The following is a 102258-nucleotide window of genomic DNA, read 5'->3' on the forward strand; positions in this document are numbered from 1 at the left end:
TGCTCATGGCACTTGGCAAATGGCCTGAAGAACCTCACTTGCTAGAACAAAAATATGAGTGCATACAGGGAGCATATGGATCAAGTATAAAAATCATCTGGAAGGCAGGTGCCCCAAAATGATTATGTTAAAGGAGAATGTGATCATCACCCAGATCAAACAGTAATCAAGGAATTTCGAGGACATTTTTGAAACAAAGCAGCAGCATGAAAATAAGTGAAAGAGAAGCATGAAAATTTGTGAGAGAGGAGAGAGACCTTGGACTGGAAACAGCAGAAGGTGTACCTGCTTTAGCATGTGAGTATGACTAGATGATCTCCAGATGTCCATTCCAACCCCAACCATTCTGTGATTCATTCTGTAAAGACAAAACTCAGTCTGGCACCAGCAGAAGTCGCCCTGCCAGCATCCTGACTCCTGCTTAGTCCAGACAGCACAGCCTCCCTGTTGGATGCTGTGAGGAACCTGTGCTCAGGTAGCAGAGTCCCAGCATGGTGCAGACATTAGGGACCCACACCTGGAACTGAGGTGTGGACCCATGGCGTGCTTTCCCACTGGCATGTTTGACCTGTGGGCTGTAGGGGGCAGCACGGGTAGCCATAAAGCTGGGGAAACATAGGTGCAAGTAGGGGAACCCATGCTTCCAGAAGGATTGTGGGGGGTTGCTTGTCCTGTGAGAGGAGAGTTTAGTGCATATACCTTTGTAATGCTCTGTGTGTGTGATTAGAATTTCTTGAAATTAGTAAGAGAAGGATCTTTAGAACTGTGTAGGTAGTCACTGAAATTTCATAAGGGCCTAGCATTGTGGTTTATCTGTTGTATCACCAGTATTGATCCCCAATATATAGCTCACTGATCACCAGTTAAATATGTGCCTCAATTAATTTATAAACCTGTTTGATCCTGATTTTTTAAAAAATTATTTGAACTGAGCCCTTCTTCCTTGAGGCAACCCTCGCAGCAAGGATTAGCCCAGTTGCTTTGACCTTCTAACAATGGTCTCCACCTTCTGTGATAGAAGGTGTCCCGAGCAGCAGTCAGGCCATGAATGTTAGTATGAGGTTAGCAAACATGGTGATGTACATTGCTGCTGGACCTCTGTGACTCTGTTTTTGGCTGGAAGAGGGAAGCGAACACCCCCCAAAAATAACACTAGAATCCAGATACAGTGAAACAGTGATGGCAGAGGCAGCAGAGTTGAGGAGAGAACTTCAAGCAATAGCTTGTTTCAGGGGAATACTAAACAAACTACTTTATCTGCCGAACTACACAGAACAGGGTCCTTCAGTGAGCTCTCCCAGGCTCCTTGTGTAGCCACCTGAGTGTCCAGCTGATGCACTAAGAAAGATGCTTTACCTTAGATAGTGTGAATATCTCCTGAAATGCCTGCTTGTTTGAAGTACTGGTGATTGATTGCCTGTGACTGACTCACCTATAACAAAGATTAGAATAGCACACAGCTAAAAAGAAAAGGACTCTTTCTCCTGTCGAACCTGTGGGCAGAACAGCAGTTGAAGTTCTAGGGTCTATATAGTCTATAGTCCATTGCCTGTGTAATTAGTACATCTCCTAGACATCATGAGTTCCTTCAGAAAAGCTACTCCAGTCCAAGTCCTCCTCATAGTGGGCAGCAATAGAGAATAGAGAAATTTTCATCATTAGTAATTGCAAAGTAATGCAGGTTTTATAGATGGCAATAAACAGGGAAAACACAAAACGAAACACTTTTTGAACTAGGAACACTTGTAGAGGACTGCTAGTCCAGAGAGACCTGAACAGATGAATAAGAAGACCAGCTGGTATGCAATGCACTAAAGAAAAATTCTCTTCCACCATGAAGCCAACAAAAACAGTGACTAGAAATAGTTCAAAGACTAGCCAGAGATTTCTGAACAGACTTCCCCATGAATCACAGGCTTAAATTAGCCCAGTCTTTGCTGACAAAGCACACTTTTAGCTACAGTGACTCTACGTGCTGCAGAGATTGAAGGACTGGTCCCCATGGCAAAGGGATAGGATTTGATAACTAACTCTGGGTAAGAGTAATCGCCCACATACTAGGTAAGGCTGGAGTGATTTAGTGCCAGACTTGGCTGGTCTGCAAAAGAAGCTTCTAATCTGGGACTTCCTGCTAGTACAAAGAGGGGGGTGGTTGAAAACTATGTCAAGATTGGTTTTGGTGGTTGCTGACTCCACTAACCTTTTCAAAAAGTGTTTGCTTTGCATGACAGTAGGCTTACTTCTGTGGAAATTTGAGATTTTTGAAAAAAAACAAAACAAAACAAAACACAAACCTTCTGCTATTAAAAAACAATACTGAAAACTAAAGGACAGGTATGACTGCCACAGCATCTGATCATCCTGGTACTTTGGGGCCATATGGTTAAATTTTCCTCTTTTAGTGGATTTGTCATGGGCTAGTGCAGCTCTACAAATATGCCTGAATAGGGGGCCACTGTTGCTTCGTATCATTGTTCATAATTTCCCTTCTTTTACAAATAAGGAAGAGCACAAACAAACCCCTCACGACAACAGCACAGACTCCTGGCACAGAACTGCTATGGACGAAGTTACTAGTCACAGCATCCTGATGTCATCCCTCTTTCTAGGCATTTAGCTGGTCACGGGAAAGAGTTTAGCTGAGTCCAAGGCCAACTCTTTTCACAGGCCAGAGCTATTGTCAAGAAAGCGGGATGTGAGGGCCTGCCCCTCCTTTCCCTTCAGAACAGCTTTTCAGCTGAATATGTATCATAGAATCATTTTGGTTGGAAGAGACCCTCAAGATCATGGAGTCCAACCATTAACCTAACTAAACCGTGTTCCTAAGAACCTCATCTATGCATCTTTTAAACACCTCCAGGCATGGTGACTCAACTACTTCCCTGGGCAGCCTGTTCCAAAGCCTGACAACCTTTTCCATGAAGAAATTTTTCCTAATATCCAATCTAAACCTCCCCTGGCACAACTTGAGGCCATTTCCTCTCATCCTATCACTTGCTACTTGCCACCAGCTCCTTGCTGGTGCTGGTCTGTGCTCAGACTCAGGCTTTTGTCAGTCTGGCCTTGACTCAGACCCAGGGGCTCTGCTTCCCATCTTGAACTCAGACCTGCCCCATCACCTGCCCTGAGCTAAGTCTGACTTTGTTGTCTCCAACCTTGACTGCTGTCTCCAGCCCTGATCCTGACACAGCCTTGTCACTCTGCAACAGGGCTCCCTGTTGGTGAGATCACTCAAGGAGGGCTCGCCTCACTACTGTGGCTTCCCTGCCACTGCTCCTGGCCACCTGCAATGCAGCCCAGCTGCTGGGGAGCAAGAGAAGCCATAGCCCTGTGGCTAGCCACCACTACACACCACTTGCCAGTGGCCGGGCACAGGCACAGCTGTGATGCAGCTGCAGCCCAGCGCAGGTGGGGTGAGGGCCGAGACACTCAGCTTAAACACTATTCCCAAGAGAAAGCGGGCGCAGCCCCTGTGGAAGCATCTGCCAACTTTGTCACAGAGAGCTCTGTTCAAGGCCAGGCAGCTGCTTATCAGCGTTGGCCAAGAGTCCAGGCAGCCCAGCTGCCAGGGCCCTGATGGTCACTTTTAATGCTGCAGTCAAGGCTGCAGGAAGAGCACTGAGCAATGGAGGAAATGGTTAGATCACCCAGTCTAGGAAACACGTTAAGCTACTCTTGCTTATGCCACTTATTAATGGTTACACAAACAGAAATCAGTATTGCTTGAGAGAAGTTCAGCTGAAGGATCTGCAGAGATCAACAGCTGACAAGTTGCTGTTGTTAAGTTGTACAGTTGGCCGCTGAGCTGAGAGCAAAGTAAGCATATAATGGTTGAAGGTAAGAAAGGTTATACAGTCCTTATTAATGGAGTAATAAGAGCAGTCAGCCTTGTGGGGTTTGTACAATAGGTTCTGGAGATGTTTAAACATCAAGTGTTCTTCAAAGCCAACAGCACAATAGGGTGCATTTTCAAAGGCTTCTAAAGGTTTGGTCTTTGATGACACCATGCCTCTACTGATATAACAACCAGAGTGCAGTGCTCCTTTGTAAAAGTATTCCCACAGAAAAAGATTTACAAGTCTACTGTGAAGGAACTAGCTGCTGGATTTGGTTTACAAATGCACATGCATGAAACATGCTTAAAGAGAGAATCTCCTTTCCTTAGGAGAAAACTCCAAAATAGATCCTATCATTTACATTCACCAAGTCTGATAGAGTGGTTAGAAGATCTGTTAAGGGTTTGGTTTTCAACAAAAGCTTATGGAGTGACTAGAAACTGTGTTAAGCTCATGCCTCATTATTTTATTCTGCAAGTATAAATATAATGGTACTTACAAAAATGAATGTTGTGTGTGTGTGGATATTAGTTACTAAAACAAACAACTAACTAGCCTATCTTTACCTTCATCTCGCAGTGGAGAATTCTCACCTTTTGTTGTGCTGAGACTACTAACTTTCACCAAAATATTCAGCACAAAACTTTTTGTTAAACTGATGGACCTCAGAGCCTGCTGCCTGCTGTGGGTAGTGAACAAGGGAACTAGAAACACATTCACGAGAATTGTAGAACAGGCTGTGGGCAAAAGCAAATCACCCCAAAGACACACAGGCAAATAAATATTTAAGACGTCAAACAAACTAACCTGAAGAGGGGAAATTCCTCTCCCTCCTCTTTCCTGACCACCTCCCAAACCTGACAGTCAATGACGTTTAATGCTTTAATTCTGTAATGCTTCTAGGAAAGAAGATACTCTATTAAAAAAAAAAAAAAAAAAATTAAAAATATATATATATACATATATATATATCTGTTCTTGTGAAGCCCAGGGCTGCAATTCTGCTGGTTTTATTGCTCATGCCTCTCAGGATCTTAGACTCCACAGTCTCTTGTTTGGTGCAGAAAAGGTGGTTCTTGACCATCTCATCTTCAACCAGTTCTTTCATGTTGGTGTACAGCAGGTTTATAGCCTCCATTCTTTGGCTTCCTACCCTGTCTTTTTCAAAAAGCTTCTATCCACTGGTTGAAGCACTCCAATCAGGAGAGATATTGTCTGTCTCTGTAATCCCAATGAGGTCAACTCCACAACAGCACATGGGCTTCTGACTCCTCTTGTTTGTTCTCCGGGCTGTGTGCACTTGTGCACAGGCATCAGAGCTGAGCCCCAAACCGTGCTGCCTCTACAGGGGAAGTGTGCTGTCCCCCAAACACACCCCCTCTGAGAAAGGTGCCCTTTCTTCTCTTTGGGTTGTGGCAACCTTGAGGTCTAGTTGCTGCCATACACCGATGCTTCTGAAGAAGACAGAAAATGCTTCCTAACAGAATACATGTAGCTAGCTGAGCAGCAGAAAAACAATACATCTCCCTGATACCTGCAGGTAACTGCATGAAGCTCAAGTCACACATTTATTTATAAGGAGTTGTTCACTATTTGTATTTATTTGCACATATCCTTATAGATATGTAACTGCAGGAAGATCAGCAATTCCCTACGAAGTCACAACCACCTTTACCACTTTAAGCATACTTGGAAGAGAGCTTCCATGTCAGCCAGGACAAGCAGGATTAGGGTTTGACTTCCATTTGATTTCCATCTACTGTCCTGGTTACCTCCTAGCCTGTCTTTGTAGCCATTGATCCCTTCACCATGGCTAAGGGAAGACAGCTGGGGAGCTACAGAACAGAGAGGGAAGTAGGGTTTAGATTTTGGGAAAGACCTCTTTTGCTAATGAAGAAGATGAGGAGCAGAGGCTTGCTATAGGAGCCCATGCTGTATGGGGTGAAACAGGACAGGATTGCCTGTCCCAGAACAGCCACAGGAGCTGTGTCCTGGGAACACCAGTTTCCATGGACAATGCAGGCCATCCTGCTGTTTCTTTTGGTGCTGTCACACACACCTATTTCCATTCATGCTGCACTCATGTCAATCTGTGTATTTCTGTTTAAAATCCCTATGCTGATACAGCTTTAACACAGAGTCACAGCTAGCCTAATGCAAAGAGCTTATTTTTCCTCTGTAGAGAAGCAACTTCTCAGGGAGAAATGAACAAACCAACAAAACAAACAAACCAACAAACAAAAACCACAAACAAAGAAACAAAAAACCCAAATCAAAACAAAACAAAACCAAAAAAACCCCACAAACCAGAACCAAAACTGCTAGTAATACATTCATTACATTCATGCTATGAGGTAAAACATCACAGTGCCATTCCAGTTTTAAGGAAAGTTATTTCCTGAGCACAGATTTAAAACCCAGAGAAACAAAAGCCTCTGCAGTAATCTCTGGAAGCTAAAATTGGTGGAATCGCTTCTGGTAGGGAAAGCCCCTCATGCTGGAGGCACCAGCCTGAGAGTGGCAAGGCTGCTGCAGCTCCCTGTCCCCGGGACCTGTGGAGGGGTTTTGATAGATAAAGATTTGTTGCTGAATTAGTCAGGCTCAAAGGAATCTCAAGGCTGCTTCAAGAAGCTGAGAACAGAATCTGCTGTGAGAAAGAGGGGCATATAGGGCCTCAACATGGTGTGAATCGTTGGACGTATTATCAGTGAGACTCCAGCGCATGGACAGCCCATGATACTCATTTAGCGAATCCATGCTTGGAGCGTGGACATGTGATTAGAATATAGTTGCATATATAAGGAGGCTTGTTTCTGTAATAAATGGCTTTGCGTGATTCACATTGAATCGGAATGCTGAGTCCTTTATCGTTCCAACAAGGTCCAACTAGTAGCAAGGCTGAAAACGTATTTCCAGCAGGCACATGCACACAGGAGACACACATACACCACATACATACACATATGCGTGGCTGGCCATGCAGATCACAGACTCAAAACACCCACATGAAAACAGTCACCACCAATGGACTCATCCTGCTTCCCTCTCTAGATGAGCAGGATGGATGTCCAGTAATGGGAATATATATATGTATATACACATATGTATGAGGTGGATCCATCCAGCAACTGTGCTCAGACACTCAATCTGTCCAGAGACAAGACCAGCAGTCTGAATTGATTGCAGTTATTGTGTGTGTGGGGGACAGGCATGCCAGAAGAGAGCTGCCACCTCCCACCAGATGAGCTTTTATCCCATATCCTAACAGTTTCCACAGAAAAAAAAAAAAAACCTCAAAATTATTTTGAAATCCTCAGGTAAATGTATAGCCAGCTGTTGCCTGGTTAAGCAGACACTACAGAAGTGGGGGAGGGTTGTGTAAGAAACAAGGGAGAAAGCAAAGGTCCCAGGATGATCTGAAAAATTCTATTTGAAACAGTTCGGGGAAAACAGAACAAGAACAATAGCTGGTTGTGTGGGAGAGAATAACTACAAGGTGAGCCAGAACTGAGACCTGAAAGAGGAGTCTCAAGAAGTAGAATGGAGCTGATGATGGGAGAAACCAAACGAGCCACATGCTGGAAAAGAGGAGAAGTCAGTTTGGCAACCTCATGCCCAGGGTGTTTCCACATCCTTTAGCCATCCCCAGAGGGACAGAACTGCTGGTGTGGTCAGAGCTACCAGGCAAGCTGGGCTACACAGGCTATTTAGAGCAGAAACAGGCTCTTCTTCACACACACCACAGCAGCTCCACAGGACCGAGTGTAACAACATACTGTGTGTTCAGCCTGCAGAAGCATCAGGCAAGGCATTTGTTTTTTTTCAAAATACAGCTGCACCCAGTTAAGTTGCAGAAACTGCGGTTCAGTATGCACTCATTTCAGTCAGTTTTCCCACCGTTGTTCATATTCATTTAATTTGCTCAACTTCATTCCCCCTGTCAAATCCCACACTCGCAAGTACTGAGGTTCATGTGCCCACCAGTTCTGGTCAGGACGCAATGCTATGCGCAAAGCAAGGGAAGATGCAGACCTACCATCACACACTTATGGCTTCTCTTCAGTTATTCTTCATGGGCAGCAGCAAACTGCCTTGAAGGGGTATTTTATGCCCAATAGCGGGTATGAAAGCGAATGGGACCCAGCAGTCACTATGGTGGCATCCTTGTGCTTCACAGTCTGGCTACTCCTGCCTGCACACACTTCAGGGAATGCGTTTGCCCATTTTCTGTTTTTCTTCATTTTGAGTTTCTGAGGCTATGGTCTGGTTCCAGCTGGAAAAGAAATGGCATTTGTGACATGCTGTATCTTCCTGCCATGTCCAGCTACCAGACAGTAGGGTCTTCTGCAGACAACTTGTCTGTGCTACAGAGTGCAGGTCTTCCTGGTTTGAGAGAAACGTTTGTTCTCAGTGTTACTGCCTTAAACTGTGTCTTTGTTTATCAGTACAGGCCATTCTTTTAACCTTTGGTCTGCTGTTTCTTTTGGTGCCTACACACACCCACTTTCATTCATGCCAATCAATACTTCAGTTTCGAGTCAGTGAAAGGTTTACTAAGGATGAATACCAGAGCCGGCGCAAACAAAGAGACATCACAGCTTGAATTTGACAGCAGAAGGATGTACAGGGATTACATTTTTAGCAGCAGCAAGAGGTTACATCAACCCAGCCACTTTTTCAGTGGTTTCTAACTTTAAGCAAATGGCTGAATATTTAAGGCTGGAATCACTCACTGCCATGTGAAAAGAATACCAGTTTGTGACTTCTCGATACAGTGATCTGACCTTCTGCCTCACCCATTTGTGGTTTTTTCACCTAAATGAGGTTTTTTTTAAGTTGGTAAGGACATCCAGTATTTGGGACATTTGTATTGCGAAATATTATACCAACAAACAGGCTAAATCCAGTAACGTTTCTCTGTTTGCTTTCACTCAGAACTGATCCAAAACCATTCTTAAGTGTATTTAAGCATAGAATAGAACATGTTTGCCAGGGTCGTATTTGCAGATTCTTTCTGCTTGCAGTGCTTCACTTCGCTCTCCTGCTCCATGCTGTTCCAATAAAGTATCCAGTAAAGCTCCTCTGCTCACATAGTTTGGATTTCTGACTGAATTAACTCACAAATGCATCTTTTCACTGGAGCTGGATGAAACACAGGAGACAGAAATATAAGCAAATGACCGAAAGGTTTGCTTGATTCATTATTATTATTAGCTACTCTTTGGACTTGGTAATACATTGCTGGCTTATTGTTTGAGTAATTTTCTACCTTATCAGTAGTCTTAAAACTACATCAAGCATGGGTCTGAGTTTTATTGTTCTTGACAAGCTGTTGACAATCTGAGAATGCACGTATGCATGCCTAGAACACAAACCAGCCCAGAACTATCGATGTACTTTTCTAAAGCTGGAACCGATTTGGCAGACTCCTCCCTCTACTTCTCCTTTTCTATTGCTTTTTCAAAATTACTTAATTGCTTCAAGTATCATAGCAAGAGGGCAAATATGGGCAAATATAGCCAATAAAAAGATCCTTCTATAACCTCCCCTTCCACAAAGAAAGAGCAAAACCACAGACTGTACCACCTTGGTCCCATTCCTTGAGGTGGGTCTCCTTCTATGACCTGAACAGTGATCGTGTCTGTGACTGTGCAGTTTCACATACCTTTCAAATAAAGCATCAGCACCAGGCAACACAGGCTGGCATTCACTTTATTTTCAAGGTTAACTTCCTGATACAGAGGCAGCAGTTGATACTTATTGTTTCTTAAGCTTACATTGCTGAAGAATTTGAGTATGAAAGCTCATCTCAAATAGATTTAACACTCAGCCCTCTCCCAATTTTTATAATTCAGTGTTTGCTGTGCTTCTTCCCAGTCCCATAGGCCCTCCGAAGCCCCACTTCAGCATTGACAGGAGCCCGTCACTTCTGCCCTCACATCCCCTGACAGGACACCGCTCTGCAACCAGCGCTGATCGGCAGCTGACTGCCAATCTGTAACAAAGAAAAGTAATGGCATTGCTACATAAATACTGGAACTATTTGGGTATGCTAAGTATTTATTCTACTTTATAGGCTTAATGCTCTGTACCACACTTGTGTTAGTGTTATATACAAGTGGAGAGAACAGAAGTTAGTAGACAGGTGAGGAAATCCTTCATTGGACACTGGTGCTCTGCTCTACATACATGCACTGGGAGCGGCTAGCTGGGATCCCTACCGGATATATAGGGATTGCTAACAATACTATATATGGAATTTCATCCAGGAATCTCATCACCAAATTCAAACATCACAAACAGCAAACATTTTTTTTTTAAAAAAAAAGACCCCACACTCCTTTCAGTCACTTCTCACATTATTATTATTTCATCTTTCCAGTACCTAAAGGGGATCTACAAGAAGGCTGGAGAGGGACTTTCTACCAGGGCATGTGGGACAAGGAGTTACAGCTTTAAACTAAAAGAGGGTAGATTTAGATTGGACATACGTAAGAAATTCTTCATCATGAGGGTGTGGCAGAAACAATTTTACAACCTATAAAGTCATAAAACTTTACAAGTCACAAGGTTATAAAGCAGATATGTTTATTTCGACGTCAGGCGCAAGGGGGATCGTTCCACCATTCATGTGCAACTTCTAACAACGTGAGGTGTGTTTAAGTACAGTAAGGTGTTATATATTCATAATGACCCCAGGAACGTCCTTACATATTCATAACCGTTCCCGCTTCTTATTAAAATGAGTTTCAGATAATAATTTCCATAGTCTCCTCCTTGACCCCTCCCTGTTACGCCTGCGCAGTGCCATCTGGTGGTCTTGAGGAGGGGTCTTTCGATGAAGGCTCCTTCAGCTTCGTCACAGTGAACTTTTTACCTTTGGCTCAATATGTTGAATTGACTGCAACCCAAGCTGCCAAGTCGATTGAAACCAGACTGGTTCCCCCCTTTTGCCGTAAGTCTTCATTATCTCATCTTCTCAAGTTTACAGCTAGGTGCCTCAAGTTTACACCTAGGTGCTGTAAAACTTCCTATCTTGGCATTCAACGAGGTTCTGTTTTTTCTTAACATAATTGGTTACATAAAGCTCTAAACTAGGCACCCTTAAAGTGTTAATTAGTTAGTTCCCTCTGTCAGATGGAGAGACACTGGAACAGGCTGCCCAGAGAATTTGTTGCCCCATCCCTGGAACGTTCAAGGCCAGGCTGGATGGGGCTTTGAGCAACCTGGTGTAGTGGAAGGTGTCTTTGCCCATGGCAGGGGGGTTGGAACTAGACGATCCTTAAGGTCCCTTCCAACTCAAACCATCCCATGATTCTGTGATTTGTCTCCTGGGTGGCTTCCAGCCGAGGAAGCCTCCGGGCTCCCCTCGCCGCTTTGGGCACCCGTGGCCGGGCTCGGCGGCGGTTTCGCGCCTCAGCGCTCAGGACTCCCGCAGCTCCGCCCGCCCCCCAGCCCGCTCCCCGCTTTCGGTTTCGATTCCTCGATTGCCGGGCCGGGCGGAGCCGCGGAGTCCCGTCCTCCGTCTCAATCTCGTCCCATCCAGTCCCGCCGCGACCAGCCGAGGCGAAGGGGGCGCGATGGCGGACCCAGCGGTGTGCTGCTTCATCACCAAGACCTTGTGCTCCCAGGGCGGGCGGCTGGGGCTGCCGGAGCTCCGGCAGCACGTCGGCCTCTCGGCGCAGCAGCTGGAGGAGACGCTGTCGACGGCGGGTCCCCAGCGGTTCCTGGTGGTGCAGGGCAATGGTGGCGGCCGGGAGGTCCTGGCCGTGTCGGCCCTGCAGGTGTGCGTCCGCAAGGAGTGCGGGGGCTGCGAGCGGCTGCATCTCTGCAAGCTCCAGCTCATGGGCAGGTGCAACATGGGGCCCAGGTGAGCGAGGGGCGGCGGGGGAGCGGAGGGGAAGGGAAGGGAGGAAAGGGAGAAGAAGCGAAGGGGGCGCCCCCGGGCTTGTCCCTCGGGGTTCCCCCCGGACCCAGCCGCCGTGGGGACCGGCCCGGGGCGGCTCGGCGGTAGCCTACGGCCGCTCCCGTCCCTCAAGGGCGGCGGCCGGGCTGCTCCGCCGCAGGTGCCGCTCCGGCCCCGGCCCCTTCTGCTGCGGCTCCGTGCGGGAGGAGCGCCCTGGATGCCTCCTCTGGTACAGTCTCGCACCGGGAGTTTCTTGCTCGCGAAGAACTCGCTATTCTCACTGGTTTGGTAAAAAAAGCCCGAAGTGACCGCGGTAGGTTGCAGTTTTCTGAAGCCTGGTTTTCTTTGTCAGTATTACTGGAGTCCTGCGTCCAGCTCTGTAGCCCTCAGTACAGGAAAATCATGGACCTGTTGGTCTCCAGCAGGGCCAGAGGAGGCCACCAAGATGATCAGAGGGCTGGAACAGCTCTGCTGTGAGGACAGGATGAGAGAGTTGGGGTTGTTCAGCCTGCAGAAGAGAAGGTTTCAGGGATACCTTGTTGCAGCCTTTCAGGACTTAAAAGGGGCCTGTAAGAAAGATGGGGACAAATTTTAGCAGGATCTGTTATGACAGGACAAGGGGCAATAGTTTTAAACTAAAGGGGGAAAGATTCGGGCTAAACATGAGGAAATTTTTTACAGGGGTAGTGGAACACTGGCCCAGGTTGCCCAGAGAGGTGGTAGATGCCCCATCCCTGGAGACATTCAAGGGTAGGCTGGATGGGGCTCTGAGCAACCTGATCTAGTTGAAGATGTCCCTGCTCATGTCAGAGGGTTGGACTAGATGACCTTTGAAGGGCCTTTCCAATCCAAAATATTCTATGATTACAATTTTTTTTTGTATAAGCCTCTTGCCTGCCACACCTGTCCCTCAGCCCTCTGGCATCTGGATGAAATATTTTACAAATATTTCTTAAGTAATGAAAAACCAAGTGCTAGCATGTTCTCTGGTTTTAATCTAGAAAGTTACGAACACTTAATTTCGCGGTAAGTCACTGCTCTGCTTACAGCTGTTTCTGTGAGAGGTGTTGTTTAATTGCCCCCATACATCAGTCCCGTTTTCTGAGCGTACTCTCAGGAAGGGTAGGCCCAGCAGACTCTAAGCACAGGTTGGCAAAAGGTGTTACCTAGTTTAAAAAATAGTGGTGAAGGAAACAAAAAACAAATGCAGAAGTGAAACTCAGAAGCTTTTCAGTGGCAACAGTGAGCTCTGATGGAAGAATTTGCTGTTTAAGCCCCAGGTTGCAGTGCTGTTGCAGTGTCAGTCATATGCGCGTGTGGCACCGGATTTTTCCTCTCCTGCCCCACTGAAACAGCTCATTGTGAGCTTGGATCTGAAGGGAATGGAGAGAAAAGGCCATAACTACCTCAGAATGGTACTAGCAAAGTATTAGGATGCTAAGATTTTCTTACTGTTTCTTGCTTCACTTGGCAGTACAATACACTTCCATGTGATTCGCTCTGAGAAATACTTTCAAGAGTGTGTGGGCATTTGGGCTGGATGACTCTGTGTGAACTAAAATGTGCAATGAGGTGATTCTCCTTTTAATGATAAACCATTCTATCTTCTCAATAGCACTAAGTGTTTAAAAGTCACCTTTGTGTGTTAATAAAACAAAGAATATACCTTTTGTGGGAGGGAAGTTGATTAAAATGAGAGGGCAGAAATACTGGATGACATGGCTCAAGACAGAGGATATTTTTTAACTGAGAAGATAAAATCTAGCCTTGTTTCCAGATCTTGTACCCTTTTTGTTTTAGAATCTCTGTCCAGGTTACTGGGCTCTTCCTACTTAGTGGAATCAGGATTTTAGTGCAGTTAAACCTGTTTTTAACTTGCGTCTGGGAAGGAACTTCACTGCTTTTTTTTCTGCTGTTATTAAACTTATCTCATTAGTTATTGCTGTATTTGTAGGTTGTTCCAGCCTTTCACTTAGAAATATGTATTCAAGTGATGTAGATCACCATGTGACTGTCGGTGGAACCTGAAGTCAACTGTGGAGGAACGCTGTTGATAGCTCCCACCTGTAGCTTTTCTACCTTCATAGCCATGAATCAAGTGTCTACAGAATCTAGTATCCTTAGAAGATAATTTCTCAGGACCAAAGATGACACACTTCTGCCCTTCAGACTTCATATTCTTGTTTATTTGCTTACAAAGCAATGTGTCCAGCAGGTAGCAGTGGTCAGGGACAAAATGTCTACACAAGGGTCTGTACAGAAGGGTTGGATCAGGCACAGCACGAGGTAAAAAAGCTTTCATGAGGAGAGTTTCAGGAGTTAACTATAGGCTAAAAGGGTGAAGAGGAGAGAGATTTGAGTCTGATAGATTAACAGGTATTTTATCGGTTGAGTATGTCTAGTTTTAGGGCTGTATCAAATCATGCTTTTGAAGAAGAAGACATAAGGAAGCTTTATTTTACTGCATTGAACTAATGCACAGATTAACCATGTTTTTCCTCTTATCGATTTGCAGTATCTTTTCAAATAGATGCAAAAAGGTTGCAGTCTCTCTCTCTAACTCATATTCACTTCAGAGATTTCTCTGGGGTTAGTAAATACCAACAGTGTCTTCATTTTTGTCATTTAATTGCATCTTTATCCAAAACTCAGAAGTTAATGAACTTTCTTGTTCTTTTTTTTTTTTAAATATTATTATGTTTTAAACTTTCCACCTAGCAGAGACAACAAATTGTGCTGTTTTCAGCTTCATTATCTCTTTGTTTTGCACTCTCAGACTCTCGCATCTTCTTTACATACCATCCCTGGGACAGCAACCTTTTACATTCACAAAAATATGTTGCAACTTCCACTGTTGTTGATATATTCTTCTAAAATTAGCTTTCATTCCAGCTATCCAGACCATGTGACTTGACTTGTCTCTTAGTGGAGGGGAAGACAGTGTGGGATAGACAGAGTTGGCTTCAAATCTGTGTGGCTGGCTTTCTTAAAAGTGGTCTGGCAACATCAATGTTTAAAATGGGGGTAATAACACTACTGTATTTCACAGAGTTATTTTGCTGTGTGGTCCATTCCCTAGCTAATTACAGAGACCATCTAAATGTTCACAGAGACTTTTGCCAAACTACCTTTCTCTCTGTGGCTTTTCCCAAGTTGCACAATATCTGAGGTTCTTCTTTAAATCAATTTAACTGAAGTAAACATTGATATTTCTGTCTGTTTTCTTGCAGATGTAAGTACTCGCATGACATTGTCAATGGTGAGAACAAAAAGGTTCTAAAGACCCATGGGTTGACTGGCCTCGATGAGAATGAGCTGCGAGTTCTGCTTCTCCAAAACGACCCTTTCCTCCTCCCTGATGTGAGTTGTACTGATTTCTTAAGATAAGCCTTTGTTAATTAAGAATGGGAGAGGACAAAGAATGTGGAGTTCTGATCTCGATTTCAAGCTGTTGAGATGTGTAACAGTAATATTAAGATTAGTCTCAAAGAAGTTTGAATGGGAATGGCTGTGTGTGGAAGCACCCGAAGAAATAACGTAGAGCCAGGGTTGTGAAAGTGCCATGTACTTATAATAAAAAAAAATAATAGCAATAAAACTGTTAAACACTGAATAAATACCAGAAGGCTTGCACCTAAATAAGGTCATGTCATCTATGACTCGTCAGCAGAAGACCTCCCATCTGACAGCAGGTCTGTGGACAACAAGGCCATAAAGGTAGTCAAACAAGCAAACAAACAATAGTCAGCGGCCTCACCAGAGATTTACAGACAGAGGTGAAAGATTGCAGTAACTGTACACACTTACAGGATAAAAGCCCTGAGCAAGAACTGGTTTGTTGGCTCTTCTCCAAGAGATGATGTAGACTAGAAAGTGAGGGCCCCTTTCCTTTTCTAGCCTGCGTAGGCCTGCACATCTTGGTGCTTGAGGGTATAGGGGATGGAAAAAAAGTATGAGAAAATGACCAAGCAACTACAATCACTTTTATGTAAAATCTGCCCCTTCCAACAGGCACTGAGTTTCTCTACACTAATTTTCTATGAAATAGCCTTTGTCTGGTTTGTATGCAAGTAATTGATATTGTTAAATTGGGCGGAACAATCCATTCTGATGCTGCATGTGTATATAAGGGCAATGCTATCCTCAAGGTATGGCAGTTTCAAAGCCAAAAATATCCTGTTCTCGCTACAGCTGTTCCAGGTTAAGAAATTGTCAGAGTACTGCCTGTTACCCTTGTCTTTTGGAGGTTATAGTCTCCGCAGATCTGTTGGCATAACAGTTCTATTGTTTCCTTATTCCCTGCTGTGACAGTGCTGGGCTTTGACAAAATAGATTTTTGTTGTTGTTGTTGGGTTTAGTGTTTCAAAGTATGTTGTGCTGGCAGATTCAAAGAGCATGGTGATGATGAGCAAGGAGGATTAGTAATATCTTTGTCCTGCTTAGTTGCATCTGAAACTTAAGTGTTTCTTGTTTAATTACTCCCAGTAATGAGTAGGTAGTAGCAACCATCATTGATTTATATCATTCTAAGTTCTTATCTATAGATCTGTTCAGCCCTCACTGCTGGCAGGCATCATTAATTACCCATAATCGAGCACCTTAACTCCTATTACGGAGTAAAATAGCAGAAACAACAGAAAATGGTGATCAATACAGGCCATTAATAAACCTGAGAGCTTGAGAGGGTGGTGTGACAGCCGACTTGGCTGTTCCTTGCTTAGCAATGCTGAGCGGCTCTGTGTGTGCTGGCAAATGGCACGTATTATATGAAGCCCTTAAGCAAGAGGGAACTGTAGTTTTCTGTCACCTGAACTGAGTTGCAAGGTAAGAAAAACACAACAGCACCCTAAAATCAGGGTTTTGTATACTTTCCCTCATCTTCTCTCTGGTTCTTGAGGTTTTGTTTAATGGCAAAGGCAAGGGCAGTGTGCTTTCTTGATGTAGCTAAATAGTGCATTCCCTATTTAGTTGAGGCAGCACTTCATTCTGATTAGGTAGCTTCTTGTGATGTTCCTGTGTAAAAATTTTGTCTTGCATACTAACATCATCTTTCAATGCATCTTCCTCTGGATGGTTTACAAAATCACTCTCAACCAGATTTGGTGTCTTTAAATCTCTGGGAGCTTCACTTTGTGACTTAAGTAGCTACTATCTCCACAACCCTAAAGCAATATTTTGTGTAACGGATGCTTAATACAAAAAGTTTGTCTTTTTAGTACTCTCTCAGCTTTTATCTGAGTCTGTATTTTAGTTATTTTCCCCCCACCCCCGCTACTCTCCTGAGCAGGAAGATGCAAGCACAAAAGCAATTCCTGTGCTCTGGCCCCCCAAACCAGTCTGATAGAAGTCTTGTACTTTTTTGGGTAGTTCTTAAACCAGCTTCAGGCTGCATGACAGACTGTGCTCCCTAATTCTGGTTTTGATTAGCAGCATTCCTGGGGGAGATTCTTTCTAGAAAGGAGCAGATATTGAAGTTAAGGCAGAAAGATTGGCTGGGTTGGGGAAAGACCTAACACCTATTAAGGAAGCAGTGATTTTAAGATTTTCTAGAGATATCCAGAGAACTATATTACTCCTTTAAACTAAGAGACTACTATGTAAGTGTATGTTACAGCCCTTAGTTTGTGTTTGGTTGTCTATCTCTGGTGAATGTTGGACTGTTTGTTTCCAGCTCAGTAACTTGAACAGTTATCTCCACTTGGAGCGGTGGGAAAACAAATTGCATGTTTAAAGCTTTAACTTATTTTTATTGTTGGGTAGGCACTCAGATGAGCCATATACATTTTAGATGAAAATCTGCAAGATATTGGGTAAACACTTTGAGTGTTATCAGGCCTTCAAAATACAGCTACATTCTTCAACTGAGGAAGACCATCCCTTGGCAGCAGCGTAAGATTTGAATTCTTTAGTGACTGAAGTTGCAAAGCATTTCTCACAAGACCATTTGTCATTACCTATTCCATATGTTCATGGTACATAGATCTTGGATTCCTCTGTAGATGATAAGCCTTTCTGCATTTCCCTCAGACAAAGTTGGGGAGATAAGGGAGAGAAAAATGAAGTGACTTACCCAGAATTCTGGAGTAGGTGAATAATTGCTTTGGATTGGCAGGTACTGGTGCTTTCGAACCTCACTAAGAAAGGCACATGAGGCTTAAGATAAATAGTTGGTTACTACTAAAGGCTGTAAGGAGAAGAAATCTTATGTTTCCCTTCTGAAGTCGTGGGACCCAAGGACAATGCAGCCTCAGACAGACCCCTCTGGTAGAGCTATGGCTTGTTCTGCAGAATTCCCATCCATGGGGGAGGTTCAGCGCCCTTGCTGTTTTTCACATCTTTCTAGCATTTTTCTGGGAAAACAAACACCCCCTCCCCCCCCAACAAAACAAAAACACCCCACACAGATACAAAATAACAACAAACAAACAAACACACACACAAAAAACAACAAACCGAAGCTATTGGTCTTCTATGCATGTAAACCTGAATGTTCTAGACAGTAAATGGAGGTTCACTGAGAGCATTATGCTCTTATGCATCTCTGTAGGAACAAGCTCTTACAAACTGAACATACAGGGTGTATTGTTAAAGGCATTCCATGCTAATGGCATGGTATGTGCTCTCATTATGTGGCTGTCACTAACAATAATGTATGAGCCTCTGCAACCAAGGCCAACAGGTAAACTCCCTAGATTTGCCATCTCCTCATTATAATGTCTGCCATGATGGCCTACTACACTAGCTGAAAACAGTTCCAAAATTTATTTTCCCAGTAGAAGAGAGTGATGGAGCTACTGGAAGAGAAGTTCAGTGAAGCGCCACTAAGGTGATGAAGGAACTGGAGCATCTCTCACATGAGGACAGGCTGAGAGAGCTGGTCTGTTTAGCTTGGAGAAGTGATCTCATCAATGTTTACAAACACCTGAAGAGGAGGGCCTAAAGAGGACAGAGACAGGTTATTTTCAGTGATGCTCAGAACCAGAGGTGATGAGCACAAACTGAAACACAGAAGGTTCCGTCTGGACATCAGAAAATGCCCTTCTACTGTGAGGGTGACTGGGCACTGGCACAGGCTGTCCGGAGAGGTTGTAGAGTCTCTGTCCTTGGAAATATTCAACAGGCATCTATCTGGACATGGTCCCGGGCCACCAGATGTACGTGGCCCTGCAGGAGAATCTCTGCTCAGGCACCTGAAGCACCTCCTCCCCTTCCTTCTCACCTTGATGTCTGCAGGGCTGTTTCTCACACTTTGCCCACTGCCCCCCTCACTACCATGCAGCATTTTGCCCTTTCCTAAGTATGGTTTCCACCAGCTTGGCTGATGGGATCAGCTGTGTCCTGCAGTGGGTCTGTTGGAGCCAGCTGTGTCCAGCATGGGGCTTCTTCTCTCAGAGGCCACCCCTTCTGCCAGCACCTTGGGTGGGCACCTAACAGATTGTGACACCACTCGTGGCATTTTGTGATACAGCTAAGCTTAAATATATAAACAATAGCCATAATTGCAAGGGAATAAATGGGAAGTTGTGATACAGCTGCTCCAGCAGTGTGCAGGAGAACATGTAGAAGTAAAATCTGCAAGATATTGGGTAAAACTAAAGTCCTGCAGAGCAGGCAAGAAGGGTGTGTGATGGAAGCAGAATCATCCAGTACAACAAGCAAAACAAGAACAAGTCCAAATTCCAAAAATAAGATATCAAAAGCAAATGAGAGCATTCTTTAGGATGTTAGGAGTAGAAAAGCATAAAGCATCCACAGTGACAGAGGGAAGATGGGGAAGAAAGAAGAAACCCTTTGGTTTCTGTTGCTCTCAGAGGCTGAAAACCGTCAAGGACAGTAGCCATCAGCACTCACTGAAATCACATCAGTTCCGTGGCTTTGTGTGCTGCCACCTAATTTAGAGTAAGCTTGTGAAGGCTGATTGTTCTGTACATGATACTGACTGATAGTGATGAGGAATGTGCCTTTGATGATGAGTATCCTTAAAGAGTATGAATACAGTGAAAAGTCATTTTGCACTTGAAACTGACCTGACTTTTCAGTCTTTTAAACACTGCCAAGCCAGCATCTCTAATTCCCTAGTTGATAATATATAAACATACATATATTCAGTTGTAATGCAGCATTGAAATGGTCTCTGTTGCTTGGTATGGGAGTTGGGAGGAGATCAGTGACAGTTCTGGTGTGATGCTGGGGCTGCCAGTCAGCTCTGTGTCTTCCTCAAAGCAGCTTTCTTGTGACCGACCTGTCTGGTGTGTGATTTGTTCTCTGGGTCCAATTCACTGCATATCTCTTATTTGGTGAGCAGAGAAATGAAGAAGTACATTGCTTTCTCCGCATGTACTCTAATCTCAAAGTTTTCTTCTTATAATTTTTAGATGCCCAAATCTTCAATGCAGAATAAGCTTTACAAAAAGTAAGTGCAAATGCTGTTCCAGGTCCATTAATTAATACTTCATTTGGCACAGTATACATCTTTTTAGGGAGACACTTGTTCTTTGTTTTGGCTTTTGTTTTGTTTTTAATAGAATAACTGTAAAACAGTCAGTTATTATGCAGCTGTCTTTCTTAGGAGTGCCTAAAATGAATGCTTGTTGGATTAGCTTTTCTTTTTATTGGGAAAAAAAAACTCCGCTCAACTTCAAAACTGAGTCAGATGAAAATGCCTGCTCTTCTCCATGAGAAATCTGTCCGGATTAAAGAAGTCACAATGAACACATGCCTTTTAGTCATCGTTTTTCTGCTGTTAAAGCTGCATGCCTATAGAGAAAGAAAAAAGTTACTGTTTCTAATGTGCTTTTCCATTTCATATTGTATCTATCCTCCCACTTCTAGGTCTGCCAGTTTTACAACAGAAAGAGTGATACCTGCAACCAGCAAAAAAACTGCAACAAGCTTCACGTTTGTCGACACTTTCTCCATGGGGAATGTAGATTTTTTCCATGTAAGAGGTCCCATAACCTCTCGGATACCCATGCATTGACAGTGTTGAAAGCTGGAGGCATTGGTGCGGACATAGCTTCAAACATCCAGACTATATGTGATCACAAGCACATGGAATTCAACAAGGAACTGGAGAAGGGGAGAAGTGAGTTTTAAGAAACACTGGGTTTGAGTAGGATTCTGAGTTTGACAGAGGTAGAAGCTGTTCTTGCCTTACCTCACAGCTAAACCACATCTTCCTTTCTGTGCTTTCAGTACACAACTACAAACCAAGGGAAAATGTACTGAAAAAACCCTGAAAAAAAGATATACTCAAAACTAAATACAAATGTTAAGTTACAGTTATCCAAATATATTCATTGCAAGACAGAGTTCAATCACAATACCAATGTGATTCCCATTACAGGTTTATGTAGTACAGTCACCATCACGACACTGGGTGTCCCCAGTTCCCAAAAGGGAATACATGGGTTGAAACCAGCTCAAGCCCATTGCTCTCTTTGGAGTTGTTTTGTTAGTTGTTTAGTTTTTATACTCCTGTGTTGGGCTGAGCCCTGTATTCACTCCCCCCATGCTGGTCTGGCAACTCGGGGTGAAACATTTATACCACCAGTTGATCCACTCAGCTCACAGCCAGTTATCTACAACAAAAGCCACCCTCTGGCCCCCTTTGTGTTGAGACAAAGTCACCTTCTTTGCAACAGCCATGGTCAGTCACACCCTGTGTTGTTCTCTGAGCTTCATAGGCACATCACCCTTGGCCATCTCCACCGAGACTTCTTCCACTGGAGAAGTTTGTTGGTCAGTCACAAAGCCTGCGACTCATGTGATGGGCTGTACGGGGTATAATCAGACCCTGAAAGTGCTTGACTTAGCTACTGCAGTCAAGTCCTTGTTATTTCTGGGATAAAATAACAAATGCAGTGTCTTTCTCTTAAGAGTTGTATTTTGGTAGGGGCAAATAAGGACCAATGCTTTCTTTCCTGTAGAGAAAAAAGAAAATCCCACTGCTAAAGCTCCGAAGGACAACAAAGAAGATAAGTGTGATGAGATATGTGTGTTCTATGTCTCAAGGTACTGCAAAAATAAAGGTAAGCTTTATAAACAGCAATGTCATCTTCGGAGAGTAGTGTCTGCGGGGTCACCCCGTGCTCAGTGGCTTGGACTAGTGGTGGCCTATGGAGTGGCAGCGGCAGTTGTGCCTCCTCACTCATCTACTTTGTTTCCAAGTCATTAATAAACAATGACAGAATTACAAACATAATCAGAGGAAAGTGCAGTGGGTACCCTTAAACTCTTTCTCCTCTAGATGATCCATCTAAGGCCTATTTTGGTCCTGTTGATTGGGGCAGGCTTTGGGTATGGTTTCTGTGGCAAAAACCCTTGAAGTGTTAAACATTACACTTTCTGTAACTATTAGATCAATCTAAGAACTGGCCTTATGCTGTCATCACTGACAACTGGTAACAGTATGTCGTCCTTTATTCCTGCTGCATCCTGTGTACATCAGATAATAGCCATATCTTCCCCTTTAAAAAGTGATGTGAGGTGTTAAAATGTCTTAAGAAAACATAGTAGTTGTACAAGCTAAGCTGAAGATAAATCTAGTCTATCATCTATCTAGCAGTGGCAAATAACAGAGGTCTGGGCGAGAAATATAAGCATAAGCAATTTTATTTGGTGCCTGTCGCTTAACCCCCAAGTTAGGCTCTTCCCTGGTTATGAGGAGGTACCATGAGATTTTCTTTTGATGAACTTTTCCTGTTACTTTCTAAAGGACTAACAACTTTTCTGAGCACTTGGTCTTGGTGAAAGATCCACTTTAATTAGATCAGACTGTGTTTGCCTTTGCTTAAGATATGGACAATAAGTTGCTTGGTAACTATTTGGTCTGAGATGTTTGTGTGGCTTTAGCGTTTCTCTAGTGGGTTTGTGTTCTGATGAAGATGCAGTTATCCCATCAGAAGCACCTGAAGCTAGCTTAGGGCTTGATAATACTTCTTTTTCACCATTACTTTGAAGACAGACAGTACTCTTTTATGGTTATTTTATGGACCATGGAAATGAAATCTGGCCAAGAGAGACCAAGTGTGGTTTTTGTAGACAGCTTTTCAAGTTAATTTAAGCACAGCACTTTCAAGGTAAGTGCATTCCAGCCGTGTTAACAAAAAGAAGAAAGAAAAGAGTGAATGACACTGTCTTCTTAACTGGAGTTAGTTTCCATGTGTTCTGTGGTCAGATACATCAAGGGTCAGGAATGGTGAAGCTCCTTTTGACTCTGTCTGTGCAGCAGCTACTCCAGCCTTGTCTCACATTTCTCATACTCTTTGCTTCTTTAGGACTAGGCTTGAGGCTTAAGTTTATGAACTTTTGGACCCACATAATGTGAATTGTCTATCTGTGTGCTAGCTGTGGAGATCAGGATCAAATGAGCTGTACTGCGACCACCAAATAGCTGAAATCAAATAATGGTTGGAGAGTTTGAGTGCTTTGCCAGGCCAAATTTGGCTTAAAAGTTGTCAATAAGAGGTGTGGCCCATACTCACATCTGGAGCGTACATCAGCTTCCCCCAGCGGGAGCCTGGGAGGTTCAGCCTCTGCCTGTGTCCACCAGCATGCACTCATGCAGGGGTGTTAAGCAGGTCTGAACTCAAACTTGCAGATATGCATGCATTGAAAACACAGATGATTTAAACAAACAAACAAACAAAAACACACCAAAAAAACCCAAACAAACAAAACCAAAGTGTTGCTCTTCCTGTATGAAGGGTATGTAGCATTGCTGCAGGTCTTGCGTGCGAGGCATTTAAAAGTTGCTGCTTCCCATTTTCCAAGAAGCGAAGCAGCAATTCCAGCAGTGCCTGGTGGCCTTGTTAGTAGGGCAGTGAGCTACCTGTTCAGAAGTGAGCACGAGGTCTCTGTTGGGGAGTATTCTGTGGAGTATTACAGTCCTTGATGCTGTTTCATTTCTTGGGCTCTGCCTGAAAAACATTCAGGCCTTGGTAATCACCCCATAAGCTCCAAGGGACTAAGGGAAAGAGAACCAAATATATCGAAGTGCTTATGCAATGTGTAGACTAAGCTTTTTACGGCTGAGAAACATGGTGGTGCAACATACACATCTTTCCTACTTGTAGCACTGTTGTCCCAGCTGCCAGTGTCCTGTCTCAGCAAAGGCAAGGTTGTGGTTTCTTTGAAATATATTTGGCAGGATGAGAGCTTATGTTGTTTTTCTAGATAAGACTGGAGAAACAGATACCCCTATTGTTCAAACATATTTCTGTTTTTAGCAGTCTGTCTTTATTGCTCATACCGACACCCAGGAGATAAATCCAGAGTGTAAAAAAATGCTTGTTCCTTTTTTTTTCTTTTTTTTTCCCTTGTCTTACTCTCTCTGTTATGATTGCAGAGCTCTTGACTATGTCTGATCTCGTTACAGATAGATGCAGACAGGTTCATTACCATCTGCCATATCGATGGCAGGTATATAATGGGATCAACTGGAATGACCTTTCCACGATGGAGGAAGTTGAAAAGGCCTATTGTGACCCAAAAAACAGCTGGTAAAGTGACGCTGGACTGCTTGTTTAGCATACTGTTGTCCCAACACTGGGTTATTTTACCCAGTGTGCAAGGAACCAAATAACAAACAGTCAAGATAACTGTTTATTCCATGTCTGTGCAGAGATGGGTGCTGGGTGGTAACTCCCCAAAGCTGGCAAACCTTAATTAACACGCGGTAAACTTTTCATGCAGTAACTATCAGTACTTTCTACAGTTATCGCTCTACTTAAAGCTATAGCTTTCTCTCTTTTTACTTCCTATTCAGTGGGGAAGGGGCTTTTGTTGGTAGGGAGCTTTCCCTACCCAAGGTCAGGTTTTTTACTGTGTTAATTAGGATAGTTCACCACAGTTCAAGTTGCTCTAACTTCGGGTTTATCAGCGGCCATGTTCCCTTCCTGCTTATCTTGGTGTTTTCTTGCCTAGCTAATTTATGGTGTCATCCTGTTCCTCCTTTCAGGTTCATGTCTTCTTAACTATTCTAAAAAGGTTGATTAATGCCCTCTGTCTTTATTTCTCTTATACTTCCAACACTTTGGTTGACCCCCTGAGGAAAAACTCTTGTCTTATTCCTAAACTTAACTATTCCTTAACTTCTGATTACTGAGCTTATCAGAATCTGGGAGCATATACAAATGAGAATTATTCTTTTTAAAAAGAAGAGTGATTGCATGGAAATATTACCCCATTTTTATCTTCTAAAAATAATGTAACGATATCTTGAGTTTAAAATTATATGTGGGGTAAAAAAATGGGTGGAAGTTAATGCTTAGAATATTAGTATTTCAGATAATTAGTCATAATTTATTTATAATAATTAAGTTAGGTCTTTTAACAGCATTTCAGAGCTGGTCCTTCTCAATGGCTATTATTTTCCTAATACATCTATTATCTGTAACGCTAATAGAATATCTATATTGTGCCTAGAGAAATTGTATTAGATACCCTTTGTGTAAACAGCCCATCTTTTTCCTTTTTTTTAAGAGAATTATTTTCCCTTTATCTTCTTTCTGAAAGCCCCACTACGAGCCACCTGGCTTCATAAGGGACCCAAAGTTTGGCCTCAATAAAATGTTACTGTCCTTTTGGCCCGTGCCTCTTTGGACAGTAGATGATTTTGATTGGCAGTTTGACTAGGCTGCTGGATGGTGCAGATCACAAGCAAGAATCCCAAGAGGAGGCTGCTTTCAAACTCTTTTTGCCTGAGACTTGATTTTTTAAGCCTCCCAGGAGCAAGAGCCCAGGCAGCTCCAGTCAGGAATGCCATTTCCAGAGCTCACAGCTGTGATTGCATCCTCTGTAGCCACAGGAAAAGAACAAAGTTGATAAGCTGCAGGTGTTTGCTGTCAAACTCCATCACGTACTTACCAACTTCCATTTTTGTACTGAGAAAAACTATAAACATGTTTGTTTGTTGCAGAAATACCTTTTGACGCATTGTGCACGTAGCCCCAGACTGTCTGTAAAGCTGGCAGTGCAACATCTGGCTAGTGGTAGAGATGGCATTGAGTGTCTCACAGGTCATTGTTCTCTTCTGAAGATTAGCAGCAGTTTTCAGAGGTGCCATGCATGCTGTGGGAGATACTCTATTTCAGACCTAATTATGCTCAGGCAGTCACATTATACTAAAGAAAATTGCCCCAGCTTAAACTGGGGGTTAGAGGATAAAATATATACTGCTAACTGTAATAAACCTGGATTTGTCTTTACAGCATACTAGATAAGAACATTGATTTCCAGACAATGACCTGCAGTTCTTCTAAGCTGCGACGCCTCTCTACCATGTCATCAGTCGTAAAACCCACATATGTATTGACCACACAGTGGATTTGGTACTGGAAGAATGACCTAGGCAGGTGGACTGAATACGGAGAAAAGGTGAGTCCACATCCTGTGCTTTGAATCACTTCTAGTGAAATGTGTGGAGCCTCTTCCTCTGACTCCCCTTTACCCAGCAAGGTTAATTAAGTAAATACTTGTGCTTGACTTTTACATGATAAAATGATGACAGGCTTGAGGGGGAGGGAACCTGCTTTGTCTCCTAGCAGTGAGTTCAGTATGAACAATTGCCTTTCTTTGTATCTGGATGATTTGTTATAACTACCTTCCTGACAAAGACCTTTGTTGGCAAATGCAGGATAGCAAAATTCCTTTTTTTCAGCTGGTGTTGATCAGACTGTTTTGATGATACATGCTTGCTTCTCTAGTCAGATTCCCTTTGGGAGCTTTATATGGCTTCTACAGATTTAACATGTATACACTCTCCTTGAGATATATTGCTTTTTGAATTATTCAGGAAGTAGTCTTGCCTTTCTCCTAAACATTGTCCTGCTTCCTTGGACATGCAAGGATTGCTATGCTCTCTTAGATCAAATGTTACCTTTTTCCTTGGGTGGCCAAATCCTCTTTGAGAGAGTGATCTATCTGAAAAATGCAGGAAAATAAATAAATAAGGAATCTCTCCTTGCCCCAAGACAGATGAACTTTCCCCATCTGGTTTACAGTATAGCTGCACAAACAGCAGAACACCAAGGTGACATGGAAAAGTATGCAGGGAAAGATGATGGATAGAGTGGCTTGGACAGTGGTGGGCCTTGATTTCAGACAGCTGAAATGCAAAGTGCCTCCATCAGCATATCCTCATATTTCACATTGTTTTGCACATTAGAGAATTATACTTGTTAACCCTGGTGTCACAGAGCAGATTTAGCATCTGCCGACTATGTCAGTTTGTCACAGGGGAGATTTTAGACCATTTAAAGAACCACCACCAAAGCAGTTTTATTGAAGCAGAGTGTTGCAAAAGTGAGACTTAACCAAGTCCAATTGTAAGGTTCACTCTACTACTTATTGCACAGAGTTTATCATAATAATTCAAAGCTACCAATACAAAATCTTAGTACACTATAGTATCGGTCACTTACCAGAGATCTAAGGGGTGTCTTGGCATTAAGGAGTAACCCTGAGAGGCGTCCTGGCTCAAGGGGAGATCATCACTGTGCAGCCCATTGCTTAGCAGGGAGAGCTCATAAAAGTTCAATCAGGCTGTCAGATTTATGGAGTGAAGTGGTTGTCTGGTAGTCAAATTACATCCAATGGAAAAGGTAAGCATGAGACTCCTTGTACCCACAACTTTCTTTGTTTCTTGACAAAGCAGTCTTGGAAGAACCACCGGCTATTCACGTGTTAATCGCATGATCAGTTTTCCGGTTTCGAATCTCATATGCGTTGGTGCTCACCATGTCACCCTGTTCCTGTGTGAGTTTTCAGAGAGCAGGTGGAAAGTAGAGAAGTTCATGGCCCGGTTATGGCCTAGATCTTTACTTCCTTTGGAGCCTGAACCAAACTACCACCTAGGTTGGTCAAGGAGTCAAGTGCATCCATCACACCCAGCTGGCAACTAAGCCTCTCACAGCTGCTCGCTTAGTCCCCCTAGTGGGTTGGGGAAGAGAATCGGAAGGGTAAAAGTGAGAAAACTTGTGCGTTGACATAAAGACAGTTTAATAGGTAAAGCAAAAGCTGCACACACAAGCAAGGCAGAACAAGGAATTCATTCACTACTTCCCATGGGCAAGCGAATGTTCAGCCACATCCAGGAAAGCCAAGCTCCATCATGTGTAACAGTTACTTAGGAAAACAAAGGCCATCACTCTGAATGTCTCCCCGCTTCTTTCTTCCCTCAGTTTTGTATGCTGAGCATGATGTCATATGGTATGGAACATCCCTTTGGTCAGCTGGGGTCAGCTGTCCCATCTCTGTCCCCTCCCAGCTTCTCATGCACCCCCAGCTCACCTGCTGATGGGGTGGAGTGAGGAGCAGGAAAGGCCTTGATGCTGTGTAAGCACAGCTCAGCAGTAACGAAAACATCCCTGTGCTACCAACACTATTCTCAGCACAAATCCAAATCACAGCCTCACACCACCTACTAAGAAGAAATTTAACTCTATCTCAGCTAAACCCACTACAACTTGTTGCAGAAATTTAAATAGGATGCATGTATCTGTTATTACTAATTATGTATTTGTTCATATGTCATGAATGTTTGTTAATCACACTTTGGGCCATGATAGTTCTGGGTAGCTTCCTCTTCATCTTATTCTTTGCCTCTTCTTTCCCTCTACCCAGACTAGTTATCCAGGGTTTAGTCCTGACTGTGTTTACTTATTACTCTTCTCTCTCTCTTTTTTTCTTTCCCTCCACAAAGGGAGAAGGGAGTAGCGTGAACTCACCATCTTCTGCTGTTATAGAGAATTTGTATCTAGCTGATCCGAATGCCACCATATCTTTCCAGGCTGGCTTGCATCATTATGAGCTCAATTTTAAAGGTACTCATTTTAAGGTTGTAACTTAAAACTGTGCAGTGCTTTTAACTTTCAAGCTATCTTAGGTTTTAGAAACTCTGATTTCTTTTACTCACATTACCTGATTTATTCATTGGAAGAAAAAGTGAGGTAGCAATGACCCAGAGAAAATTCCTTACAAAAGTAACCTTCCCCCTTGCTCCTTGACACTAACCAGATTCACAAAGGAGCAGAAATAAAAATATGTAGTCTTCACAGAAAGTCATGGTAAAACTTATGTGAGTTAACCCTGCAGATGGTAAAAATGAAAAATCAAGCATTTTGCTGTGCTGTTGAAGCAATGTTTAAAAAGTATGAATGCCTTAAAGGAGCAAGCAAGATAGGCACAGGTTAAATAACACTGTTATGGGAAGAACAAGCAGCTTACATAGGCTTTGTGCAACTGTTCCTCAGCAGATAGAATTGACAATGAATATGCCACTTTTCATTAATGATACACTTAGTAGACTTATCATGACTTTTTCCTTCTCTTTTCTCCTCAAGAAATGGTCCAGACAAACATCTCTTATAAAACTAAAAGGCGAGTCTGCAGGCGACCAAAGTTTGTGTCTTCTGAAGATGTGGAGAAGATAAAGAAAGGGTAAATGATGCTCTTTAAGTTGTTGCTTTTTCGTATTTCAGAAGTAATTGTAAGTCAAAATGGCTGCCAGTGCTGGCAGTTGTTGTGCAGGGAACGCAGCTGTTGCTGGAAGAAAACTTATCCATTCGACTGAACAGAAGCTGCATCACAAACTACCGGTTTGGTGCATCACCTGGTTTCTGAAACGGATGTCACTCCAGGTACCGCATCTACAGGACTGGTGATGGACAGTTGTTTCTTAAAGAATTAACTGAAAGAGGACTGTGACAATTGAATCATAGAATCATTTTAGTTGGAAGAGACCCTGAAGATCATCAAGTCCAACTATGAACCTCACACTGTCATCAAACCGTGTCCCTAAGTACCTAATCTTTGTGTCTTTTAAATACCTCCTGAGATGGTGACTCCTCCATTTCCCTGGGCAGACTTGTCCAATGCCTGACAACCCTTCCTGTAAAGAAATTTTTCCTAATATCCAATGTAAACTTCCCCTGGCGTGACTTGAGGCCATTCCCTCTCTTCCTATTGCTTGTTATTTAGGTGAAGAGACCAACCCCCACCTTGCTACAAATGTCAGCTTGCAAAGCCCAGCTCACAGTATGAGGCAGTTTCCCAGTTTCTTTGTGGTTTATTTTGTTTATTTCTAAATATAGGAATTGGCCAAAAGGGATGCTGCCAGTTTGAATGTTCAGAGCAGAACTAGAATTACTAACACCTTATTTTCTGTCTGTCTGCAAACAGCCCAAGGGAGACTTCTATTCAAAGTCAAGCCTATCCTAGCCACTGGGATACATCTGCACTGCCTGACGTGGGATACAAGGTATGTTTTTTCCTCTTGTAATTCTGATGGAAAGGCACAATTCAAAGGAAGATGCTGCTTAACTGAGGCAATTGTAACTGGGTTGTTGCTAAAAAGGGACAGGAGTGATTTCTTGCATGGGTGTGCTAAATATCTAGGTGATCTCCCAAGAGTTCCTGAAAGAGGTACCAAATCCCATGAACTTCATCTGCATTTTAGGCATCAATATACATGCAAAACCAAAACTCACCAAATTCAAGATAAAAAGATTCACTGTTAAAAATGTACTAATGGCTTACCTTGGTGACTTGGTGGACCAGTTAAGTGAGGGGCTTCTATGAAGTGTGTATTTCTTCACTAGAAGCTGGACTGAGACCAAACCTTTTCTGTGTAAGTCAGTAAAAAGTCATCCAATAATAATACAGGGTGTTTCAAAAAGATGGACCTAATTTCAAAGCACTATGTTTCACGATGGCAACATGTTACAGTTACACAAAAACTTACAAACAATTTAATGAGTTATCGAGTTTAAGTAGCCTTTTTAGAAATGCTCTATGCTCCCTCCTCATGCTGTATGGACAATATCGAGACAATAATTGAATTTGTCCCGAACGACTCTCAAAGTGTCTTCTTCCACTGAGGTCAGCACTGGTGTGATTCTGGTTTTGAGGTCATAGAGATTAGTCGCTAATGGTGGCACAAAAACATGGTCTTTGACACATCCCCGCAAGAAAATTTGCAGGGTGTAGTGTCTGGGGATCTTGGGGGCCAAGAGTGTAGCACCAAGTCTTGGGGTCCCATGAGATCTATCTAATATTGAGGCAGTGTTTCAAATTCGGTTCACCCTTTTGAAATACCCTGTACAGTATTTGTTGGTGGTGGATAAAGTCTGGATTGGAGACCTAGGAGAGGAAGCCTCTGTGTGCTCTTTCACGTCACCCAGTGCTGTCACATACATCACAGATCTGAGCACAGACCACAACCCGAAGGAATGGCAGAAATGAAGAGGTACAGCCAATAATATCTAGAAACATTTGCCGTGATCTCTTCAACAAAATAAAACTAAACAAAGCCCTGCCAGCCCAGACTCTGTGTTCCTATTATGTCTACCAAGACCAAAAATGTGCAGGTATTTTTAAAATTACTAGTTCTAACGGTATTAAGAAGTGGTCATTCTGGAAGAGCAACACAGGTAGTGGAAGCACTACAGTGCACTAGAAAAAAAGAAGGCTTTTCAGTGTTATACTTGTCCTTTTTTTTTGTAGCAGTTTTGACTCTGAGTATGGAATGGTATAAAACACGGAGTATAAGAGGTTTTCCTTGTTGACCGTGTCACAACATCTTTTATGATACTGATCATGTTGTATAGGCACAGATACTTCGATGGCCAGGGAGAGAACAGAAGGAATATTGCCAGAATTCTTTCTGTCTACTTCCATTTGACAGAGAGCTCCACTGCTGGCCTCAGTCTTTGTATTTTATTTTCCCTTGTGTTCTTACATTGGCAGTGGCATGAGAACCAGAAATATCATGTCTCTCAGCATCTGTGGGCTGGTTTCTGTTATTCTGCTTTGTGCTGAATGTTTCATGTTACCCTGACTACCCTCTTGCATTGTATTATGTGTTCCTCAATGTAATACACGTATCTGGCTATAGGTGCATATAGAAAATTAATCTAAATGCAGTTCTGATGAAAATCAATGGGTAAAATTTAAATCAACTGCTCTGTACATTAGTTCCTTTCAAACAGTAGTTTTTTACAATTAGCAATCATCCCCCCGCGCTGAATTTTCAAGATTATAGAAGTATCAGGTGTCCAGCACCTGCTGGATGAAGTAATAATAATTTTATGTGGGAATCTGGCAGCCAGACCTTTTGAAGATTTGAGCCTGTGATATTTTGAGCTTTTGTCAAAATAATAAAGGATATAGGTAATCAGCTCTTCCTTTGGCTTATCAGCAGCTTAACTTGAATTTTTCAAAAGAATGCCAGGAAGACATGTAGCTCAGTTCCTTTTAGGTCTCTGAGTTGTGTTTACTTAACTGCTTCCCTTACTTACTTTGCAAATGTCGGTCTGAATTTTAGCTGAGTCTATTTGTTGAGGTGTTTCTGGAGTCACTGAGGTGAGTGTGAGAGGCTTTGGAAGGGGTTGTGGAGATCTGTGGTATCACTTGTGGTACTTGTGGGGATGCGTGAAACAGAAGGATCATCTTGTTTCCCAGAGCTCAGTGCACTTGCTAAGTTGGCACCTCAGAAAACCATCTCCTAACTTGTAAACTGAGCACCTTTCATAGGGGAGGGAAATTTAATTCTGTACCCAAGAAGTGAAGAACCCACAGTACCTGTTTACACTAAAAATGAAAGCCTGGGTTAGAGTCAGTATTTCTGTGGAACCCTGAGCTTGGGTTTTTTTTTGCAGTAGGTAATATTGGGAATGGGCTGGATTCTGCATGCAGGGGTAACTATCGCAGGATCTGACAGTTGTGATGTGCTGAATTCCTTCTTCAAACAGTGACAAATAATCCTGGCAAAATTTGCTACACTGGAAGTGATCCATTTCAAAAAGGAACACTGGTATGAGATAGGAAGAAAGTCATCTTTGCTTAAAAAGAGCAGTTCTATTTTGGTAACATGATTGCCTTAATTTTTGAGTGTTGCGGCGCCTTAATCTGTAAGTCACTTAGAATCATAGTTCTATAGAAAGTGAAGAGTACTAAATGCATGTTGGAAAGTTGGTGTGAACTTCTTCTGTCTTTATTTAACAGATAAAGTGGAATTAGTAGTAGATAAAACTTTTAAAGGGAAAAAAAGAAAAAAAAAATCAATATTGTCTTGGAACTTCATGGTGCATTTTAAATGCAATCTTGAATTTATAACTGAGAAACATGTGCAGTGAATGTGTGGGTTTATGTCAGAGGATTAGTCTGTGTGTGGCTGTATGTTGCTGAACCCTGACATGCGTGTCAAAGATTGCTGTGCCGTAGCAGGAAGTGGGAGCTGATGCAATGAGAGGAATCTGTCCTGTGTACTTTATAGACATCAGTTCTAGTTGGGTCACTGTCGCTATTACAAACTCTGCTGCTTCCAAAACTTAAGTTGACCAGAGATCACAGTTTGATATCACAGAGTACTGTTCCTGTACATTCCATACACTAATGGAAATTATAGGCAGGGCAGTGATTCTTTCTCTGTCTCAGAAACTCCACTCCTTGATAGTGGGTTCACTTAAATTTTTTTTGTTATTTATTATTTAGCAAACGTTTATGCTTTCCAGGATTGTCCTTTTTAGGTCTGAAGATGAAAGTAGCTGAAGAAGTTGTGTTGTTACAAAGTACCAACCTGCAATAACAATGTGGTATTACCCTTTACTAGCAAGGGAGGTATCCTTGGGGGGAAATAAGGCGAATCCCACCAAGTTTTCATGCAGGAAAACTGGCTTTGTTGCTTGGAGGCCATCAAATGATAAAATAATTGAAGTACCTTTCTTACAGGATTAGGCCTTGGACCATGCGGCTGACCCTGTGTTTTACCCAGCAAGGTTACAGTTCCTCAGTAAAAGATGCAACCTATCTGCTAGGGGACAGACTGCCTCAGCTTATCGAATTATTGGGTATTCTGCTGCTTAGAGAACTTGATTAGAAATGGCTTATAAAGAATTAGATTAGCCTAAATAAGTTTACTTAGCTTAAATTCTGCAGCTGCGAACCTTCAAACTCTTTACTTCGTTAATTAAGAAAGGCCTCAGGGTCTTCAAGCTAGAAGGGGATTTGCATCTCTGGAGATAATGAAAGGGACAGAGGGGCCTCCAACAGAAGACAAAACAGAAGAATGTTTTGGTTCGCCAAGAAGTTATTTTTCTTCAGCTGTGGGTGCAAAATAACAGCTGAAGGTCAAGACTTTGACAGCCTACCTGATGAAAATGAAAAGGTCCAATGAAGAACGGGGAGACCCCAGGCTCTGATTTTACAACGGGGTGTTGGAGCTTGGATCGTGGGGGTGTCATTGTTAAGGCTTTTATTGCTGAGGTTCCTTCTTCAGGAGGCACCAGCTTGAGCTGCTCTGTGCTGTAACTTGTGAATAAATTACTTAAGAAGAATTCCTGGAATCCATGCCTGAGTCCCTGCTACGGGAAACATACAGAAAAGAAATTTCCTTAACAATCACCAAAGCATATTTGTAGTCTAAATAGAATAATTTATTTATAAGTAAAAGATGTAGTACTGAACTATAGCGACATAATTTTCATCTTGTAGGTAATAGTGAGCAACCTGAGATGTGGTGTTGCAGACCATGCAGATAATGAATACTTGCCCATCAAAATTGTTTTATGTGTTGTGTTGCAAAGCAACTTTGGAAAATACTCTTGGATTAAGACATGGGAAATTTCATTTAACTTTGTAAAAGCTTTTTAATAAATTCAAAAAATAATTCTTCCTCGTGCAGCTGGCTTTATTCTTAATCCTTAGAAGACTTTACTATGATAGACCTCTTTGTCACTAAGTATTTAATGCACAAGCTGGACATGGCGTCCAGAAAAACTCTATATATATGCAGCTGTGAAATATAAGTCCTATTTAAGCCTTCTAAAACATGGAGCTTTTGCCTGACAGGTTAAGATGTTGATTTCCTGTTACCTCCTAGGTTGACTGTGGCTTCCCTGCTTAAAACACAACTTAGATATGTGGGATGTTGTGCATTTCACTGTAGGTCATCTCGAGTCCCCACTGGGCTTAGGCAGCAGTAAAGTGGAAAGTGTTACCAAGTGACATCAGTCTGCCAGCATTATGCATTTTCAGTCAAATTTATGGAGGATAAGTGTTTATTTGAGAAGAGTAAAGACATGGATTACTTTGGAGAAAAAATGGAAAATTTATGCAGGACATAAGCAAGCAGAAGAGCTCAAATAATGTTTTGATTATTGTTTGCATTAGCTTTTCATTGGGAAAAATGTGCATTTCTTGACGGCTTTTTAAACATGAAAAGTGTGGATAAATAGACTTCATTTCCTTTAGCAAAGAAGATGTATTTGCTGAAGCAGGTATTTAATGTTAACATTCCTATTAGAATCTTAATTGTTCTCTTATGTTTAGAAAGGTAGCTTTTTTCCTTAAGTATATATTTAAATGCAGCTTTCCAAGTTTTAACTTTGAAAAGTTAAGGAGCTATGATGCTGGGAGGTTGTGTGTATTTTGTTTGTTTCATCTTTAATAGCTGAAGCTCCCTGAAATGTCTGGTTACAAATGGTACTGTTATCTAACATCTTTTGTTCTTAATCAGCTTTATATGTAAAACTGGAATAATCAATGAAGTTTTCTTTTGTTTTTTGTTTTTTAATTTCTTTTTCATTGAGATTTAAAGTGTCCGCTCTTACTTGGAGATGATAGATGTTTAATTGATCTTTTTGCTGTCAGCATCCTTCCTGAAGAGAGGTGAGATGTCCTTGTGAAGCAGGAGGGACACGCTGATTTACATATTGTTTGTCCTAATTATTGACATAGTCACGATCTAAAGCATTAAATTAACCTTCACAAGTATAGTTTGGGGAGCATTCTGAAAGTGTATCTGCTGTAATTGGGCTTCTGCATGTTACGAGCGAACTGAAGCCTCGTGTCTTCTTTTGCTTTGGTTTATGTTTTATAGGCAGTGGAGATCAGCAAGACAGCCTCTGAATACCACAAAATAAAGCAGATGTTTCAGCAGACCATGGGAAGATACAGTGTCATCAACATACAGAGGATTCAGAATCCATCCCTCTGGAAGGTGTTTCAGTGGTTAGTATCTCCAAGAGCTGCTGTTCTCTGTCTGTTTCCTGGGAAAGAAAAGATGTGAAATCTCTGCTTTCACCTGGCTGGTATTTCCTTCTTAGAGGCAGTTTCAGGAGTGAAATTGAGTGTCTAAGGCCTTACAGAGAAAGCCGTGCCCTCCAGGGGAGGTTCCCTTCTCGTGGCTTCTTGGAAGATGCAGGGAGGAGTAGGGACAGAAAGACATGAATGACACAAAATTGGGATGACGATACCCACAGTGATGTGGAATTGCGTGTTGTCTCAGGGATTGATCAGTACCCGCCTGCTGCACACATGTCCTGTCTGTTACAATGTTTATCTATTGAAGTATAGGAAATACTTGCTAAAAAATAAGAAGGTAAAGGGTGCTTGGGTCTGTCTTTTCCCCGTCAGATTTATTTAAGGCTTTCTCAAGAGTTTGATTACTATTGCTGACTGAAGTCAGTCTTCACTGAGAAAGAATCCTTCTGCTTTAACATAATGATCTCTTGAGTTCCGGAGCTCCTTTCTGATTTTCAACATCTGCATCGGCAATCCTGAACGCCAGCTCCTTATGCCAAGCTAGAAACCAACAGATCTGAGCTGGTGCTAGTGACAATAAATGACCACATTCGAGTTGTTACTCGAATTAAACTGTTACATAGAACAGTTGTCTAGTTTAAAACAAAAGCACAGATACTTAAAAGAAGCATTCAAGGACTGTATGAAATGGTAATAGAGAAATAAGTACTGCGAAGTGACTGAATCCAGGAAGTTACCAGCTAATAATTTCCTAAAACCTTTTCCTCAAGCAAAACTTAAGACACTTCAAAACATGTAATAGTGCAAACTTTTTATGCTCATCCAATGAGATAATTAAGCAAAGCAGGCAGTTTAACATTGCCAGGTTCTCAATGAAAACATTTCTGTCCATTGCTTTTAACTTTTCATTTATACAGTCTACAAGTGGCAAGAATTCTCCCCTCTCCCTGGCCCTGTTTACTTTGTAGCTGATCACCTCCTGAAGAATATTACTGTCCTCTTGGCTTCAACAGCTTCCGAAAACCTGTGGGATGTCCAGATGCTGTGAAATACGGATGGAAAATACTGGCTGAGCCTTCTTTTTGATACTGGTCATGGCTCAGTCTGACTCTGCCCTAAATCAGGAAGGTCTTCAGTGGTGAAAGAAGACTCAGTTTCTCTCCTCCTGGCTCCACATCCTCAGCTGCACTGATCTCGCTGTGGGGCAGGAGCTCAACCTGCACGGCAGCTGATATTTACATGTACATTATAGACTTTTTTTTGTTTTTTAAACCTCTTTCTCCCTTTTTTTCCCATGGCTCATACTCTCCTCCTCTGCGTTTTTCTGTTAGGCAAAAGGAGCAGATGAAAAGGGAGAATGGAGGGAAGGAAGTAGATGAAAAGCTCCTTTTCCACGGAACCAAGAGCTCCCACAAGGATGCCATCTGCTTTCACAACTTTGACTGGAGAATTTGTGGAACCAATGGAACTATGTACGGAAAGGGTACGTAGGAAGCGACTCTGTGTGTTTGATGTCTACGTAAGATTCCTCTGATACTAGTGCAGTCGAAGTTTTGAAGTCTTTAATTTTAGAGGGTGAAAAAAAGAGGTAGGAATTGTTATCATGATCTTCCCTCTGGAGAGGACAAGGACTTGCTTGGCATGGTGGTAAGACTTTTCACAAGGTTTTAAGAGAATTAAGGTAGGGAATTGAAAAAGCCTCTGTTGCTATAGGTGGGATCTTCTGAAGGCTCCGGGTCATAATCTGAACTTGCCAGGGAAATGGCCTCTAGTCTTCATGGCAGGGAGCTAGAAGGGTGTGCGTTCCCTCAGTATGATTGTGGAAGGTCCTCAAGTTTTCATGTCTGTCCCTGTCATCATAACACACATATCTGTAGTGTTCTTATAGGTTTTGTTTGGGTTTTGGATTTTTTAAACATTATTCCAAAAATAGCAAATTCTGAATGGAAGTTCTGTGGTGGAATCCTTGTGAAAATTTCGATGGTGTTATGTAAACTGAGAAAGAGGAGACCTGAAGATTGGGTCAAATACCTCCTCTAAAAAAAAACCGCAATCCTCAGTTTTTGCTGTCACTTTATATCTATTCCTTATAACCATGTTTTCATATCATTTTCTAGGAAGTTACTTTGCTAGAGATGCTTCCTACTCACATGCGTACTGTCTGCCTGGCTTGAAAACAAACATCATGTTCGTGGCTCGTGTGCTGGTTGGAGATTTTGTTAAAGGCCACGCAACCTACGTTCGCCCCCCGGCAAAGTCGAGCAACGGGCTTCGGTTTTACGACAGCTGTGTGGATGATGAGTTTAATCCCTCCATTTTCGTTGTCTTTGAAAAATACCAGATTTACCCAGAGTATTTAATAGAGTATAAGGAGGATCAAAAACAGTGTATTGTGTCTTAGAAGAAACAGAGCTGTTTGTATCACTCATCTTCTGTATTGTGAGTGTTCTCATACTTCATGACTTCCTTCTTTTTAAAACAATCCCTTGGAATGTTAATCCAAATAATTTCTGTATTGAGGAGGGCTGGAAACACAAATGTTACATTTGTTCATACTAATTGCCTTGTTTTCTCCTCTTCCTCTCTTAAATGAAGCATAGGCACTTGGATAACCATAGTAGAAAAATCAGAATCATGGGATGGGAAATTGAATGTTATGATTTCTGTGGGCAAATAGTTGTAAATGCATTTTCTTAGGAATAGAGTATAGACGTCTTATCTTTGCAAACAGTTAAGAGGAAAATTAGCAGTACTGTAGTTTTTAAGCAAACTCTCAGGTTTTTAGTAGTCAAATAATCTTTTCAGTGTAGAATATGGCTGTTCTTGATCCTCTTGTCTATCACAATTCGAAACTATTCAGTGTACCTAAGAATGATTTCGTTTTCAAAGTCCTGCTTGTTAATGCTGATACTGGTTTCAATTTTAAAATGGTAAAACCAAAATAAAAATGATAAGCTTATGATAAATCCATGTCATAAGTTCTCAAGTGGAGAAGTTTCAGCTGTAACACAGCAGCTGCTGTTGTGATCAGAAAATTGTTGGATCAGTTTCTTTTTGCAGATCTGCGGTAATGTGCTCTGTGACCTACGCAAAAATAGAGCTCAAGCGGAACTGTGGAAGTCACAGCTTATGAATAAGCAGGTAGTAAAATTTGGGGGTTTGCCTGCAACTAATGGCCATAAGTATATAAAGGCTGTGTCACAATGAGCCAGGCTTTCAAGTGAACGCGGCCACGTGTTTTCGCAATGTGAACATTTGCTTCGCAAATGCTGTAGGACAGGAGAAACATCTTCAGAAGCGCTGGTATTTTCTGTCCTATTTGTGTACGTCAGTTTTCGTATTTGCAGAAATATGACATGACTGGAAGAGACCAGTTTGTTCTTTCGAGGCCAGTAGTAGAACTGCTGTCCTAAAACGTTTCGTATATGTGTTTTGTTGCCCACATTTTGCTGGGCAACTCTCTGAGAACTCACTGAACAAGTGTAGTTCCTCTTTGTGTTTATAGGTCACTGTGGCTGATCCCGGATACCGCTGCCCTGGGTTTGCTTTTCGATACACTTGCTTTGTCTTTGTCAGTGATGGACAACTCTACTAATGGTGGTTAATCCCACTGTATTAAGTTACATGCTTTTTATTGTCCCAAAAAGAAAATATAGCAACTCCATGAGAGTTTTTAGTGAATTTTAATACCGAGTTTGTTAGTTAGTCGAGCTGAAGACCTTCTGTACAGAGACATCTTATTTAGGCAGTCTAGCTGTTAAGAGGGAAACTGTTGCTGAGGTCCAAGGAGCATTAATTTTTGCTTTCAGATAAGATTTATAGTAATACAAACAGCAGACCGGTTGTTCGCATCTTCGATACAAATCTGTCAACCACATGTATTACTCAAAGTTTGCAAGTTACCAAGAGGAGGGGGGAATACATAAAACAAGGAAAACTTTAAAATTACTGTCTTAGAACTAAACGAAAATGTACATCACTAATGCCTTAAAGGGGAAGATTTGACCACTTTTTCAGATCTCTTTCACTTTCGTTTGCCTGTAGAGTTCCTGAATCATTGAGTTTTGCTGTAGTTGCAAATAAACGGGGTTTTCACTCATTTTTGCTTGTTAGTGTGTCGTTTGTCTCCATACGTAAACTTATGGCACTAGTAAAAAGACTTGCTGAACAAGCCATTTCATCCATGTGCTCACTGTCTTCCTTTTCCCGGTGTTTCTAAACCAGGGAACTGCGCAGATGTAGTTTTGCATTTTAGTGTTGATGCTTAGCTAAGTGCAAAGGATAAACTACAGTCTGATCCATGGGGAATATTTCTGTAAATGAACGTCCTCAGAATCCCTTAAGTACTGTGGTAGTTTGGTTGGTTTCCATGTAAATAAACAGCTGCCGTGAGCAGTTGTTAAAGTCCTAAAGAAGTGGGAAAGAATAAGGTGAAGTAGTAGCAGAACTACTGTTTTTAATATGTAGAACTAGTATTCAGATATTGGCTTATTCTAAGTATGTATTTTTTAAAAAAATACCTAGATGAGCAACTTTTAAAGAATCTTTTTGAATGAGTTAAAACATACCCTGAATGCAGGAGGGTGGCGCATAAAGCAAAAATGGTTCTCCCTCCTCATAGAATCATAGAATGTCCTGAGGTGGAAGGGGACCCACTGTGGTTCCAGTGGCTGCTGCAACAAGCCAGCTTCAAGGTAACACCAAACCAAACTGTTTTCATAGCCGACAGAATTTTTCAAGCAATTTTTTTCATTCCTGGTGACTGAGTAGAAACATTATTGCTTTTTTTTCTTGCAGTCCTAGCAATGCCTATTGAGACTGTCACTTGTGAGCCATATTTTTGTCTGGAATACCATATATGTGATAACAGCACTTTGTCACTGCAGATTCTTTTCTTGGATTTCTGGATTGGTCAAATGGAGGCAATGGACCACCTTGGTGTATTTACCTCATTCACTGCCTTGTAATTTGATTAATGGCTTTCTTGGGAGTACAGTAGATGCTTATTCAGAAAAGGCCAAAAATACATTTGGCTAAGGGCATGTTCTGTGTTTAATCCAGTAACTTCAACCTCTTTTAGGCACAGCATTATATTCTCAAGCACAGATACTGCTGCTCATGCCTTCTGGAAGCCTTCCTTTCATTCATGTCTTTATACTGAGGGAATAACTACTTCTCATGTTTCAAGACATAGGAAGAGTTTAGAGAATAGCACCATAGAATGTGTTATGAGCAGCACCACTAATTTTTTATTAAAAAAAGGCAAGTTTGCATTTACCTCTGAATATAATTTTTCCCAGTCTACCCCTGTGAGCTGAGGTGCCAACCAGCAAGTTTGCTTACACTGAAGCACAGACCAGCTGCAATCCCAGCAGCTCTGTCAGTTGTGTCTCTTCCCTCCACCCTGCCCAAACTCCTTCAGGTGTTAAGATGGTGAGTGTTGTGAGGTATCTATGACATGGAATGATGTGAGCACAGAGTTTCCCAGCCCCTTGTTTTGCTTCAAGCCTCTGCAAAACTAGATGCTATGCTGGTGTGAGCTCTGAAGCAGCACAGGCTGTGACTGTACAGCCCTCTGGCACAGCTGCTCTTTGGGTTCTTAGATCTCAAGGCAGCTGCGAGTGGAAGTCCGGAGGACAAACACCATGTTGTTTTTCAGCAAAAAGCCTCAGATCAAGGCTGTTCACCAAGGCCAAGTGATGTCGTGGCCTGTGAGACTGTGTGGTGGCTGCACACAGGTAGGCACAATATCTTCTCAAAAGGTCTTGGTCAGTAGCAGTCCATACAAAGAAGCTATTGTTTGCAGGGGCTTCTGCAGCTGACTGATGCCTTTATTTTGTATCTGCAAAGATCTATATGTATGCCTTTGTCAGGAAAACATGGGTTGAAAACTTGTTTTAAAAAAAAGTACTTCATCCTGGGTTAATAAATCTCACCTTCATTTGCCTGCTAACTTGATCAGGTGTGGCAAAGGCAGAACAAAAGCAAGAAGAGGGCTGTGTTTGTATTTACAAAACCTGTGCACAACCAGTATCTATTTTGTAAGATATATAAAGTTTGTATCAACTGCTTTTCAACTGCTCTGCTTAGATATAAAAAAGTGAGCTTTTAGGAGTCAGTGTGGTCCTTGCTCAAGTTCTGCTTGTTCTTCCTTTCCTCTTGTTCTTCTGACTCAGACACCTGCTTGTCCATTATTTTCCATAATAATAATTGAAAACAATTCAGCATAGGGTGGTGAAGCAAGACAGAACGGTTACAGGATGCACACTCTTACAGGTTCCTGAAATTAAGCTGAATAACCCATTTAAAAGCTTCATCCATACATCCAAAAAAGTCATATACATGCTCTCAACTGAGCAAAGCTTTGAATTTATTGATGTAAAGCAGACAAAATTCTAAATCGCATTATATCAAAAGTACTACAAATGTCAACCTTAAATTTGCGTAGCAATGGGTAACATAAGCTACATAGCCATAAACAGCCAGTAGATTTCTCATGCTTTTGTTCCCTCATAAGACTTGTTATATTGCTTGAGGAAAAAGGTATCTGTCCAGCCACTGCCTGAAATGCACTGATTAAAAACAACAGCAAATATCTAGTATAACTTTAGCACAGAGTAAGCCAATCACAGCCACGTGGCTGGACAGATGAAGCAGTGATGAAAGTGAAGAACAGGCAACTCTAGCTGTCTGCAGGATTCAAAAGGCACCAAGCAATGACTGAAATACCCTTACCTGGTTTCACAAATTATCACTGATTCAAAAATGAACTATTTTTTCCTCAAGTGAGAGCTGGGGGAAAAAAAAGTGTCAGAAAGGAACCTCCACAGGAACTCCCAGGGCAGCACACAGCCAGCTATGAATGACTGAAGTCCAGGCACAGGTACTGTACTATAATCAGGCCCAGAGGGAACTTTCAGGAAAATACACCAGAAAAGGAGTCTCCCAGAATGCTTCAGAAAGCTGTGCAGTATCAGCAGGTGATCTTCTTCTTTCCTTGTGGCATCATTTAAGATATACAGCTGCTGCATTTCAAGAGGTTGTATTTTTTTTTAAGGAAATCATTGTCAGATCTCTGATTCATAGGGTACCCTTATCTACCATCAGTGGTGTCCAGCAATAGGATCAGAGGCAACGGGCACAGACTGAAGCACAGGAGGTTCCATCTGGATATGAGGAGAAACTTCTTTACTCTGAGGGTGCCAGAGCACTGTAATGGGCTGCCTAGGGAGGCTGTGGAGTCTCCTTCTCTGGAGACATTCAAAACCCACCTGGACACATTCCTGTGTGATCTGCTCTGGTGAACCTGCTTTAGCAGGTAGGTTGGACTAAATGATCTCCAGAGGTTCCTTCCAACTCAAATCAGTCTGCGATTCTGTGAATCTCTAGCATGGCTTACAGCACATGACCCTCTACTCCTTGGACCCAGATTTTGATTGGTGAGCTTATTGCTATTTCAGCTGAAGCACCAAAGGAAGACTTATGCCACTGAATGGACAGTTGTTGCCTTCCTAATGAGCCGCTCTGTCATTGGTGAATTTGGTCTCATCTCATCACGTTCTCTTAGGAGGCACCTGAGAAAGGAGGAGAGGAAGGAGAGAACAGGAGGAAGGTCATGAGTACAACACCAGTTTTCCCCTGAGATCACCAGTAGTATCCTTGTAAGAGGAGGAAAACCATACCTAAACACATGTTCATGTCTTCAGGCTTCCCTTATTTGGCCTTGGCAGTAAGTTTAGGCAGAACAGCGTTCTTTTCAGAGACTGAAAATGAGCACCCAGAGCGCACAGAAGAATAATTCTGGTACTTTATCTAACTTCTGTATATTTCAAAGACACCTCAGGAAGGGAACAAGCAAGGCTTCATACTGTCCCGAGGTTCTGTTCTTTTAAGCGCACAGGAAGACCCAGTCAATACATTTCAATGGAACTCGGTATGGGTGAATAAGCAACAACTCTAATTTCTACCAAACAAGGCTCTTGTGATCTGTACTAAGGCAAGCTCACATATCAGGCTCTGTAAATCTTTTTTCCCAATATAGCAGATGTCATCATTAGGAGAAATTTGATTTTCAGCAGTCCATTAAGTACACTGATCAACAGGCAGGGGGCCAAATTCTAGGACGGAACCATTTGCAAATCAACTGCCCTTGAACACAAATGCATAATTTTAGCCTTAATTTAGTGGACTGAGTATGTTTGCTACTTCTTTCTTTAGTAACAATACTACTACCACAAATACTTATCTGGAAAAATGCTCACCTCGCAAGGTTTTGTTTGGCTTGTGATTTAGAATTTAAAGCGGCATGAATCAACAGTTGGCTGAAAACATCTCTCTGGAAAAAGAAGTCAGCAAGAACAGAAAGTAATAAGTAACTTATAAAGTATTGCTGGTCACAATGTCTCATTTAGCAAATTATTAAACCCACCGAGGAAGGAAACATCGCAACATGAAAAATTAAGTAGCTAAGGCTGCTAATAAGTGTTTGCAAACAGGATTCAGTCACAAGCACAGTTCGGCTTTTCACTTTCTAAGAATGAAGTGTTGTTAATAATCCAAGTGCCTAATGGAGGCTGCTGAAAGAGGATTAAGTCCCACCAATAAGTCCTGTATTGATCTCCTTTACCTGAGCATTACTGCCTCCTATTTGGATCAATTGATAACGGATTGGGTACAGCAGGTCCACGGCTTTATCACAGTCTCCATTTTCAAACTCCACAAGAGCTTGGCAGAGTGGTAACCCCAAACTAGGAGCCAGGGAAAGCTCATGGTCTTCACCAGGTTCCCTGTAGAATAAGAAAGTGGTTAACTCCCATAAGTGAAATTATAAACATGCATATTTCACTGCCTGCAGACAGGATTTTTTTTTTCTATACATAAGTCTGATGTTTCAGGTACTTTGAGATAATATCTTTTTATGTGCTTACATTACTTTCACCTCTTTGCTACTCATCAGTCAGTTTTCATTCTGAATAGATGCACAAAAGGCACAAAAACCCAACCCCTCCTGCCTTTGCAATAAACAGTTTTAGCTAGAAGAAGTGAGATAAACATGGAAGATTCTCTTCTGATGATCTCACCACAACATCCTAACGCCAGTTCTTTAACTGTCCTCATCTCTGCCAAAACCAGGAATCAGTCCCTAGCAAATAGCTCCAAATAATCAGGCAAAATCTTGCAAAACAGCTTGGCAGACAGCACAGCGCCTCACTCTCTTTGTAACATGAACTGTATTCCCAATGACAGCTCTCAAAGTCTGCTGTCTTATCTTAACTATCACAGACTGGTTTTAGGCCCACAAACAAGGGATTTTAGTTAGCTCTTCAGTTCCTTTTTTTTTTTTAATTCTTGCTTTTTCAGTACTTGTATCCTAACCCATCAAAGAGTGGAAGAGGAATACAGCATGACAATATGCCTGCAGAAGAACATATTCTAGCAGACATCCTTGCCAATATTAAAAAAGAATTAAAAATACAAGTAAATGCACCGTAGTTCTTTGGTCTGTAGGCAATACCTGCACAAGACAATGTAGAATTGTGTTCTCCCTCTGCTACAGAAGCAGTTGACAGCAATCAGGTCTTGGATGTAGTGCCATTTCTGTGCCAAAATGTTGGCTGGCAATACCTGGGGAGGAGGCCTTTCTAGTCCACGCAATATAAATTATTCCTGATCATTTAGTGTGCAGTTCAATGGTATAAATTCCATCAGTTGTTTAGAATGCATTTTTCTGTAAATTTTCCAGTTAAATCTTTAATATTGAGGAACCTGAGTCACTGGCTTCTGTTTTGAATGCTTGCAACACAGTTTGGAGTCAGTCTCACACTAATGCCTTGAACGTACCAAACAAAGGGCACGCTCTGCACTCTCCTTCTTGAGTCAGTATTGCGAAATTCCCATTTCTTCCACTAGGCTAACATTGATTTTTCAGTATGCAGCGGTGCCCTATGCGTTTACCATTCCTTAAACAAAATATGGCATCCTTTAAAGTTAGCAGGGCACATCTGTTGTGCCCTTCTAAGTAAGTAGTTTGAGATAGTTAACGATGAAAATGATGAAACTATTCCTTATTTCAACAATTGTTCCAGTTCTCTGACAAAATGCACAGAGATGGAAGACTGATTTGAAGTATTTGCAACTGACCTGAAGTATTGATTTGTAAAGAACAACACAACCCCTGCATTAACCAGCATTTCCATCCAGGAAAAGAAGCATGTGACAACCACCAGAGAGCGCCACGGAATACTTTAAAAATAAAAGTTCTTGTCAGCTTTAAATCGCAAAGACTGAGGAAAACTATTAATGAAAAGCCAAGAACGACTGTTGTTTGTGCCAAAGTTTTACGACTGCTTTTTTAACACGTGCAAAAGGCATGTTAGGTATCATTTAGCTATTACATACTTGTGATATACACAAATGAATCCATTAATCCAATCATTAATATAATCCTTTCATCTCACTGTTTTTTCAAATAAGAAAATGAAGCTTCATAATACTTCAAACTACAGCTAGAAAAGTACAGCTGTATTACTACAAAAGGAAGCATTGGGTGAAAGGATAAGTAGCACACGTTCATTAAAGCTTCCCTGAAGTGGTGTGCATGTGCAGTTTTCTTTACTTTATATGTACATACTTACATTTATATACAAGATATTCGGCATTTCCTACCTTAGTCAAATCAAACTTGATTTAGGTTTGATGTGACAGTTATTTGTTTTTGTAAGTATTCTTAAAAATTACATTTATTTTTTATTATCTTTGATTGATGGGTATTATTGTCAGGAAAAATAGTGACAGTTTCAGGTTCTCCTTCCTTTTTAAGGCAAGGGAAGCAATCAATACTGAAACAGAAGAAAAACTCAGGGCGGGGTGGGAGAGCAGAAATTGCATTTAAAGCATCTATATATCAATCCCACCAAAAAATAAAGGCAATTTACAGTTATTTAATACATAAGGGAACATGAAAAAATATTTAGATTAAATACTTAAACATTCAAGTTTTTCAAATAATTTAATTTGAAGGCAAAATGTTACCTATTATTACTTTAGTGGCACTTGAAATCCTGTAGAACTGCTTCACAATACATCAAAAAATATCTATTAGAATCTATCATAGAACTAATGCTTTGTTACTAAAGAACCTTTTAAACCAGAGCAAAAAAGAACCACTACAGATAGCTGACAGATATTGTAGAATGCTCTTACTAATATACAGGTAAAATACTTGATTCACTGTACGTAACATAGGTCAGTGTGAACCCATTGAAAGCAAATATACAGCAACTGTTCAGTCAGTGTCCATGACTTCAAACATAAGAGATTTCTGCTTAACAAGATTAGAAACTCCTCTAGACATTAAGTCAATGAATAAATAATTATAGGGATCTCCTAACTGGAGATTGGCCTACTTAAACCAGACACATCCCAGAGCAGAGTACATTGTAGTACTTCAGCAAGCCAGAGACATTATCACCCTGAAGTTCAGAGGACAAAATATTTATTGAATCCAACACTTGAATTCATTTGCTTACTTGGCAAGTTCCTGAAGAGTTGTCAAAAGCTCATCAGTAGTTTTGTGGTCTTTGCCTCCAAGTGAGGACATCAAGATGTGTACATCATTGAACAGAAGAACATGATCTTTGGTGTGCTGTTTTGTAAGCTTGAGAACATTGTTCCACCTGTCTCCAAGCTTTACACCTAAGAGTAAAAAATATTTTTTTCAATATACCTGGAGCACAAGTCTGATGAGGAGCGGCTGAGGGAACTGGGGCTGTTCAGCCTGGAGAAAAGGAGGCTGAGGGGAGACCTTACTGCTGTCTACAACTACTGAAAGGAGGTTGTAGCATGGAGGGTGCTGATGTCTTCTCACAAGTAGCAAGTGATAAGACAAGAGGAAATGGCCACAAGTTGCACCAGGGGAGGTTTAGATTGGGTATTAGGAAAAAATTCTTCCCAGAAAGGGTTGTCAGGCATTGGAACAGGCTGCCCAGGGAAGTGGTGGAGTGTTTAAAAGATGTGTAGATGAGGTTCTTAGGGACATGGTTTAGTGCCATAGTTAGGTTAATGGTTGGACTCAATGATCCTGAGGGTCTCTTCCAACTGAAATTATTCTCTTCTATTCTATTCTCTTCTATTCTCTTCTCTTCTATTCTATTCTATTCACTTTCAGTCATCTAGCATAAACAGCATTCCTGCTGAACTCAAGAAAACTGTCCCTGAATTGGCAAACTTTACAGAGTGATGCTCAGCTGCAGCTTTCTGTATTTGGGCAAAGAGTTATTGACTGTCAGTAATTTATCATCAATATTCCAGATTGCATTATGTGAGGTTCTGGCTTTATTATGAGATTGCTTATATCTTCTTGGAGATTATGTTCATAATGAACCGTCTGTAGCAATCAAATTATACAAAGTGATAACATGGATTTCATAAACAAACCCAATGCATCATTAGTGTTTTAGCAGAATACTGTGAAAATAATGTTCATCTGTTCATGTGTCCCCCCCCCATGAACCCCAGTGTACAAGCACTATCTTAAAGTTAAGGAGAAATGGCACTGAGTTAGGAGAGTACAGAAAAGCCAGAGGCTAATATACATGTAGTAGCTATTTCCATCAGTAGCAAAATAAAAAGTTAACTAACTTGTAATTTACTTCAAGGAAGCTCTACAGCTTTTTAGAGGTTCATGTAGTTGATTGTTCAGCCTCAAATCTCCAGGGACAAAAGAAGTTGGTTTGACAAAAAATAAATACATGACCCACGATAACCTGAGCTGAATGAAATACCATACCAGCATGGAAAAAACAAAAGCTCTTGGGAAGAATAAAGGGTATGAACATTATTATGAATTTCCCATTGAAGCTTTTCTCAAGAACAGAATTTTATTCTGTAACAGAAGACTTCTTTTGTAACACTGACCATGCTTTCTCTGAAAGTATATTTAAATATTTCTCCAACATGCAATGCAGGGGAAGTGGAGAGGGACAAAGAAAACTGTTCCCCTTAGTTTTAATAAAAGAATGGCAGGTGTATATCCTACCTTCCAGATGAAGCCTGTATAGCATCGAAGAGTTATCTACTATATCCAGCATGCTTCCACTTGACAGACACCGGGGAGCAATCTACAATCACAGGTATTCAGAAGCTGCCCAACTGATCTGCTAGTGGGAACTTAACCACACTCATTTTCACATAAATTAATTTTATCTTTTTATTCATTAAAAAATAACTCATTTGCAATAGCCCTTATTGCATCGTTCCTGAATACAGAAACTTGCAATGACAAACACTTGTACAGCTTAATTTGTGTTAGTTTTCCTGTTACGAAGTTAAACTCAATAAAATACCTTGGTGACTCCATACTTACTTTTTCCAAAATAGTGCCATAAATAATACTTCACTTTGCCAAAGTTAGTAGGTAGAAGTCTGCCCAGCAGCTTTCTTAATGCTTACATTATTTTTATAAGCCTTACAAATATATGTTATTCTATCGGATTTGATATTGCTTATTTACAAAGATTGTTTTAAAATCCAGACAGTAAAGAACTGCACTGAATTAACTAGGAATGACAAGACATGCTTCTGTTGACTTAGCACCTAACACGATAAGTCAGTTCTTTGTAAAGGTAACTTGACATTATAGGAAAATTATTTTACATCCTTTTAAAAAGCATGAATAAGAAACATGGACTTGAACCACGTAACACATGAGACTTCTGGGGTTTTAGCCCAAACGGTTGAGAAACAGTTTCCCTAAAAAACTGTAACAACAGCCATAAATAAAATACATACATTTATGGCACACTGTGATAGGTTTCAATCTCATACAAAAAGAAGAAAACACATCTCATGGTCTTAAGAACGTTCTTGGTAAAGAAAAAAAGGCCTCTACTCACATGATTGTCATAAATTGTCAAAGCAGCCTCATAGTCACCCTGTAAAAGCAAACAAGGACTGCATGATTAACACTCATTTGCAGTAACCAAAAGTGACTGGTAGTAACCAAAGACATACATAAAATTTATAGATGTCATGATATTATTACTTCACAACTGCCTCATGACTTGATCGAAACAAACGAAGTCAAAGAAACCTTGCGGTATCAAAAGAAAGAATGGAGTTTAAGATAAACCAGGCTTTACTAGGTAAAATAATCAGCATGTTTAGATTTCATTTAATAATAGGTACCAATACTGGTATAAGTTACACATGAAGGAGAAAGACAAGGTATTACCTCTCATTCTAATGTTCCTTTCAGGGATTTTTGCAAAAATTAGTGCATCCCATGATGTATGCAAAAGGGTAGGAAGAAAAATAATTTTAAGCAGGCTACAAAGAAGTTGAATAGCTGGAAGGTGGCACAATAAATAAGCTATCAAGAATTACACTACTATGTTAATAACACTGAACACAAGCAAGTTACCCTGTTTCCTGACCAAAGTACACTGCCTTCTCAAGGATATCACATTTGTCTCCCTGTTAAACTGAAACCCAGAAGTGCTAAACATTATTAAAGCCAAGGAAATTCCACATGGCAATCTGACAGGTTGGGTAAAATTGCAACCATTTTTAAAGGGTTTCAATAATAACAATTAGAAATGTTAATAATGAATAACATTGGCAACAAAAGTTAGCGGTTACTGCCCTTTTCTTATAGTCAGCAAATTTTCAGGCCATCAAATTAGTATTGAATTCAAAGAGAGTTTTGTCTATTTTTTGTCTGAAGAGTAGAGATCCAAGTTCATCTTCCTATCAAATAACTGTGCCATGTTTAATTAGTGAGACTATTCAATCTTCAAACTTTCAATAATCTCCCAGTAATTTTTCAACATTCTAACAAAGATCCTGGAACTTTGACCAATGTAATTAAAACTTCTCAAAAGAACTGTAATAAAGGGCTAGCTCGTAAAAATGGCATTGTGCTATTTTATAAAAACATCCCTTTCAATAGCTGAAAAAAAACCCTACAAATGCTAGGTCTGCTTTTTAAATAGCATTAGATGAATGACCTATCTGGACCATAAAACACCTATATGAAAGTATCGCATACCTTTTCAATGAAGTATAAAGCCCAGTGCCAGTAATTGTGGCAAGCAAGCATATCACTGTTCTGGAAAAAAAGAGAGAAAATGTTATTTACAAAATAACTTCCCATTTAAATGTATCTACTCAGATTTCTGTTTCGTTCTTCAGCAAAACTGAGTATTTCATGAAACAGAAGAGACAAGAAATTTAGATCAGCTGGCCAGGATAACTTGGATACATTTGTCCTTGCAGCTATTCAGAGAGAACCTCAAAAACAGGGTTTCCCCCACTTCATTTTCCAGAGAAGAATTTCACTTGGATGCCTCAGAATTCATTCCTTTGCAGCATTTTGGTTTTCTTAGGAAAAAACTCCACATCCATAACAAGAATAAGATTTGTCTCATCTAAAATGTAGGTGTCTTGTCCAAAGTAACTTGGATAGGTGGTAGAGAGAGATGCCCACCTTGTGAGCACCAGTCATCCCACCCATCTAGATGCCCATCTCGGTCTTAAACATCTGTTTTACTACAGACTACAGAAGCTGCACCAGATACCAAACACATTGCAAGTTCACCATATGAGATGAATATTGGCCGGACTGTGCCAGCTTTGCACTGTCCTTTTCAGCTGTCAGCAGAACTTCAAATGCCGTTCCCTAGCCTGCTCTTCAAGACAATGTCATTGCAGTTCATTTTTGTGAGTGCACTGTGAATAGACAAGCAGGAATATAATTCCACAATCCTGTGGTGGAAATTATAATAGCAGAAAGGTTCGTCTCTTTCCTCCCCTTCTCTCCGGGTGCTGTAGTTAAACTTAACATTCTCAAAAGTGGAAAGAGCATCATTTTCATGGTGGCAACTGTAACACCCACTTTCAGGAAGCACAAAGGTTCCCAGTGAATGACAGAGCTTTATGGTGTTACGGTAAACATTCCAGTAATCTTTCCTTCTTTAGTATTAAACCACAAACTAAACCTGAGCACAAACCTGATAATATCAAGTTTCCCAACCAGAACATGGGATTCAATGAGATTAAATTGTAGGTAACTAAGAAATAAATAAGTGGGCCATGGGATCTCACCACATCTCAAGAGGAAAACAATTGCCATTTAGTAATAAATGGCACTGCAGAAGGGTTCCCCCTGGTAAGAAAATTTGCTCCTTTTGATTTTATGCTGGGTGTATAATATTTTATTTTATACATAAAAACAAATGGCATCTGGGTTTTTTTGGAGTAGAGAGCAAACAAAGAACTCTAAAGAAAACCTGTAGAAAACCTTTGCCTCTTTCATTGGGAAGGAGGAAGATGAACTAAAGGCAACAGAAAGAGCCTGAATACTGTGGCAGTGCTGATAGATGATCCTTGTCATTAAAGGATGATCCTTGTCACAAAAGAAGTGATTATACACATTATCATTATGACAATGCCAGCTGTTACAATCTTAACTAGACTGGGTCAGACATAAAGGTACATTAGACAATTCTGCTTACTGATCGTGAACTTTTTGTTGTTGTTTTTGATAAAGGGTATAAATGACAGAGACATGCAGTGTTTTAAGAAACTGTGTTCAAAATCAAACTAGAAGTCACTGATTAGGGTTTTTTAAGGTGTCACTCAAACGGTCAGTCCCCTACATCACTGTTTCATTAAAACTAATATATTAAAGGACAAAATGCTTTCAGAATCTCGAGCAAGGGTTTTCTGTCTGCACTTCTAAGCTCAGTATCTGAATGCTTAACTTTTAAAGAAAACAAAAAAAAAAAAAAACAAGCGCAAAATAAATGGTCCTTCTAGTCTCATTATTCCACCCTGCTCCTTGGCTGAGCCGGAATGGTCAGCTCAGATGACACTAAAATAGACTCTTGCTGGCTCAACAAATTCAAACCTCAGAGCCTTATGGCCTGAATATAACATACTTAATCATTGGGAAAACACATGCAGTCCAACATAAATAAAAATAAAGCTTCACTTACAGCAAAGGACCACATGACAGACAAATTCACCTGTTTAATACTCTAAGAGATACTCAAATATGTTGGATATATAAAGTAACTTGAGTATATTACAAAAGCGACAAAAGCATCATTTCTTTTCACAGCTGACTTTTAAAAATCCTTCCCCATCCAGAAGCAAACAAATATTTTATGATTTGATTTGACTGTGTCATTTCACACCTCATCTTAGACCCTTGTGAAGAGATTCAGCCAGGTTCCTCAGCTGACTCTCAGGGCTCAGCTCAGTTTAAGCAAAAAGCTTGTGAAAACATCAACGGTCCCTTTACTTTTATAAATACACAATAAATCACAATTTTCACATCTGATGTTTCACTCGTCCACAGTGGCCATGTCTTCAAGAGATGTGAAATATCCAGTCAGGTCCACCAGGAAAAAGAAACTACATGTGCATGTACAAACCACACACTTGCTGAAAAGCAGTATTTATTACAACATTCCTAGCTAAAGTTAGGCAGCGTGCGAGGACAGACTGTGTGAACCCTGGCCTACTGACATGTTTGCTATTTTTGTAATCTCAGCAGTCATAGTAATGACAACTTAAAGTGGTCCACAGTACATGTCCCTAATAATATGCCAGTTTTTTCCTGCCACTTGCTTCAAAAGTAGTATGGATAGTGACAGTACATGTTTTTTTTTTCTAATACGTAAACTTTGCATTGCTTGTAACATATCTGCAGATAGGAAGGAATTGCATGCATAGGAATCAAGAACTTGACTGAAATAGATAAAGATGACCTAGAAAGAGCTTTTTCAGAGATGCTACAAGAATGTTTACCTTCCAGTTGTTTTCCGTTTCCTTCATAAAATCTAACCCTTTCTTCACCTCTGCTTTCATTTCATTTATGTGAGCTATGGTGTGAACAGACCACGCATCTGTCCGATTTATAGCCAAAGCCTGGGAGTGAAAAAAAGGGAAAACATGATGAAGCTTACAAACTTGCAAATAACAACAGAATCAGAATCATTTCAGTTGGAAGAGACCCTCAGGATCACCAAGTCCAACCATATCCTAACCTAACTCTAGCACTAAACCACATCCCTAAGAACCTCGTCTAAATGCCTTTTAAACACCTCCAGGGATGGTGACTCCACCACTTCCCTGGGCAGCCTGTTCCAAAGCCTGACAATCCTTTCCAGGAAGAATTTTTTCCAATCTAAACCTCCCCTGGAGCCACTTGAGGCCATTTTCTATTGTCCTGTCACTTGCTACTTGGGAAAAGAGACCAACCCCCTCCCTGCTACAACCTCCTTTCAGGGAGTTGTAGACAGCCATAAGGCCTCAGCCTCCTTTTCTCCAGACTAAATACTTAACACTGCTGATAAAGCAGCAAGAGACTTTTTACTTGCTTCACGTTAAGTACATCCCTGTACCATTCCAACTAACCACAGTCAGGAAGTTTGATTTGGACAGAAAAGAAATAAAATGTTCATTAGTTGACTTCACTTTCCAGCTTCTACTGCATACAGATGAATACCTGCAAAGCACTTTAGAATGCAGGTTTTGGTGAAGATTATCAAATGACATTTTATTTCAGACATGCATCAACATCAGCCATAAAAGAATTGCATCCACAGGCACAATATATTTCGTGACATGGTGCCTTGCAGGTAATAATTTCTCCTTCAAGGACATGGCCAGCTCTGAGTATTCAACAAATTCCTCTTTCTTGCTCCAACAAGTTCCACTAGGTTTTAGGCATTTTGCAAGGTTAGTCATTAACCTAGTAAATATTAAATGTTGCCATTTAGTCTTTATTGTCACTTTCAGCAACTTGATGTAACAGAAGTTAGGGAAAAAGACCTATGAGAGATTAAATGTATCTGAGACTCCTAGAGGACAGGGATAACCCTAAGGACTGGAGAAAATCAGGTATAATTACTATCTTCATCAAAAGGAAATAGGTCAGCTAATATTGATCCCCAGGAACATTGTCTGGCTAATTGTTCAATAATCTAGGAACAAGCGTTTGGGAAAAAAGGGAGGAGGAACCCAAACAGGATGGATTGTCAAGAGCAGATTACATCAAACTGATCCAACATTCTTTAAAAGGAGTAAACAGCCAATTATACATAGGGGAAACAGCAGATGGGATAATATATGGATTTTATAGGGGTGTTCTGACACCATCTGACAAGGCATGCCCATAAGCCAGTGAAGGGAATACAGTCTAGATGAAACTGCCATGGTATGGCATAGATGTGGGAATCTTTCTAAGGAATACTTAGCAATACTCTGTTATGAAACTCTGTGAGCGTTTTCATGCTGAACTTCATCTCTTTGCTACTTCTACCAACAACTGGGATTACGGAGAGTCAGTTCATGGCATTCGCACAAACCACCACCCAGAGATGGTGACAATGTTTAAGAATTCTAAAACCTTTTAGCACCTATAGCAGGCAGTTTACCTCATGGGCAAGCTCCTCAGCACGATCAAAAAAGTTTGTTTCCATGAGTCCAAACGAGTAGATGCCCTTCACATAGCTAAGCAAAAGGGGAAAAAACAGCACATCATCCATTTAAGACTAGATTTAATCTAGGACTGAAAAACATAAAAGAAAGAGCATTTAACTAAAATCAGTCCTTACAGTGCAAGTTACAAAGGTTCAAGCTTGCAGAATACAGAACAACTAGCTAGTTCTCAGAGGAAATGAGAGGCCCAGAGACACCAGCATGGGAAACAGTAAAAAGGTGCATATCACCAGGGTTTTGAGAACTGATATTTACATCTTTGGATAAGCTGGAATTAAGAGTTGCACAGAACAATCCGCTGATCTGCATAACAGCTGGAAGACGCAGAAATAGAAGGCTGGAAGCAAGACAGTGCTGTCACCAAATATACCTGAGTGTCTCAAAGGCAATACACGAGTGCAGCCTTCTGCACTTTATCCAGTGCCCACAAAACTACAGGAGAGTACTTTCATGTGAAGTGCCCCTTTAAAACTGGCTGTAAAGCATCCTCATTACACCATAAAGGCCCAATGTAAAGGAAAATTAGGGATGTTACATTTTCTTACACACTACTCGATGCAGTCGTTTTAAGAAATATTTAACTCCTATTGTATTTGCAGATGTGTAGACTGCAAAATACCGCAGAACACACTTCTGCTTTTCAAAATATCTGTTGGGGTTTGGTTTTAAATTCCTAAGGCAAATGAGCTACTAAAATGTGTGGGGTATGTTCCAACTGATGTATTTCATACATCAAGATTAATACAAGTTGATTTGTTTTTTTGCCAGGATACCAATTCACACATAACTCTACCTGCTGATAAGTCTGAGGACAAGGGTACTTGCGAGGTTTTCATACTTCAATAAACGCTTGGCGTATGGGTGTTTCCTGTGGCTTTACAATTAAGTGGACAACAACCTGCACTTTTGTAGCATTGTGGCTAGAAAAGTTTATAAGGAAGCAATCAGAACTGCTAAGTTGTCCTACTTCCCCAACAAAGGAAACCAGCATATTGTAGTTAAAAAGAACTAAGGGGGTTAGATTTTTCTGAGTTGAGGTAACACAGCTGGAAAAATGAGACTCCTGACACTGCCCTCTGTGCCACAAGATTGTGGGGTCGCTCAGTTAGCATCACTATTATGTTAACATCCAGTCTGTGTTTCCCACATTGATTGTGAAAGAAAAAAAGGAGACAAGATTGTGCTGAATGTGGAGGTACAGTGTATTGGTGTACAGCGGCATGCATAGAATGTTCGGAAAGTTATGGTGGCCTGTGGATTGTCTATTCATCTATCTCTAAATGTTAAATGTATGTCTTGACTTATAATTTAATGTTAATTTTTACATAAAGTTAAAAGCTTTCAAATAATTTAACAGGTCTTAAAAAGAATTTTTAAAAATTTCCCAAGTTATTTTTTATTAACTATTAACTTGTCAATAGACACTTTGGGAATCCAAAACTTCCAAGACTGAACTAAAAAAAAATTTTTAAATTCTACCTTTCTGTCAGTCTTTGCTGCACCAGCTGTTATATCCCAAAGTTTTATTTCAGAACGACACTTTGGTGTTCCAAGTTACAACTCCTTCCTTCCTTCCTTCCACTGATGTGCTCTAGCATCCACAACGTGAGCTTCAAGTTAAAAACTGGACCCGTAAAAGCCCAAAGGAGTTTTGCCACTGTCCTCAGTGAGAACATGATTTTATCCTGTGTGTTACATGCCATATGCTATAACTGACAGCAAATTTACTAACTGAGCACCAGCTCACTTAAGAAAAAAAAAAAACCTCAACAACAGTGTCAACTGGGATATGAGAGACATGTTCTAGCTGTGGTCAAGTTTGATTCACTTCTAAGCCCTTGATTTTGTCCATGTCTTGTTTCCAACAGATCCTGTTATAATTCATGTGTGTCTGAACTTAAAAAAAACGCAAAGTACGTGCACACCATATAAAGAGTGATTTTTAAACTGAAGCATGACCCACCTGCTTAGAGGAATATCAGGCGTCCAGAAAGGATAAACCTGGGCAACAGAATCTCGCATTTGTGTCTGATATCCCAGGTAGAAGAAAGTGTCATGGGAAAACTTGAGGGCTAGCAGGTCAGTTGGGTGGCTCTGCAGAATCTGTTCCCACAGATCACAAGCTTTTGGAAGCTGTCTAGAAAGAAAAGATTACTTTGATTGCTGAGAGAAGGCACACACACCTGCTTCTGCTGTTAGTTCTAAACATGCTATTCTGAAAAGAGAAAATCCAACATCAAATTACTTTTTTTTTTTCTTCGAAGGAATTTCTTAGTCTTTTTAAAAGTAATAATGGCATTATCTTCACTGAGCACCTTCTGGGAAATCTTTTGAAAGAAATGTCCTTGGGTTACAAGTCACTGTAACACACAAGGAAAATCAAACAAGCTTAAACCAGAAAGATTTTCCTATAGGGTTGAAGAGTTTTTACAGAGACTTACCATAATTAATCTAACTTCACATGCACCAAGTCACCTTCTCTCTCCTCTAGTGGGAATTAAACACATAGTAAGAAGGCATCAGCAGCTTCCTCTTCACCTTTGCTAAGAATTACCTGAGGTAAATCCATGCTTACCTGTTCATTTGACAAACGAATAATGAAAGTGAAGCATTAGCCCATACTTCCTGCAGTGCACATAAATTGATCATATGAATGGAACAGCAAGCCTCCAATAGCACTTCAAACATCCTGCTATCTCCTTGTTTTACAGGGGAAATAGTTTTTGACACAGGGAGACAATAGAGAGAAGAAAAGTCTGTTTGTAGCTTTGCTTCTGTGGATCCAAGTCTGTGTTATATTGGACGTTACTGTAGTTACATATTTAATTTCCTAGTTCTAAACCTTATATTCCACCGATGGATCTATGACAGGTCTAAAACACAGAGTGCTTAATGATTTGAAGTGGTGGCAAGAAAGCATTTCCTCTCCTATGTTGCTGCTCACTAACTAGTCATGGTGCTTACAGTTTGGAGAGATAAATTCAAGAAAAATCACTGACATCTCACCCTGATCCTTTGCTACATGTCACCTCCTGTCAGGCAACACTAATATCGTCTATTCCACTTGTGGTGGCTAAAATTCTCCACGGTCCTGTAAATGGGATGACAGTGGACTTACCCACGGGCAAACACATCCAACGCTGATACATGAAGCTTCTCCCGCTCAGTCAGTGGCTGTGATTTTGAAAGCGTCATCATTGTTCTTATCGCGCTGTCCAGCTCTTTGTTGAGCCGCACTGAACTTCCAGTGCCAATCAGCTCCAAACCATTAGCAATGACATGTCCCATTGCTACGAAAAATAGCACATTACAACTTGAGCTGTACAGCATTGCAGGTAATTCATCTCTACATAAACAAGAAGGGGAGTTGTTTCTTTGTTTGTTTTAAACCAGACTGACTTGTACTCACAGGGGTCTGGGAAGTCTTGTAAACCTAAAGTTTTTGTAGGCTTTTCATTATAGACATCTACAAAGACTTGGAAAACAAAACAAAACAAACAAAACAAACACACAAAACCATCCCAGCCTGCTCTAGACTCTGAAGAACTGTTAGAGAATTCTATAATCCACCACTTCCCACTTGCCTAAACAAGCTAAGTTAAACACCAAGACACCATGTATCATTCAGCACTTCCCATGCTAATTAAAGGTTACACTTACTAAAATTTGGATCTGCAGCTTTTAACTTTGAGAGACATCCTTCAATACCTCCAAGGCTCTCATTATTGGTCCAGGTTGCATACTGTAAGAGACAGAGAGTCAAGGAAACCCTGATAATACTGGGCTTCTTTTCATTCTCCTAGGCTTTACAGTTCAAAAGGAAGCAAGGCAAATGACTAAAAGATAAACTTTGCATTCAGATAGGGTTAGAGCAGTAGGAAAACAGAAAAACTGTTTTCTTTAAGGTAGCTTGGCCACCAGCAGAACTAATAACTGTGGTTTTCGATGTGGTGTTTGGCAATTGGCTGATTCTTCGGTGTCAATTAGGATGAGCACGCAAGCTGAGGTTTTCCCCACAGCTGCAGCATCTGGCACAGCCCTCTGCTTCAAGAGCTTTCAGCTGCCTGCTTATGGCTGAACTCCTGACTGTGAGGCTGTCCCAGCTGATAAGAAATATAAATATCAACCCCAGCAAAGATTGCTTCATGCATGAGTCCCTTCAAATCACATTTTCTTACACTCTATGGACATACCTGGGTCAGCACAGCATCAAATAGTTTACAGGCTTCATTGCTAGTTGTGGACAGGACAAGTCCAGCATCCTGCCAGGCCTGCACAAAAAATACAAACCCACTCATTTTACACACACATTTTCCAGACTGTGCCAACAGATTTTCAAATTGACGGTGCTCTGATATTTTCATTAACTATGCTTTTCTTTTTAAAAAAACCAAAAAACTGGAAGGACAATGTGAGCAGACACACAAACTTTCTTTGGAGTTGTAGTTACATCTGAAGACTCAATTAGTTGGAGTTAGCAGTGGAAATAAAAAAACAAAAAATTATAAAGTGTAATAGAAGATCTTGATGGCTTATACATCTCGTAATGAGAGACTCATTTTTAATTCATTACAGCTCAACTTTTGCTGAGATTCTGCTGCGGACACACCTCATGTGAAGCAAAGACATATAAAAAAAAAAAAAAAAGAAAAAAAAGCTTTATTTTACTAAGTGAAATCAACACCTTAAGTAACTTGTACAACCAACAGCCTGGCAGAGCAAATCCACCAAGTTCCTGGAGTTAAGCCAACAAAGAATCTGGACTGCAGGCTAGTAGGCAAGCCTTAGAAAAAGGAAGAACAAGAGCATTCGATAAAGCTAAAATGCAAAACAGAATCAGGCTGCCATAGTTTCTTAACAAGCTATGTAATGCTGACTGATGTGCTACTGCCTAGCTGCTGGATAATGAAAAAAAACAATGTGCAGTTTACTCAGTAGTGGAATTAAACTCCAGCAGCTACAGCACCCTGGTTCATGGTTGTCTCCATGACTACTCTCTTAAGTAACTCAGGCAACAAAATGAAAAATCCAATGCCTGTTTCATAATGCTTAACTTACTCATGTCGATGTCTACAGCAAACAGGCATGTAATCTCTAGTTGCTTGCAGGCCTTTTCCCCCAAACAGGATGGCCACAGAACCACAAAGCCTGTCATCTCGCAAGCTGGGGACCTTCCCATGGCAACCTATTCAGATACCTTTGATAAAATCTGGGTTTATTTCTACTAATCGCTTTCCATTCAGCATTGTATACTGCACCCATCATTGCCTCTAAGACTGTAAGCTTCTCAAGCACAGACTTGCATTCAGCACATCATATACATTCCTGTTTAAGCTCACACATATTTGAGGAGCTGCCCCACTCCCTTCAGTATCACCTTATTCCAGTAAACAGAACATACAGGATAGACATGAAAAAAAAAAGACCTAGGGCAAACCATTTCAGACTCCTCCTAATGGGGGATTAATCCTTGTAGACGCTGCAAGAGTTCAGCTCATCTCATTTTACACTTTAATGTATAGCCTGGTTCTAATGACCCAATCGTCAAAAATTTTAAGTAACCTGGCAAAGACGTCTTTTTTAATATATCCTAAATCTTTCCCACTGTGATTGGATTAAAAGCTTACATTCCAGCAGCTCAAGCACTTGAGTGTTCAAATTACAAGCCTGAAAGGCTAGACCTGAATATAAAACTACAAATTTTCTTTGCAATCTACACTATATCCAGAAACAGTGTAAAGAGAAAATTCAAGAGGGTAGCAAGGTTAGGCTTGCTACTTACGGGCTACCTTTCAAGGTGCCCTTCAAAATAGGCCAGGAACCACTTTTATCACCAGACATCAAAACCAGGCTCCATTTGAAGCAGCAATCTTTGCCACTGCCCTTTTTGCGCAACAAACGTAGAAAACATCAGCCCATTTTGAGAAGATTTGTTAATGCTAAAATTTATAGGAATGAAAACATCTGTGTGTAAGCATCAGAAAAAAACAGCAGAACTAGGATTAGTCAAAAAAGGCCTCCATCCACCACTAAGGACACTGCTGATCTAGGCGAAGTACATGCTATTTCTATCCACTCTAAAAAGCCTCTACTCTGCTAAGGCTACAGCCCATGTAATTCACTTCTCACGGGAAGGCCCCTGGCAACATCAGGATGATAGCAAGGCTGCAGCACATCACCCATGCCACTACTCTTCCCGTTAGTGCACCAGGACAATGGGCTGCAGGGAAGAACCACCCCATAACAGCTGCTGACTCCTAAGGGACACAAAAGATCTGCTCCAAATCGATTCTGTTGTTGTAAACCAAGCATCAAAGGGTCTCTGGGAACACAGAAGAGCCAGCACCCCTTGCCCTCTGCGTCATACACAACTGGTCCTGGCCAGACTGTTTGGGACACTCATGTCCCGGTGCTTGTCTGTGCTCAGGTATCAGACTGTGACTGAAGAAACTCATGCGAGTAGGTAAAAATCACCCTGGAGAGCCTGCAAAAGAATTATCACCTCCCCTTCCCATAGAGGCTGCCTTTGAGTTCTGTTACAGTAATTTCGCACAACCTTGCTCTCTAACTCTAGAAGAAGCTATTCTCTATGATGTCTCTTGGAGAACACCATGGCCTTGGCTCTTCTAACTGCTTCTGGATGCCACCAAAGCCTTGTCCTTTCTCCTGCTTTAAGATGAGAGTTTAGTCATGGAATCTGGTGACTTAACTATTTGTATTTTTGTTCTTCCTAGAATCCCAGCTGGCTCTGAGGAATCTCTTCTCTTTGCTGTTAGCACATCCTCTATTACTCAAGAGGCAGCTCTCCAGAGCTCTGGCACTCATAAACCTATGACTCAGAAGATCTTTAAGACTTCATTTTTTACTTCTCTCCGCTTAATAAAACAAAAAACAACAAGAAAATGAGTGACAGAGTTAACTTTATCAGGAAGAAAAAAGGACACAAATTACTTATCAGTAGCTAACTTCTGCAGACAGAATTTGAACCCTTGGACTTAAAGCTGGTTTAGAGTTCAGGCCTGGCCCACAGAAAGGGCAGGGGAGGACATGTGGGGCCAGCCTGTGCTGTGAGCAACACCCAGAGAAGTACAGACATTAGTTTGCTTGGCAGGGAAGGGGGCGGCAACTCGACCCCGTTTTCAGACCCCAACTGCAGCCTCACCCCACCTGAAACCCACCCTCAGTGTAAGGTCACTGGGGGGGCTAAGGGAGACGAGCTCCCACGCAGGCCTCACCATCCCAGGGCTGGCTCTCCATGCCCAGCGGTCAGACTGTCCGCCTCGGCCGGCTCGGCTCGGCTCAGCTCAGCTTCCCTTCCGCCACAGACCCACCGCCCGCCAACAGCCCCGCTCCCAGCCCGGCTTTGGCGCAGGCCCGGGACCCCCGAGGGGAGGACACCGGCACCTCCGCCGCCCGGCAGGAGCAGGGGCCGCGGGCAGAGCTGCCGCAGCCCCCGCCCTCGGTGGCTGCGGCGGGGCCAGGCTAGTAAGCGGGAGCGCCTCGCCGTCCCGCTCCGCCTCACACCTTCCCTCCCTCACCTTGCAGTCCCTCAGCGGCACCATGATCGCCCCGCACCGCGTCCGCTGCCACCAACCGACAGCCCCGCGCCTCCCGACCCTCAGGAGGAGAAGCCGGGGCGGGGCCAGCAGGGGGCGGGGCCAGCAGGGGGCGGGGCCAGCAGGGGGCGGGGGCCAGCAGGGGGCGGGGCCAGCAGGGGGCGGGGCCAGCAGGGGGCGGGGCCAGCAGGGGGCGGGGCCAGCAGGGGGCGGGGCCAGCAGGGGGCGGGGTCGGCTGGACGCGTTGGCAGCGGTTGGTTCCCAACCGCTCGCCGCCGTGTCGCCGAAGGTGTTTCGCGTAGCTTATTGGCCCCGAAATACTCGGTCCTCGTGGCATCGGATATATCCGCGCAGGATCTGCTGTTCCTAAAGCAAATTCCTTTCTCACCAGCAGGCTCTGGTCTCCTTGGAGCCCTTCTGCAGCAGCTGGGGTCTCCCATCTGTCACCCTCGGCCAGGTCGTGCTGCAGCGGCTCTGCTCCCTCCTGTCCTTTGCCTCATGCCACCATGAAAGTGCTCCTTCTTCTCATTCAGCTGCTCGGCTGCTGCCTCCGAGGCTTTTGGACCTCCTCTCCCCGTCTCCAGCCAGCACCACTGCTGGTCACCTGCTGGGGCCCTCATGGGCAAGTCTCCCAACGGCAGGACAACGAGCACCGGGTCTCGTGCCTGTGGGACAGCATGGTGATCCTGCGCTACCAGCCCACCCCAGGAGCAAGGCGAGAGGCGGTGAGGAAAAAGGGGTGGCCACCACCCCCACCACGCTGCTTCTGGTACCTGAACTCGGCCTGGGTGAAGAACACCTCATACTGGTCAGGCCAAGTCACGCTGCAGATGAGTGCTCCTCCACCTGTTTCCTCCAGCCTCCTTAAAGTGCAGTGCTCATCCGCTTGGTGCACTGTGCCCCAGTGCCTTCACCGCAACGTGAGCATCGAGGTGTCTAAGCAGGACATGCGGCTGTTCGTGCTTTGGCCAGGGACACGCCTGATCCACGTGTGGCAGCCAGTAGAGCTGGGTTGGTGTGCACGCCTCAGGAGTGCCAGCTGGCAATATCGCTTCAGCAGCCAGAGAGGCAGCCCCTCTACCCTTCTCCTTCCCAGCACTGAGCACCAAGACACGCCACCACCTACTGTCTACCCAACAGCCGAGCTGCAACAGACCTGTGCTACCTACTACAACTACCACTTGACTGTGCGCTACAGGCATCACGGGCTCCACATTGCTTCAGTCAGCATCGAGCAGATGCCTCAGATAAGCCTCAGACTGTCTCTCAAGGTAGAGCCTGACTTGCTGCATGTCCTCAGTGTCAGCTCCAAGCTCCTTAGTGTTCCTCAACAGCCCCTCAGCCTCTCCTGGAAGCTTCAGCCCCTTACCCCAGGGACACTGGCCTACAGACTGGTGGACACACAGGCTATAGGAGGTTGGCTCCGTTCCTACAGTTCCTTTACTCTGCAGAGCAACTTCTGTGCTGTTCCCACACCTCAGAGCCCACGTGAGATGGTGGTTGCCAGCATTTATTTTCATGTTGATGGAAAGAAGTTTGAGGAATCGATGGGAGAACTATATCTACTCAATGGTACCTTGAGCCTAACGGCAGGCAGAGGAACTCCCACCCATGTCAACCTTCACCCAGGGAAGACCAATAGGAGCACTTACATTTTCAGGTACAAACACGGAACATTTCACACAACCAAAAAAACCAGAAGCCCTATTTCCACAGATGGCCCTAACACACGCACTGTGTTCTACCAATACAAGGAGCTCTTGTACCTGTTCTCCATAGAGTTTGTGGCCTTTCAGTGGTACAAGTTCAATATGTACCTCTATATGAATCAGAACAGGGCTTTGTTTAGGTCTCTGACAGAAAGAGACCTTGAAGTCCACGTTTTCAGCAGTAACCATCCTTTTCTGCAGAGCTTTGCTTACTTAGTGTGGTTTATCCCTTCACAACACCCAATGCTTCAGTGTGAGTGGACCTTCCATCTGCAGCTTTTTGGAACACAAAAAGATCACCTTCTCCAGAACAGCACGTACACATACAGCGATCACGTAAGAAATGCTTCACGTTTTGTCCGTCGCTCTGCTTTACCCTTTGATCCAGAGAAATACACAGGGTTTGTGGCAAAAGTGGATTGTAGCAGAAGTGCAATTACACCAGCTCTTTTAAGAGTCAGAGTCAACAACTATGCTGCAAAAACCATAGAAGCACCAATGGCTTGCTTGCAAGCACCCTGTTACATACAAGAAGTACGCATTCGGAGACCTGTTTTTCACAGCAATGTCTTGCACCACAAAAGGGGGACACCTCTTAATCTCTATGCCAGGGTGGTAATAGACTGCATAATTGCCGTACAGGTCAGGCCCTGTTGGCGAATCTATCGTGTTAATGACACAAAAACTATGCCGAACTGGTCAAACCCAATGAACCTTTCTTGGCTGCATGGTATACATATGGTAGCCATAACTATTCCGAGTTATACTTTAGACTATGGGTTGTATCTCTTTCATTTCACTGTTGAGATGAACCCGTTGCAGACTGACATATTTGTCAACAGCACAGATAAAATTTATGTTCAGATTGAGAGTGGTGATCTAGTGGCAAATATTGCAGGAGGCACGTTCCGCACAGTGGGTTTTTCTGATAGTTGGACTCTTGATGGCTCTGCATCCTATGATCCTGATTCTCAGGAACAACTAAGGGGAATCACATTTACTTGGTACTGCACTAAAGAGATGTCAGACTATAAAAGCATGACAATCAGCCCAGGAAAGAAATGCCATCCGAACCAGAGAAATTTGAGATGGTTAACATTCTCAGGTCCAGTTCAAGCAATGTCACCAGAATCTCTCCCAGGAAATACCATATACTACTTTCGTCTAGTGATTCAAAAGGATAAAAGGACGAGTTATGCTGACCAAACTGTAGTTGTGCAGCCCAGCTCCACGCTCTCTGTGCATGTGACATGCATTGAAAACTGTGGTAGCGTTCTAATTCCAACAGAGAGATTTAGCTTGTCTGGAAAATGTGAAAACTGTAGAACAGACAGCCAGCCATCCTACTACTGGTCCCTTTTTTCAGAAAACTCTACAGAAATTAACTTTGACTGGTCTTCCAGAACCTCAACAGGGAGGTTTGGGCCTTACCTGTCCATACATGCTCTGACTTTTACAAAGACTAAACTTCAATCCTACATACTTGTGTTGAAAATAACTACCTGGGATGGTAGGACCTCAGTCCACAGCCACGCATTTAAGGTAAATCCTCCTCCTAGAACTGGCAAATGTATCATCAACCCACATAAAGGTACAGCCTTTCTGACAAAATTTGTTGTTCAATGCAGGGGATTTTTTGACAGCAATTCGCCTCTGACATATAAAGTGATAGTAGCTTCTAGTGTACCCAAAACTACCAAAATAACTTCTGTGGAAGAAAATACATTTGGCACAATTCTGTACTTTGGTTATCAGCCTAAAACTCCTCCATCTTTTCTCCCAGTTGGAGTGCCCTCTCAGAAGTACACCTTGACACTTTACGTTCAAGTCCACAATTCCATTGGGGCATTTACCCAAGTGAGTTTATCTGTCCGCGTAGAGAACCCAATTAACAGTCGACCGCTACCTGTTGTGTTTCATGAACTTCTGGCCTCAGTGAGTGGCTCAAGTGCACCCATGACATCTTATCTCCAGACTGGAGATTATTTTAGTATTGGTTATTTGTCTTATCTGGCAGCCTCAGTCTTAAACTATATTAAAGCCACACCAACTCTCCAGGTCTCCAAGGTTCAGTTTCGGGAAAGCCTGATTAAAGCAGCCCTTAATATTTCACTTGACAATGAAATGGAAATCAACCAAGTAGTTGCTTCGCTTTCTCAAGTCACAGAAGAAGCTGATGAAATTAACATTAGATCACAAGACCTTGCCATTAAGAAACTGGTAGAAGTTACGGAAGTGCTGAAGACACAGAGGAATACGACCCGTTGGTCTGAGGACGCGGAAATTCAGACCAGTGGAATAGCAAGATGCTTGTCCAACATCCTGAAAGCTGCTCTTCTGCATCGCAAGAATGTCAACGTAAATGGAGTTAAACAAGTCATCTCCATCATGGAAAATCTAACGGAGATAGTCTTCCAGGGCAAGGTCCCTGGAGAAACAGAAACGCTAATAGAAACAAACCACTGGAAAATCACTTTGACAAAAGAAGAAACCTGGAACATTGCAAATGCTTCCTTTGCCGGAGACACCTGCAGGAATTGCTTTCATCCATTACTGAAAAAGGGAAATTATTCAAGATCAACCCAAGATGTTGTCATGTCCACTGCTGTTTTTGAGTTTGAGGAGAACCCCTTCCCTTGGTTAGGTTACACATCCGAAATCACAACAATGGTCTTGGGGTTCAAAATGGCAGAGACCAAGGCTAGTGGGGAACTACTAACGTTCATGCCTGAAAGAGCAGAAATTACTGTTGCTAGGAAAGATCAGGAATCTTCAACTTTTCGATTAGCAATGGGACCTGATAAAACACAATCTTACACAACTGGAGGATTTACTCTCGAAGTCAACAAGAATACCAAGACCATGTACATGCAGATCTTGACAAAATTAAAAGTTACTTTCAAGGTGCTAGTATTTACAGGCACCAACATTACTCATGCTCAACCCATAGCCTCATTTGATGCTTTTCACAACAAGTCAACAGTTGCAAGCGAAAATGAGACATATAGTGCTGACTGTAAGATTAAGACTCCCTATATTATCTGTCTCCCAGAGTCACTGGTGACAGCCACAGCTCAAGGAAACGGTACAGACACTCAGAACTTCTCCATTGTCTTGCAGATACCCTATGTCGTGAGGTATCAAACCCAGAGACTGGTGAGCATACATCTATTTAGTGATCAGTGCTTATTTCTGGATGGGTTTCGAAGTCTGTGGAGAGAAGACACGTGCGGGCTTGGCTCCTTGACCGATTTCCACAGAGTACAGTGTATCTGCAATCTAAAGCGCAGAGGCAGAAGCCAGCTAGTCCACACTGAGTCAGATGAAGACATGTATGACATAAGGTTCCTGGCAGCCAGAGTAATAGTTACCCCCAACACAGTAGATCTGGGAAAAACCCTGATAGCAGACATACCTAAAAACCCAGTGACCCTCTTAACAGTGCTCTTTATTTTTCTGGTCTACATTGTTTTGTCCCTCTGGGCCATGAGAAAAGACAGGACTGACAGGGACAGTAAAGACAAGATTATAGTCCTGCCAGACAATGATCCCTTTGATAAAGTGGGCTTTTTGGTCACTTTATACACAGGCAGTCGCTGGGGAGCTGGAACCAGAGCAGATGTCTTTCTTCAGCTCATTGGCAAGAATGGTACAAGTGATGTCCATCGTTTACGGCACCCACACTTTCTGTGTTTCCAACAAGGAAGCACTGACTGCTTTCTGTTAACTACCAAGAAAGAGTTGGGAGACCTTTGTTCACTCAGGGTGTGGCACAATAACAAGGGCCCAAACCCAGGCTGGTTCTTAAGCAGAGCCAAAGTTGAGAATGTGTCAACCAGGAAGACCTGGTTCTTTTTGTGCAGGAAATGGCTTTCTCTTGACAAGAGCGATCACGTAATAGAAAGGACATTTTCTGTCACAAACCCCAAGACACCTCTGTCCAGAATCGACTATTTTTGCATTAATTTTGCCAACAGTTTAGCAGAGGGCCATCTGTGGTACTCGGTTTTTGCTTATGTTCTCAGTGGCACTTTCACCAGACTCCAAAGGTTGTCATCTTGTTTAGCAATATTATTATTAAACTTGCTTGTTAACATTATGTTCTTTAATGCTGACAAGGATGAAGAATCTCCAGTACACTTGAGGTATCTGAGATCAATAACAGTAGGAATTCAATGTGCTTTGCTTACCGTACCTGTGGAAATGATGATAATTGCCTTATTTAAGAATTCTCCTCGTTCTGTGGCTCAGACAGACCCAAAGGCAAGTTCATCCCTCCTGTCTGGGAATCTTAGGAACTGGAAGGAACGTTTGCAAAAATTGTACCTTTCAGAAACTTCAGCACAATCAAGGAATATGAGTCCCTTGGAGAACCTTCCTTGTCCCACCATCTCAAAGAATCCGCCAGGTTCCAGGGAGACAAGAAGCAAGGGAGGTCCCCAAAACTGCACAGTTTCTGAAAGAGATGCAAATGTTATTGGAACAGAGGAGCAGAAGATAACTGCGAATTCCCCCGCGATGGATAAGGCCTGCCAGAAAAGGCCATCATCAAATTCCACTGTTAGTGATTACACAGAAGAAGGGGGCAACTTTCAGAAGGAAAGAAACGCATTAAGCACACTCCTTCACAAGGCTCAGCACATAGTTTTTTGTTGGTGGTGCGTCTATCTCTCGTGGGCACTGATTATAGCTGTAACTGGGGTGTCATCATTTTTCATTGTGTTATATGGTTTGTCTTATGGCTATCAGACTTCAATGGAGTGGCTTTTAGCATCTCTAATCTCCTTTATTGAGAACGTGTTTTTCATTTCAGTTATAAAAATCAGTTTTTTCTCAGCTTTGAGTACAATTCGCCCAAAAACCTGTGAAAACATCACATGGTTAACTCAGGAAAAGCATCTTGAGATTAAGTTGGCTAGACACCTTATGAGTGCTGATGAGATGAGACAAATGCACTTGAAACTTGATAAGGTCAGAGGCTCTAAGCATTATAAGCCTTTACAAGCTGATGAAATTGCAAACATGCTGAAAAAGGCAAAAATTAAAATCAAGGCATTTATCTTCACAAAAGATTTCATCAATCACCTTGTCTTTTTAACACTGCTATTAATTTTTGCCTATCCCATTGACAACACCAACTGTTTCCACTACACCCAATTCATCCGTAGCCAATTCTCTCCACAACTCTCTACTGTAGATAAGCTAGAACAGATCTACGTGTGGGTGAAAGACTCGTTCTTGCCTTTGATCCACAATGACATTCAGCCAACCTTTCTTCCCGAGAGCTGGTCCAAAATCATTGGTTTGCCCAGGATGAGGCAAGTGCGGGCTAAAGGTACTAAGAAAAAATGTTTCCATCCTCATAGCTTTGTAAATAACTTTGTGATCAGTAAAAGCCACTGTCTTCACAAATACGGTAGGGACGTCCCAGACAAAAGTAACTATGCTGGCACTTGGACAAAGGTTACCAACCAGACTTTTTCCAAGAATGCCAGCGCTTACAATGGGTTCATTTACCAGCAGAGCAAGACTGTATGGACGTATTATTCTTATGGACATTTGCACACATATGGACCAACAGGATACACATTTTACTTTTTTCCTGAAGAAGGAAGAGCTAATTCAACTACCAGGCTGGATGCCCTACAACAGAGCAACTGGCTTGATGAAAAGACATGGGCTGTGATTGTTGAACTAACTACATTTAACCCAGATGTAGATCTCTTTTGCACCGTCTCAGTCATATTTGAAATGTCTCATTTGGGGATCATAAAACCAAGTTTGTCAGTACACTCTTTTGCAATCCCCATTTATCATCAGCTAACCGTAGGTCCAAAGTTTGTGTTTGCAATTTTGCTTACCTTTCTGATCGTTTACGTTGCAGATGAGCTTTACACGATAGGCCGAGAAAAAAAACATTATCTTAAAACCATTTCCAATATAATCAACTTTGGCTTAAAATCAGCATTCTTGCTCTTTATTTTATTAAAGATCATAAAGTTTAAGGCGGGAGCAGATGTAGTAAGGTTTTACTTAGCTCATCCATATGATTTTGCTCATTTTCATTCAATTTCTCTTTTAGATCAGATTTTAAGGATTGCTATGGGCTTTTTAACGTTTTTTGCAGTTTTGAAAACTCTAAAATATTCTCGGGTCTTTTATGATGTGCGCCTGGCAGAAAGATCAATCTTGGCAGCCCTTCCCGGAATCTCCTCAATGGCCCTCGTGGTGGCAGTGTTCTTCTTTATATTTATGACTTTTGGCTACCTTGTGTTTGGGCAGCATGAAAGGAATTACAGTAACATGATTCACTCAGCTCAGACTGTAGTCTCTTACTGTGTCTCAGCATTCAAAGAGACCTCATTTTCATCCAACAGGTTGCTGGGGGCTTTCTTCCTAGCCTCTTTCATGTTGGTGATGATCTGTGTCTTGATCAATCTCTTCCAAGCTCTTATTATGTCTGCCTATGGAGATATGAAACAACCTGTATATGAAGAACCATCTCACGAAGCACAAGCGGTTACTTTTATATTGCAAAAGCTCAGAAAGATACTTTATCTTTTGATCTGTAAAACATCCAAACCCCGTGAACCCGATTTTTTTCACAGTGTACTACTCTATGGGCAGCCTCGCAGAAAACATCAGCGACATTTAGGGCTTAAGAACAGAGAAATAAATGGAAAAAAAATGGTTTATCTTGTAATTTAAGCACAGAAAGATTTTGTATTCAAGACCGTCTTTACTCTTTAACACTTGCATTTCAAATAAATGTTCGTAAATAAACTATTTACTTTTAAGATTTAACTAGTGATTGTGCTCAGCTTTTCTCCAGACTATTTTGCATCAATTTCTGCGGTACTTGGCTGTCTTGGTGTGGTGGGTTGACCCTGGCTGACAGGTAAGCCTCCACCTGGCTGCTTGGTCACTCCCCTCCCAGCAGCATGGGGAGATAATTGAAAGGCAAAAGCAAGAAAAAAGTTTGTGGGGTGAGATAAGGACAGTTTAACAAGTGAAGGGGGAGAAAACCCAAACCCACCAGTGATGCAAAGGCAGTCACACACCACCTGCAGACGGATGCCCAGCCAGACTCTGAGTAAAAGTTACTTTTCAAAAAAAACCCCTTTCCTTGCTTCATTTATTTTGCTGAGCATGACCTTGTGTCTCATGGTGTTACTAACTCCACACCAGCCAGAGCCGTCACATGTGGGAACCGGTGCCCTTTCCGCAGAGGTGACGTACAAGGAGTTTGCTCAAGGAGTCTGAGCTGGACTCTCGCCTCTCACCAAGCACAGGCTGATCCAAGAGCGAAAATGGCCTGAGATCTCAAAATGCTGATAAATCCCTACTACTCAGAGTGTAAGGAACAAAAGAAATACAGGATGAGTCATCAGGGTGTGACCTGGTAATTAATAGTAAACCTTCACAACACTGCATTGCATTTGTCTGCAGTGTCATGTTGGAAGCACTTCACTCTGGAACATAAAATCCCATTTTATAGCTGGGGAGGATGAGGGTGGGGTAGACTTTTGTACCATAACACTGTACCTGCTCACTGCTCACTCTGTGACCTCCTCTTTAGGGCAGACTGTCCCAGGCAACTGGGAAGACTAATCAGCTTGGTTGAAACCCCTGTCTGTTATTCATAAAGCTGGGGGCATCCTCCAGGCAGTTCGCTTTGAATACAAACAGACCACAGAATACATATATATATATGTACATATGTATGTATATATAAAGTATTTATTTATTTATTACGTTTTGCATGCATTTCACGGCGCAATGAGGGTGTCGGGAGCATTAGCGCTGCTGACCCGGTGCCGCCCATCAGCCCTCAGTCACTCTTGGCTGCACGGGACACGACCTGCCGTTTCCAAACCCGAAACCCCTTCCTCCTCCTTGGACTCCTGGGGGGGTTTCGCGATCTGCCCGTCCCGCACCGCGATCCGTGCCCGTGGGGGACGGTAACTGGCAGCTACCCGGAGCAGCCGCGGTGCCCCCCGTTCTCAGGAAGGAGCCGATGCACCCGGGGGGAGGCGCCGTGCGGGGCCCCGCGCAGGCGCACAGCGCCGGGCCTTTGAGCGGGAGCGGCGCTGGGCCCTGACGCCTCCGCGGCGGCGCGGGAAGCAGGAAGCGGCCTTGGTGGCTCCGCCGCCTGTCGCCACGGGTGGCGGCGCCGGTCCCGGTGGGTGCCGCGCAGTTCGGGTGGGGAGAAACGGCGGTCTTGGCTCCGCGACTGGTGAGGGGCCTGGAGCACAAGTCTGATGAGGAGCGACTGAGGGAACTGGGGCTGTTCAGCCTGGAGAAAAGGCGGCTGGGGGGAGACCTTATCGCTGTCTGCAACTCCCTGAAAGGAGGCTGTAGCATGGAGGGTGTTGGTCTCTTCTTCCAAATAGGAAGTGATAGGACAAGAGGAAATGGCCTCAAGTTGCACCAGTGGAGGTTTAGATTGGATATTAGGAAAAAATTCTTCATGGAAGGGGTTGTCAGGCATTGGAACAGGCTGCCCAGGGAAGTGGTGGAGTCACCATTCCTGGAGGTGTTTAAAAGGTCTGTAGACAAGGTTCTTAGGAACATAGTTTAACGCAAGAGTTAGGTTAGGGTTGGACTCGATGATCCTGAGGGTCTTTTCCAACCAAAATGATTCTGTGCTGTTGCTGAACCCAGGCTGTGTCCTTGCTACTCCCCGGGGGAAGAGGCTGGGGAACCAGGCCCTTTTGGGAGCCAGGCCCCAGCGTAGAGCCTGCACAGGAAACCCAAATTGCTGTTAATACTATTATAAAAATAAAAGGAATCAATCTTGAACGTCTCTTCAGCAGGCTGCGTGTCTGAGGTCTGAAAAAGGGTTTTTTTTCTTCTTACCAGCCGGGTTCCCCCTCTGGAAGCGTGGTGGCCACAACCCTCCCTGGAGTAGGAGATGGTGGGCAGAGGAGGCCTTGCTGCAGAGGTGGGAGAGCAGTGTCCAAACTCCCACTTTGCCCAGACCATGGAAGGTTTCAGATCCTCAGTTGCCACCTCCGAAGTGCCCAAGTCACTAGAGCATAAGTTACACTGAGAGGTGGTACCTTCCCCTTCAAACTGCAGGAGCAAATGTGAGGAGAGTCTAAGTCAAGAGATCCTGACCCACCAAAGAGCAGCCTGGTGACTGAAGTGGCTGCTTAACAGGAGCTGCTGATTCTGGATACAGATCCAAAGCTTGATTTCTATTTTTTTTTTTTTTTTTTTTTTTTTTTTTTTTTTTTAACAGAAGAGTTTTATAGAAAGCATATTCTTTGTGTAGTCGAATGTAGTGGCCACAGATTGCTTTTTATGAGGAACTTTGGGAGCTGGAGCTACAGGATGAGGCAGTCTTTAAGGGGACTGTGGAGAGGATTCCAGGGAAGCTCAAAGCTGTGTGGGGGCACTGGTTTTGGACATACACAAAGAAGAAGCTTTAAGGAGCCTGGGGAACTAAGGGGAAATCCTTATTTCCTGTGATATGTAGGCATTTCCAGTATGAGGTTGCACCTAAGCAAGGTGGTTTGGGATCACAGCTTTGGATTTACAGGAACATAGAGCTATTGAAACAATCAGGTACTCGACTTGCTTGAAGAATGAAGGGGAGGTAGGAAGTTTGCAAGATGCATGAGAGATGGGGTACCACAATTTCTTTCTATATCTGCCCTGAGAACCCCAATAAATATATCTCAGGGATGCTAGAAATGGTCACTCTGCTTAAGGAGGGAGGTTAACCATGTGACTTTCCTTCACACATAATCTAGACTCGCTCGCTGACCTGTTACTTGTCTCTAAGGCACTGGGGCTAGTAGGAGAATCTTAATAAACACTGCAAAATGCAGCCAGTTGTGCCTTGAGGATGATGGACTTAATAATCTTTTGAGCTGGCTTCCATCTCTAGGCGTCTGTGAGTCAAAGAATTTGATTTATGTACTAGTAGTTATACCAGTACTTGGGGGTTTGTATATTGGTTTAAGTGTTTTTTTCAGTTAGAACTTTTCCCCTTCTGTAATAATACCAATACACCACAGTAGAAGTACACAAGTGCAAAGATATCATATGCTGATTTATTCCCCGTAATTGGTATAGTTATAGGTTGCATTGATATTAGCCCTTTTTTGTCAGTATAATTAATTTTACACAAAAATGTTACACTACTTTAACTATATCCTTACCATTAAAATGTTATGTTTTATATAGACAAAATCTAAGACCTTTGTGCTCCAGGAGCCCCTGTCAAAAATGTTGTTTTCCTTGTGCCTTAATTTATGATGTAAAGGGAGAAGTTTGCCAGGCAAAGTAGGGGTTATAATGAGAGCATTACTTCATATTTTGCCTCACTTTATGTTTTGCCTCAAATGGAGTCAAGATGTACGTCTACAAATGCAACAAAATTACATCGAGAACAGTGAGGGATCCCTGAAAGTATTATTCTTCACAGATGCAGGTTGCTTGGATGTGTTCTGACCAAAGAGGGGTTTTATTTGAGATAATGGTAGGAAAAGATTTGGATTCTGCTGTTAACCTCTCTTGGAATGAGGATTTGCTCCCCAGGCTTGTTGACATGCTACACTTTCTAGCCTGTACATTGCCTTTGCACTGGCCTATTGGCTAAAGCAGTGCTTTTACTGGCACAAAAATCAATAAATCACAGAATCACAGCATGTTAAGGATTGGAAGGGACCTCAAAAGATCATCTAGTCCAATCCCTGATCAAATCAAACAAGCTGTGAAGAGTGAGTTATCTATGCGATTGCAATGGTTTGTGGCTTTTTTTGCTCTAGGCCAGAATGAAGCAAGAGACAATTGAGTTCCTATTCTCAGTGCCTGCTGAGAGCATTTTTCACCTGCTCTTTCTGATTTCTTTTTTTTACTGGCCAGTTAACACATGAACCATGCTACCCTCTTATAAAGTCTGCTTTTAACTGCATACCATAATTTCCACTAAGCCTTTTTCCCCACCTGTTTGTTTATTTTGTTTTAACTTTCCTAACACCAAGTAAAGTTATTAGTAATACCCACACTTAGAGGTATTCATATGTGCAAAAATGAAACATACATTTAAATCTTTAACAATCACAGCATTCTTAAGCCTTATCTATCTATAGCTATAGCCAGTACTTTTAAAAACTTAACATCAACATGGCATATAAGTTTTGTATCATGACCATAAATTCTGCTGCTTAATTAGCTCCATTCTGCAGTGCACTTTCCTCTTGGACCTCAATGAAATCTTAGCCTGATCTATGCATGCTGAACAGACAAGAGATCTGAAGCCAAAGGACAGTTACCTAAATATCTATGACACATTGAGGATGCTGCTGATTCTCACTGGATTTTGAGCTTCTTGGACAAAAAGCCAGAACTGCAAAGATGTTGCATGTCTACTCTCCTAGCATATGACCCAATAGGAGCAGTCCACTCTGGTTATAGTGATGTCTGAGATAACACCTCTCTATCCATGATTAAATGTGCCACATGTGAAAAACCCACCTTCCTGCAGTTTTACCTGTGATGAACAGAGCAGTAAAGTTGTCCAAAAGAGCTTGTGGAAGGCAAGAGCATAAGCGCACGTGCTGTGGAGAACAGGCTGTGCAGACTATGGGCATGCACAAAAGAAGTGGCCTGGCTGTCTATGGTAAAATATGTCTTCAGCTGTCTAAGAACAAGAATAATTTCTCTGTATCCTACAGAAAATTTTGGAAGTGGTTCTTGTATATATGCTTTGATACCTATTTGATGAGAATATCAGGTGTTGAAAGAAGTAGATGCAGCCTTAGTAGCTGCCTGACTTTTCGGCAAAGTAATCCAAGCACTAGTTGGAAAGCAAAGTCTTCCTGAGAGGAGCAACCAGACTAACCCAAAACCATGCTAGAAATTCATGGTGTTTGTGCCTGGCTGAATTAACATTGTTTTGTATTGCTGCATGGCTACTAAACAGGAATTTACCCTATGCGTAAGTCAGGAGGTCTTGAGGGCACTAGCACCTGACTGAAGAACTGATTCCCGCTGTAAACTGTAATAAAAGGGGCAAGACCAAAATGAACTTTGTGTGAAGGTGTGAAACAAGGCACCTATTTGTAAACCCTTGTGATGAAACTCACAGCAAGTGCCCTGGAAAAGAAAGCTTGCTCAGGGTTGAGTAACAGAGGGTATCTTTACCCCATACCACCCCTCCCACCCCCAGTAGTTTTGTGCTTTCTTTTCTTAATGAAGGTTTTTCTTTAGCTTGTTATGCAGTCCTCAACTTGAGCTCAGTCCTAACAGAGAGCCTCAGTCACATTTTACTGGAAAGAATTCTCTTGCCTAAGTATGTTAACGCTGAACATCTTGCTAGTTACAGAGGAAAGTGGACCCTGGCTGTCACAGCAAGTTCCCACGTAGTGGGAGCTGAGTGTTTCCTTACAGTACCAACTTTTCTTTCTGTTGGGAGATAAATCACTGAAACGATATTTATTTCTTTCAGGATTCTGTCAGGTTGCAGTGTCTTATTTCCTGCAACAACTGTGTTAGCCTCTCCTTGTGTATTTCCACAAAATCTTGGTGTTCCTATTTTTAGGCTCTGTTGGAAAGTGTTACACTAAGTTTAGATTGTGCTTAACCAAGCTGATACTTTCAATGGTACATATGTGGCCTTCCATAACTTTTCTTAAAGGACAACTTAAAAGGAATCACATCACATATATTAATAGAGCCTAACCGCCTTATTCTTCCCCCCTATGGATATTAATTTAAAGCTATGATAGAGAGCTACAGTTTGGAAGGAAGACAAAATCAGTTCAGGGCAGGGGGTAACCCTATGGCCATAGCATGCTTATTTATTGTGGCTATACTGGAAGGGGAAATCAATTAAATCAGACCTCAGGTCTGTTTTCTCTGCTTTGGGAGGGAATAACTGTAATCCCAAACTCATGTTCACTTCAGTGTTTGGATCTCCTGTGCTATCTCCAGAAAGTCCCTATAACTGTGCTGTAAGAAGAGCAAATAGCTCACTTTGGCTTCCTTTAATCTGTAGGCCGTTTTATGCATAGAATGTTAGAAGGGCATCATGGATGATGATGTGATAAGCTTTTTACTCTGCTTAGGAAAGCCTGCTGAAGGAGAAGAAAGAGGAATGAGGGGTGTTGAAGGGAAAACCAGATAAGACCACAGATTAATTCTGGGGGGATTGTAAGGAAAGGAAGAGTTAATGATACTGTAATTCTCCCACCTCTGTCAGGATTGTTTGTTCTGTTACATGGCAGAGATCCACCATTCACTGTGCCTCTGTAACCAGACATGAAGATGACCTCTACCAGGCATGCTTGGGCAGCTTACTTTTATTTTACTCTATCACTCACTCTTATTGTGTGATGCACTTAGCTGAGTTTTACAAGCAAGTCACTCTAAACAGCTGAGGTGCTGAAATGAGAATTCCCCACAGCTGGTGGCAGTGATACTGCCAGTCACCAGGGCTGTAAAGGTCCAGTGTGTCCACCAGAGGACACTGGTATGTACCAGTTAATCAGGGCCTTGCTGCAGCATTCCTGTGTGAAGCTGTTAAATTATCACCTAATCTAAGATTCGTCTTTATTAAATGCTGTCTAATTCAGAGCTGGCTACCTGCCATATTCAAGTAAGGAGTACTCGGGCTAGACTTTTTTAAGAATTTGTTTCTCAGCTTCGTTAAATAATGCATATTATCAATAGATGCCTTTCTGAGAATCATCTTGTTTTCATACAGCTCTCTTACCTAGGAAGAGATTTGATTTGCTTGCCTGTGCTACTCGTCTCTTCTGACACACTCTGTTCAAACATTCCCTACAACTCTTGAGAAAACATGCTCGCTCTCAGACCTCTGACCACCTAGGCTGTTTATCCCGCTGCCACAGGGAATCCACATAAGCTGTGGTTAAAAAGCAGGGCTTTAGGTCTGCTGTATGACCCTTACCTTGAGGAACGCCTGTGTGCTGTGGTCATCTCAGGTTCTTCAGAGCAGAGAAAGTGTAGCGATAGCAGCACAGAACCCCTGGCCTGAAGGGAGAAGTTGCTGCAACAAGTCAAGGTTTAAATCAATCAAATGATCTCTGAGAGAGGTAACACGGGTAGAAGTTCCAAATGGCCACGCTTGGTGGCATTTCATCCCTGGGCTAATTTGTCACAACCCAGTGTAAGTCACCTCAAAGGAAGCCAGCAGGTGACCTAAACGTGCCTTCAGGGCCATAACACGAAGGAGCCAGAGGGAAAGAGTTGTTCACCTGGGGATTAACTTGCAAGTAAGAAGGTTGTGCTGTTTCATCTGTTACCTGAGCAATTAGGCAACAGATCATTTTTCTGAAGGAGATGAGTGCATTCCTGGTGCTGAAGTGCATTTAAATCTATATCACATCAAACACTGCAAAATAACTTGGCATTTTGCAGGCTATGAACTCTGTAGCTCCCACCCTTCTATTAGAGAGCACTCCTTCCCATAGGGAATGAAGCTGTGAATATTTTAATAGGTCATTGTCATCAGCAGTGGATACTGCAGGAAAATCTTGGCAGGTAAAAGAAACAAAGGTTTAATTGGAGAAGATTAAAGGTGTGTCAGTGTTGGTTTTATCTGACAGCCTTTCAAATCAAAGTCTACGTCTTTTAATAGGCAGTTTGTTTCTTTTATAGTTTCTCTAGTTTATCAGTGACTCAGGAATACATGAGTCTCCTGTGGAGTATTAAGAGGGGCTTAACCTATGCATTGTAAAGACTTGTGCTAATGAGGTTTGAAGCAAAGAAAATCAGATTACTTATCTGTGCCGCTACTTTGCCACTGACCCTGACAATTTAATGGTGATTTATTATTTCTGGCATGCCTTCCAGGCCTGTTAGCAGAATGCTCTGAGTAGAACTGCCCTGAAGTTTTTAGAAGTTCCTAGAGAACCGCACTGAGAGCCATTTCCCCCACATCCATATCATGTATCAGTCACAGACAGCATGGAGAAACACTCTTACAGCACTATCTTACCCGTGCCTTTCTTTTACTGCAATTATTTCCTTAGTACGGCATTCAAATCTGTGTGCTTTGCCTTTCGCCATGACACGTGGGCCAGCCTCACACATGTCCTGCAGGATTCTGGGCTTGACTTGGCAATTTTCTGCTGAGCGTGTTCGTTCAGTGTTTGCTTCGTAATCAAGCATATGTGGGTAGCCGTGTTCTTTTCAGAAGAGCTATGCATGTGCTTAAAGTAAGTTTAAGTACCTTGCGGCTTCCAGCCAAAATGGCAAATGCTTGGGCAGAATTCAGGTCTAAACAAGCTGTTCTAAAAGACTTCTTCAGTGTATACCAGCCAGCCAGATACGTGACATGTTACTGGAATGTAGTGCTGCTTCAGAAATTTTATAGGAAAAGAGAAAAAGCCAGTGGTAAGACTGGTGATGATTTGAGTCACTTGAGGTCACAAATTTGCCTGTCATTATTATGAAGGGATTAGTGCCCTAGACCTTTATCTCCTCAAGAGATCCTTCGTCCTGCTGTTGGTATGCTAGAGAGAAACGAGTTCTCACTTATGCTTTATATGTCTGCTTGGAGGGGCAGCGGACACCTTGTCATAGTTGTCACATCAGGCATCTTGCCCAGATGGTGTACAGGGCCAGACGAATGAGCTAACTTTGTGATAAACCAATGTCTGCCTCAGCTGTGGTTTTATCCCAGAATTGTGTCTGTGCATTTGCTATCTGACATACAGATACAGCTCTTTCAATTGCATATGAGCTTTTTGGAAGTACTAGAAGCTTGTGAGAGGGCATCTTAGGACTTGTCTGCTTGGTGGTTTAGAGTAAAGGTGTGGAGCACATGCCTGAGCTAAAAGCTTATTACATTTGCCATTAAATTCCTTTCTTCAGAAGGAAAATGGCTTTATGTTGTTATATAGCAAACTTTACAATGGGAGCATTCACTCTGAAATCTGTACGTTCATTAACTTCACAGCTTGAGTTAGTGACCTTAACCTTCCTCAGTGCTGCTGTGTAGACAGGCTCTCAGGACAAATGATGTTCCCAGTGAAATAAAACTTGGTACAGCTGCTACCAGTGACTTGTAAGCTGGGAGTAAAATGGAAAGCCTCATAAATTCATGTGTGCCTTGCATGCAGGATCATATGCTTTTCAACTGGCATAGCCAAAAATCTGTTTGTACATAGTTATCATTCCTTCCCAGTAGTAGTCACTGAACAGATTCTGTTCTACATGCCAATGGTCTATAAGAGAGCAGGTGTTTCTATATCTAACGTACTTCAGCTCTGAACCCAGGACTGTTATTTTAACTTGGAATCAGGACACATTCATTCCGAAGTCTATGATCCTCACTGCCATAAATACTCTTTTTTGTTGTTGTTGTTCGTAGCATTTTGCATTATTTTAAAGAAAGGATCACCATGATAGTCTTTTCTATTTGATTCAGGTAACTTTCCATACTCTGCCTCTGTGGGGTTAATTATTTTCCCTTTTTTAAAAAAATATTGTTGTATACAATGTCCTGGACTGAATCTCATTCAGACAAGTAGGTGTCTTGGTATTGCTACTGACTACCTACAGAAAAGGTACATTTATGTTTGGGGGACTTGTCTGGTAATCCTAAAATCCAGGGTTCAAAAAGCAGGCTTCTTAGTTGAGTTTGTGTGTAGTTTGAAGAATCCCAGTTTTAATACACAGGGAGAAATAGGTAGCATGTACGTGCCTTATATCTAACTGAAAATCTGAAAGCACTTCAGTTAAGGAAATTCTCTTAAGCATCCTTGTGAGGTATGGAAAATGCATGATATCCAAGGGTTACATCACTTTTGAAAAAAATGTTGTTGCCTAAGGTATTCAGGAGTTGGATTTATTGAACCAGTATCCAGCCCCATTCCCATCTGGTGCTGAAGGAATGATGGGGTAAGGGAGATTATTCCCAAAATTAAGTTTCAGGATTTAACAGGCTAGGGCTTTCTGAACTGTCTGTTTTAAAGCCTCTGTAACCCCTGAGGATCTTGGGGCTCCCTGTTCTTATGGAACATTAGCTGACAAGTAGTCCCAGCTCTGCTTCACCTTGCCCCTAATTCACCTTACTGGCATATGTCTCCAAGGATTCAGTTTCACCACACAGGGTGAGCAGAAATAGCAGCTTACTGTCACTGAAAGAGGGAAATACAGGTCCCTCATCTCAGCTCACCCTTTCTCCACGCTGTGCACTTTTGCCTCTTGCTTCATACTCCTGTTAGCAGTTGTTGGATTCCTCTGCAAGCCAATTTAGTTCAGATTTTCTCTAGCCCTAGTCTGTAGGCTGCATGGCTGTTAGCTGGGCACTCAGGTTGGAGTGTATAAGATGTGCTTCTGGAGCACATCTTTCAGTTTAATTTCATCTGAAACTGGTCTGTGTGCTTTAAGACTTCTCCGCGATGCAAACCAAGTGTGGTAAGCAGGCAATTTGTTCCCAAAGAAAACCCCTGAGCTGAGCTATAACATAAATAGAGATAGGGCCTTAGTGAACGGAATCAGCTCTGCAGGGGAAGGGTACGGCTGCAGAGCCAGAAGAGTGAGGGTGACCTGCCGTCCCTCAGCAGACTGGATGTCTCCTCAGCTGTTGGCACAGGCAACTAAACTGCTGAGATGTTTTTGAGATGTTGCCCACATCTGAGTTCCTAGGGCTCACCTGCCTAACAGCTTGATTCCGGTTCCACTTCACTTTAAAAAGCTGACAGCTTTGCAGCAGAAAACTGCATTCCATGAAGCGGATGTGGCCTTTTACCTAGAAGCTTGAGTTTTCTTGCTACCTGCAATGTGAATGTGTCTATTCAGGAAAAAGGTGCAGGTGAACGAAGACATCTGATTTGCAAACAAGCGATGACATTTCGTTCATGGATTGGTGCAGTTTTGGGGTGTGCGCATGGTTAGCTGTGTTTTACCTGATTGTGCATACATACCAAAATCAGTCCTAAAAGCTACTTGCCACACCATAGCTTTTGAAAAACTCAGGGTGTGACTCCTGGCTAGAGTGATACCAGTGAAAGATAAGCTCCCAAATGTAAATCAATGGCCGAGATTTTAACCAAGTCATCCTGTAAGCACCAAAGCTGATGAAGCGCCGCTTCCTAAGTTTTGTATCTTGTGACTGATAACTACACCTTTGCAATGGGGGTCTGAAGTCTTTCGGACAGATGGATAATATGTGCTTTCCTATGTGCAGATTCTCTGATTTATAGAAATATATGGGTATCCTCCATGAGGAAAAAACAGTCTCTCTCTTCTGCCTACTTTCGTAAAAGATACAGTACCTAAACTTTTTTGAGCGTACCTCCTCCTCTGTCTTGCATGGTTTGAATGGGCCCACACTCTATCTAGGCACAGGGTGATGACATCAGCCTCATTTCCATAGGAAGCCAGATAAGAACAAGGAGCCAGGGCTTAGCTCCCAATACTCTGCTCAAAGGTGAACCAGAAGCAAAGAAAAAGACACAGTAAATCATTGCAACGCCCACCTTTCTGGTACCTGCCTCCTGAGCGGGGTTCCCAAGCCCTTTTGCTGTTCGGTTTGAAGTCTGTTGAAGGAGCCCAGGCATTGCAGAACTGGATTGGGATTCCACACAGCAGACAGGGAGTAGTTTCCTGGGAAGCACTTGACTTCCCAGGAAGCGTAGGCCTTGATTGAGCAAAGGGTTTTCCAGTGACAGCCATATACTTTGTGACCTAAATTATTTTATGGATCAAGTTCTCAATAGGTGAACGTTTATATCTAGGTTCCTATGCTGCAATTTCTAAACTTATCTAAGGAATTTGGAAATTTAACTGGGACATTGGGAAACCAACTTGGTTTGAGAGAAAAGATTTCCTAATCAAAGTTTGCAATAGTCAATTTTCCATTGGATTTCAAGTTGCGTAGCCAGATATCCCACATCAGTTTAATCTTGCAGGTGTGTTCCCAGTAGTGCATTTTGGAGCGAAAATATTTTTGTGTTTCTTGTAGGTAGCTTAAAGATGGATGCACCCAAAGCAGTTCAGCCTACAGGAAGCTTCACATGTCAGCTGTGTGACTTGACAGCTCCATACACGTACTACGGGCAGAAGCCACCCAACACACGCTCTATTGTGTAAGTACAGTCTCTCATATTACAGACTTCATTAATGCTACAAGCATTAGAAGCCTTGTACTTCTGTGGAACAATGTGCATTGCATGAACGCAATAACGTTGTGCCATATTTCCCATGAATATGAGCCTTGGTACTTAAAGCGACCTTTTTCTGAAGGGTAAAAATGTCAAAAATTGTCAGCATTGATAGCAAAGATGAAAATCAGCTTTCCTGTCCTGCTTCAATACCTTGCAAAGATTTGCACTTAAACTATTTCCTAACCCAAATAGCCAGCCTACCATTTACCTACACCATAATTTTTTTCTAGAATATTGTTGACTGTCAGCCTAGCATTTCTGGAAGTAGCCCTTTCCTCACAGCTGTGTCAGCTGGGCAACATGTAAACACAGCATGAATTAAATACATATGGTAAAAACTTGACATGGAGTTTTGAACAGCAGTGCTTTTTTGCATGAATTAGACAATTCTTTGGCAGACTGTATGACATTAAAGTGTGTGGAAATTTAGTACATACTTATATTTTGGGAGACAGAAGTCTTTTTCATCTCTGCCAAGTAGGGATATTTTCACCAGAAACTATGCAGTTACAACTTTGTCTGCAGACATGAAACTCCCCGTAAAATGAAGCACTTACCTGTAAATGTACAAGCAGCTCTGTTGAGGCCATCCCAGTCAATGAACCCATCAGGCAAACATGGTCAGGAACTTGCCAGAACTGAAAGGCATGTATGTACTCAGCATTTCACCCCACTACTCAGTTTCTTATGAAATGGAAACAGATGTTAATTACCACCTGCTTCCTTGGTCAGCTGTGTTTTTATCATCCCAAATCCCATGGTGCTACTGGTTTTCCCTCTTCTACTCAGCAGAGCAATGGCACACTTTTGATCAGGTCTGTTTGTAAAGAGTCCGAATCAAAGCTGAACATGAATCTTTACATTAACTAAGATCAGTGTTAACATCCCAGCATTATTTGGATTGCTGAGGTTCAAAAAGCAAAAGAATAAGCTGAAGCCTAGCACTTCTGTACATGCATCTAAAAAATAGCTTTACACACGATCTTAATTGGCTCACTTACTTGCTTACTATTCATGTGTCCTAAATGCAGTGCTGTAGGAAACATATGCCAGGTATAAAAGTTTGTACAATGGCCAGGTCTCTGCACTGTTGATGACAACATTAAGACTGTGGATCTTGCAAGGGGAGCTTTGCAAAGGTTATCCAGTCTTTGTACACTGGGAGACTTGTTGACAAGGTGATCTGCTGCGTTAAGGTGCCTGATCTTTCCTAACAGTGGAAGGCTAGAGCCAGACCATTTGTTTGAGTAGAGAGGAAAAGGAAAAAAGAATACATTCACAGACACACATGTATGTGTATGTATGTATGTAGACAAGGAGGATGCAGTATAAGTTAACAGAATATTTTTAAAATATTTATTCTACTCCATATTGCTAAAGAATCCATGTTTCATTTAAATCCAAGAATAAACCAGCCCTGTGCAGACAGACAGACACCCAACTGACTTCTGTAATATTTTGCCTGGAGCTACCAAGAAGAATATGGCCTTAGTCTTTCCCAAGTAGGTTGCCAAATTATTAATAAATGCACTTCCTTAATTCTCTGAAGCAAACAGTGCAGCCTCTGACGTCAAGTAAGCGTATTTCAGATCATTGTAATGTTCTGTGCCAGCAGCTTTTGCTTGCAAGAGGTGAGAACTTGACAGCAGTGATGTAACTAAGAACAGTAAAACCTTTTTGGTTTATACTCACATGAGCATGTCTTTGGAAGAGAACTTCTAATTAAAGGCTGTGCAGTTGAAATAACTTGAGAAGGTATGGAAGTAAGTATGGTAGCAAGTAAAGTAAGGAGTGCCTGTCATAAATGCAAGATAAAAAATACTTTAAGGTAGAGCACTGAGAAAAACCTAGTAAGAGAATGTTAAGATGATCACCAGTTACCCTAATTTTGGAAGACAGGTATAAAGTGCAGTATAGGACTGAAGGAAGTCTCTGTGTTGATTTTTGAAGGGGAAGGAAACTTCATAGCTGCTGCATCGCCTCATGTACACCACCAGGCTGAGAAAATCGAGTAGAACGGGTTGAGACTTTTTCAGCCTCCACAGTTTCCCCATTTCAACTCTCCCCTACTGTGAAATCTACCACTGAAAGCCTAAAATTACACTCTTACAGGCTTTTGGAAGAATGCTATGTCATGAAGGATCCTTTCACTCCCGACAAGGACAAATTCCTCATCCTTGGGTCTCATTGCAGTTTGTGTAACAGATCAGTGTGCGTTGGTACAGTAAGTAACAAACTTCTTCTATAATTTCTTTTTTTTCCACTCCTGGTGACCTATTAGAGAAAGACCGAACAGCAAGAAACTGGACAGCGTGTTTTTAAGGCAAGATGCATATTCTTGTTGATTCCCACAGATAAAGCTTTTTGTATTAAATGAAAATGATCAGCAACTTTAAGGCTTGTATTAACAGGTGAGCATAGTCCAGCCTCACAATCACAAGTGCTCTTTTCCACTTTCTCAGCACAAGAAAATGCAAACAAGAATCACTTCAAGACCTTTAAGGTTCAGTAGGTCGTACTATACCAACAGAAGATTTTTTTTGCCATGAGGAGAATTTAAATGTCCATGGATTGTTAGGTCTGCATCCACAGCACAGGGCTGCCATCCTGTTTGTAAAAGCTAAATGTAGAACGTGGGCAGGGAGGGGAGTTGTGCAATGCTATGATCGCTCTCTGCAGAAGAATGAATTTGAGTAGCAGCTGGTAGGCAACCTTAAAGCTATGAAATCTGAGTGCGGTCCAGAAAGGTGGTATAAAATTACAGTTGTCTTAATTCCTCCTCCTCAGTGCGGAACTGGTCTCTTTGTTTCCTGTGAGTTCAAAGCAAAAATGAAACCTGGTTATTATCAGTGTCTGGAGGCTGTACTGTGCTTCTCTGAGGCAGTACAGGGAATTGGGAAAGCTTGGGTTCCACTCCTTTCCCTTGGCAAGCCGGTTCTGTGGTTGAAACAGACTCGGGACTCATGCAGTAGTCAGGGCTCATGCGTGACTCAACCCGTGAGGACATGTCATCTGATTGTTTACAGGGACAACAGCACGTGTTTGTTCTACCAGACACCGTTGCCCTAATAGCAGCCTCTCAAAGTGGTCATTTGCTCTCCTAGAGTGACGTGCTTAAGTCCAGGGTGCAGCTCATAGCATATGTGAGAGCACACCTTGGTCATAAGTGTCATCTTTAGCAGTTTCCAAATTCAACGTTTTCACCTTGCAGTGGTCTGGGGGCAGCTCCAGTGACACGATCCTTACTGAAAGCAGCTAGTGGCAGGAGATTTAAAACAAACAGACCTGTTAAAGACACAGTGAAGATGTAGAGGTTTTTTTCATGTTTGGTGGCCAGTTATAGTTCTGGTGGGACAAAGTAACACCTATGGCCTCCTCAGAGCATCAGGTGAGATAATCTGGGCAACTGAGACAGTTTATATGCTAATGCCAGGCAGTTGCTGTGTGGGGACTTGAGGAAATTCTCTTGAGCAAAACAAAGGGTCAAATTACACTGACAAATTTTAGAAGGTTGGACAGACTTGGCCAAAAGGAAACTGGCACACTTGGACAAGTTTAGCTGCTATTCTGACTTGCAAGGAATTAGCACAAAGGATGGATTTGGTCCACTGTCCTAAGAGGAGCATATAATAACACTTGTCACCTGATTAGGTTTGTTTCCTCTTTCTGAAGTCTTTTCTGTCATTTGAATATTCAAGAAGTTTGGGTTGGAAGGGACCTTGAAAGGTCATCTGGTCCAACCTCCTGCAGTGAGCAGGGGCATCCTCAGCTAGATCAGGTTGCTCAGAGCCCCGTCCAATGAATGAAAATCGCTGAAAAGTCACACTAGAGATTGCAACTGAGATTTCTTTTCCTTTCTGAACTACCTGAGGACTACATGGGAGTCAGGTGAAGTGCCAGTGCTCACTGGTTGTGTCTTTGCTAGCTGGGCTCAAGTTTCCTGAGCCAAGCAGCTCAAAGCAGTTGTGTGCAGGCAAAGCTCACATGTGAGAAAGATTTTCCTAGTGACAGTGTCCCCGTCTTGGCTGGTAGGTGACTCACTCCCATGCACAGCCACAGGAAGAGCCAAGTGGAGCTCGTCAGATAGCTTGGGCTCCTGAGCTTGATCCCTGCCCTGACACGTCAGGTTTATCCCTCCTTTCTAACAGCAGAGGACTAGCAACTCAGACACATTTTGGGCAAATTTAGCTATTTTCATGCCCAAATGAAGTGCCTTGCATTTATGAAGGATTCAACGGATATTTTCGAGTCTGGCAGTTATGTCTGTCAGAAATACAGAGTTTCAGCATCTCAGTATCTTTCCACACAGTGTGGGTTTCTGAATGAAGGTGGGGCTTTTTCTTTTAAAAGATTTAATAATTGTTTCGGTTAATCTAGGGCATAACAATGTAAGAGGCTATTAGCAGTGAGCTAATAGAAGCCTCTTCTAATCTTTTTGACATTCCTGCCTATTTTGGCTATTGTGGAAACATGTCAATCGTTTACTTGTTGTTATCTGAGTCTTCGAGATTCCCCTGATGGTATCACTCAAAGCAAAACCTTGATTGTAAATAATTGAGAATAAATTTCTTACCAAACTGGCCAGGCCAGATAATGAATCACACATCTGACTATGGTTTCAAAATGCATTTAGCAATACTGCTTAGGTAACAGTTCTGCAAAAATTATAATTAGTGCTTTAAACACCCACACCACAAAGCTGGTAAACACATACTAGTCCTCTTTCATGTAGGGAAAATTGAAAGTTCAGAGAAGTAAAAACTTACCCAAGTCAGTAGAGAGAGCTGGAGCTAGGATAATATCTCTGTGGATTGGTTTTGGTTCCTGCTTGTGCTTGACCCAGGTAGATCAACTCAGCGCTATGCTGGGTGTTTCCATAATGTCATAACATAAGAATTGAAGCTGAAGAAAATCATGCTTTCTTGAGCCTCTTTGGCAAAGAAGCTGGACCAATTTGATGGAAAGTTTTCAGTGACAGGTTTCTTTCATTTTTATGTTAATTCAGAATAGTACTAGACTAACCTGTGGCAAAATTAAGACTTCTCTAACTTTAGATTTGGCAAAGGGATTGGATTTATTTTGTTAGCTTTTGTATCTAAGAAGGCTTAGATACTGATCAGATTTTAGGCTTTTCACGAGACAACTCATGCTAGCTGAAGTGTCTTTCCTTACAGTTGGAAAAAAAAGTCCAGACATAGCAACTGTTCTGTATAGTGCTCAAAAACTCACTTCTTCAGATATTCTCCTAAGTCTCACTCAATTTACTCCAGTCACCCTACTGAACCAATCTTTAGCACAGTATATTGGTAAGTGCCATTTTTTCTGGTCCAACCGGGAATAATTCTAATGATGATCTGTAACATCTTACAACATGTCAAAACCTCACAAAAAGGAAGGTAATAAAAATGCTTTAAAAAGTCCTTAGGAAGGCTGAGTGCCATTTCTTATGTTTCCTTTTCAGAAGAGGGTGGAGACCATGACACACTCTGACCGTACTAGTCATTTAAAACAGTTATTTCTTTTTTATTGCAACACTTACTTAACATTGGTAGAGAAAAGAGGTGACTATTGAAGCAGAAGGGAGCAAAGAGAGCGAGTTTTGTCCCTTATTGCTCACCACAGCAGAAGCTGACTAAACACTGACCTTGGGCATGACTGTAGGTATTAAGTGATACTTTCCACTCAACCTCAGTCATGCGGGGTCAATCCTGGACACGGTTAGGCAGAACCTTTCCTTTACATAGAGTTTCCTTTGCAAGTGTGGTAAATACACTGTCCCTGTATATATTACTTTCAGACATGACCCATGTGAAAACAGAAATAAACTCTGGAAGTATGCTTTGGGAGCTGAGTTTTGCCTTAATTGGACTGTTAAGTTTGAAATTAAAATATCCCCCTCCTTCCTTGGTCATGGAAGGGGTAAAACATATTAAGGAATTATCCGACACAGAACTCTATGAGGATAATGGTCAAAGAAAGGCTGTACATGAGGACTATACATAGTAAGTGTAATTTGTAAGGCTTTAGAACAACTGCTAGGCTGAATAATGCCACGACTGGGACAGGTGGACTAAAGCTTTGTGGACATAGCGCCCAGATGTGCAGTGGTTCATATTCATGACTTGTGTAGGTCTCATCGGCAGAAAACAGAAAAAGTTGGCAACTCAGAATGCAAGTTGAGTGTCTGCATGTCTGTGAGGAGCTGCCTCTTGAACTTAGGGGCTCCCCAATTGCAGGACAGGGGTGAAGTCTCTCCCCTCTTCTGCCATCACTGTGCAGCCATGAGCTTCACCTGGAGGCGGGGGGAGCTGCTGCCGTTTCACAACATAAACAAGAACAGCAGGGCCAACTTAAACTCTAATCTTCCCCTTTTTAATTGGCAGCTTAAAGTATTAAGGATACCAAGAGACAAAAAACAATGGGCTCTGGAGGTTGTGCAACTGAAATCCAGTTTCAGGGCTTTGCAGACACCAAGGCCTCAGACTGAAGCCGAACGTGAAGGGGCCTGGCAGTCAGTGCGGAGAAGGACAATAGATGAAGAGAAGTTGTTGCTCAGGCTTAAAAGTCACGCAGAGGCAGGCTGTTTGTGATTTTGATGTAATTTTGATGTAATCATCTGCTGAATCTGCTGCTGAAGTCCAGATAGTGACATGGGAAACAAAAGCAAGAGCAGAAACGCAGAAATATCCAAGCCCTCGGGGAGACGCCAGCTGCAAATGGCCATGGCAAGAGGAAAACTTTGCTATTTAGGTAAAACGCATGGAATCCATTACTGCCCAAAAAGACGTCCTGAACCATCTGAACTGATGTCTTTATTCATGCTTAAATCCCCAAGAATAATCCATCGGCAACACCAGCTCCAGCTTACCCATTAAATCCTGTTTGGAATTCAGTGATCAGCACATCAGGAGAACCATGGACTTCAGTCTCACTACAGGGCAAAGTAATAACACATTAACAAGCTTCTCTTTCAATTGTCCAAACTCTGTACTACAAGTAGATTAAAATATTCCCTCAGTTTTGCTTCTTCCTAGTCAATAACTAACATCTGGTTAGAGCTAACTGGGTGAAAAAGAAATACTGAGTCTGTAACACTTGCTAACCAAATCAAATGTGAAGGAAACAAGGGCAAGGAAAATACTTTCTTTGTGCGCAACAGCTTTTATACTTTGCCATCAGGAATTCAGATAAGACATATTGGCTCAATTTTAGTACCATTTTTTTTGTTTTCAGTCAATGAATACATTTATTCAAGGTAAAGGCGGTGGATAGGTGAAATCTCAGTTGAATTGTCTCAGCCAAATTAAGTTCATTTAGCTATTCTGATTATTGGAGACCTCTATAGTATTGATATATTTATACTTCTTAGTATTCTTCTAAGGGCAATATGAGCACACCTATTAATGGAAATAAGAGTAGTTTTGGGGGGAGTTGTAGAAGAAGGTGCAGCTAAAGTCTGTGAGAGCCTACAGCCCCTGGCCTACGTTCTTTGTGTTTGTGTTGGCCTTCAGGCCATTTTTGTGGACATTGGTGAGGAAGAGCTTTCTGAAACCTCAAGTCTCGTGTGCCAGTGCAGGAAGTTGGGAGTTCCTTCCAGGAAGGCGAAATCTTTGTAAGCCAAATGGAGATTTAGCTTTCAATGAAAACTTTGCTGTTTAGGTAAAACCCATGGAATCCACTACACCCAGAAAGATGTCCTGATCCATCCGTACTTATGCCTTTATTCATGTTCAACTCTGCAAGAGTAATCCATCAGCCACCCCAGCTCCAGCCTGCCAATTAAATCCTCTTTGGAATTTAGTGATCATACCAGGAGAACCCTGAATGATGCTTGAAGGACAAGCAAGTTGTAAGGACATGTGTGACTGTTCTCTGTAGCAGTGAGTTGGTGAAGGTCACTTCTTTAAAAGAAGCAACACAATAGTTGATTTGGTTAACGGTTGTTACACACTCAGTTTTTATTTTTCACACAGTTAGCTCTAACCAGATGTTATAATTATTCATTAGGAAGGAGCAAAATTGCTGGAATATTTCAATCTAGAAGAATAATTTAATTTAGAGGTATTGTAAATATAAATGTGGTTTAGTGAGACTAGAACTTCAGCAGTTCCATTTTGTGTATCCTGCTAATAATGTTATTTTCTTTACAGGAATGCAGTCTGTTCTACTCCAAAAGGTTCTGTCTCCCCTGCGTGAATGAAAACATAAAGGCCTTTCCTTTGGAAATACAAGAAGATATTGATAAAAGGAAGCCCCAGCAAAAATCCTTCCCCTGTAAAAAAACAGATACAAGAACATAAATACTGTGGGACCAAGAGAGGCATTTCTTTGGCTGCTGTTTCTCCTCTCTCCTTTTGTAGACTATCGTGTTGCTCCCCTTAAAGGAGTGACCTTCGTCAGCTCACTACTGCAGGACATTGGAACACGTTTCCTCACAAACGCTTGGCGTCAGACGTCAGCACTCAGCTGCCGTGCCAGCAGCACGGCCTGGAGGTGTTGAAGAGACAGAAAGAAAGGCAGACGAGCCTATTGTCACCACATAAAATGCATGTAGTGAAAAACTAAACAGTGTGAAGTGTAGGAACCACGTCCAGATTTTCCCATTTGTTATTTTCGTGGTTTGTGTTGTTCTTAATGCTCCTACAGTGTTATCTGGCTTAATTCAGTATACATCCAAGAAGGTCAGTATACACCAATTGTTAACCTGATGGTGCTGTCCTGCTAAGATTTTAAGTCTAAAATAAAAATGTTATGAAAAAATGTCACAGATACCCCTAGAATATCTAGATTCTTTAACATTATAATCTCAATACTATCACAGCATTTAGGCTTCTGAAGGTAGGTGCTCTTATAATAGTATACCAATATAATTAAAAAAAAAAGAAGATACTTACAAGGCACTTGCAGTAACTTTCCACTCAATCTTCCAGTCCATGTCTATACAGCAACAGGAGGGGTTAAGGACCCTTAGTATGTCTAGTTTATGCTTTACAAGTAGAGAAGACTTCCTTTTCACTTTCACATAAGATAATCTGGAAATAAAAAAGTTGAGTTAATAAGCTCAATTATTCTCTGAACTGGGCAATTAAACTACAGCTAGAATAGGGATTTCACAAACATATTTTCTGTCCGAAAAAGGGTAAAAATTGTTAGGGAACCAGCGGTTTATCTAGCTCAAAAAATAGCTTCACAATTATCTGTGTTGACTTTGTCTTAATTACAAAGAAGATTTAGGTGGCATTTATATAAAAACACTTAGTCACACACCTTAAGCATATGTCTAGAATGTTCCCTAATCATTAAATCACGTTATTTACTCAAGCTTTTCTTGGTCATTGGTTCAGAACCTGTTAATGCTTTGGTTAATATTTCCCCATTTTCTCAGCTCTTCCATCCATGTCATTAGTCATACATCACCATCTAAACTTGATCCTTTTAGTAGAATGAATGAGCCATGTATCTTTTGAAAGAAATCAACATTATTTCAATGAGTTATTTTGAGTTCTTTAGGACTTTCTAACATCCTAAAAATATTTTTTAATGTTTTTGCTGAACCTAGTATATCGGTGTCCTCTGTTGGGGGCTGGAATTTCTTGCAGTTACTAGCGGAGCAATAATGGAGCTATTAGTACCCCTGTCAAGCACCCCTCTCGGTGCTTTAAGATGTAAACTAAATATACATCTTGAATTGCTGGGAAAAAAAAGGATGTTGGCAGTCAAAATTTTGGAAAAGAGACTAGATTTTCAAATAAATTGATACTAAACTTATTTGGAATGGCTGGTATTAAATTTCAGTTTCATGTATTTCAGTTTCTCTGTATTCCTCCCAGGTTACTTGTCCTGGCTGCCACCCCTGTAGGCTTCCTTTTGGGGTCTGAGTTTCTCCAGGAGCTACTTGTTCATCCACACAGGCCTCCTGGTGTTTGTGCCCGACTTTGTTGGGATGTGTCACTCCTGAGCTCGGAGGAAGTAATAATATATTTTATACCAGCAAATATCTTTCTATATCTTTTTATTTCACGATGTTTGAACAGGTCTTAGCTTGAAAGTAGGTTTTCAAAGCTGGGCTAACGCAGTTCTGTCTAAATGAGAATGTGCCTTTGGGTTGTATGACACTCACAGAATCACAGAATGGCTGGGATTGGAAGGGACCTCTGGAGCTCACCTAGTCCAACCCACCTGCTAAAGCAGGTTCACCCAGAGCAGATCACACAGGAATGTGTCCAGGCGGGTTTTGAATGTCTCCAGAGAAGGAGACTCCACAGCCTCCCTGGGCAGCCTGTTCCGGTGCTCTGGCACCTTCAGAGTAAAGAAGTTTCTCCTCATATTCAGATGGAACCTCCTGTGCTTCAGTCTGTGGCTGTTGCCCCTCATTCTATTGTTGGGCAGCACTGAAAGGAGTCTGGTCCCTCCTCTTGACACCCACCCTTGAGATGTTTATAAACATTGATGAGATTCCCCTCTCAGCCTTCTCCAGTCTGAGAGGAAGATGCTCAGACCTGTCTTGGGACTGGGAGATGCACCCAGTAATGTGTTGGAAAGGATCTAGTGTTTGAGCTGTTCTCCCTCCTGTTCACCCTCCTCTGTGCCCTTTAAGAAAAATGCAGTTCACTCAGTCATAATTGTTACCTTTGTCATCATGATATGACAGAAGAATCATTTAAAGCTCTCAGAAATGACCCTGCCTTTAAGTACTTGTTAAGTTGAACTTGAGGGGAAGTAGACTCAGTATTAAGAGGGAGCAGAATCCGTAACTATGGGATTTTTAATTTGGCCCAGTACAGCCATTTACTTGAGTACAACAGAAAAAGCCAAGTTAAGGATATCCGTGCTTCACGGTTACCTGATTACACATACCTTCTAGGTGAAGCAAAGCATACATCCAGCAAGTCCCACAAAGTGCTTCAGTAGCCCAGGGTCATCAGATGAGTTCTGTCATGTCTGCTTTAGGGAGAGAGGGCTGATCTATGCACCATTTGGTATCTGCTGGAACAACAAAGGATTATTATCCGTGTCTGGCTGTTAAAACTTAGGTATTCCACGTTTTCATATGCCCATCGAACATGGGCATTGTGGTCTCTGTATCATCATGTTTGGGTATATATGTGATTTTGCAGGCCAAATGTCATTATGCGCAAACTTCCCAGCCATGAGCACCTGCTCTTCAAGACAGGCAGAGCCTGTGCAGTTTGCTTTCATCAGCTTCTCCAAGTACTTTCTGCTGCTCAAAATCTGGCCTTAAATGCTCCTGAGCACAGCTGACAAAAAAAACCCCACATGTTTCTTTACCCTCTGCTATAATTTTTACTTCAGCACTCTTTTACCAGCTTAATAAATCCCCGGATTCTTGAAGGAAAACAATAATCTGCGACTTGTCCTCCTGACTGATTTAACTGGAGCAATGCTCATCAAGTTAGTTAGTGTGCTACAGCTCACATAGAAGCACATTCAGTGCTGGTTGAATTCGGCAAATGTTTCAAGCTGGTGTCTCTCTCTCTCGAATGTCTGTCTCATCACACAGTCAATGAGAGTGAGTGAACAACCAGGACAGCAGGTCACCACAGAAAATGATTAAATATATATATATATATATATATATATAAATATATATGCAATATATGTAGACATATGTTTCATACACATTCCTAATCTAAAAGACATGTCTAACAGTTGGTCTACAAGCATTAGCACTTTAAAGATGCGTCAGATATCATTCTGCCTGTAAAAGATCCTTGCAATACACAGATGTTATTATGTAGCAAACATACCACATGCCACTTTTGTTAACAGATATTTGATGCTAACACCCAAAAGTCTGGGCACCACTTCCCCCAAGGTTGCTCATCCACTCTTGTCCACTACTAAAAATGAGCATAATTACTCCCCGGCATAAAGTTAAGCAGCCAAGTGTTTTCCAAAGCAAGGCCTTGTATTCCAAATTAAGGCAAATCAGGTTAAGGCAAAATCATTCAAGTTCTTAATAGCAGTAGAGTGGCACCAAACACACATTCCTGCCACTGGAACTATCGCAGAAGGCGCAACAGGCGTCACGGTTCCCAGGTGTGCCACCACCCTCTGCTCCCCACGTCCCCATTTTGCAAACATTTACACAGCTATCAGCTGAGACCCTAAGTGGTTGTACAAGAGCACAGAACAGAACAACTTTCGTACACATAAAAGTTACTCATGTGTGCACGGTCACTGAATGAGGGACTTGGTTCACACTTGGCAGCTGCTTTTCTGCTTTGACAAACATACAAGAGGCAGCCAGCAGAGGGAAACAAGTACGTTTGTCTCAAAACATCACAGTGAATTACTTTCCTGGAAATGAAACATCAGCACAAGTTGTTAAATTCACATTTAAAAATACTTTATTTTTTTTTAATCATTAAGGCAAAACCATATTTCAAATTAACCGTGTTTACATTCAGTCTTAAAGGATGACTTTTTTTTTTAAAGCACATAGGTTCCTACCAGTCTCTATACAAACACTATGAATTCAACTTCTTATTTTTAAAGGAGACAGAAAAAAATCAGACTGTAAAAAAAAAAAAGAAGAAAAATGTTTAGTTCAAGTTTTTTCATCCTAGATCAGTAGGCTGGTAACATTTGAGAATGCATCATCGTATTTAGCTATATGTAATTTTTACATTCACAAGTGCAAGAGAGTTTGTCTTTCCAATAAATCCCTGCGAGACCAGGGCTTCCATTCTTTCTGAAAATGTCATTTGCATTGTTCTGACAGAAAGAAACTTGGGAACTTGGCTTGAACTAGTGGTGTTTTACTGGGAAACAAGAATTCCATGAGAATTAGGTTTGACTACTCCCTGCAAGAAATGTCTATTCTTTCTAAGTTCCGTATTCACTATAAGAAAACGTACCAGAAACTCCTAAAAACATAGGTGACTGGAAACAATGATTTTGTTTTCTTTAGTATTTATATCTTGATTTAATTAAACACTTGTTAGCTCTAGTGATTAGGGTTTGGCAACGTTAACAAAAATGTGCTTTTTCGTGTCATATCAGATAACAGACAATTTAAGGCGTGATAAAGGGTTTTAACATCACAATGTAATTAAACTGTTGTGTTACATTCCTGAAGAAAATTCAGAGCCATTGTCTGCAAAAGCTGTGAAATAGCAGGAGCAATACGAAATGCAGCTCGCCCAAGAAGCTGATAAAACAGACTTTGTCAAACAGCTAGAGGGCTGTTCTTGTTAAAATCCATCGTATTAAAACTTCCATTGGTGTTGTTATTACTAAAGAAGTGACTAAAGCCATCAATGTTCTTCCACCTCTGAACCCAGAGGGAAGTGTTTGTGGCTACTGAGGTGGAGCTGAGGCAGGACCCGTGTCCCAGGAGAGGGGAACGGATGATTTGATCGGGAGCAGCTTCCTCCCGCTGCGGCACCAAGACCACGGGCAGCAGAAGAGCAGCAGCCACTCAGGAACCCTCTGGGTACCCACACAGCACCGCCAGCAACCCCGTTACTAACAGAAGGGCGAAGGTGCCACGTTCTCCGTGGGGCCTCCAAATGCAGCCGGAGGGTCTGAAGGTGCCAGAGGTACCCAAGTGCACGCTGGCGCTGCGCTCTGCGGGATCTGCGTGTGAATCATGCACCAGGAGATCTGCAACCACCTCAGTTCCTCTTGCACATGACAAACAGCTTTTGCGTCAGTGCCCCGCACTCCCACACAGCAGGAGTAGGACGCGGTACCTGCGCGGTGACGGTATTTCGGTTAGTTAATATTTTCCAATGCCGCCAATTGTATTTTTAATTTCAAGTGTAAAGAATACCGTGAAACTTCTTGCATTGATCGGAAGGCTGGCGTCTTTTACACAATAAGGGATCACTGTACCTGCATATCCAACCTGAGATAAATACACCAAAATATTTAAAACCAACTTTAAGTACCTCATGCCTGATCTTGCAGTCCTTACTTAAGGCCCGGCCTGCAACCAGACTGATCTCTTTTGTGCGTGCAGCCCATCCCCTGGGCAGAGGCAACTCATGTGAAATTGAGGTCCTTGTACTAGGAATTCTGTTTCGAAACAGCCTTGCAGTGGAATCTGACAACACGGACTAACACAATAAAGGAAAACAAACAAACAAACAACAGCAACCAACGACAAGCAAAAAAAAACAGCTTCAGAAGCCAAAAAACACTTAGGAAACCTGTAGGCACGTCTGAGAAAGTAAAAGAGGAAATAGCCCTGCCCTAGGATGGGTTTGGTTAACAATGAATTTGTATCATGTTGACAGTGTAAAGTGACACATCTGTTAGTACTTTTCACAGCTGTGGTTTTTGTTTGTTTTTTCATTGCTGCCTATGAAATTGACAAAAGGAGTGGCTGTAGTTTACCACAAAAATGTCCAGTAGAACTTTTACAAATGACACAAACATCTTGGTAGACAATACACCTGTATGGTGACACTGATTGCGTGAAAATTTCAAATTGCAGCATTTTGGGGAAATGAAATTTAATCTATTACAAATGAAATGTAGTCAGTATAAATCACTGCTGGAACATTTGCAATATACTGTGCTTGTATTAGATGCTATGTTTTGACTACAGCAAAACATGAGGTATGCCTTAAAAAGGTCACTGCTCCTATATGGGGTAATCATTGGCAGGAATGCTGGAGGCACAGATTGTCACACCTGAATCCCAGGACACAAAATCCCTATGAAAAGATCCTGAATTCATCTCCACTTAAAAAAAGCCAATAGTGGCACTTCAATGTTTTGTTTTGCACTGCTAAAGTACACATTTAAAAATACATCTATAAAAACTGCAGATCAACTTCAGTGCAGGTAGCAGGAAATAATCCTGAATACACACTTATTTCTCATAAGCCACAAATCAGTTCCTCAGAAAATACCAGTAATGGAATAATAACAGAGTCTGGATCTTTTTAGCTTCCTTTTCAGACTTGTAAGGAAAATGAACTACTGTGCTGTAAAGTAGAGATGAACTTAGTTCTATAAAGTATCTTTCATATTGGTGAACTTCAGTTAAAACATTAACTCTATTTTGGGATTACAGCTCTTGCCCACCTACACTTATTCTATTAAAATTAAATAAAAGGAAGTCTATGCTCTGTGTGAAAATATATTTTAAGATTTGCTTACAGTTGTCAATACGACACACTGGTAAGTTGCAGAACTTGTGATACTTCTTCACAAATGATACAGTAATAAAGACCAGACAGGAATAAATAGCAGTTTGACTTCGGCCCATCATCCGCACTCATACAATGAAATCTTTCCTCGCTGTACAAAAGGGTTCACAAGATAAAGTATGAAACAAATATTTAAATTAAATAATTTACATATTTTTCTTAAAGCACCTCTAATATAATTTAGTCGAAGTTTATATCTTGCAATAATATTCTCGTATTTTACAAATTGAAACATGACAAAATGGTATTATATTAAATTAAAAAAAAAATCCCACAATACACAACAATATCAATAACCTTCGATCAAACCCACATATAATTTAAATCTCTAATAAAAGAAGGATAATAAAGCTGATTAAACCTAGATTTTAAAAAATTATATGCAACTGATTATCAAGAAAGCACTCAAGATATAAGCAAGCATCAGATACTATACTGCACCTCACATTTCAACACTTATTAAAGGATTAGGGTTCTCAGGGAAGGACCATTATTTGTAAGACCTTATGCTTAAGCCCTATCAAAACAACTGCAAATGCATTTGTTAAATGTATTGCAGAGTTTCAGCTCAGTCGCAGACACAGGGTGGGCAGCTACAGCGCAACCTTCAACTGCGTTGGCTGCGAGAGCGCGCGAGTCGCCCGGGGTTTCCATCAGAAATAAGGAGGAAATTGAAATTTAACAGTATGTGACCCAGCTCTCGTGATGAATAAATCTCCCAGGCTTCAGCAGTTTGAATAAACAAACAAATGTTTAGATGCTTATTATAAGCTCTTTGATTGGCAAACTTGTGCTGACCCTCTCATGAGAACAGACTTAGTGCAACTGCTGGTATTTCCTAAATCTGTGCGGGCCAGACATAATGCAACAATATGCTCTTTGGCAACACTTCAGCTTTCTAGCGGCTGGCTAGAACCAAAGCACAAAGGCACAGGGAAATGGCAATTAAAACCAAAATTCAATGCAAAGAAAGATTAGGCTTCTGTGGTCTGTCAATTTGTATTTAAAATAAAAAGTGAGATTCTGACATTTTCAAAGGTACAATGTAACAGGTGATTTTTTAAATGGTATTCGAATGCTGTTACACTGAAGACAGTACAAGCTCATAGAAAATATTTAAGGAGACAAAAATGAACATCAGATTTCCCTAACAATTCACACAAAACCTTCCTTTTTTTTTTTCTCTTCTCCTTTGTCAAAGTACCAAGGGCATCACAATAAATAAATAAAGACACCCCAAACAACCCTCAAAAATGAGTGAGCTGTAGGCTTGTTGAAAACTCAAGTTGTACCATTGGTTCCTGGGATTCTTCTCTACCTATCGGTTGTCTCTTGTCTTAAGGTGTTTGTGAGTACCTGGTTGCTAATCAGAGTTCTTCAGTGCTATGAAAATGTTATGTTGATAAGAATCAAATCAAAACTCTACCTAACAAGCCAGTAAATCTTTAATAAATTACTAATCCTAAAACCTGATCGCTTTATTTCCCTCCATTGAATGGGTATTTTAAAATATTAGATGATCTGTACAAGGTGGACGTGCTGAAGGCTCCTCAGTAATGTATCTCAAACTAGTTCAGATTCCAAACTTCAAAAAGCCAAGTGCAAATTGAGTCATTTTGATCTCAGATTTGCAAAAGCCTGCTGCAGTCACCTACTGAAGTAGCAAATGTACTTCGTTAAATATGTCATGTAGAAATTAAGAACTTCTTTTGCCCCTTAACGCTTGGGAAGTGACTTGTATGCCGTATTGTTCTTGGAAGAGACTGTGGGTGTGTGCACGATGCAGCCGTGTGTGCACTGGAATCGATCCTGAATTTCAGGCTACGTTGACTTCTTGTTCATATTTCTATACTTCACAGATGTGCTCTTTCATTTTTGTTTTTAATCAAAGGTCTGCAGCTTAATTTAAAACAGAAATCAAACTTCAGTGCCCAAGGAACCAGGCAAAAAATGCTTGCTGGTTTTCAAATAACAAAACAAAATTGATCCGGAATAGGAAAAGTGCAAATTATGCACCTTCCTAATGCTGATAATAGGAACCTGTTACAAACAGCTGCTAAGATAGCTAAACATTCTGCCTTCCACAGAATGATGCTGGTTTCAATTCTTTATAGTTTCACTTGTAATTTAAGTATTTATTATTAAATTTTCCGTGTTTTTCAAAAGTTTCAGTAAAGCGTTTTAGCCACTTTGGAGAACGTGAGCAGGAAAAATAGGTTTTGTCCACACCGACTGCATCGGATTTTCCTGAGAGACTTCAGTACATCCAAACTATGCAACACAACCTTGAAATTTGCCCTTTACAAAAAAACTGAACCTTAGGGGAAGAAAGATTCAGCTTATACTTTGTTTTTTACAAGATGAACTTAAACCAGTTAACTATTAGAGCTTCAATACGGCATCGCAGAGTGGCTGATATTTTGTCAGTTTTTTGAGTCAGCAATATTGCACATCAGTTCTTTCAGTGCTCAATGTCTTATGCCTAAAGCCCACAGGTCGTCAATGAGACATCACTGACTGGAAGAATAAAGCAGCATCATTCCTAAAATCTTGTGATTTCTGAGGGCACGCTACGTACTGCCGTAAGACACAAAAGACAACCCATTGCTCATCTGCTATTTCCTGGTAAAACCAACTATCTCCTCTTCATGAAGTCTTAGAAGCAGCTGCACCGTAAGGCCTTATTCCTCCTGTTGCCGACTGGCCCCAGGGAAGGGGCGAAGGTTTTGGGCACGTGCGTTTTGTGTTTCCATCCTGCCCCAGGTGGACACCAAATTTGAGCCCTACGCTTCAATATTTTGCACTGAGTATATCTGACACTAAAACCATGTCCATCTCCTGGATACACACCAAATCGCTTTTCAATGTGTCATTTATCCAGTGTCTGGCCACACCAGCAGGCCTGGAAAGAAACAAATGATGTAACTAAAGTAAGAATCATAGTGTGATGTTCTCACTTTATCGATTTTACTTAAATCATGCAGTGAAGGTTTAAGATTCTGAAGGCTTCAAACGTGCTACAATAAAACAAGGACAAAGTGTCCACCTGTGCCACTGAAAACTACTGTGAAAATGCTAAGACTGGCTCCTGAGATCTGTGTTATTAAACAAATGGTAAAATAAGTAAAATGTGAAATTACCGTATTAAAAAAAAAGAAGAAAAAGAAATAGCACAGTGTCTTGCATGCAACCAGCACTTTTGTGTAGTGCTCTCTGATAAAAAATCCTGTAAAATGGCAAAGTCAAGCAGATTCCTTATGGCTTATTTTGCATCAGGAGTAAGTACTATTGTAAAATCTGAGTTTTCTCTCAAGAACATGACAAACTTACTCTCAACTGTGCTCTCTCTTTCATAATATACAAT

At 41.8% G+C, this 102258-nt stretch overlaps 4 protein-coding genes across 4 annotated transcripts; 3 read left to right on the forward strand and 1 right to left on the reverse strand.

The window, feature by feature from the left end:
• Positions 1–11416: 11416 nt before the first annotated feature.
• On the forward strand, positions 11417–38188 carry LOC308048480 (protein mono-ADP-ribosyltransferase PARP12-like; the record flags this gene model as incomplete). The annotated part of the gene is made up of 12 exons (XM_080357648.1): positions 11417–11706; positions 14973–15102; positions 20575–20827; positions 21672–21773; positions 24122–24245; positions 25956–26121; positions 28448–28568; positions 29088–29184; positions 29926–30004; positions 35624–35754; positions 37119–37270; positions 37905–38188. The coding sequence occupies 12 exons, from the start codon at positions 11417–11419 to the stop codon at positions 38186–38188; spliced, it is 1929 nt and encodes a 642-aa protein (XP_080213774.1).
• A 5079-nt stretch (positions 38189–43267) lies between these two features.
• On the reverse strand, positions 43268–62855 carry TTC38 (tetratricopeptide repeat domain 38; the record flags this gene model as incomplete). The annotated part of the gene is made up of 14 exons (XM_080363625.1): positions 43268–43361; positions 44049–44122; positions 44414–44573; positions 47316–47481; positions 48824–48905; positions 49680–49718; positions 50834–50893; positions 53599–53718; positions 55230–55305; positions 57257–57430; positions 58412–58583; positions 58954–59035; positions 59487–59564; positions 62832–62855. The coding sequence occupies 14 exons, from the start codon at positions 62853–62855 to the stop codon at positions 43268–43270; spliced, it is 1401 nt and encodes a 466-aa protein (XP_080219751.1).
• Positions 62856–63355: 500 nt separating this feature from the next.
• On the forward strand, positions 63356–71266 carry PKDREJ (polycystin family receptor for egg jelly; the record flags this gene model as incomplete). The annotated part of the gene is made up of 1 exon (XM_080341502.1): positions 63356–71266. The coding sequence occupies one exon, from the start codon at positions 63356–63358 to the stop codon at positions 71264–71266; it is 7911 nt and encodes a 2636-aa protein (XP_080197628.1).
• Positions 71267–83515: 12249 nt separating this feature from the next.
• CDPF1 (cysteine rich DPF motif domain containing 1) lies at positions 83516–92009 on the forward strand (the record flags this gene model as incomplete). Its single annotated transcript, XM_080363961.1, has 3 exons — positions 83516–83631; positions 85822–85933; positions 91860–92009. The coding sequence occupies exons 1-3, from the start codon at positions 83519–83521 to the stop codon at positions 92007–92009; spliced, it is 375 nt and encodes a 124-aa protein (XP_080220087.1). The 5' UTR covers positions 83516–83518.
• Between the last annotated feature and the right edge of the window lie 10249 nt (positions 92010–102258).

This window comes from Nesoenas mayeri, assembly GCF_963082525.1.
Source record: "Nesoenas mayeri genome assembly, chromosome: 1".
In the NCBI taxonomy this organism is placed as follows: Eukaryota; Metazoa; Chordata; class Aves; order Columbiformes; family Columbidae; genus Nesoenas; species Nesoenas mayeri.